Below are 144,179 nucleotides of genomic sequence, written 5' to 3' on the forward strand. Positions count from 1 at the left end.
TGGAGAAAATTCAGTAAGTTTCAGTCTGAAGAAGTGTGTTATTAAGTGTGTTTTTCCATGTTGGAGAGTGCCTAGTGGATAAGGGTTATGGTTAGGGTAAGGGCTAGGGTTACAGACGGAGTTGGATTAGGTCCAGCCCCACCCCTTGGATTTTTGTTGCTGCTAAATATCTGCCTAAAATATTTTCCCCTTCATGAATCCCTCATACTCTCCGTCTCCCAGCTGAAGTAAAAGGAGCACACTCTTCGTTAGTTATCTGGAAAAAAACTACCTTTGACAAACATTACAGCAGCTCTAGATTTCTGGTAACGTAAAATGTTTGTTGATTGCAAAATTTTATCACAGTTCACATGCAAGCTTTGTATATTACCCAAATACCATACATGTAAAGGTGCAGTCGTTTGCATCAAATGCAAAAATTACCCCACACATATTTCAGTTTGGCTTGATTTACTGTTTTCTATTGGTTGATATAATGCATGAGCCTGGGCCCAAGCCAAGCCGTTCAGCGCTACCTCTTTTCCTTCGAAAAGAAGCTGATGAAGAGGTCCTCTACCCAATTATTGTGTACTTTAGCGGAGTCTGTAGGTATAAGGGGAAGGAAGACGTTGTCACTTGTCTTTGTTTTTCATTACCATAACATAGGGTGTTAAAAAGTCACAAACAACTCCTTTAAAAAGCTTCTGAGAGAATCATATAGTCTGCTTTATTCATCAATAGCGGCTGTGAATACCGCACTGTTTACAAGCCACACTAACAATCAGACAGTTATAATTTACAAAATGAAGAAATGGCATGGAACATAAAGATAACATTGAGACGAATGAGGGTTACAGAGAGGACAATCTGACTGTCATCCACCTCTTACATAAGAGACAGACAGACACAAAAACAGAGGGAGAGAGCGAGAGAGAGAGAGGCGCACAATGTCCAGTTCGAAGTGGAGCCGATTCAGGATAGGCCAGTGTGACATAAATAGCGTGGCACGGACAAACGTCTGCTCTTCAGGATGTGAGACTGAGAGAAGCTGCCAAAGACATAGCGTTCATCACCAAATCTTTCTTAAAAATAACCTGGACCCATATTGCATCATTGATCCTCACGTTTCACAGAGATTTAAAGAAACCTGGATAGAAAACGAAAGACAGGGTGTGGTACATCGTGTCATTCAGTCTCTTCATGGGATGTTTTCTAGGGCACTGAGCTGAGAAATGGTGTAATTTTCTAAGTATAGTCCTGGCAGAAGGCACTGATTCTCCAGCCTGCCAGCTTGAAACTTGGCTAGTGTTTCATAATGGTAAGTTATAATAAGGACAATAAAATTCCACACCTCATGTGATCATGTTTATTATGATGCTGTACTGATGTGTCGCACAGAAATATCCTGTTGTCTAACATTTTGCTTATTGCTAGAAAAAAATCAGAAATTCTCAAATGTTGCTTAAACCGTCCCGGGACTGTTCGAGTCAACCCGGAACATGTGATGTTATTTCTCGTGAATGAGGACATACTGAGAAAACTAGCCCTAGTGATACGTATAATTTAAAAGTAACCCAGAACTGAAGAATGTTTTTTAAATATCTAACGCTGCTAGATTCCATTAATGGTTGAGGGTGAATAAAAAATTATCCGGTTATATTAAAACTTCTGTTGCTCTGATCAGAGCTTTCCGTTCAAGATTATTGTTCCCCTGTCAATGTTGTGCAGTGTGCATGTGTTACATCAGTTCATTTGTAACTGCGCTGCGAGCAAAAAAAATGGATGCCTTACTTGTGATTCGCATGAAAGAAGAGCAGCATGCAGGTATTCCTTTTTTCCTGGTCTGAGGATGAACCTGGTGCGGAAACAACTCACAGAAGAGCATAAACAGTGTTTGATTATAAATGAACAAAATTTGGAACAATACTTTAAATTTTTTTTAAAAGAATTATTACTGGTGATGAGACATGGATGCATCACTACAAGCCTGAGAGTAAACAGCGAGGAAAAATTGATGCTTACAGTTTTCTGGAATTCTCAAGGGCCAGTATTGGAACATTATCAGGAAAAAGGTTCAACAATCAACAGTGCTTGTTACAGTGAGACACTTATTGAAGAGCTGAAGCCTAAACTTCAGATTAAACACAGAGGACCGCTATCCGAGTGCATCGTGATCTCGCATGACGATGCACATCTGCACACCTCTGCCCCACACTGTCAACATTCTGCCAACATTAAGACGGTCCTCTGTGTTGAATTGTGGTTGTGGTTTTGAGGTGTTAAGGAATTCTCTGGCAAGTCCTAATCTCGCTCCATCTAACTTACACATGGTTGGTCCCCTGAAAGCAGACGTACAAGGAAGACGATTCACTTCTGATGAAGAAGTGAAGACAGCAGTGCATTTGTGGCTCACAGCTCAGCCCAAAACATTTTTAATGATGGAATACGAAAGACAGATGGACAAAGTCCATCGAGAAGCAAGGTGATTATATTTGAAAATTCTACAGCCACATTGTGGATCATTTTAACTCACCTTTGTAGACGTTAAACTAGCTAACAAGCCAATTTAATAATCTTAAATTATCTAGCTAGCTAATATGCAAACCTGGAGTTGTTGTGGTATGACTGGAGATTTTTGTCTGTTGGTAGATACAGTACAGTATGTTGTGTATAAAAAGCAAATGAAGAGTTTTATGTTTGTGTACACGGTTTGCAGTCACACAAAATATGCGCAACAGCTTCTGCACAACATGGTGATTATTAGAAAACATTAGCTAAGCTACAAAACCTAGCTAGCTAACTTAAATAATGTTTTGTTTTGATTTGTCATAAGTAAACAATAAAATAAGAACATTAAGAAATAAGAATAAGAATATACCTGACCAAATCAGGTTAGATAAATATTTAATAAGCTAATTTAGTAGCAGTTAGCTTGCAAACCAAATATTCAGACATTTTTTAAATACTGAAAGGATAAAAATAATTTAAACAGAGTAGTAAAATTAGATTGAATAAAATTGATTAAACACAATTTGTGTACTGTTCTATATGAGCTGATATGAGTGCTTGCTAAATTTAATTAGGTTTGTGATTAGCATGTTGGTAATTATGTTGTATAGCCTATATGTTGTGAGGGTTGGCTAAGTACGCAATAAAACAATGATAGGTGTGCGACATGTAGCATTACACTAAAGCTTATTATTTTTCTATAGCACAAACCAATGTGTTTTATTCCTTCTACACAAGACCAGTTTGCCAATTGCAATTTGCATTTACTATAGTTTGACATTTTGAGCTTTTTTTTTTTTTTTATCTCCGTTTATGGTTACATTTCATGGAGACTGAAAAACAGATGGTCCTGTTAGCGATAAGCCAGAAAGTGATGGAACAGGGAAGGTAAAAAAAAAAATAGTATGCTGGAATATGTTTTACAATTTACTGAATTCTTCAATAAAAGCTATCTGTTCTTATAGAATTGAATAAATTATGTCTTTTGACTTGTTCCAGCTTTCCGGAAAGCCAGGTTCAAAGGATCAGAAGTATTACAAGCACCCCTGCAGCAGTCAAGGGTTTGAGGGTCCAACAGCGGCGGCTTGGCAGCGACTGGAATTTGAAATTTCAACCCTCAAATCAATAAGCCCAAAACCTCAACTGCTGAGCCATCCCTGCACATGCAGCTAAAATTAAACAAAAGTAATGACTTGTGTCCACTTTGTGTGCTTCTGTCCCAGCCTGACCTCAGCCTTAGCGAGGAAAGCATTCAGCAGAGCCCACGTCACCGACAACCCGGTAGTGGTATGCGCAAAAATGCGCTCACCTTCCAGACACAGGCGCATAGTGATCGCAGGGAAGAATTAGCTGGGGTAATTTAGGCCAGAGAGTGTGTCCCATGCTTTATTAACGGCACTGACCTTTCGTATCTGTGTCCATGAACCTGCGGCTGACTTGGCCACGTACCAAACGAAGCAGCACGCTCAGGGCACGCTACATTTATAGAAATCGCACCATGATAGCTCTGCTAAGTGCTGGAATCTGACTACAGGAGTTTGTTTAAAGCTTTAATGCTTGCTGAGATCTCAGCTGTCAACGAAACCATCAAGCAAATCCCACGAAATAGTATCTTCATTGTATTGTCCTTTATGAATCATTGTCCTTTTAAACGCATCACTTGATCAAAGTTGCTCTCGTGCGTCTCATGTAATCTAGTTCTTAGCAGAGAATGTAGACCAAGGGATTTTCCTTTGGAAATCCCATTTTGAAGAACACTTCGTGCCTGCAAGAAGCACTTGTCTTCATATCTACTAACAATCGTAGTGCAAAGATGCTTGAAAGGTTGGTGATCCGGGAATAGTATGTTTTTTAGTTTCGTAGGCTTAAAGGAGCTTAAAGGATGTTACTTCAAAGAATTGTTTTATAGCTGTCCAAGATGTTACCGCTGAAGTCTTAGATTATTGTTCCTGCCTACCAGGATTTGCAGTTTCCTGATGTTTTATCTCATCCACCTTAAGGATGCACATGGTACGGGATGCTTTTCTGCTCACCGTGTTTGTATAGACTGGTAAAGCCTTCCATCTCTCTTCTAGTCTCCTTTGAGCTCTCATAGCAACAAAGCATTTTTGACTGCAGAACTGGGTGTTTTGTTTCCTCCATTTCTTAGACACGCCATTCCTTATGCATGCAAATCTTAAATATCTCAACCAGCACATCTTGCACCAATAACCACAGTCACTGAGATGGCATTCCTTACGCATTCTGATGATGTTTGACATGGCATTACAACCCTAATGACATCCTCATCTCACTACACACACTCGGATGGCATCCCTTCCTTCCACACATCATCATGAGAGACCAGATGAAAAGCTTCCAGCCAGACATGACTTTTAATAAACCAATAGCATTTCATGCAGATTTCACCAAAGTCTCAGAATTATTTAGTCGGTGAACTAGGAACAAAGCTAGATGTAAGGCATAACGTAAAACGAATGCAGATCTAATTGCAAGACATTACAACATACTCTATATATAAGAGGTAGATAAAAATTTGAGGCCTGCTTGTAATTTTTCAGCTTACTACCTGTGGTCATTTTATTTTATAGCAGAATCTGTGTAGGTATGCTTTTGTAAAAGCTCTAATAACCAGACTATGCACATAATCAGCCAAATTCCTTCTTTTTCATGGAGCTTGCAGAAAGATTTGGCTAGCGATCTGGTTACGATCCGTCCCCTGAAAAGTATTCACAATGTTTCGGACGCACAAAATTATACGTTCATGTTCTGGCTGCATGGTTCGAATTTTCATTTATCATTAGGTTAAAGCTGACTTGCAGAGGGGAAAAACGGCAGCTCTTATACTGCACAGTCATGGATTTGCGTACACTCTCCCTTCCTGTCCCTCACACACTCTTTCCCTTCCGTCTCCTCCTCTGTCACTCCGTCTCTCTCCTGCCTTTTCCCAACCCAACATTCCAGCTCAAATGCTTGCACCTTGACCCCTTTGCGCACTATTTGTGAGGAGTGCTTCTGGCCGACGTGCTGTCTTTGCTTATCGTTACCATGAGGCCCGTGCAGGGTGTGTGTGTGTGTGTGTGTATGTGCATGAGTGAATGAGAGAGAGAGAGAGAGAGAGAGAGAAACATGGCCATTTTGTTAGTGACGTTATGAAACACACAGCATTGATCAGGAGCTGCAGAGTGATGAGACCCCATCCCGTGCCTTCCCTCCCTCCTCACTTTGTTCATGGTTCCCTCCTTCCTTCATTCCTTCGTTCTCTTTGCCCTCATTTTCTCTTTCTTTGTCTGGCTGTTGCGTTTTGTTTTTCTCCATGTCCTGTTCACCCATCTGTCATGACATCATTTTCTTCCTACTTTTTTTTTTTTTTTCATAGTTCTCAGAGTCACTGAAGTAAGATGACATTTTTAAGGTGTGGTCATAAATGTATAACAAAAGAACCAATGCTTTATACAATAATAAACTTCAATCTTAGAAAAATGCCTGACATGAGTATGTCAATAGAGTCATCATTTCACAAAAAAAGGGGAAAAGCCTTGTTTATTTAATGAACTGCTGCAAATTGCACAGCTCACAGTTATAACGTTAAAATCCTCAGACAATAACGTCATGACTCATTATTGTAATTAGTTTGAGGCTGCGAAATATTAACCTTTGGTCTTGGTATACAAATGCGTGGCTATGCCTTATTAATAAAAAGCCACTATGTCACTTTAGAGGCTCCGTAGCTCCCTAATCTAATCATGTGCACTAATTATACACTAATAACGCCTGTTTTGTTTCAGTCTCCAATCACCTTTGAGCTATTCCTTTACGCATTGTTAAGGAAATAACCTGAATATGAAGGCTTCTCCCAGATTCAAAAAATAATATGTTAAAAATAGATGAATTTTTCATTCATTCATCCTCTTTACCGCTTATCCTGATACTGTAAGAAGGAGACTTTGGTCATGAGCCGGGATACACCCTGGATAGGGTACCAGTCCATTGCACAAAATCCAATGCACACAAACTACAGGCAATTTTTTAAATGCCAGTTAGACTAACCAGCATGTCTTTGGATTGTGGGAAGAAATTGGAGTACCCAGAGGAAACCCACCAAGCACAAGAAGAACATGCAAACTCCACGCACAAAACCTGGACCCTGGAGGTGCAAGGCAACTGTGCTAATCACTACGCCACTCTGTAGCTCCAAATAGATAAAGACGACCAAGAAAATATAATGATTATATAATGAAGTTTCCCATGAGATGCGTTTTGGCTTACCATGGTTGTAATGAATGATTATTTCCCACTCTTACTTAGTATCATGGCTGTCCAGTCTTCTTTCCACTGTTCTGGTGTTCGTTCTGTACATCAGTTAAAGCTCTTGTCCTGTATACACAGTATGAAGCCTGACACACAAACAAAGACAATGCTTAGGGCGCATTTACTGCTTTCATTCATTCATAGAAACTGTCTGGTCATGGTTGTGGTGTTTTAAATTATTTTGTTTCAATTTTCAAAACACAGAACCAATTAAATTTGTTAGAAAATATCACTGGTACTTAGTACGATATTAATTGAAGGAGCTTGTGTTTTTTCTTTTTAATGTCACACCGATGTTAAGTTTAATACTGACAGTTGGAGAGTAAAACAGACATTAAAACATGTTTTTTAATCATCGGTTTGTAATCGTGCACACAGCATGGTCAGATCATCTCATCACCTCCCACTCTCCTTTCTTTCCCTCCTCTATCTCGCACTCGCTTCCATCCTCCAATCCATCTTTCAATAATTTATTATTTTAAAATCCCTTTAAAATCTTTTATACAGCTTTTTTTTTGCTGGTAATTGCATAAAAACCATGTTTTTTTTTTAACCTCCCCTTGTGGGTACGTCCTTCAAAAGGCCTGTATCCCACATCCGTGAGAAGTGTGTTGTATTCGCAATATTTTTCTACAAGTGGATTTCCAGATGAACTCTAAAAAAAATACAAACATCCCAGGAATGTACATCTGAGAATAACCCTATTATGAGAGTTTTTTTTTTTTTTTTGGATTTGCCCACACTCAAGTGAATAGCTTATAGAAACTATAGTGTTTTTATACTAAGTTTAAGTTTTTTTTTCTTTCTTTTTTTTATGTCTCGGATTGGATAAATTTTTTATATAAACTTATAAACTATTTATTATTATTTGCAATACATTTATCTATTTATTTTGATGTCTTTAGAAAAAAAAAAAAAATGAAAAATTCATTATTTTCTTGTAATAAAACTTTTATTGTATTAGGTTCTAATGACATTTCTTAATAATGTACTGCATGTTCAGATATTAATATTAATAATGCTGTGGGTGAACTAACTAGGGGTAACGTCTTAAAAATGTAAAAAAAAAAAAAAAGTTAATCCTTGCTGAAGTGTTGCTTATGACAACAATTCATCAACATTTTGGATCCATAATTTACAAGCTAAGTACTGAAAAAAAACTACAAAATCAAAAGCATTTCTGCTTGTTAAAGAGAAATGAAATTTTATTATCATATGTGTTTTACGTTTATGTTGGGAATCTACTCAACACCGTTTCCTGAAACCTTTTTGTCTGTGGGTTATTCGTTACATTTAAGTTCAACATTAACCCTGTTAGTGGAGCACATTAACCCTGAACAAAACATTTGCAATATTCAAGATAAACAAATTTTCTCAAGATCACAAGAAGACAGAAAGTTCTTACTTTTTTCTTTTTATTGCTATTATTAATTTAGCTAATTGCTTCACTTTGAACGTACAACCTTGTTCCACAAATTATAGAAATGACTTTTATGCGAATGATTCAAATGTCCTTAATGTCTGCCTGCCATTATTCTAGATGCTAATTAAACATAATTTCATCTAATTATTAAGTCTATGCTAAACAACTCATTCAAGCTGTTACTCATTTAGGAGCAAAAATGCAGAAACAGTGTTGAGATGGGTTAACAAGGATTAATGAATGTGTTATTACATTTATAGTTTAAAAAAATAAAGTGTATTAGCTTTATATTGTATATTATTGCTTCTTCTTTAAGAAGCTTATAAATTCTTTCATTAGCCTACTTTTCTGCACATTAGATTATATCTGGGTTCTGGCAGTCCCATTTATCAGATTTGTAGCACTCAGCTCTTTCCAATTAAACTGGAGTCTTTTGTTGTACAGGTCGATGTCACCTAAGTGGAACCTCCTTTCTTTTCTATTTTTTAACTTAAAATTAAATTTACTCTCTAAATTCCTTACACGGAAAATGTTACAATCAACTCAACCGACCCTTAAGGCATTGTAATAATCAAAGCATTCAAAAGCATGCAACCCTCTTTCAAAAGCTCTTAACCTTTGTTATATGTTTTTTTTAAATAATTTTCCCCCGCAGTAATACAAAGATACACAACTCATTTTCGTGTGTCATTTGAGTTCAGCCCGTGTTTTTATTACAATATTTTGTTTTCTCCTTTTCTTCAGGAAACCTGTATGTGGTTTGACCTTTCCTCCCTGTATTCTCGCTTCTACACTGATTCCACCTCATCCGTTGTCATAGTGACAGCTTCCTATTTATATGTGGTTGAATTCGTGAAGGCGGTGGCCTCCGCTGCTCTCTTGGGCTGCACTCTGTGCCCTCTGTGTGACTTTTCTTGCGGTATCTTCGGTCAATGTTTATGGCCCAACTACTCAAAGATGTAATTGTTATGATATACGTGTGGTGGCCTGGGAAAACCATTCACGTGGTCATTTTGTATGGTATATCTTCTAAAGATGACAAGCTGGAGTTTTGAGTTCTAACAGCCTGGAAAAAAATGGGAAAAAAGAAAATATTGCATTTTAATATTTAATTCAAATTCTACTCAAAGAAGTCCTACTTTTAGATTTATAATGTAGTGAACTTATAAAAAAAGCAAAAAAAAGTGTAGAATTTTAAAGAATTATACATTATACAAGTGGCAATGTGGCTCAGTGGTTAGGAAAGTTGTCCCATACCTCCAGGGTCAGGGTTCAAATCTCACCTCCTGTCTGTTAGCATGGAGCTTGCATGTTCTCTCCGTGCTTGGTGTGTACTATTCAGGGTGCCTTAAGTTCCGTGTTATAGGAACCAGGACAACACAGGATGAGTGATAGATAGATGAACAGAGAGAGGGGGCGGGGGTGATGTTAATCCTAAAGAGATATTGTTATGTTACAGCAGCCAGTTCACTAATTATGTAACATACAAGCAACAAAACAAAACAAAAAAAAAATCATAAAAAAATGTGCAATATAATTTAACAATATTATCTGAAATATTTTGTAGTATAGTTTGGTTGTTGCATTCGACTTTTGTCTATCCTATGTCTAGTTTGTGTATTTTTTAATTATTTATTTATTTTTCAGTTCATTGTGTGTATTTTTTAATATCTGATCTTATAAATGTTGCAAAAAATAATAATAAACAGTTTTTTTTATGCATGTGTACATGATGATTTTATGTACAGATGGGAATTAAGTAAGGAGCACCAGAAATTTAAAATATTAACAAAAGAGAGAAAGAAAAGGCATGATCAGATCAGTGCACATGGTGTTATTTGCAAATTTATGTTGTGTCAGAAATATTATTTAATTTGACAATATCGGAGTATCCCTTAAAGCCCAGAGCATTTTAGCCATTTTTTGCATTACTATGTTAAAATAAACAAAAATGGGGCTCAGGATTGTGCAGTAGAGAGTGACATGTCCTTTTTGTCATCACAACATAGGCGATAAGGAATTTTTATTTCATTTTAACCAACAATACGAGCATGACTAAGAAAAAAATGCAAAAAAAAGGGTAACTTATGCAAAGAAATAGCACAGATATACAGGATCATGTGATCTGTTTTCAGTTGTTTCTGTAACCAAAAAAGAATAATATGCACGTTTTGCTCTACATTTGTTCTACATTTTTGCGACGGCATTGACATATTTGTGGAGCAGTAAGATTGACATGTTTTAAAAGTAACTACATGGTTCTACATGACAAATCAGAAAAACCTCTTGAGTTTTATTAATGAAATGTAATTGGAATTCAGCAGTCTGTTTCATGTTAACACAATTCTGGAAGACAGAAGTTTCATTTTTTTTTTATCCTTATCCTTTTTTTTGTTTTGTTTTGTAGAATGAACTTTGTTTGAGATTGTTTACACTTATTCTGTAGATTTTACTTTGTAGTTTTAACATTTTATTCTATACGGTAAATAATTGTAACTCCATGGGTGTTTTAGTTTTATCTCCTGAAAAGTATTGAAACATCAACTCCTAGCAAAGAGCTTTACGTAACTCCACTCCAGAGTGTATTCGAAGGTCGCACATTTATACGCTCAAACATAGTTGAAATAAACTCACAAAGAGGCCAGAACTTGCTGTGTATAAAAGAAAAATACTGCAAGGTCTCACTTTATTAGCATCGTCCACATCATTCTCTATCTGATTTTAAACCACTTGATGTAATAGAAACTCCATATTCATAAAGTATATTCACTCTTCCACTGGTGAAAGCAAAAGCAAAAAAAAAAAAAAAAAATCACTGATTAATGTACTTACTTCTTTTCTCATATACATATTCCTTAAATTTTTTTATTGTGTCATTTCAAAGTTTTCTAAGCTTTGTCTAATATCATCTGTATATAGTGTGTAAATGTTGTTCTCTGTATTTATGATGATGTGATGGTGCAGGAGCATCACCGGCATTTTGACAGCTTGGGCATCATTGCAATTAATTAAGATTATGTCCATTTTGTCCAAATCAGATATAGCTCGCAAGGTTTGGATCACTGTTTTGTGTTTTTTTTTTTTTAAATGAAAATCATATATATATATATATATATATATATATATATATATATATATATATATGTTGTTTGAACTTTTCTTTAAAACCAGTACTCTACCGGACTTTTGGACCTAACTGGAGTGTCCACTTGTCTGATTTGTGTGAAGTGGGCATACTCCAACCAGTAGGCAACAGCTCAACGAACTGGATTACCAATAAACAGAAAAGTATACCTGCTTCCCTGAAGTAGTCCTGAGACATCAGTACTACTCACGTCAAATGTTAACGCAAGTTGGCCTTGCTTCCCACAAAGCCCAGCATTGTCAAGCTTCTGTAGCAGCAGAACTCAAAGCATGGATGGTGAAAAGCAAGAAGGTCACACTATTCCTGCCTTCAGTTTTCCATTCAATCTTATTCACCCTGACTCAACCTCATTGATTTTACTTTGATAAAAAGTACCAAATTGGAAGCATGCGCTGCAATGCGATGAATAGCAAAGAATAAGCATGTTACGTCAAAGAAGGAGATGGGTATTTAAAAGGATCTCTATTTGTTAATGAAAATCGGCTGAATTGACACTTCCTGATTGCCAGAACAAAAAGAGCGGTGCAGAAGCTTTACCGAGACAAACCGCACCAATGTAAACCATCTGGGCGTTGTTTTAGCCATGGGAATTGGTTGAGCATGTTGTGGTTGATTTGTCTACACTTTCTGTTCAAGGCAGAACTTCTGATGAATTTTACCAACAGTAGAGCTTGGGTTTACAGATCCTGTTTTGTTACGGATAGTTGATGAAATATACAACCAATGGGTGGGTGGGAGTGATGCCAAGGCATAACCACAGGTCATAGCAGAATCTAGAATTACACAAAATAAAGTCCTATTACATCTGGATTAAACAAATAGGATGCAAACTGGTGCTGCCTTATACACTGGGGTAATCAAATATTTATTCAGCCACCAATTGTGCAAGTTCTCTCACTTAAAAAGATGAAGAGGCCTGTAATTCTCATCATAGGTATACTTCAACTATAAAAGACAAAATAAGAAAAAAAAATCCAGAAAATCATATTGTAGTATTTTTAAAAGAATTTTTTTTTGCAAATTATGGTGGAAAATAAGTATTTGGTCAATAACCAAATTTAATTTCAATACTTTTTTTTGTTATATACCCTTTGTTGGCAATGGCAGAGGTCAAACATTTTTTGTAAGTCATCACAAGGTTTTCACACACTGTTGCTGGTATTTTGGCCCATTCCTGTTGATGTTTTGGGGCTGTCGCTGGGCAACACAGACTTTCAACTCCCTCCAAAGATTTTCTACAGGATTTAGAGATCTGGAGACTGGCTAGGCCACTCCAGGACCTTGAAATTCTTCTTACGAAGCCACTCCTTCGTTCCCTGGGCGGTGTGTTTGGGATCATTGTCATGCTGAAAGACCCAGCCACGTTTCATCTTCAATGCCCTTGCTGATGGAAGGAGGTTTTCACTCAAATTCTCATGATATATGGCCCCATTCATTCTTTCTTTTACATGGATCAATCGTCCTGGTCTCTTTGCAGAAAAACAGCCCCAAAGCATGATGTTTCCACCCCCATGCTTCACAGTAGGTATAGTGTCCTTGGATGCAACTCAGCATTCTTTCTCCTCCAAACACGTGCTATTTTGGTTTCATCTGACCATATGACATTCTCCAAATCCTCTTCTGGATCATCCAGATGCTCTCTAGCAAACTTCAGACGGCCCTGGACATGTACTGGCTTAAGCAGGGGGACACGCCTGGAAATGCGGGATTTGAGTCCCTGGTGGCGCAGTGTGCAACTGATGATAGCCTTTGTTACTATGGTACCAGCTCTCTCCATGGGGTGAGATCTGGCCTGAAGCCTCAGATCGAGGGAGATTATCAGTGGTCTTATCTGTCTTCCATTTTCTCATAATTACTCCCACAGTTGATTTCTTTACACCAAGCTGCTTACCTATTGCAGATTTAGTCTTCCCAGCCTTGTGCAGGTCTACAATTTTGTTTCTGGTGTTCTTTGACAGCTCTTTGGTCTTGGCCATAGTGGAGTTTGGAGTGTGATTGTTTGAGGTTGTGGACAGGTGTCTTTTATACTAATAACAAATACCATTAATACAGGTAATGAGTGGAGGACAGAGGAGCCTCTTAAAGAAAAAGTTACAGGTCTGTGAAAGCCAGAAATCTTGCTTGTTTTTCACCATAATTTGCAAATAATTTTTTTTTAAATCTCACAATGTGATTTTCTGGATTCTTTTTTTTATTTTGTCTCTCAAAGTTGAGGTATACCTATGATAAATTAGGTTGTCGGTTCTAACTTGAGCTCAGGACCCTGTCTGTGGAGTTCTTGATGTTCTTCATTCATTTAACCTCCTAGAGCACACCGTTGAATTGACACTTGAGTTGGCACTTGCAGTGGTGTTCCCAGATTGGTGTCCTAAGCTGTCTTTGTACCCTCAGATCAATGGATTTTCAACATTCCCAAGAAAAAACACAATCCTTATGGAGACAGTGAATATGGCAGCCAATCAGTTCTTTAAGGAGTTGGTGCAAGACCAGAATCTGGAACATTGGTTTGGTGCCCCAAATATTTTGATATTTAAACCAGGATGGGGCGTGTTTTTTTTTTTTTTTTACTTTCTTTTTGTTTCATATAAGTGGTTAATGAACGCTATTACTATGCAACTTTAAACAGTTATGAAAATGTAGAAATTGCAGCAATGTATGCATGATGAGTAAATTCTGGGTCTGACAGTCAACCTCAGCTACATCATTCTCAACTTCTTGCGTAGTTTTTTTTCCCTCACAAATTAAATTTAATGATCTTAGTAGCTTGCATTTTCCAAATCCTGATTGAAACCATAATTTGAAACTTTCTTATTCCTACATGATTCTCTATTGGGTTAGAACGACATGTATTCATTATGCATAACGAATTCCTATTCAGTTACCTTCCTAGCAAACAAGAAGCCATGGAGAGAGGAAATGAGCGATAAAACAATGTCTGAAACAATTACAAGACTTGGGATGATGCCACGTTTATCGACACCACTTAAACTCGAATTGATTTTCAGTGACAGTACAGCACTTTGTGAGAATGCATGTTTAAAACTGAAGAACTTTCACAAACTGCTGACTCAGCATAACTTTTTGGCACAAGAACCATTTAATCCAACAGGAAAGTGTGTTGGAGAAAGACTACCAGGAAATGCAGGGGTAAGTGGAAAGAATTTGTACTAAAGAGCAATGGTGGACAAGCAGAGATATAAATTTTAAACCATTGATTTTTTTTAAAGGATGTTAAGAACCCTAAAGGTTATCGTGTGTGTGTGTGTGTGTGTGTGTGTGTGTGTGTGTGTGTTCTAAATTAATAAAACTAAATAAATTGACCAACGTACCAGTTCTGTTGCATACTTGAAATAGGAGATACAAACCTTAAAGCGTTAACGTATTACAAAATACAAGAACCAATCATATTTTTGAGCATGCAAATGAACACAAATTCACTAGGGAAAGGTAACTAAATTTCTGGATTCATCATAAGGATAGTGTGTTTGATATATTTAGGATGTTTGACAAATGATAAGCGTATCTGGGGTTATGTTCGAACTATGGAAATTGACTCGCTGATGGCCACTTTATTAGGAACACCTGCACACTTGTTCTAATCTTACTCATTCTCAATACTGCTTATTCTGTACAGGGTCATGTGTACAGACCCGAGATAGAACTTAAACCCTTGAGGTTCAAACATTTTTATTATTATCATGGGAAAAATATTAACTTCAATTTTTAAGATTTAAACTATCCAGTTTTACTCATTATAGTCTATAAAATTCCTGTTCTTGGCAAACAGGTGGTGAACCTGATTTGAACTTCTGCTACACACCTATAGCTTTGACCTTATAGGTTTTGCATGGCTGTAAACAGTAGTTGTGTGAGTTACTGTAGCCTTCCTGTTGTTTTTAACACACCGATTTTTTTCTCAGTTCTTTAAAAAAAAGAAAAAAGAAGCAGATCCAGAGATTTATGTTATTTACACAGGCTGTGTGAACATGCTCTTTTGCCAAACTCTTTGTCAGGGATGACTCAGTGAAGCGGAGCTGATATTGAATTCAGTTGAATTTTCATGGCCCTTTGAACAGATTTAAATCCCTAATGATCAGAGGTTTCAGTGACAAGGAGGAATTTCAAGGAGGAAAATAAAGGTGAAGCTAATTCGACAAACATGTGCGGTAGTTTTGCAACTGTTGGTGTTTTATTCCTTCCTAATACGTTTGAATCAGCCACGCCTGGTTTATTTCAAAGGACAATCAGGTGCAGGCGGAGCGAAGCGGTAAGGCAAGTGCACTTCTAACAGTGTTTCAAGAACACTTTCTGTACCTCACGGTTTATTTATTTCTCGTTCTTTATCTGTGCCGGTGATGGAAAATCACGGCATGGTGCCTGTGCTAATTTTTCTCCAGTGCTTTCCACTCAACAAACACATTCAGTGATAAAGATAGACAATGGCATTTACAGTACTCCGGGCCCTTCGTTTCACCCACCGAGCTCTACAACCCACGACCCTTTTCTCCAACACACACACACACGATAATGTTTTTTTCCAGTTGAACGGACGGATGAAGACTCTGAAGATAGAGAGACAGCCAGCGAATGGTGCTTTGTCCGCTGACATGTTAAACACCTAGGAAACACGAACACTCAGCTGCGAACGTGATTAACAGCACCGAGGAAGATGGATAGCTGATAGAGGAGCAGGTGATTTGTTTGAATACAGCACGGGACAGCGGTGTGATAATGGGTCATGTGTGTGCGGGAGTGAGTGTGTACGCGTGCACGCAATGCAAGCGTCAGTGTCTCCTGCTTGAGTAGACGGACAACAACCTATATCCACCTCTTTTCCTCTAGGCTTTTAAAGTGGCCTAGATTTTCATATGAACACACACACACACACACACACACACACACACACACACACATATTTATTTTTATATTACACATTGTTGTTAAATATTGTTGCTACCTAACAACCTGTCTGCATAAGTAAATAATTTAAAACATTAAACCTGTTGTTGCATTACTAGCTATTATTTCATGTATATACAAATCTATTGAAATTATATTATAAAGTCTCATGGCCTATTTTTTTTTTTTCAAATTAATTTTTTACATGTCCATAATAGTGATACAGTACTATTTACTTCTGTAATTCTATTCTGTAGCCTCACCCCTGTGACTTGCTTAAGCGCAAAATGCAGCAAGTCAGCAAAGAAATCACAGGAAAAATGAAAGACTGTTATCTGAGATGTGGGAACATATTCTGAAAATAAAGTCTTATTATGCAAAATTCAATCCGTAGTCATATTTCGAACACAGTCTGGTGCATAAATATTGGAATAAAGACGAGTTCTTTTGGCAGTTGCCTCTTTGTATTACCACATTGAATTTAAAATAAAAAACTCAAAATGTGAAAAAGGCTTTCTTTTCAAGGGATTCGACAAAATAACCAATCAGGAATTGCAGACAGTTTTATAAACACATATTTTTATTTTTAAAAATGTATTTTTATTTTGAGTGTTTTAATATTTATGGACCAGGTTGTACATCTTTGTTGTCCTTAAACAAACAAACAAACAAACAAACAAACAAACAAACAAACAAGAAAAAAAGGAAAAAGAAGGAAAAAGAAATCATGGGAAAAAAGGAAATAAAAAACATTCCCTGCATTTTTTTCCCTTTTTTCAACCAATTAAAAAGAAGATCCTTGTTTACTACAAGATAGAGAAATAGTAAAATTGATTAAAGACGGACCGCCATGATGGAATCACACTGATTGTATTCTTGAATTTCTTAGCATGAGGACATGTTTTTGATCAAGATTATTTACGTAGGTTGCTTTGAATAAAAGCATCGGATAAATGATTTTAATTTTTATGACTGCCAAGGGAAAAAAACACATAAAAAACGCACATGTGCATTATGCCACAAAATAACAAATTATTAAACAAGTGATCGTTGAGTATATTACTCCTTACTCCTACACACATATATGAATATTTTATATGCACAGGATAAGCAACTCACAAGTCTGAGGAGTACTCAGAGGAATCTCCAATAATGGCAGTATTGCCCGGAAACATTAATCAGTCACATGCGTTAATAAAGAAAGGGTTTGCATTTTACGTGTTCACACGTCTGGTCAAAGATCAGCGAGACCCACCCCGTACACAGGATGTAATTCCAGAAAGGGTCACACTGTTCGGTCATGAGACGAAAAAAAAAACAAAAAAACTTCAAACAGAGTCACTTCCCCACCATGTCCACAATTACAGATGTTTTTTTTTCCCTCAGAATTTTTAATTTAATCTCAGAATTCGGAATTTTATATCATAATTCTGACTTTAATTTCAGAATTATGAATTTAATGTCAGAATTCTCACATTTTTTTCTGAAAGTTTGGAGTCTGATTTCCCCCCCCTTGAATTCTGACTTTAATCTTAAAACTTTGGCTTTTTTTCCCCACAAATTCTGACTTTTATCTCAGAATTCTGAATTTAATCTCAGAATTCTCACATTTTTATCTTTCAGAAAGTTTTATCTGAAATTAAATTGTTTACAGTGGCTCTAATCCTCTTTTAAATGCGATAGTGCAGGGCGGAAAAATATGAATGCATTTTACAATTTTACAATATGCAGATATTTTAAAGCAGAAATAGTTTGTGTAAATGTGCAGTAAATGAGTGTGTAAAACCGTACGTAGGTTGCAGCATTATTAGCCAAACATGATGTCATGTTATCATTCACATGCCTACACCTATACAGATTACATAATGGTGTAATTACAATCATTAAAACATTGATAATTAACCATCTTACCAGGATTATATGCAATAAAATGGTGTATAGGTTTATCTGACTTCTTTTTAAATATGTAAAACTTTCACACTCAGCAAGTCATTCATGGGACCAATTACAAAGTTTCACTGTATGACTACAGTGACAATAAAGTCTAAACTTATTCACAGCACCTTCGAAAGAATGTACAAATAAAATCAAGGCAACCTCTAACTTAATTTATTTTAGTTCATTAGTATGTTATACAAACTCATACAAGAACAATAATACACATGCAAAAAAGCTGCAAAACTTTTTTTTTTCTGTTTTAAAACATTTTGTCAATTTATTGTCAGATAACTCCCCCATGCTTTATGGTCTTCTCACTAACTCTTACGAGTCCATATTTTTTTATTACGCACAGACACGCAGAGTTTTTTTTTGTCACTTTCATGCTGTTCTTTGCACAATTACTACTATTTGCACTGTTGTCACTTTGCCACACATAAAATCATTTACTTTTAAACATTAACTTAATTTTACCTATTAGTTTTTCGTTTTTTTTTTTTAACTTGTGATTTATATGCTTTATTTATATGCTTTATATTTCTTGTAGTTTTTTTGGTTTTAGCATTGCACCAGTAACTTTGGTCTGTTCTCACATTACCCTTTGTATAACTATATCTAAGCTATACAGTGCACAATCACATTTACAATGTGTTCCTATCTCTACTGATGCTGAATAGCTGGAATTTCCTCCATGATCAATAAAGTATCTATCTATTCCTTGTCACCGTCACCCTCGGCTTACTCATCAGGGACAAACTGATCATTTTACATACATTTCATACTCATTTCCATAATATTCCAAAAAAGCTTCTTTGCAACAATGACCACTGTTTAAAATACTATCTAAATAAAATATAATTGAATTTAGATGCAACATGGACAGATTAACAAAAAAATATATAGATACAATTTGAGGTGCAGGGACCATGTGCATGAACCTGGTTAAACTTTATAATCTACAAATAATATTAAATATAACAATTATAATATATTATAATATATTATAATATAATATATTATAATATAATATAATATAATATAATATAATATAATATAATATAATATAATATAAATTACATTTTAGGCATCCTTTTCAGTTTACGTTTAAAAAAATAAAAAGTATGTACAAGTATTCTTCTAATGAAGCAAGGTTTATTCATTTAACAATCTATGTATTCACACATTGTTATATTGATATATTTCGATATTTATATCATCACAAAGTTCATAAAGAAGCACTGGATTGTTTACCGCTTCCCTGGCTAGCGGATGACGTCAGGACACACCCCTAAACGTGTATGCTGGTGTAGTCAGTGGAGTTCCGTTTGCCCAATCAGAATCAAGCTGTCATCCTCGAGGACCAATCCGCGGAGAGGGTATTTACCAAACTTGATTGTGATTGGCTGCCGGTGAGAGAGGGTATGTAGACACGCAGAGCTGCTGAGCCGAAGGGCGGGGCTTATCCGAGTCGATGATGTCCACCTCTTTGGTGGTTGACGAGTAGAGAGAGAAAAAAACATTCTATCTATGTACACCCATTTTGTGTGGAATTAACGCTGTGTTGGAAGTGAACACCAGGATTTGGATGGTTCGAAGGTCAAGTCGGATCTCCCCTGGTAATGTATACTTTTATTCTAATGTAGTTTTTTTTTTCCCTCATGGAGAAGCGAGTGAGTTTGGCGTGTGAGGGGCTCCAACGGGCTAGCCATGCTGACACACACATAAACACTGCTAGCGTCCACACTCACACACTCGCGCACTGCGCGCTACAGGAGAACAGTGTGTGTATGAGTGTGTGTGTGCTGCGCAGTACGCTAGTATGCGCGTTAGTTTCTTTACTGCTGCAAAAAAAAAAAATAATAATAATACCGCCAGGAAACTTGTGCTAGTTTTATTATTATTATTAGCTTTGCTAGCTTATAAAACACTATTGAAAGTCCAACTCATTTTCAACAACAACATTATAAAAATAAATAATAAAATAAAATGGTCCAACTGCGCAGGTTCAGGTTTAACTTGGCTAATGTTGTTTTGCTAATTATGTGTACACGGTGATGTATGGAAAGCTAACAAAGTCTTATTTCTTTACAAATGTGTTTGGAAAACTTTCGCAGAGTTGCCTGGAGACATTTTTTGGCAACCCAGGGTGAGTTCAGCAGCTGCAGGTAGGACAGGAGCAGAGAGAGACAGAGAGAGAGAGAGAGAGAGGGGAGCGGTGCAGCGCAGCAAGAGCAGCAGCGAGGCTTTATCCCAATCCGACTCCTAACGGCTTCCCCTAATGCACTCCGCGCGCTGCGCAGTTACCTAATGGAGACCCTAAAACTAGAGCCCTAAGTGTTTTGTATCGAGCTATTTGGGATGTAACCGTGTTGTATGCACATGTGGGCTTTGGGTGTTTCTCAGGAATATGACTGAAATCAGTGGCGTAATTGCATTTCGTTTGATTGAAAAATAGTAGAAATAAATAAATAAATAAAAATGAAACGTCGAAAATCAGTCAGCTGCTTTTACAAAAAAAAATAATAATTAAAGAGATGTTTAAGAATAAACCACATAACTACATGAATATAGATGTCTCTTTTGATTATTTTTTTTTTGTCTAATGAAAATGCACAGGATATACTTTTTACTAAGCTAAAAAAAAACACCCAAACCACACAAAAAATATTACAGAGATGTTTAGGAATAAACCACAACTATATATACCTTATGATTAGATTTGTAAAATTTAGATTTATAACTTTTTATGCCTTTGGTCTAATGAAAAATAACCAACCAAACAAAAAAGCACAGTAAATACTTTTTTACTACACTTTAAAAACCCACATAAGTATTGCAGAGATGTTTAGGAATAAACCACATAACTACATAATTCATAAACACTTTATGATGAATATTTTTAAATATTAATTTATATATTTGTTATGCTTTTTCTAATTAAAAAGCAATGGAAATACTTTTTTTATTTACTAAAAAAGCAATAAATATTTCCCAAGCTGTTTGAGTCAAATTTACTCATTTGATATTGCCATGACAACAAACTTGGCCTTTAAAAAAGTAAAAAATAATAATAATAATAATAATAATAATGCAAAGTTGTAAATGATGAAAGGAGAATCACAATCAAAATTCAGTTTAGTATTTTTTAAATATAAATGCAGAATTAATTTACAGTCCTAGTTAATAAGATTTATTCTCATTTCAATTAACACAGCTTTAAAAAATGAACTAAACATTTCGACACCCTGTTATCATTTCTGTGTTTTCTATGGAGATGTTATAAATGTCTAGTTACACTTGTTAAAATGTATTTTACCTATAATTAACATCAAAGTTTTGAATAATCCTAAGACTTAAAGCTTCCACAAAGTGTGTATGTGTGTGTCAGCTGACATATTTTCATTCGATTCTGTAAAGCTGCTTTGCGACAATGACCATTGTTAAAAGCATTAAAAAATAAAATTGAACTGAAGTGAATACAGTAATGTGCAAAAATATTGAGCAGCCTAGTGCAACAGGCTGCAGAGTGCCGAAAGATACAATTTAAAAATTGGTCGTTTATGTAACAACCTCAGGATCAACCGCGTTTCCCCTCTCGTCTGTTCCAACCACTCAGCATTCAGCATCACCAGTATTCTCATTGGTTCATGCCTTAATTTAGATCATTTGAATGATTCATAGGTCACTGTGTGGCTTAACAAACAAAAACATTCCTCTGAGACTGCTCAGGTACAAGGAGTGGACTGAAAAAGAGAGACGAAAAAGTTCTTCAGGGATCCTGGAGAATTATTCCTCAACATTGCATTAAAAACACAGGGAAGTCTGAGTCTTTAGAAGGAAAATATGAAGACATCACATGAGGGTGGCTCATGACTTTTGCCCGATTTTGTTTCCTTTAAATTCACTGTTGATTTTCATACCTCTTAATTTCTCTTTTTCTCAGAATGCACAGTTTCAGTGTTTATGTAAATGAGCTACTGCTGAGCCACGCCCCTGCATCAAACAGCAGAGCTGAGCGTCAAGCTGGGGGAGGGGCTCTTCGTATATGAGGTCACATTAGGAGGAAAATTAAATCAGCTTGTCAAAACCCCTATGTAACACGTGAAATCCATCTGAACGTGTAGATGCATTTTTATAAATTAATTTTAAGAAGTCTATTTTTGTAGATAACAAAATATAATCAAGGGTTTTTATTTGGTGCTGTCGGCAGTTTGTTAGCGTATCATCACCTACAAACCCTGTATCGTAGAAATGTTCCTAAGAACAATTAATTTTTATATATATATATATATATATATATATATATATATATATTAGCGGGTGATTTATTACTTGTTTATGACAAATTCTGCCTCTTTGTATTTTTTCCATTTTATAAAAGCGCAGTAAAGACAATGAAGCTGGGGAACAGCTTGAATAGCTGCCTGAAGCTTTGACCAGTGAAGGAGGAGTTTTGCTCCATTGGCACACCGAGTGTTTGTTTGTCGAATCAGTGCTCGGTGACCTCCGATCCCTGTGATGTAACTCTGCTTGTTTGCATCGTCGCAAAGTCTTTGGCTGTGCCTCGGGTTTCAATTTGCCTTGTGGACACACACACACACAGGCAAAGGTACAGTTCTTCAGATTCAGTAACGCACAAATTGCAAACTTGCAGTCATTTCCCGAGCTTTCAGAGGCATTAAAAAGGCCGGAGTGTGCAGACGTAATGAGTACAGGATGTAGCGGTGCTCGTTGTTGCCCACGATCCCTAACCTGCGTTTACACACTCATCCTTTCATTTGTAGAAGAAAAAATGTATATATATTTCTTCAAGTATATTGTGATCATTGTCATGCTGAAAGACCCAGCCACGTTTCATCTTCAATGCCCTTGCTGATGGAAGGAGGTTTTCACTCAAAATCTCACGATACCTGGCCCCATTCAATTTTTTCCTTTGCACGGATCAGTCGTCCTGGTCCCTTTGCAGAAAAACAGCCCCAAAGCATGATGTTTCCACCCCCATGCTTCACAGTAGGCATGGTGTTCTTTGGATGCAACTCAGCAACAAGTTGAGTTTTTACCAAAAAGTTCTATTTTGGTTTCATCTGACCATATGACATTGTCACAATCCTCTTCTGGATCATCCAATTGCTTCAGATGGGCCTGGACATGTACTGGGTTAAGCAGGGCGACACGTCTGGCACTGCAGGATTTGAGTCCCTGGAGGCGCAGTGTGTTGCTGATGGTAGCCTTTGTTACTTTGGTCCCAGCTCTCTGCAGGTCATTTACTAGGTCCCCTGTGTGGTTCTGGGATTTTTGCTCACAGTTCTTGTGACCTTTTTGACCCTACGGGGTGAGATCTTGCATGGAGCCCCAGATCGAGGGAGATTATCAGTGGTCTTTTATGTCTTCCATTTTCTAATAATTGCTCCCACAGTTAATTTCTTCACACCAAGCTGCTTACCTATTGCAGATTCAGTCTTCCCAGCCTGGTGCAGGTCTACAGTTTTGTTTCTGGTGTCCTTCGACAGCTCTTTGGTCTGGGCCATAGTGGAGTTTGGAGTGTGACTGTTTGAGGTTGTGGACAGGTGTCTTTTATACTGATAACAGATGCTATTAATACAGGTAACGAATGGAGGACAGAGATCCTCTTAAAGAAGTTGTTACAGGTCTGTGAAAGCCAGAAATTATTGCTTGTTTGTAGGTGACCAAATACTTATTTTCCACCATGATTTGCAAATAAATTCTTTAAAAATCCTACAATGTGATTTTCTGGATTTACTTTTTCTTATTTTGTCTTTCATAGTTGAGGTACTCTTATGATAAAAAGTAGAAGCCAACTTGCACAATTGGTGGCTGACTAAATACTTTTTTGCCCCACTGTATAAATATATTTACACACACGTTTGTATCTGATATTTTGCTTTACACAGGAAACAGTTACGTCTAATCGGTGTGTTCCTCCTCTGACCATTACACTGCAGTTCTGCAGTCCTTTCTGCAAACCTTCACCACATGTTCGATAACGTGGTTCAATCTGTAAACCTCAGCGAGGGTATGTGTACAAAAGGAAAATAGGATTTAATTTGAATGCTTCACCGAGTTGCTTAAACCATTAGGCGCGAAGCTGGAGTTGAATTGGGAGTCATGTTTCCTGCCTTTCTGTAATGAAATAACAGCATGAAGTATAGGAGCAAAAAAATATTTTAAAATAATGATTTTATTCTTAAGAATACACAACAGCAGTAGAACAGTGGTCGCAGGATACCACTTTTGTTCTTCTCTTGTGAAGTTTAGCCTGAACAAGACCACAGGAAAAATACAGCGAGCCCCTTAAGGGACATCAGAGGAAAAAAATATGAAAGCGGCAAAAACAGGAGGGAAAAAAATACATGGGATTTAATTTTTTTTTTGGCCTCAGATGGATGAGCGTATATCCGGGTCAGTGTAAAAAAAAAAAAAAAAAGTAGTCATTGCTGGACAAAAACACTTATAGTAAATTACAAAATAATGGAAAATGAGGAAAACGATTCCTGCTAAGACTGTTCGCGAGCCTCAGAGTAAGGCGAAGAAGTCCTGCTTTTTGCGCTATGATTGATTGCAAGAATTCTGTCTCGACTATGATTGGTTGAAAAACTAGAGCATGAGGGCGGGGCTTCAATCGCTGTGATTTTTTTTGCCCATTTTTCTGTGCGTCAGTTTGTGCAGAAGGCCTTGTTCACACGGGCGTTACATTTTTTGGTGAACAAACGCGCTCTGAACATCCTAGACGTGTATGCTGCATTTTGTATTGGCGCTCGATTGACTTCTACACTGGCGTTCGTTTGGCTCTGTCTAACGCCAGCCTGCAACCCAAGTTGTAGTTTGTGTGTTAACCTGTGGAGGCAGTGTCGGGAACTGGATATGAAAGCCCTTGTCGTTTTATTTGAGGTGCCTCCTTTTAATATGGACCATTTTGCTATATTAGACATTAATCTTCTTGTTTTAAAAATTTTCGTAATACGGCGACGTAGGGAAAGAAAAAATCGCCGCCGCTACTGGGTTCACCCTCTGACTGCACAACGTGGGATTAAAGGAAGTTTTTTTTCCGCGCAGGTTTGCCAATTACTGTTGGATGTCAGTTTCCACTTTTGATTGTCTGCTGCAGCTGGTGCAATGCCACAATGCGCTGACATTTTATTTAGCTTTTTTCCTGTGCATGGACGATCATGGGATATATCCGGTCCTCCGAAGCATAAAATGAACGCGAAGAAAACGCACTAGAACCGCTTTCCTTGCGTTTGTTGGGATTTGAACGCCAAGAAAAGGCCGCCAGAAACACTCTCATTGACTCCTATGTGTAGAAAACCTTCGGCGCTTGATCCACTCTCACCGGACGCTACGAACGCCAGAAAAATGCTTGATTTTACCACCTGTGTGAACAAGGCCTTAAACACATTAGTGTATAAATGATTGATATTATTGATTATAACGATTGAAATAAAAAACGATTACAAATCTGCAAGCCAGCTTGTGTTATCAGGCCTGTTTAAGGTTAAGAGATTTCGTCTTCTGGGTTATAATTGGTTAAAAGAATGCTGCCTTGTCTATTTGTGGGAAACCTAGGATGAAACTGGGACATAATCCTAATTTAAAGCCTCTGGAATAAATTAGTCACTAAAACGATGAAAGAGATCCTTATTTTTATGTCTTTTTTTATTTGTTTGTTTTTGTCTATTTCTTTTCTTTCGTGTCCATTTAAGAGCTCTGTACGATACTAATAAGAAAACAGAATGCGATCAAGTCTCAATTATTTCCAGTTTTGCAATTTCCAGTTGTAATTATAATAACAACAACAACAATAATAATAATAATAATTATTATTATTATAGTAAGAAAACTAAATACTGCAAATAATTTGTAATACGTTTTTGAGTTTAATACTATTATTATTATTTTTGTTTTTGTTTGTGTGTTTGTTTCTGCTGCCTTTACAGAAAGCAGGAGAATGGAATCATGGAAACATCATAATTTTTTTTTTCTTTTGAAATGAACAGCTTTCAGTTGCGGAAGAAACACATCTATGAGTCATGCGTCTTTTATAGCTGCCCCACAAAGTTTCACACTTGCATGAATGACTTTCTTTCGCTATGCTGTTTGACAAATTCCTGTCTGTAATATGTGAGTGTTTATACTTTGAATTCAGGACAAAAGTGTTTTGAAATTAACCGAATTCTTGGTGAAATCGCTTTGTGCTGTATATGGGTACAATGTGTGATTTTAACTCTTGAATTCAAAAGTCTTTCAAAAAGAAAACACCACCACACAAACCAAAGGCATGTACGTAGTATATGTATGTATGTATAGAAAATAACCAATGATCCAGCGGTGTGATGAGCCAGATGTTTTTATATCGTACATGTTATAGTGAAGTGTCCGTGATTGCAATTATTATTATTTTTTATTAAACAATAACACAATCGGACTGTTTATTCAGCTGATAGTTTAACGATTTTTCATTACATCACAAAGCCTTTACGTATTACATCACAGGAGCTTCACTTATTACATCACAGCGGCTTTAAACACTGTCACAGTCAGTCCCTCACAAGGCTCTCTTTTCACTCAATGATGATTAGACCGAAAAAGAAATTCAGCTCGGTAAAAAGAAAACTTGTCCATCCTGAAAACTTTAACATACTTTCAAGTTCTGACACTGGAGACTCCTTACAAAATTTGCTGCAAAAACATATCCTCGTAGAAATTCTTACCCGCACGTTTTAATTATAAAAATACCAAAATGATTAAAGCGAGTGACTTAACATTCATGGAGTGATTGTCAGAGCTGCTGTTATAGAAAATGAACCCAGAGTTTCCGACCAATCGGAATCGAGAACCCATCAGCACGATGATAAAAAAAAATGATAAAAATCATCTGTTAAGTTTCTTGGGTTATTAATGCACTAGATGCAAGTTTGCATTTTGCTAATTCAGTGAATTTGTTTTCTTTTTTCTTATTGTGCGATACAGCAAAAATATCCTTTAAAAAAAATAATAAATCATAGATTTTGTCAATCAAACAAGCTACAGAAATAAATGGGCAAACATACATTCTAGAGTTTTTTTTAACGATTTGCTGCAAACTAAAGCATTAACGTAGTGGTTTATGATTAGAATGCGTTGTTGCTTTAAAAGAAATTTCGACCAAGGCTTTCCTTAAAGAAGGCCACTCTGAGAACTCGTTTCAAATGCCATCCATGGATCGCCAAACGTCCTGCTGCTTACAAGCCTCGGTTTTTTCATGATATCGTTTGACACTTGCATGAACGTGCCCTGCTGTACCTTCCTGGATTGGATTGCTCTTCTGATTGTTGTCGATTGTGTTACATTAGTCCTCAGGATACTGGGGGCAACCCCTAAAATAGTCAAATAAATTCCAGACATATATATAGTTCATAAGCATTATTTTTATAAGTCTGTTATTATTATAAGCACATTAGAGCCAACTCCACAGTGTGACTCAAGTGACCAGGCTAATAAATATAACAACTCAATAATACGTCTTCGAAATAATAGTGGGTTTTGATTTCCACTACTGTTGGAAATAAAATAAAAAAAATTCTTGAAAAGATCCTCTGGCTAAAAAGTTGTAGATCCCCTGGCTATGCTTTACCGATCTCACTTGAAGAACCACAGCGTTAAAGGTCCACAGCCTGCACCGGAGGTGTTTATGTTTGCGGTTTCGTGGAACATGATCCAGAATAAAGATCTTATTACGTATATTCAGCATGCGTTAACAAACTCGTCCTATGTGTTGTGTATGTTTAAGTGTAAACACCTGCGGCTCCTGTTACTAATCCACACTCATGAATTTACAATGTGCTCATTAGACTTTTTTTTTCCAGCACGTTATGTCCAAACGTTTCACCTGGAGGACCTCCCGAGTTTCTCGCGTCTTCGCGGTACTAATTAGCCCCAACACGTGACGGCGTCCTGCAGAGCTTCCACTGCTCACCCCCTTCCCATTGATGGGGTTCTGGTAATAGTTTGGGAGTGTTCTTTTCTAAAATCCCTAAAAGTGTTTTATAATGGTGAGCCTCCAGACGTACCCCGTAGTAGGTGACTTTATGAAAAGGGCTTAATGGCTTCCACATGGAAAGAGCAGCTATTTGTGGGATTGTGTAAGTGGAGGCTTGATGTTGGTACGGCGCTAAAAAGGAAAAGAACGAAGGTTGAGTTTGGGGGATGAGGTCAGAACTTGGGACGCTGCATGGCAACAAAACAAATGCCAAATCTTTACACATGTCCAGAGGTTTGTAATAAAGTTATACTTTATGTTACTATAATTGAGTTTCTTTTTAAAGTATCTGTCGTTTCCTTTTTTGATTTTTTTACCTTCTTTATTTCTAAAGGAAAACTTTCTCTGGTAGATTTTTTGAACATCGCTACAGTTCACTAAACTGTGTTTTAACAAGATTCCAATACTACTCAGGTCTTTGTTTCGTGCTGGAGGAAGCACATCAGGTCAAGAAGAGTAGATTGTGGTCAGGTGCTCAGCAGTAATTCTCTAATAGCATTTAAATAAAGTTGCATTGGTACTGGTAAGGTTCTCAGCGTGTGTCAAGAAAACATTTCCCGCACCTTGAACCCATAAAAGAACAGGTTGGATTCTTGGATTCTTGCTTTTGACACCAAATTCTGCTGATAGATCGGTCCAATCTTTAGCCGACTGGACAACTTGTGGCCACTGTATTTCCAAGTTCTTGGCTCACAGGATGAGAACCCTATAATGCAATCTCGGTTGCTTTTCTGCTCATCACAGTTGTAAAGAATGGCGCTCGCCAAACTTAAGAAGACGTTTTTATTCTGAGATGCTTTTCAGCTTACCGCTCTTTAAACGAGTAGTGTATGCGGAACCGTAGATGCCTTCCCCAAGCCAAGGGCTACATTCGGAGATGTTTTTCGTATCAGCACTTTTGTAAAGTTCGGTGCGCTGGTTGGACCAAAGGATTGGCATTTATATATACCTTACCCAAGTTAAGGCCCGCACTCTAAGAAGCTTTTCAGATAACCACATTTGTAAAGCGTGGTTTGTGCAGAACCACAGGTTTGGCATTGATTCCTCCCCAAGCCAAGGTGTGCATTCTGAGTTGCTTATCAGATCTCCACACTTGTAGAGAGTGGTGCCTGCAGAACTGAATCAGCATCAACACCTCTCCTAAGGTAGGTGCTTTCACTCTTGGGACTCGGGCACTTGAACACTTGTCCCCAAAGTGTGTTACATGTGTGTAAAGTCAACGTTCTGTACCGTCCCAGGGTGTAGATCATCGTACCATACATGGGTCCATTTGATCTCGGGCACTGTTCGAATCACATATGAAAGTTACCTACAGCAAAAACATGGAGATAGACTTCTATGTCCTCGTTTTCTACTTTTGTTTATTAGGATTAGGGGGGGTGAGGTAGCCGTCTGGCACGTTGCACGACGGATACTCCCCACCCAGGAGATATATCTTCCGTTTCTGTGGCAGTTACTCACAGGGTTGGATTTGCCAGCTCGATGCCAGATTGTAAGTGGTGAAGGATCTTGATGAAGCTTCCAACCTGGCGGAGTGGGGCTCGAACCGAGGCCCTCCTGATCAGCACCGTAACACCTGATCTATCCCTGTCCACCCTTTATGTTTATTGGGGGATTACAAACCTGCTGTATTGGAGTGTGTGGATGTGCAATTGTACTCGGGTACAGAACAATATTCCTAACGTGAAATCTGCCCAGTGGGGACCAGGGAGAAAGGAATTCTCTGCGAGGCATGGTACGAAGCAATCATGAGATGCTTTTCAGCTCGCCAGGGTTGTAAAGCATGTTCATGTAAGGAACTGAAGACATTCTGTCAGTTCGCAATCAGTCTGGCCATTCTGGCTCAGTTTATAAAAAAAACAAAAACTTTTAACAGTTCGCATCATCAGCGCATCTTTTTTAGGGCGTAAATATAAAAACGAGCGCATTTTCTTTTTTTTAACGAAAAGGAAAGCTTTTACTGTAAAATGAGTCACAAAGGTTTTTTCTTTTAATGGCTACTTAGTCATCAGTTTTAAATAAGTTGGTAATTTCGTTGGCCATTTCACATGAAAGCGAAACCAGTTAGAGAGTTGTCAGGAACCGCAGCATTTTTGTGCCATGAATCAAACGGAAAAAAAACACCTCGTTTCGCACGCACGCTGGGAAAGGGCTTGAATGAATCCTCCCTCAAAGTGGCCAGCGTTGAACGGTGTTTAAAGGACGAGCAGAGCCACGGTTCAGTAGTCAGTACGAACGCAGTGTGTGGTCTGCTGGAAAGCTGGTACACATGCACACGAACACACACAGACCAGTTTACTGTCTCTGACCCTGCCGTGTGCGTCTTTTCCCCTCTGACGATGTGTATCAGTGTGCTTCTTATCGATTCTGCAGGATACAGACGCGGTGAATGTAGTCTTTTTCCTGTCAGAGCGATTGAGCTGTAGTTGTTTTTGTGATGCTGCGAGACGTAAGACATGGAGCGGTGCTCGCAGAGGAGAGTCTCCCCGCTGTGTGTGTCCTCGCCGCTGCAGGTGTTCTGTAGACGCTTCCCAACTTTAAAGCCAGACAGAGTTCATCCTGCGGACGAGACCATGACTGCACCCCCTCCCCTTTTTTCTCCGTCTCTCTCTCTTTCGTTCTCTCTCTCTCGTTCTCCATCTGTCTGTGGTTTCACTTAAGTCTTCGTTTCTCCCTCACCCTGTTTTTCTGTCCTTTTTTTCTTTCGCACTCTTGTAATTTATTTTTTTAATCGTCCCTCACTACTTCTTGTTATTCCCTTGATCTTTGTTTTCGTTTTTTTTTTTTCACTTCTTCCTTATATCTTATTCTTTCCGCCTGTCTCTACCACTGCACCTTATTGCTCCTTTTCTGTTCGGTTCTTGCTCCTTCCCTTTGTCCAATGTAATTTCTCGGATTGCTCGCATACAAACACAATAGTTTTACTTTTTTATCTCTCTCTCTTTTTTTTTTATAAAAACATAAAAGCTGAGATAAAAGCAATTATTAATACAGATATCATTTATTTCTGATCCATTTTCAACATTTACTTCTGTGCACTTACCATCTATCACATTGACAATCACTTATCTATCTATCTGTCTGTCTTTCCTTGTTGCATAACACTACTTTCACACCATCATTTCTTTCCTTCACCTATTTTTGTTTTTTTAATCTTTATTTTTTACATGATCTGTCTCTTCTTTCTTTCTTTCCTTCTTTTTTTATTTTTTGCGCTTTTAATAACATATTTTTCACATGATCTATCCCTTTTTCTTCTTGTAAAAACGTTTATTTCTCATCAGATTTTAGAATGACTTTTTCCCACGTTTCTTTCCATCTTTCTTAGCGGCCTGCGTTTCTTCGTCTCTGCACATCGTGTCTTGTTTTTCGTCTCTCTCTCTCTCTCTTTGTCTCTGTGCCAGGGTGGTTTTCGTGCGGAGGTATGAGTAGGCTGGAGTGGAGGCGAGCCGAGCCAGACTCGCTCTGATTGGCCAGCAGGAGACGAGCCTCCAGACATAGCTCCTCCCCTTCCTGTGTCCGCGCTGCAGGCGCCTGTCATCTTATTTCATTATTCTCGCTCTCGCTCTCTCTCTCTCTCTCGCCCTTTTCTCTCTCTCTCTCTCTCTTTCACGCCCGCATGCTCATGCTCTCTTTCTTTCCCTCTCTCTCTCACTTTCTCTCTCTCACACACACACACAATTTATTCAGCAGAGGAGCTGCTGAATCTTATGGAGTTTTACAGCAGGGTGGTGCTGTGTACAGGATGGAGCATGTTGACCTTTTTACAAGCTTCTCTCTTTCTCTCTTTTATCCTTCTTTCTCTCTCTCTCTTATCCTTCTTTCACTTCGTCATTCTCTCTCCCTGTTCCTCTGTTTGTCCTTCACTTTTCTCCTGTCTTTCAGTTTATTCGTCACCCCTTCTTTCTTTCTTTCTTTCTTTCTCTATATATCTCTCTTTCATTAGTCCTCCCTTTTCTCCTTTTATTTTCTTTCTATTCTTTGCATGCATTCTCCCCTTTTTTCACCTCTCTCGCTCTCTCTCTCTCTCTCTCTTTTTTCCAAATGCATTCCTATATGTCTCGGTCATTGTGTTCTGCTTGTTGAGGCCCTGTGTCTGTCTTCCTGTGTCTGGTAATGAAATGACGCAGAATTCCCTAGGTCTTATTTTAATCATGGCTTTTTTTCCCCTTCTCTCTCTTTCTCTCTCTCTCTCTCTCTCTCTCTCTCTCTCTTGCTTTTTCTTGCTCCAACTCTCTTCTTGGTAGTAAGACAGCTGATGGATGCAGACAGACAGACAGACAGTAACACACACACACGCACACACACACACACACACACACACACACACACACACACACACACACACACACACACCATCCTCCCCCTCATCCGGCTCCACCAAAGTCTGTCTGGTCCATCTGAGCTGCGCTTTTTTTTTTTTCCTTCTCCTCCTGCTCACTCACCAACGTCTTAAAAACTGGACATCCCATAATATCAAGATCATAACTTCTTAGGCGATAGTGTCCAGCTGTTGTTGTTCTAAAGCATGAAAAAAGTACACATTATTCACCTTGTACCAACTCTCTCCACAAGTAATGTAAAGCCACCATTTATTTATTCCTAAAAAATAAATTCCAGCGCAGTGTACAATCCAATAATAATGATAAATCATGTTGAATTTTAATTGCGACAGATAACTAAAATAATTACATTTTAATATTCTCATATAATTTTTATTTTAGGCTTTATGTCTCTCATGAAGAAAAATTTTATAAATATGAAATAATCAATTTGTATAAGAAATAATTATGAAGTTATTAATAATATTAATGATTATTAGTTGATTGTACAACACTGTTTTGGTATGGGATAGGAATCACCATGGACCACCACGATATTATCACGGTAGAAAACCTTTTTTCTTCTTCGCGATTTAGCGAAGTAACGCTGTTTTATATCATATTAATATCATGATTTTATATATATCTTTATTTTGTTATAATATATTTCAAAAATTATAATCTTTTAGACATTCATTTGATTGACCCAACCGATTAATAAGTTTCCAATTCATAATCAATTTAATTTGACGTTGTTTTTGTTGGTCTTTCATTCATCGGTGTCTCAGTGGTAGGTTTCTTGTCTACCATGCGGAAGGCCTGGGTTTGATTCCCAGCTTCTGGATTGGGTGCCGGTTCCAAGCCTGGATATAATGTGATGGTTGCATCAGGAAGGGAATTTGGCATAAAACCTGTTGCAAGTTGTTGTGCGGATCAGGTGGCCTGCTGTGGTGTCCAACCGTTGCGAAGTTCTTGTTGATTTTTCGGCTGCTCCCGTCATGACGCAACACGTCCTATTTTATCCGGGTTTGGGGATTGGCTGGGAATCGATTTCGGGCCTTCGTCAACATTGGCGGATGGTGCATTACCGACATTTACTGGACTGGAGTGTAGAGCAGAACATGGGGTAGGCATGAAAAAAAAGTTATAAATACTTAATTTGTTAAAAATCAAACGTGCTTTTGAATCGAAACAAATTAAAAATCGCAATGGTAAAAAAGTCGAACGTTGATTCACGGATCTGTAATTTGATAAAACACTTTTATTTTGCCATTATCAGAACGTTTGAAAGTTGCGAAACATTCCATGCAGCTAGCTTGATATTGATTTATGTACGCACTTACACACACAAACACACACCACACAGAATTTAAAACAACACCCAACAATGTTGTGCTATGAAGACAAATGGTGCTGCCACAGGATGGTGAGTGTTGTAGCCGGCTGCCCGGTGTCTCAGATAAAAGCCTGTCAATCACTCGCCATAGGATATTAAGGCTAGACATTAATCTGGCATTTTATTACATGTGTCTGTTTTTTAGTGCTCCTATTACTTTTTTTACTGACATGTTGAGAGGGAAGATTGTGAGCATATTGGTAGAAGGATGCTGAGGTTGGAAGTGCCAGACAGGAGGTCTAGAGGAAGACCAAAGAGGAGATTTATGGATGCAGTGAGAGAGGACATAAAGTTAGTTTAGTAGGGGTGAGAGAAGAGGAAGCAGAGGATAGGGTTAGGTGGAGGCAGATGATTCGTTGTGGCGCCCTGAAAGGGAACAGCCGAAAGACAAAGATGATTACTTTTTTACTGCTTTTTTTTTTCGTTGAATTTAGTCTGTATGGTACAAACTTCTTAAATATTTTACACCATGTTCCAGGCCAAATGAGAATCTTTAAAATAGTCTGGTATTTTATTTAACATAAAGGGAATAAAATACGTGGAGCGGGCAGTATTAATATTGATAGTTGATAACTTATTTATTGGTGCCTTTAATGTTGTGGAACATCCACTGAACAAGGTTGTTCCTGTTCGATCCAGAATCGAGTCGCCCGTTTAAAGTTGTTGAGGTAAACTGGCAAATGTTAGAAGGGTTAAAATGAATGAAATCCTAAACAACTTTACCAAAACTTCTGCGCAAAACGTAAAACCTTTTGCATCTTCCGTAAAATCCCCTTGTTTTGGAAGAATATAGCATCTTCTTCTTTTGAACTTCTGGGTGTCTGGTGCCAAAGGCGCCACCTAATGGACTGGAGTGTGGAGCAGGAAAAGATCACTTTGTACTTTTACTAAATGTTAGAAATCTGTAAGAAATATGGAAAGCCTTATTCACAGCCCAATACCTGTAGCTGATATTTTTCCAAACATTTGGTGTAGCTATTATAGTGCTAAACGTTCCGATTGTGGAAACGTGGCACTCAATACTCTGCCTGTCAGACTCATTAATAGCTACGTGAATAAATTCTGTAACATCTTATTGATTTGTTGTTTCACTTGACCTAATTTCGAACACTGGGTACACTCCAGCCAACGTGTAAAGCCTTTCCCAGGAAAGATCACACACTGCAGGGCAGTTAAACAATAAGGCACAGAGGGGGCTCGCTTAATGAAGCAATTTGCAACACCAAGCGCCCGCAAGAAAACAACAACAATTGCAGTAAGTAGCAGGCTGTTAATGTCCCTACGAGGGCTGGAGCCAAAGCCACAGCGAAAGTGCCAGAGTTATCACCTTTAGATGAGACTGCAGGAGGAGGAAGAGAGCGCTATAGAGTTTCTGGTGCTGGCCGTGAATCAGTTTTGTGGCTGATGTAAAAAAGTGTTAACACACCTCCTGTAAATAGCCATTAATGTGATTTTAAGGTACAGACAGCATTTGCATATCAGCTTATCGCTTTAACCTCCGTGGCCTGACCTTTAAGCCTAGTTTGGCACGTTGGAGATGCGGGAGAAAACAAGATGACCTTTAGACGCCGAGCGGAAAGTGTCCACAGCCACAAGATGGTGTCTCTCAGGGTCCTGCCTTCAAGTTTTGTTTTTTTTTCTTCCAAAAAAATGATGAATAATTCTATTAAACTCAGCTTCTAGGTTTTGATTTAGAAATTGTTTTTGTGCCTCTATTCCTGGAGATGTTTTGAAAAGGCAGAATACAATATAGTTGCTTTAAGCGTTTTTCCCGGGAACCCTTTCAGAATATTTCAACAAATAATTATAGTCTTTAAAAGAAGTTCCATCGTTGCCTGGTTTAACATCAGCACGCACACACACACACACACACACACACGCACTTTGGAAGCGGTAAGTGGCAGACTGTGGGCTGTTTGGGTCACGGATATGCAGGTATAATTTGTCCTGTTATGAATCAGACAGTGAACAAAAATATGTTTAATCCTGTGTCTCGAAAAATATGACCAAAACAGATGAACATTTTAAATTCAGTACAAAATTTTAACAGCATCTCGCCTCCTGCCATTTAGCTTGTAATGGTTCAATGTTTTCAAAAAAAAATTACATTATCCAGACCCTAAATCTGTAAGCATAGAACTAAAGCTAAATTATTAATACAGATCCTAAATACTGAATCAAAATTCAGCACGGAATCGAAATCAGTACAGTATGTAATGCACAGCCCAAACCAAAACAGGACTCAGTGTAAAAACTAAATCAATACAATACTCGGAACAAACCCTAAATCAACACTGTATTTAGTGCAACGCCTAATCAGCACTATATACTGTACATGGATGGATTGGTAGATAGATAGATAGATAGATAGATGGATAGATGGAAAGATGGATGGATGGATAGATGTACTTTATTGATCCTGTGAGGGAACTTATTGTATATTCAGTACACAGTCTAATTAGTGCATACTCTAGTGCACTGCCTGTCCTTTTTTCAGAAATCGCTCTTTTAATAATATCTTTACGTTTCATACATTAAAAGGCCTAAAACCAGTTTTAGAAAAAAATTGTATGTCTGTCCAGCCGATTTTGTCATGCCAAACTGGCTGGACATAATTTAAAACTTGGCTGGACATCATTTGAAACTTTGCCAGTCCTTCTGTATTTTGCCTTCAAAATAGGCGTGGGTATATGCGACACTCAACAGAGCCAATCAACGCAATAGTTTACTAGAGAAAGCGGAAGATACTGAAGCAACTGTAATGCCCCTGCCAAATGCCCCAAATCCTCACCAAACGCCAACAAACGACCACATCACAATGTGATGGCTTACTCCATTTTTCTTGAGTCAAAGCTAATTTTACCATTTACCTAATTTTACTTTACACTTTACCTGTCAACAACAGGTACTAGCAGTAAAGAAAGCAGTATTCAGTACAGTATTCAGTATAGAAACGAAATCGGTATGGTATTAAGTATAGAAATTAAATTTGTATTGTATTAAATATAGAAATGAAATCAGTACAGTATTCAGTGTGGAAACGATATCAGTACTGTGTTGAGTATAGAAATGAAATCAAATACGGTATTCAGTATAGAAACGAAATTAGTACTTTATTCAGTATAGAAACGAAATCAGTACTTTATTCAGTATAGAAACGAAATCAGTGTGGTATTCAGTATACAGTAGAAACTAAATCAGTAAGGTATTCAGTATAGAAATGAAATCAGTAAGGTATTCAGTATAGAAATGAAATCAGTACTGTATTCAGTATATAAACAAAATTAGTACGGCATCCAGTATAGAAACGAAATTAGTACCGTATTCAGTATAAAAACAAAATCATAGCGATATTTAGTATACAGTAGAAATAAAATCAGTACTGTATTCAGTATAGAATCGAAATAAGTGCGGTATTCAGTATACAGTAGAAACTAAATCAGTACTGTATTTAGTATAGAAACTAAATCAGTACGGTATTCAGTATAGAAACGAAATCAAATACAGTATTCAGTATAGAAACGAAATCAGTGCTGTATTCAGTATAAAAATTAAATCAGTACGGTATTCAGTATAGAAACAAAATCAGCACAGTACTCAGTATAGAAATGAAATCAGTACTGTAAATCAATACGGTACTCAGTATAGAAACGAAATCAAATACGGTATTCGGTATAGAAACAAAATCAGTTCGGTATTTAGTATATAAACGAAATCAGTGGGGTATTCAGTATACAGTAAAAGCGAAATCAGTACGTGTTCAGTATAGAAACTAAATCAGTGTGGTATATAGTAGAAATGAAATCAGTAAGGTATTTAGTATAGAATCTAACTCAGTACGGTATTCGGTATAGAAACGAAATCAGTGCAGAATTCAGTGTATAACTAAAATCAGTACAGTATTTAGTAGCTACTGTATAGAAAGAATATTTCACTTAGGTACTGATAAAATTGGATCTTAACCTAAAATCAACATAGTATACAGTACAGAAGTTAAATCAGTACAATAATACGTTTTGACCACAGATCAGTATAGCATTAAGTATAGAAATGATATCAGTATTTAGGAGAGAATCAACATTTTCCCTTTAATAAAGTAGAATGTTTTAGGACGTCAGTACAGTATACAGTATAGAACCTCCACCGGTATGTTCTTAAGAAGAGATCATAAATAAAAACCCACCCAACAATTAAGTACACATCTGATAGCCGTTCAGTGTTAATGGAGAACATAAACGTTAAGTACAGAATGTAAATCAGTACAGTATTTATTAGAGAGCTTTCATGCAGCGTCTTGTATTTATTTCTGTGTGCATCAGACTGGTACAGATATCTTGTGTATGTTTTACAGTAGAGTTATTACAGTTATTCCTTACATTCCCTTATCATGCTACACCAAGATGCACCATCTGTTCACACTCCCAGTATCGCTGTCCTTTCTAGAATAGTTCAGTTTCTACACCCTGATTAGCAGTGTTATCAGATTGAGGCCTGGTTGCTGTTGATCTCGCTCTGATTGGTCTCATATGTCACATGTTTAAGTAAAGGTAACGCATCTGTGCTGCATTATTCAGTGTTTAGCCGCACGCTGTCCTTCAGCTCGTCCTCCTCGTTCTGCTTTCATTCACACACAGGAGGAGTCTGCTGTAATTAAACGTCTTATGTAGTGCGAGTGTGTGTGTGTGTGTGTGGAGGTAGTGGGTATAAATGCCATCTGCAATCTCTCTGTCTCCCTCTCTTCCTCAGTGTTTTTTCCTTTCTGTCTCTCATCGTCTGTCTTGGCAGCGCGATGTCCTGGCGTGTGCGTGTGTGAAGACTCTTCATTAGCGCAACTTGCTTGCCTTCTGTTTCCTGAGATGGCACACACTGTCTCCAGAGAGAGAAGGCCGGCTTGAAAACAAGAGTGTGTGTGTGTGTATGAGACAGAGAAAGAGGAGAGAGAGAAATAAAACAAACACCAGTGAAGTAATGGCATTCGGAACCGACAGCTGTCCAGGCCAAACCACAAACAAACACTTTCTCTCACACACATACACACTCGCCTCCCAAACAATCGGACATCTGCTTTCTCGCGTTAGCTGGGCCAAGCGAAACTGAGCAAAGCCTCAAGATTTATCCAAACACCCCACTTCCTGTTTAAGGCCCGAAACGCCACGTTTGTGCCACTGATGCTGCTGTGCTACATACCTCCGTATATCTTAATTGCCCCTTTTCTTTTTTTTTTTTCTTCCTCGGAGGAGAACAGTTCATGGATCATGAAAGTTTATGAGGTGATCTTCTATGCCCTTCAGGTTTGTAACTATAAAATGCAAGTGTTATAACCTCAAGCCAATTCTGGCACAAGTATACTGGATTTGCAGCCTTCATACTGTAGATGGGAGCGGATAAAAACTCTCTCCCTGTGCAGGTTCGGTTGTTGGGAAATGATCAAATTCGGTACCAGAAAATCGACTTCATCACACAAATTTGTCGGGGATTATTTTGACACAGCGGCAAGTCCTGAAGCGGTCCGCTCCTTGCTAAATTTAGTCGTTCAGTCATTTCTTTTGGAACCAAGAAGAAAAAGAAAGACAACTGCAAATTTAAAGCGGTCGCTACAGGACAAGCTCTTTTGTTTTCATGTTTGAGGTCATAGTTTCCTTTTGGTCAGCTATGAATAAAAACAAATCGAATAGCCCGGGCATGAAATTTGCTCATCCGGACTAGTAATTTTATCCACCCATGAGCTTGGAACATAATGCATAAGTTGCATAACTGAGCCTCGGTGCGTGGGCAGGAACGAGAAGCTGCGCCATACACCACATGTCCTCACACCCCTGTCGGAAATCCGTAATCGGTGCGCTTTGTAATGCGAACGGTACATAAAATAGAAATCGCACTCGTGCCGCGTGTAATGAACAGATCTCGCGATCGACATGCCCGAGCCAAAGTCTTCGCGCAGGCGCTGACCTCTTTACTTACTCGCAGTTACATAATCATAGCGTTATAGCGAGATTACGCGCGTGTTTATTTAATATTCTCTGCACACATAATAATCCTTCCAGACTAAGCGCTTCAAGTCGTGTTGTAGTAACTGATTGAATAAATCCTTGTCAAATTAGCGTTAGTGTTACATCTGGACGTTAACATTCTCAGGACTCGCTGTTCTTCTGCAGGCAGAAACCCAAGCAGCTCTTCTCGTTTTCTGCTCGTACAGCGTTGTGACATCTCTGTTCCCACAAACAATGCTGCTGGGTTGTAATTACGGTTCTTGGCGGAAATCTGATAAATGTAAAGGTGTGTCAGTAAGTCGGTTTGTGTAAACGTGTGATCTGTCAGACTTTGGTTAGAGTCTGTGGGCGCGTCGTCCATCTTTTGCTAGCAATTTAGTAATAATTAGACATCTGTTTGCGATCAAGCTGTTGTGCAGGCCCTTATGTGTGTTTCCACAGGCAAAGCTGAGATTTGGAAGGGGACTGCGCCGCTCGATGTTGCGTTCATGCTAGCAAGCTAGTCCCGTGTCGTTTATCTCTCAAGTCACTAGCTTGGTTTTTAGTTAAGTTAATAAACAGAACTGTACAACCCACAGCACATTTTATTTATTTATTAATTTTTTTTTTTTTTTTGAAAAACTAAATTGAAACATAATTGAAGTGGCCCGTTTTCTCCATCACTGACAGCTTTGCTAAGCAAGCTACGTCCTGAGGTTGTGTACAAGAGGATGAATGGAAACCAGAATTCTTTCAGGTGCATAGGGATTTGTCAAAAATGTCAGACCACACACACACACACACACACACACACAAACACACCATAGGTTTCATATATCATTTTTAGACCACTGCAGCTAATTCGTACTGAGTTAAGAACAGCTCATTAGACTGGTCGTCACTAAACTGAACTTAAGGTACGACTTCAGGCTTTTGCATGGAACGTGTTTGAAATGATAATCTCGCTAAACAATTAAAACGGTTAAACATCACGAACTCATTTTGTTATCGTGTAAGTGGGAGTTATTACCGTGAGCTCATGTTTAGCACAGAGCTATTGATTTGCCCTTTATCAATGGAGTCAAAAGGATGCCGATGTTGGCAGCTCTCACTCTTACACCCGAGGTATTAAAGCCAAAGATTAAAACAGTGTAAATCAATACAGGGTGAAAGTTTATGTGCCCTAGTTTTTTTTTTTAGTTTGTTTTACTTTTTTATCTACAAAAATATCATAAATGAACTGGGCATTTACAGTACCCCCCCCCCCCCACACACACACACACACTTCGTCATATCAAGTTAAATGATGTGGATTAAATGAAAGAAATGTGAACCGATTGTTTTACTGTGTCAGGCTGCAAAGTGCCTAAAAATCACTTGTTTACGTAACAGCCTCAGCAGCGACCTCATTCCCCCTCTCGTCTGTTCCAACCACTCGGCATTCAGCATCACCAGTATACTAATCACGGCCCTGATCATCTGTCATCATTTGCACCAGTTTCTTACTAGTTCATGCTTTCAGTTAGATTTTCTTTTCTGCTTGGATGAATTATAGGTTACTGTAGGGCTTAACAAACAAACAAACAAACAAACAAACAAAAACATTCTTTTGAATCTGCTCAGGTACAGAGACTCGAAAAAGTCCTTCAGGAAGCCTGGAGATCTATTCTACAAATCTATATTAAAACTACAAGAAACTCAGTCTCTTTAGAAGCTAATTATGAGGAAATAAGTGGTGCTCATGACTCCTGCGTATATGGGTGTGTATGTGTGTGTGTGAACAGGTTGCAAACTGAGATAACTCCATTTTGCCGCTTTGTGATAAACAAGTCTTTTTCACATGAAGCAAGAAATTCTGCAAACTGATAATGAGTATTTTGTGCATGTTTTTTTTTTTGAGTCTCATTAAATAGCAAAAAACTGTCAAAAAAGTTTGAGATAAAAATAAAACTCTGATTTTTCAAAATGCTATACTTCCAACTCCTGCAGTTTTAAGGTTATATAGAGGTTTTTTTTTTTTTTTTAAGGTTTGTCCCAGACAAACTTGTGACAAACTTCATTCTTGACTTTCGTTTAGTACTAAGCAGCATAGACACTGTTCGGAATCTACAAAATAAACCACCTCGTTGTCTAATAGTAATATTTCCATGATGTATACAAAAGCAAGCCGTGGACCCCAAAAAAAAAAAAAATCCCCGGTGAAGTCACAGCTTCAGCTTGTTATTTCCCAGAAGCGATTCCCGCCATGAGCCAAAGCTGTGAGAATGTCAGCGAGCGTGTCAAACACACCCTCTTGGAAGAATGCGCATTGTAGTTGGCCCTCTCATCTTACCGATCTCACCTTTGCCCTCAATCTCTCCCGTGCCAGGGAAACTTTTCTACTCGCTATCTTCAGCGCACGCTCCGTTTCTCTCTCTCTCTCTCTCTCTCTCTCTCTCTCTCTCTCTCTCTCACACACACACACACACACACACACACACACACACACACACACACACACACACGCACACACAATGGTCTCCAAGTTCTGCAGCACAGTGGAAAATGATCAATTAGTGTGGGCCAAATTGGTGATGTTGCCATAGCAACAAGGAAAACAGTCAGCATCTGATGTGTTTGGAAGGCAACAGCGGTGAGGCAAAATTGCACAATCTGTTGTGTAAACACTTTTCAGATCCTGATGTTCGGCATTAGCCAAAGAACCCACAACAGTCGATACTTTACAAGTAAACTCCGGCTAATAAGAGGATCTCCGCTGAAAGCTGTCGTGCAAACGTCTTTCCCCAGTTAAAACGGGGTGAAGTGTCAAACTCTCAAACTAGTCTAGTGGCCTTGGCTTGAACTCGCACTCTGTCCTATTTTACCGCTCTTTGTTTGCGTACAGCTCATTTTCGCTGAAGTGGAGGTTTTACTAGCTCCCCGAATACCCCCCGAAGATGAAGCTGTGCTCACTTAAGCAGGCTAAATTGTTGATTTTGGACTTTGGCTCATGTTTCTCTCTTATTCGTGTGATTGTACTTGCTTAAAAGAGCATTTCATTTTTAGGCCAGTCTCTTGATTTTTATCTTTATGCCAGCATGGGATTGAACTTTAAGCTCCAAATTCATGATATAACATGTCAGGGTAGTAGATTTCACAGTTTTGGGGATTTTTGGCTGTTGGTGGTGGTGATGATCTGTAAGGTGGAAGGTGTGTCAAAAAATTTGGCAGCATTTTGAAGCATTAGTTTGTACGTTGCGGTTTCTCAATAATGAGACGATCTGCATTTTTTTGTTATGAACTTTTAAAAAAATTAGCTTTGCTGTAGTGGGTTTTTTTTTCCCTAGAGAAAGTACTTGAATTTCAAATGAATTAATTATTTCTTGATCAGCTATGTTAACTGAACTTGGAAAAATTTTCAAACACTTGCTGGGGTTTGAACCTGGGCCGCTCTGATTAGCAGTCCGGTACCTTAACCACTAAGCCACCCAACCATGTAAGTAACAAGTAAGGTAAAAAAAAAAAATTAGCAGGAAAAAAGATCACCTTGTGCAAGAATTCATAATTTGAAACAATTTTTTTATTGCACCTAACCCCCATCGCAAATAAATGAAAAAGCCATTTAAAATTTACGTGTTTCGTGTTACGTGAGTTGAGGCAACTAAATGGAATCTAATCACAATCCCACAAAGTCAAATCACATCGACGCGACAATTTGCCTTCAATTCACAGCTGTAATTGGGAATGAGTTTATGTTGAAACTTTGTTGGGAAATATCATTGGAATTTTCTGAATCTTGACTACACTGAACTTGTCAACTCTATAGAAGATCTAACCATTTTCATACAGTTTAAAACTGTAAAGAGTGTTTAAATCAAACCATTTATTTATTTATTGTTGCAGAAGCTGTGGGTCTAATCAAAGGGCCCAAATTCTTATTTAAAAAAAAAAAAAAGGTTCAATTTCAGAATTTAGCTATTTATAGAGTAGGCTTTACCCCAGGACGGGGAAGCCTTGTTGCAGTGTTCAGCCATGTTTAGAGCTCCTTGACGGTCTGATTCACCTCCAGCGAGCGTAGCTTTCACAGGAAGTGAGCACAAGATGACTGAGGCTTTTCTTGCTTACTCTGCTTGTCATTAAATCTTCAAGTCCCCACGAAGGCAAGATTTACCTTTCGCCGAGTCTTAGCGTGTGTGAACCTTTTTTGGGAGCCGGGAGGTGGAGGTGCAGATTTGTAACAGGAACGCGTTACCTTACGTTAGTCGTTAGATTTATACATGCTGTGTGCAAAAGCAGTCATTTAAAATTCCGGTCCCTAAACGTCTCTCTCTCTCTGTCTGGCTGTCTCTCTCTCTCGGCCGTGGAATCCGCTCGGTTTGTACAAGCAATTCGTATTTAATGCTTCAAGAAATTTCCAGGTTATAAGTCTTAATTAATGAACAGGCCTCCTCTGTGTCGGACGCTTTCAAGCCTTAGGTGAAGCTTGAGCCTGTGTGCCACTCAGCTAGCATGTAAAGCAGCCAGCAGCCACGGCGCTATAGGATCTGAATAATTAAGCATTCAGGCTTGGATTGACATGAAGCCGTGCTAGCTCAGATGAAGGAGGCTACGCGTTCTGTCGGCCGCTCGGCATTCCGTCCCTTTGCGTGGGGTTGTTTAAGGGACTGCCCGATTTTGAAGAAAGAAAATGTTAAATAGGAGTACATTAGGCACAATGAAGGAAAATGATGCTCAATTAGGTTGGATTTTAGAGGAATTGCTGACAGGGTGGTTGGCGAGATTCTCAGGAAATCTACTTTGAGGCACTGGCACTGGTGACTCATTAGGATTACAGAATAACAAACAATCTGTTTGTCAGTTCCCAGGATCTAAAGCTTAAAAAAAAAAAAAAAAGCACTTTTTTGGGGGTTATTTCAAGGAGATGATGCGTGAACTTTGGTCCATTTTCCTTCAGGGCCTGGGGGAAAACGGTGAACGGCGAATGTAACGTCAGATGTCGGTTTGCTTTTGGGTAATGAAAGTAAGTTGCGGATTAACCTCTGTGATTATGATTTATGCCTATGAAATCCCTGGGGAAAAATAATTTTAAATCTTCCAGGAGTTACAGCATGTGCATGCAGTAAGATTCTATTTGTTATTTTGTTTCATTAAAATATCAAATCTCGGGTCCGTTTCTTTAAATATCTTTTCATTTGTAATTGGTGTGGAATATGAAAGCGGTACAGGAGGCGATGAAGTTGAGGGCTGGATCCTTAATCAGACCTCAGGCCTACAGTGAGACAGATCTGTTAACACTTGGTCTTGCTGGGATCGCACTCGACATTCGATTCGCTCATTAAAGACCAAAGAAAGTTTGATTTAAATGCAGCTGGGACTTGAGCGACCAAGTAAATATGCATTTATTGTTAACGCATCACACACACAAAACTACAGTTACATAACTTATATATTTTTCTTCGTCTCTCTCTCTTCCACACACACACACACACACACACACACAAGTTGTGGCTCGTGTTCCTGGATGCCTTTTAGAAAGGCATTTATACAGATTCGATTTGCAATCCCAAAATTAAAAACTCATTCATTATATATTTGAAATGAAATCTAATTGTATCTGAAGCTCAACATATCTGATTGCATAAGAGTGAAACAGTTTCATTATAGTTTGATTATCAGATTAAAAAATTATTGGAATTAATAAAAAAAAGGCATACAAACACAAGCAGGTGGTGAAAAATTTATGATTTTTTGGTCCAAAAGTCTGCTTGGATATCCTTATGTACGTAACACAATAAGCAAACTGCGAGCAAATTGTTTTTTTTCTTTCTCCGCTGTCGGTATTTATTACGAGTTTGATAGCTGTTGTGTATGATTAAGTTAGAAAACTGTGGCAGAGAACATTTTTAATGGATTCGTAGCAGGTTTGTGGGGACTTTTTGGCCCAGAGCAAAACAAATGGGAAGCTTCTAGAGTAAGAAAGTTGATCAGTTATAAAAACCAGTTAAGAGGTAATCATCTGATTATATTTGAACAGTTTAACTTATCAACTGACTGTAATACCGACGCAACTCAAATCATTTAGGACGAGTCAGAAGGAATTTCACCGTTAATTTAATAAATATTAACGGTATTTGTGAAACTAAAATTAGTCGCAAACAGGTTATTTTTATAAAAAATTATAAGTATTTCTAAGTATTCTATTTCAAAATATTTAAATACCATAAAAAGTTGTTTTTCACGTCCAGCGTAATCATTTCTAGCCTTATTGTTTGTTTGTTTTTTTCATTTCGTTATTTACAGCTTGCAGCTCATGACATTCCAAAATATTAGAATATTTCCCAAGATCTATCAAAAAAGGATTAACAATATACAGCTTTGTCCAACTCTCTAAAAAGGAATGTTATGCACTCGATACCTTTAGTAGTTGATTGGCTACTGCGTAATTTGAGGCACGGCATGGAAGCGATATTGAACACCAGGTTGCTTCGATAGCAGCCCTCAGCTCGTCTGTATTGCTGGGTCAGCTGTTTCTCATTTTCTTCTTGATAATAGCCCAGAGATTAATCTATGGGGTTCATGTCGGACAAGTTGGCTGGCCGAACAACATAGTATTATCGAGAATGAACCAGTAAAACCAAAATGCTCATCGAAAGATGTAAGCATATGAAGTGCTCCAACATTTCCAGGTATGTTGCTTTGTTGATTTTCAACAGTGGACCAACACCAGCAGATGACATGGCAAATCATCACTGATTGTGAAAACGTCACACTGGAAATTCAAAGCAAATTGAATTCTTACTTGGATTCAGCTTTTTCTGCAGACTCTGGGACCTTTATTTACAAACGAAATGAAAAAAATAATCTATTCATTTAACAAAAGGACTTTGGTCCACTGGGAAACAGTCCAGTTTTTTTCTCCTTTGCCCAGGTAAGATGCTTCTGATGTTGTCTCCGGATCATGAGTGGCTTGATTGTTGGAATGTAACAGTTGTTGTCTGTATCCTGAAGGCATCTGTGTGTGAATCTCCAATTTATTCATATGTGCATGATGAACATCCCCCTACAGATATTTGTATGCATGGAGTTGCATGTTCTCCTCGTGCTTGATGAGTTTCCTTCGGATACGCCGGTTTCCTTTCACATTCCAAAGATATGCAGGTTAGGCAAATTGGCGTTCTCAAATTGCCCGTAGTGTGTAAATGAGTGTGTGAGTGTGTGTATGTGTGTGTGCCCTGCGATAGATTGCCACCCTTTAATGCCCTAAGCCTCCTGGAGTAGGCTTCAGGTCCCTGCAACCCTGAATACAGGATAAAGCGGTATAGAAGATGAGTGAGTGAGTGATACGCATGGCTATAAAGAAAGAAATATAGCACAAGACATACCAGCTTTCAGATAGAAACAAGAAAACCTAATGGACGCTCCTGGAATTTGCATAAAAATAGAAAGGAGCGAGTGTAACAAAGTTACCAGAAGAGCTCATATTCTCCAGCAAGCTCAGTAAAACCTAACAGCTGTTTTACTTATAGTACTGTGCAAAAGTCCTGGTCACATACAAAAATATGACATAAGCAAAAGATGCTTTTGAAAACAAGAGTAATAAAATAAACAGTCAATAATTGGAGTGAAAAGTCATTGCTCAAAACCAGGAGTTTTAGACACAAATTTGTGCAGTTTTATAAGAAAACAGCTGTTAGATTAGGCTATTTTTATGCAAATCCCAGGAGCATACATTAGGTTTTTTGTTTCCGTCTAAAAACTGGTCTGTACTATATTTCTTCCTTTACGGCCATGCATATATTCTCCTGTTATTTATTTATCAATTTTAAAGTTATATATAGAAACACTGAATGATTTTGTACATAATTATGCAGACATGATGAACATATATAACAAAGTTGGTACAGCGTATAATAATACGGTGCCTAAGACTTTTGCACAGCACTGTAAGTAATTTTTATTATGTTGGTAGCTAGCTTGAAGACGTTTAGATATCTGCTATAATAAATCGCTTTTTATTACTGTCCCATTTCTGGACAGTGATGTTTTATTTAACCGTAAGCCGAAATAATGTTTCCCCCAGATGCTTTGATGCATTAATAGGTCCTGACATTTATTTTTGCAGATCACAGCCAGTCAAGTGATCTGAGCCTCACTAAATTGCATGCTTCTTCCTTCTGCTTTGTTTTGCTTGGTGCGGTTGAGGAACAGGCTCTGTGCAGGACACTAAGATTTTTCCACTTTTTTCCCATTTTTAACACACACATGTGTTTCTGGACTTTGCTTTGTGCATGAGGGGCATTGTCACGCTGGAACAGGATTGCACCTCCTAGTTCTAGTGAAGGAAAACTGTAGTTCTACTATGTGTACAGGGACATTCTGTACAATTGTGTGGTTAAGTACCACATATGGGTGTGTTGGTCAGGTGTTTAAAACCGTTGTCTATATACACATGTTGGCTTAGTCACCAAACAGTCAACAGCTACTAACTGAGGGAAGTATGATGGCATAATCAGTGCTTACTCTAAAACACATAAAGCATCATCTTTTCATACTTATAAAAGCCTCTTTTCCAATATTATACACCCGTTTTTCACATGAGCACACAACTGGTGATTGTTCCTGTGACTGACAGAAGAGAAAGCATAACGGCGTCTCTCCCACCCAGAAAGCCTGACAGTCTCCATATAAAAGGCTTGTGATCATGTCACAGATGGTTTTGTCTTTACTTCGTAATTGTAGGTTTCGGAGATTCCGTTCCTCTTTTATATCTGTCAGGAATGCACGATCAAGCAGCCAGCATTGGACAATAGACTTGTGTCTTCTTTCCTTGTTTTTATGACGACCTTGATTTCATTATGCAAGAAAAGAAGGTTTGTAGCATTTCACCCCCTTGCTTAGGCATCTTATTCCAGCGTGAAGAAAACGGTCATCATCGTTACTACACAGTTTCAAATCCTTGGAGACATCAGAAGCAATGTCAAAAACCCATTATCGAACGCTATCTCCAGATCCCCATCATCAACACCATCTGGGTGAACGCAGCTAATCAGATTAGATGATCACATCGGACCTTGACATGACCCGTTCCAGCTATGTTGAAACCAAGCTGTACGTTATCACATCTGTCTTCTTTGGTCCCGGAATAGAGTTTCAGAGGCCATCACAAGCACCACTTCCTTTGACCATATTTCTTTGGATTAAACGCTGGCGTCGCAAGTAATCAATTTGATGGTTTGTTTGGATTGAAATGGGAAAGCATTTCAATTAACAAATGGATTGTTGGATTATTTTTTTGTGCATCAATGTTTGGTGATTTATTGCATTTGTTTCTTCGTCTGTCTCTATTCAGGACCTTGTAATGTTTGTCTGATAATTACCCAACTCGTAGGGCAAGCTGGCCCTGTTTGCTCCAGTCTTAAAGTCTTTAATTACTAAACATTGGGCTGATTTGCCTATTAGGTTTTTCCGGAAGTCCATATGTAAATTTTCAACTGTCAAAATAAACATGAGCTTGCCAGCTCTCTTTTACTCCATTAATCAATAAAAACAATGAACTTGTAGGATTTAGGATTTTTTTTTAAACACCGTATTTACTTACTGCTTTAAGATATACACTTACTTTAATAATTGGCACGAGCATAAAACACATGGTTGGTGGGCTGGTATAGAAAAATAATCAATGACTGGATGACATGATGAAGCTCATGTTGAGGAACTATGGATGTACCTTTTTTTTTTCTTTATTCTCCCGAACTCCTCCTGGACACATCTGGAACTTTGATGCCTGGTCAATTATTCTAACATGAAAGGTTCCAAAGTAAGTGTGTGTTTATGATGCAAGTTCTGAGTTGATTTTTAAACTCTGGGAGTCTAAAGGTTCAAGTTGTTATCCAGGGTCATTAAAGAACTTCCGGCTGATCTGTTCGATGTGTGTTTGCGCTCAAGTTGGATGGTATGCTGGACGGTGTCGATAGATTGCCTGGGAGGAGTGTTAAAAAATTATCAGAATTCTTTGGTTGGTCCTGTGTAGAACCCTGATTACATACACTAACAATGCCAAGGTAACAAAGGTGGTGTAGTGGTTAACACTGTCGCCTTGCACCTCCAGGTTCCGGGTTCGATTCCCGCCTCAGGTCTATGTACACAGAGTTTGCATGTTCTCCTCGTGCTTGGTGGGTTTCCTCTGAATACTCCAGTTTCCTCCCAAAGTTTCCGCCCTATAACCATTCACTTCATCAACTTCCGTATGACTTAAGTGATCCTATAGAAATAATAACATTTGTTGTAGGATGTTATATAACATCTTCTAAAGCAATCAGAATTAAGAGTTCTGTAATATTATTATATAGTTTATAAAACTGCACACTGCATATGTAACGTTTATTATTTTGGTAGCTAGCTTGAAGATGTTTGGGGACCCGCTGTTATAAATCGCTTTTCATTACTGTACCGTTTCTGGGCCTTTATGTTTTATTTAATAAGCCGAAAGAATATTTCCTCCAGATGCCTCGATGCATTAATAGGTCCTGACATATTTATGTTAGCAGATCACAGCCAGCCGAGTGATCTGAGCCTCATTAAATCACATGCTTCCTTCTGCTGACTCGTGTATGTCTCTGATTTGCATGTTTTGAACCATTTTTTTCCTGCCCTGTCCCAAAGACCACACATCGCCCTTAATCATCCGGTGATCTGCGGACTAATTTGTGTACAGCGTCCAAAAGTCCGGAAAGCACCAAACGCAGTAGCAGCACAGCATCATGGCTCCAAAGCAAAGCGTGCAGGACGACTCATTTTTCTCTCCCTGCTCTGGATGGAGGGCCCCCTCATACCGCTTCCAACCGCAAAGCAGTTTTTTTTTTCTTTCTTTTTTTTTCGCTCGGATTTTTTTCCCCCTCTACTTTTTTGTCCGGCTGCCAGCTACGCGGCAGCCCTTTTTATTTCCCGCCAGCGCCGAAGAACAAGGTCCAAAGTTCAGAATCGTTGTGTGCAGATCTAGGGCATTTGGAAACGCTCCCCCTCTTTGCTTCTCACAGGTAGTCTGGATGTACAACCCCCCCTCCAAGGCTTTTCTGGCCTTACTGTTATTTGGGTTGTACAGCAGCTACGAGGTGGTATACTACCACAAGCGCTACAGACGAGATTAGATTTATGAGGAAAACACAATTTTCGAGTAGTATAAGTGAATTTGTGCCCAGAGGGTTTGTATTTAAAGCTGCCTTCTTTCCTATAATACATATTTCATTTCATTGTAAAATCATACAGTTGAGGTTTTAAGGGTCTGGCTTGGGAACCCAGCTTGGTCCTCCTGGGAATTTCCTTTCCGGATAAAGGTGAAGTTAATTTATGAAACGTTTTCTAAAAGTGTATTTTTCAATTTTAAGTGGGGGAATCTACAAGGAACGGGAATCACCAGTCAGCTCGGTGCCGATTCGATTATTCCATAAGTATCGCAATAACTTTAGAGAAGTTTAAAGATTAATTAAGAGTAGCCGTTTTTCATAACATTGGTCTTCTCACTCAAAAACCAAAGCGCAGCATTTAAACAATACAAACTAACTTCAAGTAGTTCAGGATTTTAAAAGCATGTGATTTTCGGCTAATTAGCGCTCAGGGTGTTTCGAGACCGGTGTAAGTGTGTGTATTGAGTGGGTTCGAGACTAATTCACCCACAGAGTTTGGAGAAAAAGGCTGATCTGAGAGATGCACGATTTTTAATAACGTAACGCCATAAAAACGTGTTTCTGTTGCGCCTCTTGGAAGCTTCTACGCTCGGTATGTTTATATGTGAGGTCAATCAAACTAAAACCAGCCAATACTGGTCACTGGCAGCTCAGCTGGATTATAAATGAAATAGGTTTTAAGAAATGTATTTTGTAGTCATTGTGGTGATACATGAATTCATAATTGAATCACTTTCTTTTTCTCTCGTCTCCTGTTTCTACTCTAGGAAATATTTCTCTAATTACACTCTACGTTATGTTTGTTGGTGTTAGTATAGAAATTTCCTAAAGTTCTATTATCTTTCAATATTTACCGACCAAAGGTCCATAATGCTGGGAGTCCTAAACAGTTTGCAACCATAAATTATACCAGTAAGTTTTTGTTTCTTGAGTTTTCCAGATGTTAAAAAAGGGTGCTAATAGAGCATAACAGCACTGGGACGTTTGTATGTATTACTCTGCGTCACTAACTGAAAGAAGATCGGTATGGTCTTCAGTACTGAGGAGAGAGCAGCTCCCTGCCAAAACCCACATTCAACCCAGTTATATGGAAGCACTTTAAGCAAGACAACACAACGTAACATAAACATAACATTATAGCCATTTAAGCAACACTTTGTCTCCTTAATAATTGCTTTTAAGTCATTCCGAATTGCCTCTGAGCTGTGTCATTCTGTTACAAAGACAAGACTGAATTCCAAATCCTTCTCCAACCCCTAATCAAGGGCACTACTGTGTGTATGGAACAAGGGTTTGTAAATCCTACAAAGCACACTCGCATTCCATTTAATACTATTTTTTTTTTACTATTATTTTATTTGGGATTCAATCCTGGAACCTCGGGGCTACATAGTCATGAGAAGAATTTAAAACTACTTTCACTTCTGTTACTTATCCTAGCTGTGATGTGGACAGCCATGCTGATAATCAGTACAACAGCACTCCCTCTCGATTATGGGATTATGCAATGCGACATTTACAGGCCAAATTATCATAACCAAAAAATAATAATTCTCCAAATTATTACAGTCGCGTTATCACATCATGAAGAACGTTAGTAATTTTTATTTTTTATCTTTTTTTTTTTAAGATTTATTCACATGACATCCGCTTCCATTTAGAAACCAGTCTAACCGCTGACTCTCTGGCTCGCTGTATTGCAATTATATAATTATCAAATTAATAGCTGCATGGTTCCAAAAAATGCAGGCGCACTGCATATTAAAAGCACCTCATTAAAACGGCGGGTTCCATCCCATGGTCATCCTTTTACCACAAAATAAGCGTGGGTGCATTCCGAGCACAACCATTAAAATGTAACTAGACACTGCGATGGATTAGCCTAGCTATTCATTTCGGTAATCTCGGTCTGAGCACGAAGCCGTCTTGACCTCGGAACGCGGGAATGATCATTTTAACAGAAGGATGTTCTGCACCGCGTGACGTGGACGGAGAGGACAACGCGGCACGTGTTCGCAGACTCTCGTGCACTTCATTTGTTCGCTCTGGCTTTGTTCTCCTCCGTGATCAAGTTACAGCAGCTGCTGACTGACACGCTGGTGTGGTCTTGACACTATACTGCACTTTAATAAAGACCTTGTTGTGGTGAGCGGATCATTTTTACTACACAAGCAGCTGGTTTGTTACCTGCTTTGCATTCCAAAGGTTCTACTGTAAATGTAATCTGGCTTCTTATCTCTGTGGGATTATGGGTAAACAAAACATGACCTGTGCCCGGGGACACAATCAAATGGGTCAAGTTTCTCCTCTTTTTGTTTTAATATCATGTCCCATGTGATCTGCGGGCTGGACGCAAGGGAAAATTTATGAGATTTAACGCTACGTAGGGCACCCATTGAAATCCCTAGAATTTCTAAATTTTCAAAGGCTTTTCAAGAATTATTGTTTAGACTTTTATTTGTTTATTTATAAAATATGTTGCGAGTCAAGGTGAATTAAGTTGCCATCCATCTAGTTCCTCATCCATCATAATTTTTCCAAAAAGTGTGTGTGTATATATATATATATATATATATATATATATCATTTTAAAAGTTCCCTTATGTGGTTCTTCATCCCATTACTGTTCGTACCATAAACATTAATTTTAAAAACACGAAAAAGTTTTCTGTAAAGCGATGTTGACGTAATATGGAAGGAGTTTCCGTTGCCAGTTATTTGTAACGGTGTTCTAGCGTAAACAATAAAAAAAATAAAAAATAGTTTCTTTATCACTTCAAGAGAGAAAGCAAAGGACTATCGTACACATGTGGTTGAGAAACACTTCCTTTATAAAGTGCTTTCGCAAACTACAAAGGAAGTGTTATGGTTAATAACGCGTTATCATTTTCACAAGTGTGTGTTGCCACTGCGTGTTATTGACTTTGTGCCTGTGCCAGGAAAATTATTTACCCTATGCTTTAATAAGTGGACGGATACGTCGGAGGTTTGGTTTTGGGTTATCGTTAAACCTATTTCACCACAATATTGTCATGACTCAAAGGCACAGTGATGTCCAAACCACATATGCCTGTGAATCTGTGTGTACTGATGCATGCCAGGTATACAAATCACTATATGTATAGAGTGTCTGAGCAGTGCTCACAGGAACAGCACTTTATCATTTTCAATAAAATCTCTCGAATCTACTTTTAAAGATTTGACTAATTTAACTTTACACATTTAATAAGGACTGCACATTTATTATGCTTCAGGTATAAAAGTATTCTTTTAACAATTAGATAAGTTAAATTCGAATAAGTGTACTCTTCTAAATTGCTGAAATAAATTAAGTAACATAAGCGACACAAACCTCGGATTCCTCCTATTTAAATATTTGAGTTCAGTGTTTACAAACTGTATGACAGTCTTAAATAAACTTTTATCATATCAAACACAATTCAGATACATTTGTTATGTATTACATTTAATAAACAAATTGAATTGATATACAAGTTAAAAGACCTTCAAATGCATTTTCACAAGCTGAATAAACACCTCATTAGTGGTTACAAAATAGGTAAACTATTCTAATAGAGTTAAACAACCTTAATTTATTTTTAAAAGTTAAATCAACCACTCAGATTTATATTTACAAAATATATAAACTAAACCATGTACTGTTTACAATGTAGATAAACAACTCAAATATATCATTTACAATTTGTTTAAATAAAAATGTAGTTAGGTAGATAAATCAGATAAACAACTCGAATAAATATTTGCAAGTTAGGTAAACTACTTGATTTTAAGCTGTTTGTCTAATTTGTAAGTATACATTTAAATGGTTTATCTAACTTGTTAAATTAATCTAATCCAAATTTTACATTTAAGCGGTTTGAATTAATTGTTAATATTATATTTGAGTTGTTCTTTACCGTGTAAATAGAGCACTGTTCTGTTTATCTACCTTTGTATCTATCATTTATATTTAGGTCATTTATCTAACTTGTAAATATAAATTTAAATGGTTCATCTGACTTGTAAAAATGAATTTATGTTTCCGAGGTAGATAAACAGAACAACGCTCCATTTACCTGCTAGATTACAACTCAAATATAATAGCTGCAATTCATTTCAATCAATCCAATTTAAATATGTTTATATTTACAAGCTAAACAATAAGCAATGCTCTTATTTACAAGGTAAATAAATAACTCAATTATAATTTAAATAATAATAATAATATTTACAAGTTAACGGTTTTACTCATGTTTAAAAAGGCTGTATAAACTACTTACATTTATTTTTAAATGTTAGATTTAATATTTGTTTTTTTGTATTTAATACTTAAAATACAAAATTTATTAGAAGTGATTTTTTTTTTTTTTTTTTACAAATTATTAGCTTTTTAGGATTTTTGCTTGAGTCACTGTGTGCCTGTTGTTTCTACGATTCCCGCTTCATAAGAAGATCTTAGAAATGCCTGAGTGTGGTTTAGGGCTAAAGTAATAATATGTTTATGAGGGTTTTTTCTTTCCCCCAGTCTGTCATGTGATCAGCGGTTACATGTTCAGCATGACTCCACTTAGCTCTATACGTTTAGAGACGCAAGGGTGCGGAACAGCGGGCCAACTCCGACTGCGCTGACAGAAAATTAGTCGGCCTGCAGTGATGTTGGAAGCGGTGGTGTATGTTGGCCCGTAGCCGCGGGCCCGCTCCGGCATTCCAGCTCATTCCAGAGCTGCATACCACCGGTTATGTAACAGTCATGTGATTTCAGAACGACTTTGAAAAGAGGGAAGTCTCTGGGCCTCGTGAGATTCCTGCCAAAACCACTGTTTTGCTTCTCAAATTTCTGCCAGTCTATCTGATTACTGAGCTATGTAAACAAAATTCACAAATCATCCTTGCATACAAATGTGTGTAGCAAATAAACCAGATTTAACTTTTGGACCAGGTAGTTGTTATCTGTCGTACATGTTTGTTTAATTCTTTCAGGTGCTGGGGCGAGCGTAGGGGAGAGCGGTTAAAATGCCAGAGCTTGTTTTAAGAAAAAATTATAACAATAATTAATGGAATTTAATGAATTCGTATATTTGAAAATATTTTTCATGTATTTTTTGGGGGGCAGATCTGTTTTTTAGGATTCGTTTATTTCTAAGCTTTTGAGAAGAATTTCGCTTTTTTTGAAAAAAAAAAAAAAAAAAAACGAACTATTTTTCAAACCTAGATTTCGCAGCTCGTCGATCAGTAAACAAAGCCTGGTCTTCACCAGCCGAATGTGAATGCATGTGTGTGTAAATGTGCAAATGCATGAGTGTGTTCCAGTTTCGCTGTGTGCGCCGTCCTAACCTCGCAGTGTGGAAAACAGCCTGATGGCTTCCAGGAAGCTGTGGCCGCTTCGGCACGGCCCCCTTCCATTACTGCAGCTGGTGCCGTCGCTCTCGGCGTCACTCTTCATGGAATTCATGCCTTTAAAGACTGAGGCTTACGGTGGTGTTCCAGATCTCCCTATTTACTCTATTACACTCGCTCTGCGTCTCTCCTGGGAGATGAGCGCTCGCATTAATTATTCCTTGTTGTTGTACTTGTTTTTCTGACCACGCATTCATACACAACCTGGTCACCGTGAGCGCTGATGATGGATGATGGATGATGGATGATTCATGCACACAAGGTGCACACGCAGGGTGTCCGTGATCCTGCATATTAAAGGTGCACATTACTGCTTCATGCATGTGCTAACGCCGCTGGTGAAAGAGAAGAGGGGGTTTTAGGTAATCAGGTAGAGTCGACAGTTGGGTCCGCTAACTGAAAGGTCAAAGAGCAGAGGGTGCGTTAGAATAGAGTAGAACGTGGAGAGTAGTGTGGCATTGGGTAGAGCATTGTTGCATTGGCCTCTTCCTTTTGTTTCGAAGTTTAAGTGTGTACATTGTGGACTGAGAGCGTAACGTTTTACGCTGTGGTGACTGATAGCATTGTTGGCATTTTCATTTTAATGGCTTGCACACCTTTAATTCACGAAATGCAACCCACTAGATGTCTTAGATTAAATAAATGTGATGGAGTACTAGACTAGACTAGACTAGACTAGAATAGCAACCATAATAAGTAGAACAGAATAAAAGACGCAACTAAAATAAAAGGGAGCGATAGATGGGAAATAACAGAAATGAAAGACATGAGTAGAAGAAAAGCAATGTATGTGTAATGGATCAAGGATTGAATGTTAAAATAATATAAAGGAGTAGACAAAATTAGAATAGAGGATAATAGATCATGTATCAAGTTTATATAGTTACATAAAACAGAATACTATAGATTAGAAGGCAATTAGAGTATAAGAGCCGCCCAGAATTCAATAGAATGAACTGGAAGATATACACCGAGTCAAATCAAATAGAATTGAATAGAATACAAGAGACGAAACTGGAATATAAAAAATATAGAAGAATACGCCGGAGCCATGATGAGACTAGCTGATGAAACGCTGGCCTCCCAGGAACTCCTTTAATGCCCCAAACATGTGGAAATGGCTTGGAGCCAGGTCAGGCCTGTACAGAGGAACTGTCATGGTGTTGGTGAACGATTGCGAGAACAGTTTCTTAGAGACAGATGCGTTATCATCTCAGTGTATCAGGCCTCCCACTCCGAGGCACCTCAGCCAGGATCGTCATTCACGGATGTACAGCCTTCTTTAAAAAGCTTGCACAGTTCAAATGATAAAATAAAATTTAAATGAAATTAAAATGAAAAAGTCTCATCACCAGACAGTGCTTATAGTCTCCTGTAAATCTCAACTGTTTTTTGGTCTTCATTCAGCAGAGATTTCCGGTTTGACTGGAAGTCCCGGTTTGACTTGAACACCCCTGGTGGAATAAAATAGAATAGAAGCATAGAACTGATTGGAATAGGACACTTAAAAGACACCGATCGAATCTAAAGACCTATTTAGATGATATCATATAAACTGACTTGAATAAGTGTACTGTATTTGTACATCAAATAGATCGGATCAAAGACATCCACAGACTATAATAGAAAAGAACTGAGACCAATAGAATAAATGGTGGAATATGTGGAATAGAAAAGAGGTCATGAGTGGAGCCGAGTGAGTAAACAGCAATCACATTACACCGAACATAAGATGTTAGTAGAACACAGTGCAGCAAGTGTATCAAGGCCGCTGTCACGGAACAGTAGTAGAGCGCGAGCGAACCGGAGAAACTCCGATGTCCTGTATGAAAAAGATAAGCTGAGAAATGGGTAAGAGCGTGGAAGTTAGAAGAGAATAGAGTAAAGGGGGTGGGTTATATGTTATATAACGCTGTGTCTTTAATTAGAAAGTGAACTTCAGATGACTGCGTGTACAGTAGTACAGTTACCAAAATTCTGCCTCTCGTTTGTTCCCCCCCCCCCTCTCCCCCCAGCGTTCCGTTTCCTTTTCCTCTCGGGATTTCCGAGTGTAATCGACCTTTTCCTCCCTGGACATTTGTTTGAACTCCGAACCTGATTATGTACTGTATATTATTTTTCCCATAAAAGCAGCATAAAAAGAAAAGCTGAATTAAGATGAAAGATTTCTAAATACATCCTGATTGATGATTTTATACAGAAGTGTGTTTTCTTATCTGTAGCTTTTGAGTCTCGCTTCTTCGGTTCTGTTTCGATTGATTTCTTGTTTTTTTTTTTTTCTTCTTCATGCAGCATTTGATTTTTATCAGACGTTTGCAGAGGAGCAAGCACGCTCTTGTGCAAGCTTTGTAATTAGTTTCTTATTCCTGCATGTGCCGCAGATAAAGAGAGTAATCTAATAAGCGGTGTGTAACCTGCAATGACTTGTCAGTGCAAAAGAGGAAGCAAAACAGTTCTGTTTTTAGGATAAATAGAAGCGGCAGGCTGGTTGCAAATTTGTGACGGACATGTCGGAACAATTTAGTTTTCATTCATTTAATTTACTCAGTGAGGAGGTTTTTAATAAAGTGATTATGAGCAATAATAAGATAATACGTGATATGTACATAAGCAATTGAATAGATGATTTTCCTGTAACGCTACACCCTAAAGTGCTAACGAATGGATTTTTATTAGAGAATCGATTGAGAATCGATTGGGTTTTCAGAATCAATATTTTTAAATCCTTTTTTTTTTTTTTTTTTTTTGCATTTGAGATGGAAAAATGTTCCTTAATAAACCTATAGGAGGTGTGGTCTAAACTATTTACAGGCATCACTGCATCCCATGTAAAAGTTTGTTTAGAATTTTATAATAAATGAATAAGGTAAAAAAATAGATATTTTCAAAATTGCAATACAAATTGAATCAGCACCTAATATCACGATAATATCATATCGACTAATCCCCGATAATTCCCATCCCTTATTTTGATTGCCTAAAATAAATATTTTGTATTTATTAAGTTTATTCTGGTTATCATTTATGTTATAGCACCTAATCTTTTTTATATAATTCTTTTAAATTAGTACAACAACAAATAAAAAAATAAATAAAAATAATAAAAATTTTGAAAAATTAACCAGAAAGCAGAAACTCCACAAATGGTCAGTTACAAAGCTCTGGCACTGGAGACTCCCTCCTTGAATGTTCAAATGTGTCAACAATCAGCAAAAACATTCCCAATTTACTTTCCAATTCGGCCGAAGACTTGACTACTTTTGCATTTGATTGACATAGAAGAGAGAGAGAGAGCATGCTGTTGGTTATGTAGAATGCACCACACATGTTCCTCATGAGGAGTAAAACAGAAGGAATTTATGCATGCCATATTGATCCTAATTGTATTTCAGCTTTAATATTTTAAGACAGAGTTCTAAGACTTCTGATAACTTGTTTAAAAAAAGAGTTATCATATGGAACCTTTAACAACACCTAAGTGTTTTGGGATTAACTCACTAAAAGTTTCTCCTTTTTATTTTTCTCGTCACACAGTAATGGAGGCCATGGCCGTCAGCATATCTGCACAGAGTACGGATGAGTTTGACCGCAATGCCCCGCGGATCTGCGGCGTCTGCGGAGACAAGGCCACCGGATTCCACTTCAACGCCATGACCTGCGAAGGCTGCAAGGGCTTTTTCAGGTAAAGCCGAGCTGCATGTTAAACAAAAAAATTTAAAAAATGCATTTGCAAATCCAACCTACAGCATGTGACACATTGTGTAAAGCACAAATTAAAGTTTTAATGACATGCGTGAGAAGCGTGTAGTGCAGTTTATCGACAGTGGTGGGCAAAGTACACTGAACCTGAATTCGAGTAAAAATAGACATACACTCAGTCAAATATTACTCCGTTTACATGTCTGTGTGAGTAAAAGTACAAAAAGTATTTACCTTTAAATAGTGTTAAGTATCAAAGTATCCAAAGTAGTGAGTCATTTTTTATAGTAGACTTTTTCATAATAAAAATCTCACTTTGATTTCTGAATGTTACCATGGTTTTTTTTGTTTCTGTCTGCAATTACACGGCCAGGAGAAGGCAAAATTCCAGCTTTAAATGCTACACATCACTGTGATTATGTTACACAATAAGGCATAGAAATGTAAAAGTACAGATAACTCCTGTACTATGTAGTGAAGTAAAAGTACAGATGTCTCCTGTACTATGTAGTGAAGTAAAAGTACAGATATCTCCTGTACTATGTAGTGAAGTAAAAGTACAGATATCTCCTGTACTATGTAGTGAAGTAAAAGTACAGATATCTCCTGTACTATGTAGTGAAGTAAAAGTACAGATATCTCCTGTACTATGTAGTAAAGTAAAAGTACAGATATCTCCTGTACTATGTAGTGAAGTAAAAGACAAAAATCTTTTAATAAAACTATAAAAAAAAGTAAAGCACAGTGAAACCTCAGTTTGCGAGTAACACGGTTTGCAAGTGTTCCGCAAGACGAGCAAATATTTTTTTTTTTACATTTTATCTTAAAAAACGTGCAAGCCTTTATGTGTACTGTTTCTTATAATATGTGTGTGTGCACGTGTAAAGCAAAAGAAAGTCTCATTAGAAGGTTAAAAATTCATTTTCTCCCTCAGCCTTTTGTTATGTTTGTGCACGCACATAATTTGACACCATGCCGGTTCACACACTCTGTCTGGATTTATTTTTACTTTTTTTAAAGGTAAAGTGCAGGTTTATTTATTTAATTTTTACTTTATATTTTGTATTAATTATTTTATGTATTTTTTCTTGAGCTGTGAAACGAATAATTTGTGTTTGCATTATTTCTTATGAGAAAATTAAATTTGGTTACGAGTGTTTTGGAATACGAGCCACTTCCCGGAACGAATTATGCTCGTAATCCAAGGTTCCACTGTACAGATACATTAAATATTTTCTTAATTACAATATAGAAAGTAAAATGACTTAGTTACCTTCCATCTCTGTTCATTGGTTTATGGTTTATTACAACATATTTAACTTCCTTTGAACTTCATAGCCGTAAAGGGGACAATGTTAACTGGATTTTTTAAACAACTGTTGCAGGTTGATCATTCACCTAAAACAACTGCTAGAGTATTTTATTTGCGGATGTTCAAGTAGATCATAAATATACAAGAGAAATTTCCAGCATGCTGACAGTCATAAAATTTCATCTAAAATGGGATTTTTAATACAGAATGATTCACTCGAAAGAGGCCCCAAGTATTCTGTAACAACTCTCGCTAGGTCGAAGCAATCTGAATGAAACGACATACAATGTGCTCCTCAGTATATACAGTATAGAGCTTCAGGATGCCCCTGAGTCAGACCATTAAGGCAGGCAGCCATTGTGCCGTTTCACACCGCAGCCCTTCACTCAGTTACTCAACTTCTCATCAGTTATGGTGGTGTACAGTAATGAGCAGCGTGTCTTCATAGTGTGAACCTACTGGATCACAATGTTGTTTAAGCAATGTCAGAGTGCATTTAGGAAGAAATATGGTGTTCCTGACTGTGAAGATTTGAAGGAAAAAATTCCAACATGAAATGGCTGCTATTTCCCCCAGTATCCTTGCCCATATGTTCAGACACATTGCGAGCGTCGCGTCGAAATGCGTCTGTCAAAAATCTATTGCAAATATGTCAAGGTATGTAGCAAAATGGTTCAGATTGTTTTAACAAAACAAGAGTTATTACAGAATATTTGGGTCCTCTTTCGAGCGAATCACCATGTTTTTTTTTTTTTTTGTTAGCTTTATTATACTAGTGCTGTCTACAGGGATCGGTATTAACACTCGCCTGCTTGCGAAGGGCAACGAACATCTGGGTTCGGACAAGTGAATTCCCTTACTCAGCTTTTAAAAAATAGGCACATGTTCCCTCCATGGCTCATCAACAGCGAAATAATCTGTACTGTGCAAATGTCTTGAGTTCCTCCCGTTTCTTCATATTAAATAAAATTATATGACTAACTACATTAAGGAAAGGGACAATCAGTACATAAAGGTAGTATTTAAAAAACAGGATTATGGGGGGGGGTCAAAACTTTTGTTGCATGCAACGAGTGACTGGTGTAAAATTCGGTTGTAGCATCAACATGAGACACAGCAGCAGAAACAGCGTGAAGATGGTTGGGAAATATGGATCAAATTGGACATTTTAGCTCAACACTATGGCAGTGCGGACAAAGTCTGTAAACGCTACCAGTTAAACGTCACCATTTAAAGTCTACCATCCAGCTGAATACACATGAAGTGTAAGGTTAAAGCAGTAGCCAGCGTTCAAGCAGTGGAACGTCTTCTAAACCACAGCCGAGTGAGACTTCAGCATCTTTTACCCCGTATGCGGGTGTATGAAAAGTTTCTATACTATATAGTATATTGTGATGATAATCAATCATCAGTCAACATTAAAAAAATTAATAAATCCATCACAATGTGTGCTGTAACGGAGCAATGCACTAATCCTAACCATTAGAGAAATTGTGTGAAGTGGAAACTCCTTTTTCTTGAAGGCCTTTTGCGGTGGAGAAAGTTCCAGATCACTGATACTGGAGACTCCTTCCATATAAAGTTACATAAACATTTCCTTAGAGAAAGGAAACCCGTATGTCTTTGTTGTTACTATGGAAACATAAAAGTGTTGCTGAAAATACAAACGGAAACATACTTCCATGGAACGAGTATGCTCCATGTGTTTAAGACTGGCAGTGTAAACTTTCTCATTATTGTGTTTATTATGCGTAACTCTTGAGATTTCCTTGTTATGACATAGAGCTAAATCCCCACACCCTGAGAATTATAATACATACCGTGTATTTACAGTATAAGTATGTATATTATGTTAATTGTGTGTATTTCTGTCCTGAGGAGCCTCACGTGTGGCGTGTGTGGGGAAAACCAGCTCTCACCATCTAGCAGTTCCTCTGTGCATGTTGTCTACAGCGTGTATAAACAAGACGCAGGGTTTCTGCACTCAATGTTTTGTCTGATTTAAATGCTGAGAAGATAAGGGCATCTCTGATTTCATAGTTGATGCAGCGCCAGCGCTTACATATGCATACCAGATGACAAACCGAGCTGTTTTGTAGAACAGTCTGAGATCACCTATCAAAGCAAAATAGGGAAATAGAGAACAATTTTTGGGTTTGTTATCGTTTGATTTGTATCAATCTGCCAGGCATGTGCATATACGAGATTCAATTATGAAGATAAACTACAGTATGAGGCACATGAAGCAACCTAGTTTATTTTTTAGTATGATGAGAAATCAACGTCAGATTCCGGAATCCTGTCTAGACCAGTGGTTCCTGAAGTAGGGTCCAGATGTTTCATGAAGCACGACTAGGTGGTTCCAGGTGAAATCTATTCGATTCATTACTAAGCTCTTACTGTATATACATCCTGTATATAATCATATACATATCTAAATCATCTGGAATTTAAATGATATAGTCAGAAGTATGTGGACACCTGACTGTAACATCCATATGCAGTACATCCACAAAGTTTGAAGATACAATTGTCCAGAATGTCTTTGTATGATAAAGGCATGATGGTGTAGTGGTTAGCACTGTCGCCTTGCACCTCCAGATTCCGGGTTCTATTTCTGCCTCAGGGTCTGTGTGCATGAAATTTGCATCTTCTCCCCATGCTTGGTGGGTTTCCTCTAGGTACTCCAAAGGTTAGGTTGATTGGCGTTTCCAGATTGCCGGTTTTGTGTGTGTATGTGTTTCTCTCTCAGTGGTTAAGGCATTTGACTATGGTGGGGAAGGTCTCAGGTTTAAGCTCCACCACCGGCAAGTTGCCACCGTTAGGCTCTTGTGCAAGGCTCTTAATTCACGATTGTTTAGATGTATAATGAGGGAAAAATGTAAGTTGCCCTGGATGAGGGCGTCTTCCTAATGCTGTAATGTAAATGTTTGTGTGTCCAGGGTGTACCCCTCCTAGTGCCCCAAATCTCCTGGGATAGGCTCCAGGCCCCTCGCGACATTGTACACATGATAAAGCAGTATAGACAAGGAGAGACTGGCTGGAACCTGTTCCAGCACGACAGTGTGCCTGGAACTGTGTCTCTGCACATCCAGATCCAGGGTCTACCACATGATCCACCAACCAAGGATGAAGTAGAAGAACTTGAGTGTCCAGCACATCGCCCTGACTGAACTCAACTCCACTGAACACTTTTGGGATGAACTGCAATTGGAACCTCCAAGACACCCTAGCATCAGTTCCTGACCTCAAGAGTAATGCTCTTGTAGCTGACCTGAACAAACACAAACCTGATCTTCGATGCTCAAATTATACTGGAACGCCCTCCCAGAAGAAAACAGTGAAGCTGAGATGGGAATCTAATGTTCAACAAGGATCTATGTCTGTGATGATCAAGAGTCCGCATACTTTTGGTCACATAGTGTATTTCGCATCTAAAGACGTCCCTGGCTGAAAAAACAAAAACATTTGGTCTGGGACGCATCGTCCGAAGTCACATGACCACTGGCTTCGAGATGGTTGTTTATTCTGGGCCAGGGTTCATCGTCTGTTTGTCTGTTTTGATCAGTTTCATTTGGATGCCAAGTCAAACATCAAACACCGTCGGTCTGGTCAGTATGGGGTGAAAGACATGAAGAATAACCCCACCACCTGCCGCTGAGATCTGCTGGGATCGAGCAAAGTTTTAAGTACACACAGTTGTTTAACATGCGATGCTGAATGTAAATACAGTTTAGCCATAGAGAGTAACGTAATTCTTACGCAACACCGTTAATATCTTACACAACTGGCGTGGGGAGATAAACACTGATCACTGGTTCGTTTTTGTTTCTGGCATTTTGATTCTTTTTCCTTTAGGAGATCACAAACCCAGCGTTTGGCTTCCGGACTGTTTGGCCACCTGACGTTTACATCCATTTAGTCCTTTAAGTCTTGAAGTGTTGAGATGAGTGTAAAGTACTCAAGTTAAACGCTGATTAAATCTGTCTTTCCCTCTGAATTTGCAACCTCGGTGTGTGTGCGTGTGTTTTGCCCAGCGTAGTCAGCCAGTGCGTATGAATAGGAACAGTGTGCCAGTAGACGCAGCGTGTTTTCATAAGCTCTTTGAGAGTGTGTTCAGCATGACCACGCATGAAATAGATGTTTCTGTTCATTACTATTAAAAGGACAGGAGGGAGGGCTCAAAGTGGTTGTGGATCTGTGTGTGTATCTGTGTGTGTTGTGGGGTGGCCAGCTGTATGTGTGTGTTTTAGGATGGGTGTAGCTGAGTGGCTAAGCCATGCGAGCAATATTTTAGCCCTTTTTCAAATAATCCTCGTGTGCAGGACGTCACTGCGGCTCTTGGCCCGGAGCGGTGCCGAGCCCAGACAGTTTACAGAGTGAAGAGTGTGTTTGATCTGTGCCGTTTTCAGACACTTCTCCATTATGACTTTTTATAAGAGTTACAGCGCTAATAAATCACTTTTACTTAAACGCAGAAGGTGAGAACATGTTAATGTCTTACACAGGACTTGTTTGACTTACTGGTTTGAAATAACATGTGGATTGAATTTATTCATTTATTTGGTTGTTTGTTTATTTGTTTTAGTCTGTTGGGTTTGTACTTACTTGATTTACTCACTCATTTAACCTGTAAGGCACTTCTGTCACAATTACCATTCGCTGTGTCCCGATGAGACTAAGACAAATTAAGACTGACATAATTTAAATCCTATTGATTTGTCCTGATGGTTTTGATTACTTTATATTCAAACATAAATATTAAATGATACATGCTTTTCTGATTATTTAAAGCCTAAGTTGAAAATTGAAATTTGTTTAAATTTAATTATTGTAAATGGATTCCCGCAGTCTGTCTGCAATACCTTCGCTCCCCACTAGGGGCACTCACTTTGCGAAACACTGTGCTAGTAGAGTAGTTTAGTGCACAGGGTTGGTTGTACCAGATTGTCTCAAGTCAAAGCTCTCCATGTCAAAACTAAGCAAGGGATTTGGTAAAAATTCCACATCTATTATACAACACTTACGAAGTCCACAAACTACCTGCTGGACTCCATTTTAAAAGTTTTGAACGTTTTTTAAACCTTTTTTTTTTTTTTAAATAACGAGCAACGAGCCGTACCAAACTTCCTGATTAACTTCCTGATGAACTTGATATGTTTTCCTTTGATCTCAAGACCAGATCAGTTTGGGATCAGATAAAGGAAATAAAGAAAAGGGCTTTAACTTGCTTATTTAATCATTTCTTTAATACTTTTGCTTATTTGTCTGTTTATTATCTGATGGATTGATTTGATACTCTATTACTCCCTATGTAAGTTTGTTTCACAGAGTGGGCAAGAAAAGCTTCTGCAATTGATCCAAGTGAGTCCAAGTGTTCTCGAAAAAAAAAAATACTTATGAGTATAAAATAATATATTGAATATAATAAAAATACATAAAAAATATAAAAATAAATAAATAAAATTTGCAAATGGAAAAAAATAAATAAATAAACTACCCAAAGAATGATTATTGGACATTTTTGAAAAATCTTTTTTTTCCCCCATGCATATTAGGTTTGCTTACTTTAGATTGTATAACTTATTAATGTTCCTTTACTTTTTCTGTGTGTGTGTGTTCAGGCGCAGTATGAAGCGGAAGGCCAGTTTCACTTGTCCCTTTAACGGCAGCTGTACCATCACCAAAGATAACCGCAGACATTGCCAAGCCTGTCGCCTCAAGCGCTGCGTCGACATTGGCATGATGAAGGAGTGTGAGTCTTATTGTCTTGTTTTAATGCACTTACAGTAGTGTTTAATAGGTCGGTCCGAAACTAGCTTCAAACATTAGGGATAACACTTAGCTTTTACTGTAAAAAAAGAAAAAAAAATCTTTTTTTCCAAAAGATCACAGTCATATTAATGAGAAATCCAGCAAGGAAACAGTGAAGCTATTGGTGAGGATTGCTGTGCACAAGCCCTTCATTAGGAAGACACACAAAACCCATAAGCACCGGTCTACAGAGCTGAAATGAGTCATCCTTCATCATCTTTCACTTATTCTCAACAAGTAGGCGAGTCTGTGTGCATTACCTCGTCCCTGTGGAGCGAAATGTCACCCCAGATCAGTCCAGAGTTCTCCCGAATTTTCAACTTTATCCACAGCCCTTCGGTATTTGTGGGCGTGGTCTCTTCCAGGAAGATCCCACCCACAATCACAGTGCACAAAGGCTCACTGCGTGGTGTGATGAGGATGAAAATGATGCGAGTTTGGATGCAGGACCTTGACACTTAACAGATCTCAAACTGCTGAACACCCATGGCAAGATTTCAGACCTTGTTGTGAGTCCTTGTTCTTCATCATCATCGTCATCATCATCATCAAAATACTAGCTGAAAGAATAGCCTTTGAAAGAATGGCATTCATGGCTTTTAGTACAATTCCTGGAATGTCTAAAAACAAGAAAATATTGTTTCTCTTTAATCTTCCACATCAGTGTATGTTGATGATGATGATGATGATGTCATGAAATCCAAATATATCTTATTATTTGCTCAGGAGTTAACGATTAATCAGTGGGTTCATTCATGGGCGTTTGGCATAAGGTCAGATACACGTCAGAGTACCTTGTCTTTCCACACACACACACACACACACACACGACTCCACTTCACGTCTGATGGATCTTCTGTTTAAACATAGTGTCTAAAAAGGACAGCACTGGTACGAACCTCAAACAAAACAGTGTCGTAAAAATAGAAAGCTAGAGAGACAGAAAGAGAGAGTGGGTGCAAAAAAATGTCCAACAACGCCCTTTTTTCCTCCGGCGTAGTTACACAATACGGCGCCCCATATTTTCCCTGGCTGGCAGAAGGAGAGCAGCATGGCCGCGTAGCTCACACACACACACACACAGTCCCGTGGGCCCGAATCCCGAATCGAGCCTAAACCCCGCCTCTCACTGATCCAGCACTGATCCACTCAGAGCACAAAAGGGCCTCTTTGTTTCACAATGGCAGCCGTTCCAGGACAGAGGGTCAAAGTTCAAAGCTGTGGAAGTGCAGAAGTGCAGAAGATCATGCAGCTGGAGGTGTAGAAGAGGAAATGTCGCTGTGAATCCTCCAGCTGTAGTCAAATTTTTGGAAAAAGGATGAGACAGATATTGTGATTTAATTCGTCGTAATGGTTTGATTCCCAGACAACTAAGAACCTGAATCATTTATATAAGAAGTCAACCCATGGGGACACGCCTAAATTAAAATGAACTGCCCGAAGCTAGTCTGAATTAAACTAATAACAGGAACTTTTAATGTTTTTTTTATTTCAGTAGGTAAAAATAAATGGATTAAATAACTGTAAATGATAAAGAATATTTATGTAAAACTTTTCGAAAGGAGTATTGGTATAAATTCTGCACATGTTCATGGGATTTTAAACAGTGTACTGAGGTTTGGTTACATATAAACAGTTGAGCTGGACTCTGCAATTGGAACAAATTCATTTGACTTGGTGAAAATGGTTGCGTGTAAACTCCCTGGTTTAAAAAGTACTGTGGCAACCAAAAATATCCAGCTAAGAGCAGTGCTGTGGTCAGCAACCGAAACTGATGAAGGGCTTCAGGATGTGCATGGAACAAGATGAACTACAGTTTTTAACTGTACACCTAAAACATGGAGCAACAACAAAGGAAGGAGAAATAAAGCAGCAGAAAGGCTACACAGTGTTTAAAAACCCAAGCAGTGAAGTCTTTGAAGAACCTGAAATTACAAGGATCTGTGTGATGTTTTTTCCACCATTGAATATGTCAAATTTTTCATCTGAGCTCAAACAGTGCATCTGTCCATCCAACCAACCCACCAACCAACCCTGTGTTCACCTATTCATTCATCCAACAAGCCATCCAAGAAACCACTTGTCTATCTATCCATTCAGGTAACTCGACATACATCCATAAATTCATACATCCAACAAACCAGCCATCCATCATTCCATCCAATCATCCAACCAATCAACCTTTAACCAAGCAACCATCTATTTATCCATCCCCTTATCCATCAGTCCAGCCAACCAACAATCCATCCATCTAATATAATTAATAACTTTACACTAAAGCATTGCTGAAATCTGCTGAGGACTAATTCAGGAAGGCACAAGATCCTAAAGAAATAAAAACAGTACAGTTAAAACATGGAGCTACAAGGTAGAAGTGTGTAATAAAGCAGCAGTAAGAATACACAGTGTTTAAAAACCATTGAAAGGAAATTTATGGTGAGCTTTAAATTATAAGTTTCTGTGTTTTTTTGGCGAAAAAATAATATTTAGAATTTCTCCCCTAACCTTAAACGGTGCATGTATTTATTGATTCATTCTTATATTCAGCCAACCAATCAACTATCCATCTATCTATTCATCTATCTATTTAACCAACCAAGTATCCATTCATTCATCCATTTAAGCAGCCAACCATCAATCCAGCAAGAAAATCTGTGAAGAACTTGTAATTAAAAGGTTCTGTGTGAGGGTTTTGGCCAAATACCACTGAATATTTCAGATTTATCCATCCATCCATCCAAACACCCTTTTAGTCCTCATCCATCCATCCATCCAAACACCCTTTTAGTCCTCATCCATCCATCCATCCAAACACCCTTTTAGTCCTTATCCATCCATCCATCCATCCATCCAAACACCCTTTTAGTCCTCATCCATCCATCCATCCAAACACCCTTTTAGTCCTCATCCATCCATCCATCCAAACACCCTTTTAGTCCTCATCCATCCATCCATCCAAACACCCTTTTAGTCCTCATCCATCCATCCATCCATCCATCCAAACACCCTTTTAGTCCTCATCCATCCATCCGTCCATCCATCCAAACACCCTTTTAGTCCTCATCCATCCATCCATCCAAACACCCTTTTAGTCCTCATCCATCCATCCATCCATTTAAGCAGCCAACCATCAATCCAGCAAGAACATCTGTGAAGAACTTGTAATTAAAAGGTTCTGTGTGAGGGTTTTGGCCAAATACCACTAAATATTTCAGATTTATCCATCCATCCATCCATCCATCCATCCAAACACCCTTTTAGTCTTAATCCATCCATCCATCCTTCCATACACCCTTTTAGTCCTCATCCATCTATCCATCCAAACACCCTTTAGTCCTCATCCATCCATCCATCCAAACACCCTTTAGTCCTCATCTATCCATCCAAAAAAACACCTTTTTAGTCCTCATCCATCCATCCAAACAAACACCCTTTTAGTCCTCATCCATCCATCCAAACAAACACCCTTTAAGTCCTCATCCATCCATCCATCCAAACAAACACACTTTTAGTCCTCATCCATCCATCCATCCAAACAAACACCCTTTTAGTCCTCATCCATCCATCCATCCAAACAAACACCCTTTTAGTCCTCATCCATCCATCCATCCAAACAAACACCCTTTTAGTCCTCATCCATCCATCCATCCAAACAAACACCCTTTTAGTCCTCATCCATCCATCCAAACAAACACCCTTTTAGTCCTCATCCATCCATCCATCCATCCAAACAAACACCCTTTTTGTCTTCATCCATCCATCCATCCAAACAAACACCCTTTTAGTCCTCATCCATCCATTCATCCAAACAAACACCCTTTTAGTCCTCATCCATCCATCCAAACAAACACCCTTTTAGTCCTCATCCATCCACCCTTATATCTCGTCATCCACCCATCTTATATTTTAAAAGACATTTTACACCCAAGTAGTTATTAAACCGTTAGTATGAAAAGTGAAAAGTCAGTCGTCTTTGACTTTATTGAGGGGTTCTATGTCTTAATGAAACAGGCTCTAAGAATCGGAACCATCAAAGTTCTTGATGTATAGTGTACTCGTACCAGAGCACTGTTGAATTATTGATTCTGTTTGGTTAGAAAGAGTTCATTCATTTCCAGCAGCTCTGACAGTTTCTTCAAGGAGACATTTGATGAAAGGAGTCCACCGGGTTTCCATCTCAGAGTTGATTGTTTTCCTCCACTAGCATGCTCCCAAGGACTGTTTTATTTTTTTACCTCCATCATATCCTACATAATGAATATTTAAATATGTATTTAATCAGTCTCTATTTGGTCTCCAGTGCTTGTTAAACTGTAGTCTCTAAAATTCTTCATGATCATTCCAAAGATTTATAGCTTCAGCTGTCCGGATAGCGACAGCAGAGCTCTTAGCACATTATTCTCACATCAACACATAAACAATGAGTAAGGAACAGTCTGCTCCGGCATTAGCTTTTCACAAGCAATGCATGTTTGTTTACCTGTGGTTTTAGATAGGTTTTTTATTGACCACACACTGTTAGCACCTGTGTGCCAGATTGGTCCAGACTGTCAAGTTCTGCTCAGCCAAAACAAACTCACCCGAGATAACCCGAAGCAACATGCGCTCCTTCTATCCTAATAACAGCACACTGTCCAGCATCAGCGAGCGGATACGGGAAGTCTGTGCGTTGACCGATCGAACCATTAATACACAACACAGCGAGTGGGTTAGAATGAATCACAGAACGAGTTTGTAACTGACATGTTTATGACCAATGCAATGTCGGGTTTGTGTTTAGAAAACAGTCTGGTTTTGAAAACACTGGAATCATATTTATTTGTTTTATCCGTTTTTTTGGGGGGGGAGGGGGGGTTGTAGTTGCCTGATCGTTGGCATTTGAATGTAAACCACAGTTAAATGGAAAATAATGGCTTCCATGTGTTTAGACTTGACATCAGACCCACGTCATACATATATGTGAGAGAAAAAGTCCCTTTTTTATGGCCTCGTTTAGCTTTAAAAGGACTTCCTTATGTATTTAAAGGCATATATTAACACTACAAAAATATCAGTTATCATGCTGCCTTATTTTATATATATATACTTTTTTTTTAACAAAATTTTAATGTAATAAAAAAAAATTACATAAAAATTTAAACCTTGCTGCTCCACTCATACTGTATGCAATGTGCAAAAAAAAAAAAAAAAAAAAATACTGTCATAAACCAAAGAAATAACACACAACAAAAACTTTAGAGCATACTTTTATATAGTTTATCTTCTTCTTTTTCTCCTTTCACCACAGCAAATTTGTTTCCTCCCCAGCCTCTCTTGTTGTTGCTATAGTAACCATAAGGGTATGGAACGAGCAAATTTGATTTGCGAACGTGTGATTTTGCTTTTCAGTCAGCGATTATAAATCTGACCAATCAGAATCAAGGATTCAACTGCGGTCTAACAGTCACAATGGTATTTCCATACTTTACGAATATGCTAAATAATTTACATCTTATTTTAACAAAAGTTTGCACCTCGCCCAAAAGAAAAAAAACAGGTCTTATTAATAAAAAAAAAATTCTTGAAACCTTTAATTTGCTCATGTATAAATTGTGCCTTTGTTGTAATGTCATGTACTTTCCATTATGACGATTTCCATTCCCTAAAAAAAACAGGACATGTGAAACGAGACTGTTCAGTAAGGGTCATTATTTTTGTTACAGAACAGATAGAGAGCTGTAAAAGGCTGTTGTTAGTTCTGGCTCATTCAGCACCAGGACACTACTTAGGACATAAACACAAACACACACACACACGCACAGATACACTAGACTCTGGCTGTCCATATGGCGCGAGGTCATTACACTGTCACTATGACCCAGTTGGCAGGCTGCTGTAGTCTTCACATGCTGAGAAACGTCTCCCAGCTTCATGTATTTCATAAAGCACTGTTCTGAGATCAGCCATTTTCACAATGCGGCAGCTTTAGTGAATTATCTGGTCTAGGATCAGACTTTGTTGGCAAAGTAGACTGTTTTATGTGTGAACTGTACTTTTTTATGTATAAATTGGCATTTAAAAAGTAACTATTAAAAGTGCATTAGTCAAGATTGGGGCTCTAGTGGAATAGATCAATTTTTCTCATCTCTGTTTAATTCTATTCGGGAAAAAAGCCACGTCTCCAAAATGTATAGGCAGACAAGCGCTGTTTAATCAGCTGTGCAATTGTTTTAAGCACCTGTGGTTTTTACAGGTCACCCTAAACCATTCAGCTGCTTGACAGACGAGTTACGAGGGGCGTTCAAGTCAATCTGGGAAATTTCTCATGAATCAACGCCAATAGCGATGATGAGACTCTTAGCCGCAATGAAACATCTAAAAGCTGCAAACTTTTTTAAAAAGGCAGTACGTCAGTGTATGACAGAGCCCACAGCAGTCAAGCCACTGAAGATTCCGATAACATTTCACAAGACGCATCTGTCTGTGGGAACACAATCATTCACCGACACCACTTACATTTACATTTAGGCATTTGGCAGACGCTCTTATCCAGAGCGACTTACATTTTTATCTCATTACACATCTGAGCAGTTGAGGGTTAAGGGCCTTGCTCAAGGGCCCAACAGTGGAAACTTGGTGGTTGTGGGGTTTGAACCTGGGATCTTCCGAACCGTAGTCCAATGCCTTAACCACTGAGCTAACCCTGGCCCCCACTTACACATCGACTGGGAGTTATTGCCGCATCCCCTGTACAGAATTGTAATTGGTCCAAGCCATTTCCACTCGTTTGCGGAGTTCCTGGGAGGCCAGTGTTTCAGAAGTGAAGCAGGCGTACTGAGAAAACTTTCTACCTGCTGGATATCCAAGAACTAGCGAAACACTGGGATACGTACATTGTTTAGCAGGGTATTATATAGAGAAATAAAGGTAGTTCTGCAGAAAGAAAAAGTCCCGGTTTGACTTGAACACCCCTTGTATATAAAACTAGACTTGTATTTGTGCTGATCTGTTCTTGCAAGAGTACCTTCCATTCCACTTCCTTTTTAACTACTGACGCTACAGCTAGTCGGCGTCGTTAGCTGCAGCTACTCTAGCGTTGGAACACACAAGCCTATGAAAGTGGTTTCGTCAAAGGATTGCACATCCCCGGTGATTAAAAATGAATGGAACGACTCTGTTCGTTATGTAAAACCAGGCATCCAAACACTTCCAGTGGGACGTTGCTAATCGCTTTTTCAGTCATATATATCTCATTTATTTCACTGCGAATGTTTGTTTGTTCTGCCGTGTTTTTTGTCATTAAGGTTTTGGGAAGGGTTTTTTAGACTGGCGTTATACTGACGCACAAGCAATCCTGTCCTGGGCCACAGATTTACAACTGATCTCTCTTTCTGCCACATAATGCACTAATGATCTAAGTATTAGTTATATTTGTTTGTTTGTTTGTTTGTTTGTTTTTTCTTTTCTAATCATGTTCTAACACAGGGAAAAAATTGCATTGCAAATAAATAAAAAAAGCAATAAATTTCACCAAATGTCATAATTTACATTTATGCTGCATTAAGTCTACATATTGCAAACTCTGCCTTAAACTGTAATCCCTCACGCTTTAAGACAGAAGTGCTCCAGAGTCGAGTGTTTACGTGACTCGACTTTATTACGTGTCGTAACGCGTTTCCGAGCTGGATGATTTTTCTCTTTTTATCTCAGGACTGACGATATCGTTATCGCGTGCTAAAGAGGAAACCCTTAGTCAGTTCGTTCTGCGTAAAGTATACAGTAAGACCTTGAGGGGGTTTCGAGGGAACCCACGGTGAGAAGCAATTAAGATAAAGAAGCCGGGATTCAGATGTCAGGAGCAGCACGAGGCCGAAGATACTGATGGACCGCAAGCTGCTCAGTAATGAATCACGGTTAATCCTGTTATTAATGTTCTTATTCTTGTTTTTTGATTTTTTTTTTCCCTGTGCAGTCATTCTGACTGATGAGGAGGTGCAGAGGAAGAAGGAGCTGATCCTGAAGAGAAAGGAGGAGGAGGCGATGCGGGAGGCGCAGAAGCCGCGGCTGACCGAGGAGCAGACTCAGATCATCAACATGCTGGTGGAGGCGCATCACAAGACCTACGACGACTCCTATTCCGACTTTGTGAAATTCCGGGTCGGTGTCGTATTCACTAATGGTTATATAAAAGAAAGGATCCATTGCATGAACACGCAGCCTGGTGTGAGTTGTTGGTAGTGCAAGATTTGTATCAGGACATGCTGCTTTTTTTGTGCGTGTGCATTGCAGGGTTTGAATGTTTGTCGCTGAGATAACCATACACCGACTAGCCATGACATTACAACACGAAACATTATGCCCAGTATTGTGTAAGTTCCCCTCGTGCCACATGTACAGCTCTGGTCTCTCGGGGCATGACTCCTGGCACCGGGACGTTAGCAGTGAATCCTTAGGCTTGTTGGGTAGAGCCTCCGTGGATCGGACTTGTTTGTCTGGCGGATCCCGTGGGTTCTTGATCTGATCGGGACATCAGGAGTTTGCGGTCGTGAGATCTTTGAGTGCTGGGACCGTGCATGGCCGTCTGTGATGCACTGGGTGTTCTGGTGCCTTTCTATCCTGGCCGGCTTTGACTTTTTTCAGCAATTTGCGCTCCATCAAGTCAAACCGGACAGGTGCTCATAATCCTGTCGCCAGTTTACTGGGATAGAATCGATAACCAGTGTTAATGTCAATGGCTGATCGGTGTAAATCATAACAGGATCTGACTTTTTTGAACAGACTTTATGCAACCTTAAACGTTTAAAAAAACCACAGGTGGGCGAATTCCTGCAAATTCAGCAAGTGTTTTATTCCGTACTTATAAAATAAATCAAAAGGAGGTTGTTTTGTGTGAAATGGTATAAAAGCAAGTGTTTGCCTGCGTACTCGTAATTATAATGAAGCTCTAATGTGTGTGTGTGTGTATAGCCTCCAGTGAGAGAGGGTCCAGTGACACGCAGTGCCAGTCGTGCTGCCTCGCTCCACTCGCTCTCTTCAGATGCCTCTTCAGATTCATTGAACAACTCACCAGGTAACACACACACACACACTCTCTCTCTCTCTCTCTCTCTTGCTCTTACTTCTTACACACACATTCACAAATTCACTGTGAAATAGAGTAAAGAATGTGAGCTTAACCTTCAGGAGGTTTGTCCGCAGCTGGCAGGACGCGAATTGTTTTGGCCAACAGCATTGAAACTCACATTGAATTACGTATGTTTAGGAAACTGAATGCTGACTAAAAGCACACACACACAAACACACACACACACACACAGTGCAAGAGGGAAAAAAAATAGCGTTTCTCGAAACAGCTTGTTTTTCTGCCTAGTCTCTGTTCTTCATCTGCGCTTGTTATGCTTCTCTGATACCAGTTAATCCCTGATGGTCAGCCATTTTGCACAAATCTTCAGCCCTCGCTCTTCACAAGAGCCGCTTCACTGTTCTCGAAAATACATGTTTTTTTTTTTTCGACCCAATTTTCTCATAATTACAAATCGCCGAGATGTGGAAAATTAATTTAGAAAATTTCCGCTCGAGCGGCACCGCGGTGAAGCTCTACACGCTCAGAGATGAGACTTATCCTGTTTACGCGAGCAAGTTGGATGCCCGTAAAGGCTTCGTTTCCGCTCAGACATCAGGCCAGTCGTGTTGCTGTGGAACATCTCAACCCCCCCCCCCCAACCCCATGTCCCCTCACCCCCCCTTCTTCATCACCTTCTAGATTTCAGCGTTTACCGTCATTTTCATTGCCGCATCTTGGCGACATGTCTCTAAGAGGAAAAACAAAAACTTATTTTGTAAGTTTTTCGGGCTATGACTTTTCGGAGGAGAAAAACACACACGCCACAATCACCTTCTCTTTTTACACGCAGATCTGCAAAAGGTTACATTTTGTACTATGATGAATATGAAGGAAAAATAACGAAAACTGGCCTCTCGGTGCTGCGTATGTGAAAATGATCCTCATCGAAACGCGCACCTGCGCATGAGTTTGTACATTTTACGAGAACGGTTTGTTTGGAATTTGTTTTGAAAGCAGTTGATTTTTTTTTTTCTTTTTTTTTTTTCCAGTAAGTGAGGTCTGTAAAATATTACATATTTATGATAACATTTATTTACTTGGGCCAGAATCTCATGGCCCCAGTGTTCCCAGTCTGATCGTGAGCTCAGGTTTCAATCTCACTGGATTTCCCCCGTGTTCTCCGTATCTGTTATCCCCGTAATCTCCATCTTCCACAGACCTGTCAGGCTCTCTGTTGCCCTTAGGTTGGAATTTGCATGAATATATTTATGGGTAATTTGCTGTTATTAAATAAGTTATCAAAACACCGCCGCCTTTGTAATCTTTCCCCTTCCTGCGCCTGGCCCGAGGTTAGCCTGAAATGAGACACTGGCGTGGGTGGATTAGAACAGAAAACAATTTATTTACGTTGCAGTTACATTGACTTTCATTTGGCTGACACTGTTTTTTAAAGCGACTAACAACTGAGAGAGAAAACAACGGAGCAGTCGAGGTTTCATGGGCCTCAAGTTGGTGACTCAACATGGCAGCTTGGTGATGCTCAGATTAAAAACATGAGAAGCTTCCAATAAGTGGAATAAGTGCCACAAATTAACCGTAAACTCTGAACCACGAGCCACCGCGATGAGGTCCTCATACAGAACTATATACTATATACTACACGTGTTACCAGAGTACACCAGTAGGGGGCACAGTGAATATAGAATTAGCTAACTAGTACCTGACCTATTGAATGCACTAGTTAGTACCTGACCCAATTAACTAACTAACTAGTACCTGTTGAACCAACTAACTAGTATCCCAGCAAACACTGGTCCGACGGCGACATCGTGTCCCTGGGCAAAACCAATCGTTGTAGGACGGCATGAATTGGCGATGATTTGACCAATTAAGGCATTAGAACATTTCCTAAGAATGCGCTCAGATACATTTGTACGTGTCTACAGTCGCCTGGGGTTGCATGTATAGCTGTTACTCTTACTTTTAAGCTAAGTGTTGTTCCGTATATACCCTCCAAGCAAATTTGGACAATTGATGACTTTTTTGACAGCTGTTGTGAACAATTTTTCAATCCTGCACGGGACGTTTTTTGGGGGACGTCATTTCAACGGTCACCCAACGTCCAAATGTTGGCTGGGATCTGACTCCTTGAACCAGCTAACTAGTGCCTGAGCTGTTGAATTAGCTACTTAATCTCTAACCGATTTATAAATTTAAGGTAGCTCATTAGTCACCGGCCAGTTAAACTAGCTAACTAGTCCCGGACCTTAGTGAATTAAGGTACGTTTTGGTAGACGGTGCAGTGCAGTGCTGTGAGTCACCTGTAGGTGATCATTTTGTCTAATCAATGTTCAACCCATTTTTATTTTGTCTGTTTTTGTCTGTCTGCTTGTCTGCAGAGTCCATGGACAGAAAGCTCAGCAGTCTCTTCTCCATGTGTCAGGATGGAGTGATGAGCCCGGACTCCAGGGATGAAAACTCCCGCCTCTCCATGCTGCCCCACCTGGCCGACCTCGTCAGCTACAGCATCCAGAAAGTCATCGGATTCGCCAAGATGATCCCCGGCTTCAGGTGGGCCGAGCCGTCTGGCTCCCTGTTCGCCAACCGTCTGCGTCGGCTTACTCACACTCTCATGCGTTTCATACAACTGTTTACAGCAGCTGGGATGTAAATACCAGCAGGACAACATAATAATAAAAAAATGGAGTTTTGTAACAAATAAGAGAAATTGCTTGTGTATAAGAGGAAGAGCGATTCCGGTCATGCTTTTATTGGGAAGTAAACAACTGCAGCGAGAAAACAATGGCTAATTGAGCTGTGTGTGTGTGTGTGTGTGTGTGTGCGTGTGCGTATGTAAGAGTGACTAGTTTTCAGGGCAGGTATTTTTCAACCGTTACTATGAGAGACGTGCACCATGTGTGTGTTTGTGCGTGTGTGTGTGTTTGTGCGTGTGTGTGTGTGTGTGTGTGTGTGTGTTGCTGATGTAGAGCCCAGTTGTCTAAGTAACCATAAAAGACTCTGAACATCCTGTCCCTGTGGAGAGAAAATAACAATATTGACGTAAAGCATCCCTTATTCTCATGCGCGCACGCGCACACACACACACACACACACACACACACACACGGCAGTTTCTTTTCACAACGTCCTCAATATCTGTCTCCTACCAATTTCTTCAACATTTATTAATGTTTAGAGGACACCTGCTGACCGATACACACTCGCGCACTCGGACTTGCACATGCGCACGAACGCGCACACAAGTAAACAATATTTGGTGTTGATCGATGAGTCCATTAGGATGATGATGTACGTTGGACGTGAGGTGAATGCTGCTCTTAACCCCGCGCGGCGCTGAGCTCATCCACGCATTCATTCCACTTGAATTAAACGTCTGAATGATGCACAGCGTCATGCGCGGACTGGCCAAGCGCTCCTTTATGGTCATTATACGCGAATGACGTCATGCTGGCAAGGTGTGTGTGTGTGTGTGTGTGGGTGCGGTGCATGTTAGGTCAGTGTGACTCAGAGCTCTGCAGGTTAATGGAGAATCTGCGCTGTTCGCTCCGACCTCATTCGTTCACATGAGAGTCGTGAGAGACGAGCGACGTCTGTCTGTAGATCTGATTAAACGACTCGCTCCTGATGCTCCACTCGTCTTTCCCTGGTGCCCGCGCTCGTGTTCTGTTGGGATAAATCCTGCGGCCGAGGTGAAGACGGGATGGACGTGAACGTACTCTCAGTCCGGCTTCTCTCCATTCACGTGCATGACGATTCAGTGTATTAACTCGTTTACTTATACCCCCCCTCTCTCTCTCTCTCTATCTTTATCTGTTTCTCTGTCTTTCATTCTGCTCCTCTTCTTATCTATCTTTTACTGTCTCTCTCTCTCTCTCTCATATGTATCACTGTCACTCTTTCTGCCTCTCTCCCTTCCTCTCACCTTCTCTCATTTATTTTTTGTTTCTTTGTCTCTCTCTTCCTCTCTGCCATTTTGTCTCTGATTTCTCTTTTCCTTTTCTCCCCTTTATCACCTTCTCTCTCTCTCTCTCTCTCTCTCTCTGTCTGTCACTCTTTCTGTCCCCCTCTCTCACCTTTTTTTTGTTCATTTTCTGTTTCTCTGTCCCTCTGTCTTTGCCTTTCTCTCTGTCCCTCTGCCAATTTGTCTCTGAGTACCCTCTCTGTCTCGCTCTGACTCTTTCTCTCTTTCTGCCACTTTAACTTTCTCTCTGTCTTTTACTTTCTGTCCCCTGTGTCACTTTTTTTTTTTTTTTTTTTTTTTTGCTCCCCACTCTCTCTCTCTCTCTCTCCATCGGTCTTAACTCATCTTTTGCTTATTCATTTTCTGTTTCTTTGTGTGACGTTTCTGTGTCTCTCTTTGTCTCTCTCTCTCTCTCTCTCTCTCTCTCTCTCTCTCAGGGATCTGACTGCAGAAGATCAGATCGCCCTGCTGAAGTCCAGCGCTATCGAGATCATCATGTTGCGCTCCAACCAGTCCTTCAGTCTGGACGACATGAGCTGGAGCTGCGGAGGACCGGACTTTAAATACTGCGTCAACGACGTGACTAAGGGTGAGAGGAACGCGTCGTACGCCGCACTGTTCCGGGATAGGCAGGGGGCGTGACCACCTGAGCACAGGACACGCCCGGTCCATGGGAGCAACACACGATCTTTATTTCCAAACATTTTGCAAGATCTCAGATAGAAACCATAAACCCTGACACGCGTTACTGCGGGCTTCGTGCCATTCGCTGCTGATGACGTCATTAACAGCTTCCCTGTGTTATATAACCATTTTTAATAATGGAGAATGACATAATGTTAAAAAAATGCTGTTGTCACTGAGTCATATGTGTGTGTGTGTGTGTGTGTGTGTGTGTGTGTGTGTGTGTGTGTGTGTGTGCGCACTGCAGCTGGTCACACTCTGGAGCTGCTGGAGCCGCTAGTGAAGTTTCAGGTTGGGATGAAAAAACTCAACATGCAGGAAGAGGAACACGTGCTGCTAATGGCCATCTGTCTCCTCTCTCCAGGTGTGTGTGTGTGTGTGTGTGTGAGAGAAAGAGAGAGACTGTAGGGGGGCGTGGTGGTTACCACACAACCTCATCATCAAACCTGATGCTTTTGATGTGGAGCTTGTGAAAGGTTTCCGTCTCTCACTTTCTCTTTCTCTCTCGTCACTTCTCACTCTCCTTCTTCTATCGCTTTGTCATTTGCTGTTCTTTCATTCTTCATTTATTAATCAGATCAAACTTTTTTCCCTTTTTTTGCTGTTTCTCACACTCCTATCTATCTATCTGCATGTCTGTCATTCCAACACTTATCTATCTAATCCTCAATCACTGTTCATCTCTCCCTCTCTCCCTCCGCTCAGATCGTCCCGGCGTGCAGGATCACGTTCGGATCGAGGCGATGCAGGAGCGTCTGTGCGATACACTGCAGGCGTACATCCGCGTGCACCACCCGGGCGGCCGGCTGCTCTACGCCAAGATGATCCAGAAGCTGGCCGACCTGCGCAGCCTGAACGAGGAACACTCCAAGCAGTACCGCTCACTGTCCTTCCAGCCGGAGCACAGCATGCAGCTCACACCGCTAGTGCTCGAGGTGTTCGGCAGCGAGGTGTCCTAGCGGCCAGGACGCTGTCTCTCAGAGTGCCAGTCCTGCGGCGTGGGGAGGGGTGATGGGAGGGAAGGGTTAGGGTTAGGGTTAGGGCGAGCGGCGTGCAGCGCGGGGCAGAGGACATCCAGAGGAGTCCTAGTGTGTGTGTATGTGTGTGTATGTGTGTCTCCAGGGCAGGAGAGTGCCGGGGGATGATTGGTATCCCGTTTTGGGGAATTTGTAGGGACATCCGTGTGTGTGTGTGTGTGTGTGTATGTTTGAGGGGAGGGAAGGAGGGAGGGAGGTTGGGTATACGTGTGTATGAGTCCAGAGAATGGCTGTGGTTTTGGGAAGAGAAATGGAATATTAAGAATGTACTTATGCATATATGAACAGAAATATAAATATAAGCTAATATCTATATTTAAGAGAGATGCTTTCTACTAAATTTAAGCGTATGACTGACTGAGCGTTGTAAAATAGGATTAGCGGGCCTTTTTTGGTTTGCTTTGCGCACGCGTGCGCGCGCGTGTGTGTGCGTGCTTGTGCGGAGAGACGTGTTTTGTTGTGTATATGAAAGGAAAGGACACTAAACAAGCAGGCACATACACCGAGTGAAGTGCAGGGGGCGCTCTATTTTTTTTTTTTATGTTTGTATAGATAGGCTATTTTATGACCACCAGAGCGCCGCAGTCCAGGCTAACACTAATCCGCTAACGAGAGGCTAATTACGATTACTGACAAACTGTGATTTGCTAGACATTTCCGTTTGTTGGGAACGACACACTTTCTAAACCTCGACCATTTTAATCAACACACAGGTGCCAAAGGATCGTAGAGCAGACGCTTTTTAAATGGCGCAGCCTTGCACTGACGCGCTTCGGTTTGTTTCCTTAAGCCCTCCCCCCAATCCAAGCTGCTCGAATGTAACCTGGGATGTGGCCTAAGAGCCGTGAAAAGATTTGACAAATTGTATTTTGAAACAGAAGGACAGGGTGAACGAAGTGCTCGAATGATTTACACCCCGGCCAACAGCGTTCAAAATCCGCGCCTGCTTTTATCAATTCATTTAAGATTCCAGGTGGACTTCTCATCTCGTACGAGGTTGTCAGCCATCACAAGACTGATCACTTCTGGTTCTGATTCCTCCATCTTCTTCATTAAAAAAAAAAAAAAAAGAAGAAGCATTATTTAAATTGTACTTCACCTCACAGCCAGCAGGGGGCTCTAAAAACCTGACAATCTACCGCTTTAACTCAGCATATTGTGTTGTTTTGAGGTTTCATTAAATGCCACAAGCAGCAGTGCAAGGCCTCGCCAATTCCCAGTTAGTTCCAGTAACCGATATGTTTCAGATCACCACAGACTGCTCCGATTAGAAATGTAGTCCTTTGTTTTTTAGCTAGTTTACATTTTAGAAAGACGTATTTGTATACACGTCAGTTTACGGACGTCTGCCGCCCTCTTGTGGTCATACATTGTAAATACCACTTTTTATTATTCTTGTATATATTAAGGCTAATGAGAAACAAGCATAGGCAAGTACTAAGATGATTCATTAGTTCAAAAAGACGCTTGGGAGAAATATGCAAATATAATATTTTCTTATTATTTGCTCTCTCTCTCTCTTTTTCTCACTTTTTCTCTCTCTCTCTCCTCTCTCTGAAGTGACAATAAGCTTTGAAGACTTCATCTTTATCTATACATGATGTTCTTACTCTAATCAGTATGATCGTTCTTATTATGGTTTTGTTTTCTACACATTTGGATATCCAGATATCCCGATTTTTATTTTTATTTGTTTTTTTGTTTTTTTTCAACGAGACATCTCAAACCATATTCTTGCTGCTGCACAAAGCCTTGCTAGAACTCTCAGATTTTGGACAAGAGACAGAACCATGACTTCTGTCCTCACCACGAATGCTGCCTGAAACCAACCAATCAATCAATCACCAGGGGACGTGGACTGACCGTAGAGCCCCATGTGTATAGTAATATACCGTTACACCCACACACCTCCTCTTACGCCTGGACCTTTGCCGTGATCCCCCCCTGCCTCATGTCTCAGACTCTTTGAAGCTTTAACTGCTCTGTGGAATAAACAGAAATGGGAGGAATGATAGTGTTTGGCTGCTACAGGATGAAGCTGTGATTTTTTTTTTCTCAGCTCCTCTGTCTGGAAATCTTTTTTTTTTTTTTTTTTTTTTAAAGGAAAAACTGCTTCATGAGAATGAAAGAGCTGAAAAGGAGCTACAGTGTGTGTGTGTGTGTGTGTGTGCGAAAGAGAGGTACAAACCAGAGCTTTGGTGTGGATTTCGGAGATGGACACGCACCTGACTCTCTTTGCGGGACGTCTGCCCGCGCCATCTAGTGGACCGAATGAATCCACACGTACTGTGTACATTCTATAATACCTACAGTAAATTAAGCTTCAATCCGGACTCTTTGTAACGACTAAGAAGCATGTGCTTTGTCATCCAGCGCTGTGAACGGACACACACACATATTTACACACACACACACACACACACACAAACACAAACACACAGACACACAACGGCTGCTGTTTCTCCGTATAAAACTGTCTCACCTTTTCAGATTCAATGTTGTTGCCTTTATAGCCTTACGGAACTCAAACAGTCAGGATAACTCATAGGAAATTAACAAGGGAAACAAAGCAGTTACACACAAAAACACACACATATATACACACATTTTTAGGATTTTTAAGTCTGCTATGGTTTCAGCAAGGAAGAGTTCAGCTGTTGTCTCAGTTAAACTCAATAAGGATGCTTTCACACTTTTTTTTTTCCACCACAAAAAAGTGTCGCAACAGTTTTTGTAGGATTTCAAATTTAAGGGGTACTAAACTGATTATATAAAATTGTGGAAAATTGAGTCTGAGGAAGTGATTAGGCTTTCTGGCAACTCCGTGATTTCTGGTTTCTTGCTAACATGATGACAAGCTGCTCAGTTTTTAACTTATTTTAGTCTGGAAAAAAAGGCCAACTGGATATAGCTGGTATGAATTAAGGAATTAATTTGACCGGTGGACTTCCCAAAAATTCAATGTTAAAAATTGTATATTATAAATATATATATTTTTTTAAAAAACAGTGAAATCTTTGCTTTTTAAAAAAAAAAAATTGCATTTAATAAAAAAATGATTAAAAATGTTTTGGGATGCATTGTTACGGGAAAGTAATCGGATTTTATTCTTCACCTAACTTCGGAATAATGGTTATTTTCAGTTGAGTATGACTTTTGGATTTTGGATAATACATGTCCTTTACCTCTCATTATGTCCGCTGACTTGCAAGATTTATTTTTCACCAGCACTTTCTTGCAACCTAGTTGGTCAGTAGATTTACCGGAAATAAAAAAAAAATAAATAAATAAATAAAGGAATAAATAAATAAAGGAATAAATAAAATTCCTCCACAATGACAATTTTTTGCATAATATTGTATGTCTATGGGATTATCTAAAATGTGGCGTTAAAAAAAAAAAAAAAAAAAGTGTGAAGGCATTCTAAAGAAAGGATTTCAAATGTATCTGGCACACAAGGGTTTTCTTCCTCTTTCTTATTTCTCAAGTGTTATCGTCAGTGATTTTTGTTGAAGTTAGCTGAAGCGAGGTAGGAAACGCCTGAACGTTGGGAAAACGTTCCTGAACGAAAAAGACAGACATTACAGGCTTCTTATCCTGTTTTTTTTAATGGCCTGTGTGGTATTTTTTCTCTCCCTTTTAGGGAGAACAGTGTTAACAGCTTGGCTTGCAGGAGGTTATGATGAAGCACCTGAATTGAAAGCCCAGTATGTGTGCGTGTGTGTGTGTGTGTGTGTGTGTGTAAGAGAGCGTTTAGAATCAAGGGTGATCTTTTGAACTTCTTTTTTGTATAGTCATGAGCTAGAGGAATTACTGAATCCACTGGCTACATTCATATGCTAACAAGAATGGGTGTTTCTGAGCGTAAGGTGGGGCTAGGATGAGGGGGTAATGGGACAGTTCGGCTGAGGGGGTTAGGGAAACCTTTTGCTGGATTGTACTGGAGGAGAATCGAATCTAGCTCCACCTTGCACTTCTTGGGAGTGCTCTGGATCTAAGGAGAAATCTAGAAGGAAATCTGGTTGAGTTGCGTCTGGCGTTTTGACGTAGAGAGACGAGGACTCTGAAAGCTGATTGTTTAAGGAAGACACACCGACAGGTGCCGTGTTTTTAACCAAAATGATCTACCTCTCCCATCCGCACGTGTATTCAGTACATGATTGTGTTTCATTAGTTTTTCTTTTATTTTTTTTTATTTAAAATAAATCGAATGCACACACACACACACACACACACATACACACACACTAATCTCTTTCTTATTTATTCCTCTCCAACTTAAATGCTGGACTGTTTACCTCAAGCCTATTATTAAGGAGGTGATCCACCTCTTGCCAGTTGACTAATCCTTGTTTCCTTACCTTCTGTGTGTGTAGCGTGGTTTCAGCGTGAATTCAGAGACCCATCTTGCTACATCGAACGCTACTCGCTGTCAGTATTAGCTTTCTCTAGTGCCAACTGGCGAAGCATTTACAACCAAACCGACTATGCTAATCTTGCTAGCTAGGCTGTTCGCATGTTTCTGCGATTGACCTGCGCCCTTTAATCGGGTCTTGTGTTTTGCTCGGCGCCTGTGGGGTTCCTGCTTTGCGGACTGCTTATTTTCTAAGTGTTGAAGGATCCGGGCGCTCGCTTGAGTCGTTTCGCCTCGCTGCTCCGTCTGTCTGTTTTTCTCTCTTATCACACATTCTGTTATATTAACCCTACGTTCATGCTAGCAAACATCAGACGACCATTTATTTCCTTGCCTTGATCTTAGGGACAGGGTTAAAGCACGATGGTTCAATTGAGTTTTTTTTTTTTTTCCTCAATTCTATGCAAATTAGGTATAATGTGGTGAAGTGGCAAATCCAAATGATGGGCTTGACGTTTGTTATGCAGTTAACCGGCCATACGTGAACTTAAGGTGTTATCATACACTCATTAAAAGTGTATTAAAGACATTTCAAAGACAAGGAAGGAAATACTGGTGAGTACATAGCTAGTCCATTTAGCATGCGCTGCTAATCCGGCAACGGAACTAGTACACAATCTAGCACATAACATTTAAATTAAACAAGACAATTTTTTTTTTTAAGCCAGAAAAGTGCGTTATGTTATTTGTGTTCAATTTCGCAGGACATGCACTTGTCACCTGCTAGTATGGACGTAGGGTAAGACAGATATCGCCTTGCGTTTGGTTATGCAGTTGAGCAGAAAAACAAGGAAACATTTTTAAGCCTCATTTCTACCAAACTCTCTCTGATTGTATTTATGGTTCATTCACATCTTGACGGATTCATTCAGTCATCATGGCATTGCTGCACTCCTTCCTGGAGGCTTCCTCACTGGTTTAATCCGTTTCTGCTACCTCCGTAAAATGTTGGTTTTCACACACACACATACACACACACATACACATACATACATAAACACATACAGCACACAACACATGCCACACATGTATGCACCATGTATCAGCAGTCTTGCCGGTAACATGCTCGTGTTTGCGGCGCTCTCTCCTTTTAGCCATCTCTGGAATTGTGTTTTTATGATTATGTGTTTTTTTTTTTTTTCCTTTTCCGAATCGAATCTGCATCTGATCGGACTTTTTGACATTGACATGCTAGCTCAGTTACAGTACCTCTGTGTGCCTAAAACCCAAAGCCTTATTTGGGAGAGTGTCAGGGTTAAAGTGGCAAGTTCGAATGCAGGAGGAAGTGCAGGCCAGGTTCGAAAGGCTCTGCCGAACACGTTGAAAACATGTAAACCTGCGCTCCACAGCAAGACTGAACCACTGAATTTAGAGTTACGGAGTTCCCAGCTCATCGTTCTAGAGCGCTTCTGTTAAAGGGTTCTAGAACGAGGGACTATAAAAGGCTGAGAATTCTTTAGTTGTGTAAGCCTAGTTGAGTCTAGATTATGGTGTTGTAACGCCTAGGGATGCATTGATACCAATGATTGTATTGCGCATCAGTCTAATACGTTTACTCATACTCATTCTCGTTCTCATTAAATTTGCTGCAATACCAGTATCTGATACCAGGTACGCTGTCATGTTAGTAAACAGATAATGGACATTTCATAGCACTAGGAATTCCTTGCTAGCACTACATCCAAGCTAACTGAGAAAGAACTAAGAAACGTCTTCAGACAACTCCAGAATTGCTCTAAGCGAGGGATTCCGAGCACTGCAGCCATACTCGATCCAAGTGCATGAACGCATATGGGTCCTTTCCACAGCCACTAGCTAACCAGGGAAACCGAAACATTAATTGCTCCACGACGCCCCCTGATGGACTCGTACCAACACTGATTTTGCAATCAGTATTGACGAGTAACAGGAAGATGAAACAAACAGGGGTATCGATGCATCCGTAATATAGTCTGAAAGAAATTGCAACGGTCCAAAGCCAAACTCGGGAGGGAAAGCTCACGAAGGAAAGCTGCAGATCCACGCACTGGTCTCAGACAAACATTTGGAAAGATTAAGTCCTGGAGTCAGCTGCCTTACTTTTGGTCTTTACATTTTCTGCTTATATTTCCTCAAAGCTATGTGCATTAGATCTATCTGATACATACATACATACATACATACATACATATATATATATGTACATACTTACATACTTACATACATACAAACATACACACATAGATACATACACTGTATATTGTACAGCTGCATGTGCATTCTCTCAGGTACAAAGCTGAGCATGGTGTTTTATGATCATTTTTAAGCAGAATAGTCAAAGTGTGTAGAAAAAATGTTAGATTTTTTTTTTCCTACTTCTTCTTACCGGAATATTCTTACCATATTCATGCTGCCAATAAGAACTACCATGCGTTCATCCAGTGAAGGTCAGATATGCAATACGAAAGACTTACCGCGCTTAGAATTCACATGAATCTATGACTCAGGCTTAAAAAGGAAACATACAAAGACAAAACAAACCATTTATATATAAATATACGGTATATATGTATTTGTATCACTGTTGTAGCATTTGCAGAATGTGGTCTTATGGAGAATGTGGACATTGATTTCTCAAACCAGTACAAGTCTTGTGCTGAGACTGACCCGGTTCTGTCTGAGACTGATTCACTGGATTAACAGGTGTGCTCTGAGTGGTCAGGTTTCCCCCCCCTGAACATTTTGCATCAGCATATGTACTGAATACATACTGTACATACAAACAGTAAAAATGAGTGCCTACTTCTACACAGAAACCGTCCAGCTTCGTATAAATATCTCAGAGTACGGAATTCAAGAAATCACGATTTAGAACTGTGCATGTATTTAGTCGGGTTCTAAATCCCAAATTATACACTTTTGAAAGAAAAGTTATCAAACTGTACCTTTCCTTGTCAGTGACGCGGTGTAGTATTACTATGTATCTTTTCTGTATGGTCCTTAACGTCCAATTATATTAAACTATATCAACCTTACCATATACTGCATACACCAAAAAGATACTTCAGAAGCAACAAGCAAAGATACACTTTAGTACCCTTTTTTTTGGAGTGTATATAACCAGCATGTCAAAGTGAAGAGTTTCCTGGATTTCCTGATTACTCTGAGTGGGGGAAAGCCTGGCCATTGAGCTCCACCTGGACCAGTTGTGGGTGGTGTGGATTTTAGTGGACCATTCTTAGCTTTCCAAAATACAACTTTATAAACACGTTGGAATTATCTGGTTTCTCCAGGAACGGTTTTTAAAATGTGTGGTTAACTATTTTTTTTTTTTTTTAAAGTAAGGTCATTGATGGAATATGTGAATGAAGATTACAAATGCGTAACTGGACGAAGGTTCTCCAGCCAAGCCAGGCTGAGGCAGAACTCTAAATTAACTACGATTTCGAGTCAAGTGTTTCTGGATCTCAGAAGAATTCCGAAAGAATATTCAAGCTTCAATCTGCTGACATTAGGTGATTTTTTTAATAGTGAGATGATCTTTAGCAAAGCGTTCCCACAAATGCTTGGGAATGGTTAAACTTTTGGGAAAAAATCGGTTGCCCAAACTAATCAAAATTGTGTTGTCGAAATGAACGTTCCACAACAAAACTTCAAAAGATCTGTCTAAGAGTTACAACCTTAAACAATCCTATTATAATGAATATGAATATATTAAATACTGGAAGGCATTTGTGTCCAAAGATACCCCACCAAGCCAGGGTAGGATTGATAAAAGGATTTAATTTAGAAGGTTCCTCAAATTTTTTTAAACTATAAGGGTTCACATACATCACCATCAATGACCTATTTTTATTTTAACAACTTTATATTCTAGATAAGGTATGTTTTTTTTAAATTTGTTAAAAAAATTATATATGCAATTTATTTTTCTTTCTTATGAATAGAGGAAGATTCTGTACCACATTTTAGGATCCATTTTTGCAGAAATGCAGATCATTGCCAAGTGTTGATGCCTTTTTTTTTCTGATGCTTGTATAGCTAACTCGCACACATGTAATCTCATCTCGTGTCTTTATACAATCCCAAGCTACTCAATATTAAGCTGAAACACTCACGTAGAGCTCATGTCAAATACCATGCAGACTCAAAACTGCTAGGCCTAGGCTTAACGTTGTAAAGATATTCATGCTCGAATCAACTAGTGTTGCCATACTTCCTAAGATTTTGTCCTTGTCCATTTTGTGTTGATGACTCTCCTATTTCCCGAAAGTCGCTCCATTACACCTTTATTTTGTGCTTTATATGTAGAAAAAGAAATGTTTTAAGAAAATAAACAGCTGTATATAGTGATGCTAAACGTGTGGAGTTCATTGTGTGTTTTGATTTGTGTCCAGTGGAGGTGGAAGTTTCACAAATTTATTTGTAAAAATCCTGAATATAAGCTTGTATATTATAATGTATATTGCCTGGCCAAAACAGTCACTCTTTTGTAAGGTTCAAACAAGTGGCCTGCATTAGAACAAGAAAAAACTAAAAAGATTCACTGGATTCGTATTAGGAATTGTGCAACACATTATTAAAACCTGGAAGAATAGAGACCACTTAAAAGTTGCATCATTACAAAATCAACAGTAAAGCTCATAGCTATATTTAATAGTGAAACTAAGAGCAGTTTCATTTAAGTTCACATGTATGATGCATTGAGAATTCATTGAGGCTAAACATTTGTGGTTTATAAGACAAATTCACAGTATGTCTAAAGTTTTTGGTCAGACAGGCTTTTTTTTTTACAGTGTAACATTATAGCTTTCATTCATTTAATGCACATTTTCTTACTTTTGTCTCTGTCCTCATACATTGTTTATTTATTCACTGATTCATCTTTAGTAACTGCTTTGTCCTGATCAGGGACACAGCGCATCTGGAGAACACTAGGTATGACAAATACACCCTGAATACAATGCAACTCCAGCACACACACTTTCTCACACTCCCTCATATGTAATTTACTGTCACAAATCCAACTACCAGGATGTTTTTGAAAGGTGCAAGGAAACTCCAGAACCTGATGGAAACCCGCATGGATAACAGGCACAGTAACCCGAGCTCAAGATTAAACGGGACCCTGGTACTGTGAGGCACCAATACTACCTGCTCAACCACTGTGGCACTTTTTGATCATGTACAGTGAAAATGTAATTAATATAAAGCATTTCATCTAAGTATTATAATTAGCTCATGAAAATTTGTAAATATAAGACAGTTTTGGTATGTTACGGTCTAGCTTAATATTAGGTTTGTAAATTAATGTTATGTCAAACAGTGTGTTTAATTAATTTAAGATGCATTCACACATACTTTAGCATTTCTCACATTTGTTTTTAGTTTGGTTTAATGACTGGCTTCCTGTAGCTGCCTGCATCAAATTCAAAACACTGATGTTTGCCTATAAAGCTAAAAAAGGCTCAGCACCACTTACCTCTCAGTTCTAATAAAACTCCTATGGCAATCTTTAAGACCTATCTCTTTCTTTAATATTTGTGTTAATCACCCTAAATAAATCCTTCTCAATAGTGTTTGTTTGACAATACTTAGTTAGTTACCTAGAAAACAGTCTAAGGATCTGTCCAACGCCAGAAACTTCAAAGCACTTTTGTTGCTCTGGATAAGGGTGTCTGAATGTAAATTTAAATGAACACTCCACCAATCAGTCCATCTTTACTTTTATTAGGCTGCTACTGTAGAGCAGGACAAACCCTGCATGGCCAAAAGATGGTACACACATGACCATATGCACTTTTATAGCATCCTTTAGCAGCTATTGACCTCCTTCTTCTTGTATAAAAACTTTAATTCTTTTGTAAAAGCTTTCCACTTGATTTTCGGATTATGGCTGTAGGTATTTGTCTCATTTAGCCACAAGAGCACTAGAAAGGTGCTGGCCATGTAATGACTACAGTACTATGCAAAAGTATTAGCCATCTGTCATTCCTTTATATTAAATAAAATTAAATGATGCAGATTAATAAAATTAAAGAAATAGGCACAAATATTTTACAGTGACAGGCTAAAGATACAATTTAAAAATTGGTTGTTTACTGTATGTAAAAAACTCAGCAACAACAATGTCCTTCAGAAAGCCTGAAGAACCATTCTTCAAGACTTAACTACAAGACATTCTGTCTCTTTGAAAGCAAAATATGAAGGAATGACAGAGGGTCAAGACTTTTGTACATTACTGTATGTTCTAAAAAAAAATAATTATTACAAGCGTAGAACAGGATGATGTATCAAATATTGCAATCGTTACAAATATATGACTATATTATAATATAATAGTTTTGCTTGATATACTGGCACAAAAAGCAACTGGGTGGTATAGGGTGTGGCAATCTACCCACGGCAGGGCTCGAACCTAGATCGTCAGATCTCCAAACCAACAAACAGCATACTGTGTGAATGTTGACTGTAGGTCTCGCCACAATCGTGAAAATGGGGATAAATATAATGGTACTCCCACCGGCCTCCACAGTCCCAAGTTGGACTACAGATGGATGGACAGACTTATAAGGATGGATGGATGGATTGTCATATTGGTGTTCATAGCACTAAGGGACTGGTACCAAAAGCTGTTATGATGTTAATGATTAGTTACCTTTATCAAATTTAAATCAATTTTATTTGTCACGTACACAACCATACACAGTATAATATGCAATGAACTATTCATGACCTAAAAAACAAAAGAAGGTAAAAAGAGGCAAATTACAAAGAATGTAAAATATAAAATATACAAATTATATACAGTGAAAATATCTCTGTAAAGTGTCTTATTAAACAATTTATTTCACATAAAAAACGGATATTCTCATGAGTTTTAGCTCATTTATGCTTTATGAATAGACAAATCACTGTGAGAACTGTTAAGAGTGAATAAGGGCTTGTTGAGGAACGGTTTTTTTATGTGTAGCCACGCCCATACCGGAAATTGCGAAATGCTTGAGGGGCGCCTCACGCGAATGGAGGGGGTACTATGGCTTACTTTTATTTCCCCCCGCACATTATACAGATAGTAAACGCACAAGGCATCGTCGTTAATGAGCGTCGGTTATGTTTACAGGAAGTCGTTGCAGTTATTTTGTTTCTACATGGTGTTTCCTGTCAGGGAGCCGCGCGCGCGTTTGAAGAAGTCACCCGCGGGAAACTTTGTTAGCTCATTAATAAGTGCCTGAGAGCTAGCAAGATAAAAGTCTCCCAGTTTCTAAAGCACGCCTGAAACCTGCAACATTGTTTTTTTTCCTTCTTCTTTTGTTTGCAATATTCCTATCAGAGGAAGAGACAAACACTGGTGTGCAAACGGTTTTTATTCTTCTCTTCGGTTGTTTGCAGGAGGTGAGCACGGCATTCTTCATTGTTTTGCTCGTTGCTGTTCAAACACGAAATCATTCTTGAAGTTGGCATAATTGTCAGTTTTATTCAGCAACTATAAATATCTCAGTAAAGTTTGCATTTGTATCTGTTATCTTACACACAGTGCCTCGTTTTTGTTTTAGCACGTGCACTAGTCGTGTAAAAAAAACATATAAAAATAAAAACTGCCTTAATTTATAAAAAAAAATTAATAATAATTAGATATCAATCACGCCATCCAATATGCATTTGGTGATTTCTCTATCCTTCTTTTATATTGCTCCTTTCATTAAACGTGCCAAATATTTTGTTGTGAGAGTTACATAAACAGATGGTCTGCGCCCGGAAGTGCTGCTCTGGGATTTTCCGGTCTCGTGCTTGTTTATTTTCTCCCATGTCCTTACTCTTTACATCACTGATAGTTGGGTGTAAGCTGATAGAATTCTTATAAGCAATGGTTAACGGATTCCCAAAGGTTAAAGTAAAGCACTGTTTGATCAGCATTTGTAATAAAGGGATATTTAGCAAAAAAGAAAACTTTTTAAATAAAAACATTTCTTACAGAAATAACAAAAATACTACACTAAGCAACAAATTAGCAACAAAACAAAAACACTAAATACTAGTGATGGGAATCCTCAGTCACCACTCAATACAATATTATCATGATACCTCTATAAGTGAATTTCTATAAGTATCACAATTTTATAAATATCATGATTTAATATTAAAGCTTTTAAGATTGTTTGAGTAATTAAATGTAGCCCATTCCGTTTAATGTAAGTTTTTTCACTTAAATACCAAGCGCAGCATTTAAACAATACAAACTATAGGTTTTTTTTTTTTTTACTTTAAAATAATTTAAACAAAAAAACTTTTTTTTTTTAAACTGAGTAGCTTGTATCTGTCATCCACCAAAATAAATATTTCTAAACCAACTTGGCAAATATTTCACTCCTACCACACAGGAGGAAAACATGTCAGAGTGAACTACCTGTAGGATTATAAACAAACTTTGTTTTACTGCCTCACATACCAAGAAAGAGTCAAAACACTGCCTCACAACATTTTCAACTAATTAGTGCTCGCAGTCTTTTGAGAATGGTGTAAGTGTGTGTAGTGAGTGGGTTTGAGAGTAATTTGCTCAGACAGATTGGAGAAAAAACAGATTGTGAAGGCTTTTAATGTGTATTTTAAAATCCAAAATATGCAATAATCTCCTGTGACTGGTTGGCATTGAGATGTGTCTGTTGCTCTGTAAAGCCTTCATAATGGCTCTAATCTGAGGTGCTATAAATAGGTGTTTTTTCATGTTGGTAAACTGATTCCTGTAAAGGTCTTCAAGAAAGACAGTTTCATTAAGATGCTTGATGGGTTACTCTTCCTGCAAAAACTATTCCAGAACAGCTGACCTTCATGTCTTATAATAACAACTGACTGTTGTTGTTAATTAATTACCCAATTCCATATAGGTTATTTAATAGTTTTGAAAACCTTGTGTCCAAACTTTTACTCAGTAATATATTGCTCATTACTCTTTTTTCTTTTCTAGCTGCCATGTCTGTAAAGTCAGAGGCTGAACCGATTGATATTACTAACACAGATCCAAATGATACTGAAGACACAGAGCTCAACAGGCCTCTGAAATCCCTGGTGGAGCCTATGCTCTTGGCACCACAGATGCTTGCTGGGCTGGAGCACTATGTATGCAGTGTTTGCGGTGATGCGTTTGTGTCACTGGCACAGTTGGCTCGACACTTGCAGTTCCATGATCGTGACCGACCGTTCCCGTGCGCTATTTGTGGCAAGCGTTTCCTGAGCCGTAGTCACCACGACGAGCACCAGCGAGTGCACACGGGAGAGCGGCCCTTCCCCTGTGACCGCTGCGACCGCTCCTTCACCACCCACCACAACCGCAAGCGCCACCAGCTGATCCACGACAAGGAGGAGGCATACCGCTGCACCGTGTGCGGTGTGCTCTTCTGCCAGGACCACCAGCTCGGCAATCTCAGCGGCATTATACGGGTGCTCAAGCAGCACGAGAACACGAAACCAGGGCATGTAACGGAAATAAACTCTCAGATCAAGGTCGAAGCAGATTCTGCAGACGAACAGGAGGAAGACATCCAGAAGAGGAAAAAGCATAAGCCTCAGCATTCCTATTTTGAAGAAGACTGTTCCCATTTGGCTGAAGAAGAAGACAGCAAAATGTCATTTCATGCTGATGTCTCACAGGTTCTTCATAATAAAGAGCCACATGTTGGAACAAGTCAAAGGATAAAGAAGATTGCCTATGATATGGAGGTTATCCTCTAATCAATGGCGTATGGTCTTGTTTTTTGCAGGTTTTGGTGTTTTTCCCTGCTTTGAACACACCTGAACAGCTAATTACACCTGAAGTGAGTGTGTCAGAGTAGCGAAACAGTAGTATGTGGAGGACAAGGGGGTTTCCAGGAGTAGGGTTGGAAACCGCTAGTGTAAAGCATCACCTAACGATTTAATAGTCTGATATAAGGAATCTGTTCTCCAAAATAAAATAACCGGGAAAAACGGTGATTAATGCAAAAGCAGAATAAACCTTCAGTTATATCATTGTATTTTTGATTGTACTGAAACAAACTAACCTCTATACAATACTACAATACTGTGATGCAAATATGAATAAATTGACTGGTTGGACAATTCATTATGCTTTATTTCCCCCAGTATTTTTACCACAACACTGATCATTTCACTTTCAAACTAATTAACTTTGTATTTGCTTTTCTTTTTTAGTTATACTCATTAATTTTATCTAACAGAATTGCTTGTTCAGCAATTACATTTAATATGCCAAGGCTGCTAAATATTGTCATCTTTTTTTTTCTTCCATCCTGTAGACCTCTGAATTATGGGGTAAGAGAAAAAAATAAAAAATAAATGTAGCTTATTTTAAATGTTGACATGTTTGTCATTTTATCAAGGTTTTCTTGAAAATCTGGTAGGCCCTGAAAACATTCTGTAATATATTGTAGGGATGGAAACATAAGTGACCATCTGATATGATATCATAATATCAAGGTACAGATTAGATCTGTATTGCGATTTTGTTATGATTTTATAAACATGATTTTTTTCCTTTTTTTTTATTTTGTTACAATTTAAAAAAAAACTTAGCAACTTAGCAAATGATCTGCTCCTACCACACAGGATGCAGTGCTGCTTCCTAATGTCCTAATGTGAAAGTAGTTTAGTGTAACACCTAAACACTGGTTATTTGCTACTTCCACACTGGTTATTCTGTAGGATTTATCTCATACAAACTAATGTTTAAATAAAAAATAAATATTTTTAAAATCTATAATGTATTTATATTCAATTCAATTTTATTTGTATAGCGCTTTTAACAATTGTCATTGTAGTGTAATTTTCAGTAGTTATTGGAGACAATTGCAATCTTGACCTATCGAGCAACCGCAGCCAAGTCAAGTCCTCAGAGAAACAGCCGTCAACACCAGTTGAGGCCAAAACCTTCTTTATGTTAAAGTGAAACCTTCCCCAGACCCCAGATGCATTTCAAAGAGACACACGGGGCATCCATGCGACGAGATCTCCAACCAGAAGCGAGGCACCAAAATGGGTCAGACAGGTCCGGAGGGCAGAGGGAGTCTGGATCACTGGCAGCTCAGGAACGACATGTGTAGCTCGACAGAGAGGGGGAGAGAACAGAAGAGGGGAGAGCAGTTAGGTATGGTCGCAGTCACATAATGTATAGTGTAAATGTATATTTAGTGTAGAGTGCAAGCAGAGACTCCGGCAGGACTAACTATAACAGCATAACTAAAAGGCGAGAGCCAGAAGAAAACACAGACATGAGGGCTTCCTGAGATGTAAAGCAAACAATCACCTCACCGTCAACAAACCTGAGTAATCAATGAGAGTGAGGAAGACACTTTATATAATAGTAACAATAATATTAGGCCTTTCTTAGAGGCAGAAACATGGGACAGATGTGGACATTTCAATGTTTTAAATTAAATGGGGAAAAAACAACTATTGTTTGTCCTCAATCTCCAAGAGTTGTGCTTTAACCATGTCTTGTTGCCGATACCAGTAACACATGTAAAAACACAGTCAGGGGTAGCTCAGTGATTAAGGTGTTGAACTATGTATCGGAAGGTCCCATGTTCAAATCCCACAACCACAAAGTTGTCACATACTCATATATACATAAAGAGATAAAATGTCTGTTGCTCTGGATAAGGGTATCTGCTAAATGTAAAATTATAATTAACTTGAAAAACATAAATATTAAAAAAAAAAAAATTCCAAAGGTAGCCCTGAAAAAAACCTGTTGTCTGAACTAAAAAAAAAAAAAACTGAGATTTTGATAACAAATGTATTATTCCATGATTGTAATTATAATTACATTATAATAGTAATTATATTAGGGGCTTATATATTGGAAATAAGTTTGTGCATGGAGAAATGAACCAAGGACGTTCTACATAACTAATTAGACATTACAGGTGTCTTGGACCTGCAATAAAAAAAATTATGAATATCCTTAAAATGCCATTATTGTTTATCTTTTTACTGGACATAATCAGAAACTTGGCGACATGGTGGTTTAGTGGTGATCATTGTCGCCTTACACTTCCAGGTTCGGGGTTCGATTCCCGCCTTGGGTCTGCATGCATGGCCTCCTTGTGCTTGGTGGGTTTCCTCTGGGTGTTTCATCCAGGGTGTGTCCTTTCCTTGTGCCCAAAGTCTCCTGGAATAGGTTCCAGGCCCTCGCCTGGTAATTAATTTTTTATTACTTCAGTTCATGGTGTGTGGTGTGCAGTACATTTAAGTAACATGGATTCAGCAAGAATATTATAATCTGGATGTTTTTTTTTTTTTTATGCACTCATATATAAATTACATAGAGTGCAGTGTTGGCATAAATTAATTTCCCTTCTGATAAAACGTTTGGATTGTGCACATCCAGCACGATCCACAATCCATCCAGCTTCACACAGGTTCATTCAACAAGGAAAATCACTCACACTTTTGAAATGCCACTGATAAACCACAGAGCATTCATAACACAGTTCAAGTTGTACAGAAAAACTTAAATAAAGTGAAGGCTGTGAAATCAGGCAAATCATTCTGCAATAACTAATGGATATACTTTATTTTTCCTACAAAACATAATCCAAACCAAATGAGATACAATTACTCTTAATAACATTTTATTTATAATAAAAATATATGCTTATCATCTTATAAAGATGTACTATAATAAGAAAATAATATACTTGGGGTGTTTAAGTGAAACTGGTTGTGGTAAAAATTCTTGTGAATAAAGGCATAAAACTGTAGCTCCTTAAAAAAACAAAAGTTAACTCACATTTTTACTAGGTATTCTTAACGTTGATTTATTTACAACAAAAAAAGAAAAAGAAAAACTTGCAAATAGAAACAGTGCTGGGCATCGACCAACCTCAAACTGTTTTTTCAAAGTTGTAAAAAAAAAAACATACATAAATATCTTTGTATGCTGTAGGATTAGGATTTTTTTACATGACTTTCTGTGCCCAGCCTCTTGTGGACTTGTGCCTAAATAAGCAAATCCCTACAACAGTAATCATGCTTAAAAGGTGAAGGTTGTTATAGAAGCAAGTAGGAAATAGGCAAATATTAATGCAATTGTTTTTGAAATGTCGAGTCCACTATATAAGTACTGTTTGTTGGCTGTAATATGGCGTCATGCAATCTCCTGCTTTGTTCCCAGTATGCATCCCTACCATGAGGGATTAAATCTATTACTGAAAAATATTGATTGTCATCACTGTGGTATTAATATGAAGCATGTAGAGTGTGTAAAATAATTATTGGATATGTCTAAATGCACAGTATCCAAAGATAAAAATCATGTTTTAGCAACTAAGCTCTTAGATTTGAGAAATTCTGTGGCCTGTATCTGATAAACAGTATTCAGAGAAGCTTCATAACTGTTTCCTATAAAAGCCCACATACTGTATATTAATTATGGACAGTAAAGAAAAGAGACAGCCTTTATATAAAAAATATAATTTTAGGAGAAGCAGTTACAAAATTTTACAATCATATGATTTCTCCAATATACAATACTATACATACTGTACTTACAAGAGCTCTAAGAGTCCACGCTATACCGCAGCCAGCCAGCAGAGGGCGGCAGCGGCACACAGTTGGCATGTCCCTTTAAAAAAAAAAAAAAAAACTAGTTCAAATTACTGTATGTTGTAACATAATTTTTAATCTTATAAAGTTAGCTTGCCATAACCTCACTCACCATCCATACCGCTTTATCCAGTATTCAGGGTCGCGGGGGGCTGGAGCCTATCCTAGGAGGCTTAGGGCACGAGGCGGGGTACACCAGGACAGGGTGCCAATCCAGCGCATGCACCCGTTGCTGAGTCAACTTCGCACTTAGTGTTTTTTGGACTGTATCTGGTCTAAATACTCGAGCTGCAAAACTGGTTTTAATCATACAAAGTGTGTGACTCATCACTGATTTGGAGCATGTTCAACATTGGTATTAAAAGAAACAAGGCCCTTTAAGAAATATAGAAAATAATCTATAGAGAGTTTTTTTCTTGGTAGGAGGCAGGGAAAACCAAACCAATTTATTGAATAGTGTAAGTAAGTTATTATCAAGTAATTATGCTAGAATTAGAATTAATTTTAAATTATTAAAATGAAAAATCTTAATTAAATAAAAGTAGACGAAGGAAATTCATGTCTTTATAATTAAATCGGAGTTAAAATTGTGTGTGTGTGTGTGTGTGTGTATATATATATATATATAATCTATATATAATAATATATATAATAATAATATAAATATATATATATGAAATTTGATATATCGATACTATAATTCGAGTGTAATTTTGACGAGTAAATATTGTACAGTATATACAAGTTAAAAAACAAGTAACAAAAAAAATCTCAAATGAATTAACTGCTGCTTTCAAGATCTGAAATTAAGACATCATGTCACCAAATGTGCACAAATGATGGGGAAATTATTGCAGCAGGACACATAAAAACAATCTTATGAAGTGTCTTATCAATAAATTATAAAACCCTGATTGAAAAAATAAGCATTTGCTTCTGAAAAATAAATAAAGTATTATTGTTTATATATTAAACTCGTAACCCTGAGATATCATAACTCAATCTTTTTGTTAAATTAGTAATTTAAAATGCCTAGCAATGACCTGGAGACTGACAAGAAATGAAAAATGCCACTAAACAATTGTTCCATGTTCCAAAACATGTAGTTCCAAATTAACAAACATGACATTAAAATCTTTAATATAAATTAATATCTTTAATATAAATGTGTTTTTTATTATAAATGTGTAATGAATCAGAATAGTCAGTTTGTCCCTGGTAAGCAAGCCGAGGGCAACAGTGGCAAGTAAAAACTCCCTGAGATGGTAATAGGAAGAAACCTTGAGAGGAATCAGACTCAGCAGGGAACCCATCCTCATTTGGGTGAAACAGAAAGCAATAAATGATTTGCATTTGTACATTGTGTTAGGTGGCAGGCAGTTCAGCTATAATAGCTGATGTTAATTAATGTTAATATGGAGTCCAGGTAGTTATTGAAGACCCAGGTAGACTTGTAGGAAGTTCCAGTCCTGAATTATCGAACTGTCAAGTCCCCTGAGAAACAGTTGCCAACACCAGTCAAGGCCAGAACCATTTTCTAGGTAGAGAGAATCATCCCCAGACACCAGACGCATCCCAAAGAGACACACAGGGCATCCATGTGACGAGATCTCCAACCAGAAGTGGGCCACCAGGATGGGTCAGACAGGTCCGAAGGGCAGAAAGAGTCTGGATCACTGGCAGCTCAGGAACGACATGTGTAGCTCGACAGTGGGAGAGAGAAGGAGTGAAAGGGGGAGACAGGAGGAGAGAGGAAAGAGAAAGAGTGGGAGAAAGAGAAGAAGAGGAGAGATGGCAGTTAGGTATGGTCACAGTCACACAATGTATAATGTGAATGAGTGAATTATTAGAGCATAACTAAAAGGGAGAGCCAGAAGGAAACACAAACATGAGGGCTTCCTAAGATGTAAAGCAAACAATCACCTCACCGTCAACAAAACATTGAGTGATCAATGAAAGTGAGGAAGACAGCATCTAAACATACCAGTTCACCATAATACTCTATGTCCATGAGTCCCCCAGATCCGCTCCTTTAACTAAGGCAAATCTATTTATAAAAATGCTTGGCTAAATAAATAGGTTTTTAGCCTGGACTTAAACACTGAGACTGTGTTTAAGTCCCGAACACTATTCGGAAGACTATTCCATAATTTTGGGGCTTTGTAAGAAAAAGCTCTGCCCCCAGCTGTATTTTTCATAATACGTGGTATTGACAAGCAGCCTGCATCCTTTGATCAGAGTAGGCGTGGCGGTTCGTAAGACACTAGCAGTTCGCTCAGGTACTGCGGCGCGAGACCATTTAATGCTTTATATGTCAAGAGTAGTATTTTAAAATAAATGCAAAATTTTACAGGGAGCCAATGCAGTGAAGATAAGATAGGGGTGATGTGCTCTTATCTTCTGGTTCTAGTGAGGTCTCTCGCTGCTGCATTCTGGACTAGCTGAAGCTTATTTATGCACCTAGCTGAACAACCAGACAATATATTTCTTATCTTGGCAATATTTCTGAGGTGAAAAAATGCTATCCTGGTAATTTTTACATGGTAATTATCTACATGAGCTTCAAATGGAAGGCTGGAATCTATAATCACACCAAGGTCTTTTACTGTTACACTTGATGGAACAGAAAGGCCATCTAACGTTACAGTGTGATCTAAAATTTTACTCTTAGCTGTATGCAGTCCTGTGACTAGAACTTCTGTCTTACCCGGATTAAGCAGAAGGAAGTTAATTAGCATCCAATGCTTATGTCCTGCACACCTTGCTCACATTTGGTAAGCAGTTTTTTCTCTTCAGGTTTTGCTGAGACATATAACTGTGTGTCCTCAGCATAACAATGAAAACTAATACCATGCTTACGGATTATGTTGCCCAGAGGAAGCATGTAAAGAGAAAAAAGCAGTCGACCTAAAACTGAACCCTGCGGAACGCCAAACTCCACTAGAGAACATGCAGAATAATCACCATTTATTGATGTACCACAAATATCATATCATATATCATATCATATACCACATATATCATACTGATAACGATCGGTCAGATCTGAGCCAGGAGAGGGCTGTACCCTTAATTCCTACTACATCTGTGAAGAAGAATAGCGTAATCAATGGTGTCAAAAGCTGCACTGAGGTCGAGTAATACAAGCATAGTTACACAACCCTGATCAGAGGCCAATAGGAGGTCATTTACTACTTTAACAAGTGCTGTCTCTGTGCTGTGATGAGGCCTAAATCCTGACTGATACAGTTCATGTATGCCATTTCTATGTAGATATGAGCATAGCTGCCACGCTACTATCTTTTCCAGAATATTACACCCTAAAAAATGCTGGGTTAAAAAAAACCCAATCTGGGTTGTTTTTAACCCACCTGCTGGGTAACTATTGGACTAACTAAATGCTGGGTTAATTTAACCCAGCAAAATGGGTTAAATATTCAACCCAAATGCTGGGTCATATTTAACTATAATGCTGGGTTAATTCTACCACATAAATTGATTAAATGTTCTACCCAGATGTTGGTTCATTTTAACTGGAATGTTGAGTTAATTCTACCTCACAAATAGTTATTATTATTTTCATGTTTTACAGTGAATCTGTAGAAGAAAAAAAAACTACCCACGTCTATTAAACAGTTAAATTACTTTGATATACTGGTTTATTACAACAACAAAAAAAAATTAAAAGTTTTGCAAACCATACATATATGCAATAAACAACATTCTATTAAATGTTCATAGAAAAAACGTTTATTTTTCAAAAGCACAAGAACAGATAATCAACAGCGACATCATTATTATACTATTACTCATAAGGGCAGAATGGAGTAATAACGCAAATAGGCTGAGGCAGCTTCTACAGAGCAGGATCTCTTTGTGACATTAGATATCTTTTCTGCAGAACAAAAATATCCAGCCCTGGTTCCATTTTAACATACAAACACTGTCTATGACTTTTCAAGTAGGCCTTGCTATTTCATAGCAACATTACAAAAAGTCCTATACAGGTGCACACTACTTTAAATAGTTAATGTAAAAAATATAAAATGCCTTGAAGCACACATGAACCGCCCCAAGTAGTGTGCATTGCTCCAGAGCCTGTCCCACCAGAATGACGAATGCCTGAGAGCAGCGCTGGTCATTATCTCCCAACGTCAGGATGTAGGGGTACGGCCTTGACCCTTCAGCCTGCTGGAGGTATTCCACCATGTTGGTGCCAACCTTAGAAAGAAAAAAAAAGAAAGTTAAAAATTAGTTGAATAACAAAGATTAAACCGAATAAGACTATCAATTTAATGTGTAATACGATTTATACTAAATTAAAAAAATGACAAAGCTAGGGTATAGGTAACCTGAAACAAAAACATGGAGACAGCTACTACCAAAAATAAAATAAGCAAAATAAGCTTGGCTTTTGGGATAAAGCTCATATATATATATGAGCTTTATTAGACTAGTTGGTCTTGTGGTCTGCGTTGATTTTAAGCTAATTACCGAGGAGATGCATTGTCATATCTGGGGTCATACTGGCACATTATAAATCACCCAAATATTAATACTTCCATCTAGTAGTTATCTGTAAAGCTGACTGATAGTTAATTAAGTCACAAGCAACTTTGGTTAAAGAGGGCTACCTGGTTAGCTTACATGCAGCAGTCATATTTGCATACTACTTGCCAAAGGGGGAAAGGTGTAAAATATTGTTATAACTCGGGAGAGACGCGGGCGACTTTTGACCGCGGAGTAAATTACTAGTGAAAAACGGGAGGTTAGCAGGTGTGTATATTTGTGAGAGGGTCAGTGTTTTGTAACACCCCAGCATTTTATTGTCTCAAACAGTGAGATTAATAAAGTTCTAATGTTAACTAAATGCTAGCGTCATGCTAATACTACAGTTACAGTTTCGTCACCCTGCAAACATTCTACAGAGAAAGATAAAAAGCTCAGACATCTTATCCGTTTCTTTCATACACAGGTGGGGTTCTTTGGCTAACTATAGCAGCTATTGTCAGCTAAATTATCTTACCTCAGACCAGCCTGAAAGTTTAAGTGTAACCTTAACACGGTAACAGTAATAAATCTCACATATAGTAATAATTTTTCAGTCATATGTGACTTAGGTGAGTGAACATGTGTATACAGACCTTGTATTTAACTCATTTTCCCTTAAATGAACCGTCATCAGCGGTGTGGGAGCTCAAGAGAGACACGAAGCTCTGACTGACAGCCGCTGAATCCACCGGTGAACTTTGGGGGAGGGGCCAAGCAAACTTCAACCCAGCAGCTGGGCTACACAAAAACTACCCAACTCTCCGTAAATAACCCAGAAAAATGACCCAACAGAGGCAACCCAGCGCTTTGGTAGAAAAAAACAACCCAGCGTTTTTTAGAGTGTAGAGATAAAGGGGAGGTTTGATATTGGCCTGAAATTGGACAGCTGACAGGGGTCGAGGTCAGGTTTCTTAATTATTGGTTTGATAACTGCTAATTTAAAAGATTTTGGAACATAACCAATGCTGAGTGAAGAATTAATTATTCTCAACAGGGGTTCTGTTATTGCTGGTACTATCTGTTTAAGAAAATGTGTCGGTACAGGATCTAATATACAGGTTGATGAATTTGCAGAAGAGATGAGTAAAATTAGTTCATTCTCTTCAAGGGAAGTAAAGTATTCTAGGTTCTGGTCTGACATGGCTAGATTAACATCTGCATCAATTACATTGTTCGGTTTTAAAGCCTCAATTTTATGCCTAATATTTACAATTTTATTATTAAAAAAGGTCCTCACTATTGCATGATGTTGTTGTGGAGATTTCTGCAGTGGTCTTATTTCTGGTTAATTTGGCAGTATTAAATAAAAATCTAGGATTATTTTAGTTTTTTTCTATAAGAGTGGAGAGATATGTTGATCTAGCTACACTAAGAGCTTTTCTATAGTTCAGAATGCTTTAAAATACTAACAATTTAGTTTGACGCCATTTACGTTCTAATTTCCGAGCGGTCTGTTTTAAAGTGCACGTGTGATCGTTATACCAGCGAGCAAGTTTCTTATCTCTAATATTTTTTCTTTTAACTGGAGCTACATTATCTAAGGTATAGCGAAATGTCGACTCTAAATATTCAGTCGCCTGATCGAGTTCTGTGGGGTCAGACGGTGATCTAATCGAAGTTGGGAACTCTGGGAGATTACTGATAAAACTCTGTTTGGTAGTTGATGTGAATGTACGTTTCATACGGTAGCGCGGCGCTGTGCGTACATTATTACTGTGACACACTTGAATTGAGACAAGATAGTGATCTGAGATAACTTCAGATAGTGGAATTGTGAATAAATTTCTTATACTTAATCCGAATAATATTATTAAATCTAAAGTGTGACCTGCTTTATGAGTGGGTCCTACTACACACTGATTTACTCCTACCGAGTCCAGTACGGACATAAATGCTGTTCTCAGAGGGTCTTCTGGGTTTTCAAAATGAATATTAAAATCTCCAGCAATTAACACTTTGTCTACAGAAACGACTAGGTTTGAGAGGAAATCTGCAAATTCACTAAGAAATTCAGAGTACGGCCCTGGAGGTCTGTAAATGACAATTAGTGGAATCGACTGAGCTGACTTAATATAGTTAAATACACTTGTTACTATAAAGAATTTAAAATGAATTAAATTTGTGTCCGTGCTTTTGTACGATATTATCAAATTATCATTGTGAAAAACTGCCACGCCTCCTCCTCTACCAGTTAACCGAGGCTGGTGTATGTAGCTGTATCCAGGAGGACTAGCTTCATTTAGAGCCACATACTCGTCCTGTTTAATCCAGGTTTCTGTTAAACAGAGTATATCAAATTCCTGATCTGTGATAATTTCATTAACAATAACTGCTTTTGATGCGAGAGATCTAATGTTTAACAGTCCTAACTTCAGATCAGCGGTGCCGGTGTTATGCCCTAATTGCTACGCTCTGTAATGCCCCCCTGCCACGGATTGCCCCCCCCCCCCCCTTCATAATCTCTTTCAAATAATATATTAGAACATTAATTCATAGGTTTGTGGTTTACAAATTACAAATTATAACAACGAATTTAATTATAAAATAAGCAATATAAAAAAGTTGTATAAGGGGGAAAAATATATAAATTATATTTTTTCATATACAACATGTAGGCTATATTTTTATATTGCTTATTTTATAACGAAAATCGTTTCCTGTAATTTTCCACCACAAACAAATATTTATTTATTGTTATTTGTGATAAATAATTTGTTATTTGTACATTGACAAACCCCTGCAAAATAAATGTGCCATAAAATAACCTTTTTTGGGGATTTGTATTAATCGTCTCGACGGCTGTCACGTGCCTAGAGTTAATTATAATAGTAATAATATATTTGATGATAATAAAAAACCGCACGTATCATATTTGATACACGAGTTTCTAAGACATATTGACTCAATGAGAGCAATACTTTCTTTGAAAACCTATTGTATCTAATTTGATACGTGTATTCTGCCACCTTGTGGTCCTTCACTGTACTGCAGGTAGTAGAGGGGTGATTTTCTAGCTTTTCAAAATGGTGGTTGCGATTTCATCGGATCAGACGCATTCCAATTTTTAAATGTGTCAGGCTTTATAGGGTTAAATTAAATGTATGTCCTAATATAATAATTGATAGAGATTATGTAGGGGGCCAATCCGTAGCAGGGGGCATTTTAGCGCATAACACCTGTTGCGCATTCAGTGTGATCTGAGTTTGTGGTCTTTATGTTAATTAAATTACTAAAACAGGCTTTCTGAGTCTTTCTAAATTTGTTTTTAGCTCGGGGAACAGACACAGTCTCAATATGATGAACCCTGAGTGACGACTCTATGCAGCTATCAGACGGTTGATTTAGCCTGTCTGTCTGCTCCCTGGCCTGGGCTCTGGATTGTCACCGATATGAAATGTTGTCCAAATGTCTAAACATGTAGTTCCAAATTACCAAACATGACATTAAAATGATTTTCACTTAGTTATGAAGAATTAAGTAATTCCATTGGATTATGAGGGAAAAAAACTTTAAGTAAACACGACTGTTATTTAAAACTAATTTATTTAAAACTAATAAATCAACTAAACGTAATAAATGTGCGTGTCAAGTCTTTGATGTCAAGTGTGGTGGTTGAAGTTGTGCAACCACACACTGTAAAAAATAAACCTTAAATTTTACGGTAAAAAACCGGCAGCTGTGGTTGCCAGAACTTTATCGTCAAAAATACGGTAGCAACCACTAGTTTAGTGGTTAGTTAAAACCGCTAGTTTTACGGGATTGCAACCACTGTACTGCATATTTTACGGATTTTATTTTTTTAATGGTTTATAACTGTCCAATTAACATATTTATGTTGCTAAAAAAACAGTTTATACCCATTAAATTCCAGGGTTTACACTGTAAAAAATGAATCATGAGGCTTGTAATTTTCATTAAAAAATTTATGTAATCATTAAAAATGATGTTCATATTTCATTTTAAAAAAAGGTTTTCTGTGTTTCTTATAATATATTGAGAACATTTCACTAATAAAATTAAGAAATAAATTTTACTTATTATATAAGGAAATTTGAGCAATTTTTAGGCTTAATTTGAGGAGCAGTTTAGGCAAAAATTTTGAGAAAAAAAAGGCGTCATATTTATTTTAATAGAATTGGCCCAATTATTCGGGTTTTATTGAGTCACCTTCATTTGAATCTCAACAACAGCAGTGATCAGACGCCATTTTGAAGGAGCAGACAAACAGTGTAAAATGTTAAGTAGTAAGTTAAGCCCCTTACCAATTTTTATATTTTATTTTGATTTCTTAAATAAGCTCCTTTCTTACACTAGTGTCAGTAATATAAATGAAATAAATTAAATATTGTGAATATTTCTGGAAACATCCTGTCTGCCATTGCTTGAGTTTGTTGTAGTGTCTCCACAGTTAACTGTTTTGGGGAGTTGGTATTTTACAATGATATAAAGATATGAACCTAGAAATGGTTTACTGTACAAGTTCTCTCAAAGTACAAAAAAGATGTTAGCATACAATGCTAAATTGATTTCAATGACATAGAAATTGTAGTTACAAACTGTTTTACAAATTGTTTTACAGATTTTAAAACTGCTGTAAATGTTATATACACTACATATGAAATAAAAAACCATGTTTAAAACCAAAATGCATTATGTATTCATTTCATTATTGTTTTTATATTAAGTAATGTTTCTTGATACATATGAGTACCTTTTGTTTTATCTGCTTAAACTAAAAAAGATGTTAAAATCATGTGTCTGGCTAAATAATTTAGGATGTTTTACATGATTTATTCAAGTATATTCTGCTAGGGGAAAAAAATCTAGCCTTTAATACTTAAAAATAAAATGCGTCTGGCTAAATAATTTAGGCTTTTTTACATGATTTATTCAATTAAATTTTACTTTAAAAAATCAAGCCTTAAAAACTGCTTAAAAATAATATGTGCAATAGTGTTACCATATTTTTTTAAGTAGATAGCACATAAGATTTTTTTTACAGTGTACACTGTAATATTTACGGTTCATTAACATCTTTAATCTTTAAGTTCAGAACTGTCTAATTTAATTACGGTTATTTCAAAGCAGACAGAAAACTATTTGAACTAAGGAAAAAACTTTTTATTTTTAATAGGCTATAAATAAACTGAACATAAGTGAATTCATTCAGCAATTCTGTGAAAGCACCATTTTATCACATCAGCTGGGAGCAAGAAGAGATACAAGTTACATTGCTAAACATTCAGATTTTAATTTTAAGAAACTATTAAGAATACAAACCTAAATCAATTCATCAATTTTGTCTTACATGTCTGCTGCAGAGGGGGTTTATGATAAAAGAAACACTTGCTAGATACTCGCTTAATATTATTGTGAAATCAGAGTTAAGCAGGTGTCTTTCTAGTATATTGTAAAGGCAATCATCTCTTTTATCTTAAACCTTATCGACATGTCTGCAGTGGGCATGTATTTTGACATGACAAGCCATGCAAATATGTTCACAACGTGCGATCAAGAAATTGAGAATATTATGGTCCAACAATACAAAAAATCCGACCAAGCGTTTGCATACTAGCGTGATATTGTAGCCGATTTTTTTTTTTTTTAAGAAAAAAAGTCAAGGCTCCGACTCAGTGTTGTGTTGCATGAAATGATTGATTAGAAGTCAGACTGCAGTTTCAAAAAAAGATTTATTCTGGAAATGTTTTTAAAGTGTTACAAGTATTTCATAAGTAAATAATAAAACAGACATTGTCAAAATAAGGTTGTTAAAAAAGACAATTATATACCGATGAAACTCTGAGACATCATAGTTTGCTCTGACCAATGCATGATGGATTTCTTGAGATCTTTAGATGTCAGTTGCTGTATGAAGCTCTGGATCATCTTTCGGGTCCCTGGATATTCTTGCATCAGGAACTCCAAACGCCGCTGTTGCTGTTGTTGCCGAATATCTTCTCACTCCCTAAAATCTCCCTTTCTCGGTCCATAATATCTTCTTACTCCCGAAAATCTCCCTCTCTCGGTCCCGAATATCTTTTCACTCCCGAAAATCTCCTTTTTTCGGTCCCGAATGTCTCCTAACCCCCCCTTGCCTTTTCTCGCACATATTCTCTCAAGATAAGATGCACGCTTTTTTCCCTCTCGAAAAGTTTGGTTAATGTTGGTGATTGTTTCAGACAAGTTTTAATCGGGAAATCTTTTAAAGTGTTACAAGTATCTCATAAGCAGGGGAGGTCAGTCAATGAGGGGCCCCGTTGCTGGTTTATTCGCGCTGTGGCAGCCTCGTTCTGTGCACAGCTATTGATGCTTGTAACTCCGAGATTTCTCGGTCCCAAAAATCTCCTCACCCACCCGCCCTGACCTTACCCGGTCCCGAATATCTTCTCACTCCCGAAAATCTCCCTTTCTCGGTCCCGAAAATCTCCTCACCGCCCCCTTGCCTTTACTCGGTGCCGAATATCTTCTCACTCCCGAAAATCTCCTATTTTCGGTCCCGTTTACAAGTTTTATTCGGGTAATCTTTTTAAAGTGTTACAAGTATCTCATAAGCAGGGGAGGTCGGTCAATGAGGGGCCCCGGGGTGCCGCACCCTTGAAGTTAAGAAGAGAAGAATGCTAATTTAACATGTAATTATTTAACATAATTATTTATTTTAATAATGAAATAAAGTCATTTAGTCAAAATATTCCGCTGTATTTCTTAAAATAATTTATTTACAATAAAATACACCGTATTACGTTCATTTGTGTTCGGAGACGCGGAAAAAGAGTGTCTATTTAGAAGCACGTAAGCCTACATTTTTTAAAAGGATGTGATTTGAGGCTGAGCTCAAATTGGATTTTTTTCTGTGTGCGCCCCGAACCCTCCCACTTTTGTTCTTAGCGAATCAGTATTGTTTGAAATTATTTGGGCTTACGTGATTGGACCATTCTCAACGTGTCCTATTAACCATTCTCAACGAGTCTTATGATCAGCTAAATATGAGAAAAATATCTGTAATTTCTTTGCTAAAATACCCCTTCGCAAGGCGATCGGACGAAGAAAGAAAAAAGCTTGGACCAGATCGCCCTGCTTGCACTCGGTGCTTTTCCAGCACTTCTTATGGTTATTTACAGGCGATCAATAAAAGTTTAATTTTTATTTTGTTTACCCCACAGAAAAAAATAACAAATAAAAAAAGCACCAGCCGCCACTGCTCATAAGTAAGTAATAAAACAAACATTGTCAAAAACTAATTGCTGAGTATTGACATAGGTTGACAGGAACTTGCTTAAAACGTTTTAAAACTAATAAACGGATTAAATAAACCTGTAAGCATTTGTTATAATAACAGTGTACACGTCTCATCAATAACCAATACCCTAAGTATTAGCCGACTTAGCAACATGTTTAATGCAGACGGATGATGTCAGGAACCCTTTATTAGGACTAAGGTTCAAGGGATGGCTATGTGTAGTTTTGATGTTTGGTTATCGCTCTTAGTTAAAGACCATATTTAAGGAAGGAGCGGAAGCAAATGTGGTTATTGTAGAGGAAATGAGCTTTTCTAGCAGGATATTGTAGCCGATTTCTTTTTTCTTTTTTCTTTTTTTAAGTCAAGACTCCGACTCAGTGTTGTGTTGCATGAAATGATTGATTAGGAGTCAGACTGCAATTTCAAACAAATTTTATTCTGGAAATGTTTTTAAAGTGTTACAAGTCTCTTATGAGTGAATAATAAAATAAAAAAAAACATCGCCAAAACAAGGATTGGTTGTTAAAAAAGACAATTATTTAAAGTTGAAACCCTGAGACATCATAACTCAATCTCTGTTTTGAATTGGTAATTTAGAATGCATAGCAATAGTATAGCAAAAAATAACGACATCATATAAGTACAAATATCCAAACGTAGTTTCACTACACTAAAGAAAACGAGTAAAAAAACGCCCACTGCTAATGAAAAACACAGCCAAATACAAATACTTAGTATCGATTAGGGTTAACAAGAAATTGTTTAAATCATTTTAAAACTAATAAATAAATAAAATGAATGAGCATGTCAAGTCATTGATGTCAATTGTGCCAGCTGAAGTTGGTGAACCACACCCGTACAGATGGAAAACTGGAACTGGTATACAAACATTTATAATGATTGCAACCAATGGGAATTAATGATAATAGCAGTGCACACGTCTCATCCATCCTCTAAGCATTAGCCGACTTAGGCAGATGTTTAATGGAGACGGAAGATGCCAAGTGCGTTTCAGCTAGATGTATGGCTTCATTCAGTGTTGCTGGCTGGTGGTGTCGGACCCATTCGGCAGTCTCTTCTGGAAGTCGTGTGACAAACTGATCCATCACAACACGCGACACAATCCGATCGTAGTCACGATCCTCAGCCAGCAACCAGTTTTGACAGCTTTCTTGGAGCTGTTGACCAAGTGCGAATAAATTGCCAACTTCACTCAGGGTGAAGGATCGGAACTTCCGGCGATGTTGCTCTGACCACTGCATGATGGCTTTTTTGAGATCTTTAGATTCCATTTGCTGTATGACGCTCTGCAGCATCTTTTGGGTCTCTGGATATTCCTGCATCAGGCACTCCAAACGCTGCTGTTGCCGTAGTTCAACCGCATGGATGATTAATAACTGGGTGTGAAAAGTCCTGGGTGACGTTTCACTGTGGAAGCTGAAGGTATCGAGACAAGATGTCAGGTGCGCTTCAGCTAAATGTATGGCTTCATTCAGTGTTGCCGGTTGGTGGTATCTGACCCATTCAGCAGTCCCTGCTGATAGGCCTGTGACAAACTGATCCATTACGACACGCTCCACAATCCGATCGTGGTCACGATCCTCAGGCAGCAACCAGTTTTGACAGCTTTCTTGGAGCTGCTGACCAAATGCGAATAGATTGCCAACTTCACTCAGGGTCAAGGATTGGAACTTCTGCCGATGTTGCTCTGACCAACGCATGATGGATTTCTTGAGATCTCTAGATTTCAGTTGCTGTATGAAGCCCTGGAGCATCCTTTGGGTCTCTGGATATTCTTGCATCAGGGACTCCAAACGCCGCAGTTGCTGTTGTTCAACAGCATAGATGATTGATAATTGGGTATGAAAGGTCCTTGGTGGCGTTTCACTGTGGAAGCTGAAGGTATCGAGACAAGATGTCAGGTGCGCTTCAGCTAAATGTATGGCTTCATTCAGTGTTGCCGGTTGGTGGTATCTGACCCATTCAGCAGTCCCTGCTGATAGGCCTGTGACAAACTGATCCATTACGACACGCTCCACAATCCGATCGTGGTCACGATCCTCAGGCAGCAACCAGTTTTGACAGCTTTCTTGGAGCTGCTGACCAAATGCGAATAGATTGCCAACTTCACTCAGGGTCAAGGATTGGAACTTCTGCCGATGTTGCTCTGACCAACGCATGATGGATTTCTTGAGATCTCTAGATTTCAGTTGCTGTATGAAGCCCTGGAGCATCCTTTGGGTCTCTGGATATTCTTGCATCAGGGACTCCAAACGCCGCAGTTGCTGTTGTTCAACAGCATAGATGATTGATAATTGGGTATGAAAGGTCCTTGGTGGCGTTTCACTGTGGAAGGTGGGGATATCCATATCCATTTTCTTGGAACGTTGCTGGTTTATTCGCGCTGTGGCAGCCTCGTTCTGTGCACGGCTATTTATGCTTGTAACTCCGAGATTTCTCGGTCCCGAAAATCTCCTCACCGCCCCCCCCCCTGACCTTACCCGGTCCCGAATATCTTCTCGGTCCCGAAAATCTCCTCACCGCCCCCTTGCCTTTACTTGGTCCCGAATATCTTCTCACTCCCGAAAATCTCCTATTTGTCGCCTCATTCCCCTTGCCTTTGCTCACACATATTCTTTTGAGATAAGATGCACGCTTTTTCCTCTCGAAATGTTTGGTTAATGTTGGTGATTGTTGTGCTGTTTTCGCCGCCTTCTCTTACGTATTTAAAGCTGCTTTTTGTACTTAATGGAGTTGGGAATCGAACCGGGGCTGCTTGCGCGCAGGACGAAACTGCTACCGTCATACCGAACGGCCAGCCCCGCCCGTTCTGCTTGATCTTATTAAAGCTGCAGCTCATTCAACGCACGCGTCAAAGACTCGGATGTTTTTGCGCAACAAAGTTTTTCACTCATACACATGAGTACCTTTTGTTTTATCTGCTTAAACTAAAAAAGATGTTAAAATCATGTGTCTGGCTAAATCATTTAGGATGTTTTACATGATTTATTCAAGTATATTCTGCTAGGGAAAATATCTTGCCTTAAATACTTAAAAATAATATGCGTCTGGCTAAATAATTTTGGCCTTTTTACATGATTTATACAATTAAATTTTACTTTAAAAAATCAAGCCTTAAAAACTGCTTAAAAATAATATGTGCAATAGTGTTACCATATTTTAAGTAGATAGCACATAAGGTTTTTTTTACAGTGTACACTGTAATATTTACGGTTCATTAACATCTTTAATCTTTAAGTTCAGAACTGTCTAATTTAATTACGGTTATTTCAAAGCAGACAGAAAACTATTTGAACTAAGGAAAAAACTTTTTATTTTTAATAGGCTGTAAATAAACTGAACATAAGTGAATTCATTCAGCAATTCTGTGAAAGCACCATTTTATCACATCAGCTGGGAGCAAGAAGAGATACAAGTTACATTGCTAAACATTCAGATTTTAATTTTAAGAAACTATTAAGAATACAAACCTAAATTTAATCATCAATTTTGTCTTACATGTCTGCTGCAGAGGGGGTTTATGATAAAAGAAACACTTGTGTTTGCTAGATACTCGCTTAATATTATTGTGAAATCAGAGTTAAGCAGGTGTCTTTCTAGTATATTGTAAAGGCAATCATCTCTTTTATCTTAAACCTTATCGACATGTCTGCAGTGGGTATGTATTTTGACATGACATGCCATGCAAATATGTTCACAACGTGCGATCAAGAAATTGAGAATATTATTTTCCAACAATACAAAAAATCCGACCAAGCGTTTGCATACTAGCGTGATATTGTAGCCGATTTTTTTTTTTTTTTTTTTAGAAAAAAAGTCAAGGCTCCGACTTAGTGTTGTGTTGCATGAAATGATAGATTAGAAGTCAGACTGCAGTTTCAAAAAAAGATTTATTCTGGAAATGTTTTTAAAGTGTTACAAGTATTTCATAATTAAATAATAAAACAAACATTGTCAAAGTAAGGTTGTTAAAAAAGACAATTATATACCGATGAAACTGTGAGACATCATAGTTTGCTCTAACCAATGCATGATGGATTTCTTGAGATCTTTAGATGTCAGTTGCTGTATGAAGCTCTGGAGCATCTTTCGGGTCCCTGGATATTCTTGCATCAGGAACTCCGAACGCCGCTGTTGCTGTTGTTGCCGAATATCTTCTCACTCCCGAAAATCTCCCTTTTCTCGGTCCCGAATATCTTCTCACTCCCGAAAATCTCCCTCTCTCGGTCCCGAATATCTTTTCACTCCCGAAAATCTCCTATTTTCGGTCCCGAATGTCTCCTCACCCCCCTTTGCCTTTTCTCGCACATATTCTCTCAAGATAAGATGCACGCTTTTTTCCCACTCGAAATGTTTGGTTAATGTTGGTGATTGTTTCAAACAAGTTTTATTCGGGAAATGTTTTTAAAGTGTTACAAGTATCTCATAAGCAGGGGAGGTCGGTCAATGAGGGGCCCCGTTGATGGTTTATTCGCGCTGTGGCAGCCTCGTTCTGTGCACAGCTATTTATGCTTGTAACTCCGAGATTTCTCGGTCCCAAAGATCCCCCCCCCCCCCCCCCCCCCCCCCCCCCCCCAACCTTACCCGGTCCCGAATATCTTCTCACTCCCGAAAATCTCACTTTCTCGGTCCCGAAAATCTCCTCACCGCCCCCTTGCCTTTACTCGGTCCCGAATATCTTCTCGGTCCCGAATATCTTCTCACTATCGAAAATCTCCCTTTTTCGGTCCCGAAAATCTCCTCACCGCCCCATTGCCTTTACTCGGTGCCGAATATCTTCTCACTCCCGAAAATCTCCTATTTTCGGTCCCGAATGTCGCCTTATTCCCCTTGCCTTTTCTCACACATATTCTCTCGAGATAAGATGCACGCTTTTTTCTCTCGAAATGTTTGGTTAATGTTGGTGATTGTTGTGCTGTTTTCGCCGCCTTCTCTTACGTATTTAAAGCTGCTTTTTGTACTTAATGGAATTGGCAATCGAACCCGGGCTGCTTGCGCGCATGACGAAACTGCTACCGTCGTACCGAACGGCCAGCCCCGCCCGTTCTGCTTGATCTTATTAAAGCTGCAGCTCATTCAACGCACGCGTCAAAGACTCGGATGTTTTTGCCCAACAAAGTTTTTCAGTGGAAAAGCAACTTTTTTAGGATACGTTTCTAGAAAGGAGCAGAAAATGTGGATAAGTTACTTAGGAAGGAACAGAAAATGTTGTTGTTGTAGAGGAAATTAGCTTTCCTAGCCTGATGTTGTAGCCGATTATTTAGAACAAGGTCAAGACTCTGCCTCAGTGTTGCGTTGCATGAAATTATTGGTTAGCAGTCAGACTGCAATTTCAAACAAGTTTTATTCGGGAAATTTTTTTAAAGTGTTACAAGTATCTCATAAGCAGGGGAGGTCGGTCAATGAGGGGCCCCGGGGTGCCGCACCCTTAAAGTTAAGAAGAGAAGAATGCTAATTTAACATGTAATTATTTAACATAATTATTTATTTTAATAATGAAATAAAGTCATTTAGTCAAAATATTCCGCTGTATTTCTTAAAATAATTTATTTACAATAAAATACACCGTATTACGTTCATTTGTGTTCGGAGACGCGGAAAAAGAGTGTCTATTTAGAAGCACGTAAGCCTACATTTTTTAAAAGGATGTGATTTGAGGCTGAGCTCAAATTGGATTTTTTTCTGTGTGCGCCCCGAACCCTCCCACTTTTGTTCTTAGCGAATCAGTATTGTTTGAAATTATTTGGGCTTACGTGATTGGACCATTCTCAACGTGTCCTATTAACCATTCTCAACGAGTCTTATGATCAGCTAAATATGAGAAAAATATCTGTAATGTCTTTGCTAAAATACCCCTTCGCAAGGCGATCGGACGAAGAAAGAAAAAAGCTTGGACCAGATCGCCCTGCTTGCACTCGGTGCTTTTCCAGCACTTCTTATGGTTATTTACAGGCGATCAATAAAAGTCTAATTTTTATTTTGTTTACCCCACAGAAAAAAATAACAAATAAAAAAAGCACCAGCCGCCACTGCTCATAAGTAAGTAATAAAACAAACATTGTCAAAAACTAATTGCTGAGTATTGACATAGGTTGACAGGAACTTGCTTAAAACGTTTTAAAACTAATAAACGGATTAAATAAACCTGTAAGCATTTGTTATAATAACAGTGTACACGTCTCATCAATAACCAATACCCTAAGTATTAGCCGACTTAGCAACATGTTTAATGCAGACGGATGATGTCAGGTGCATGTTTGTTAACCCTTTATTAGGACTAAGGTTCAAGGGATGGCTATGTGTAGTTTTGATGTTTGGTTATCGCTCTTAGTTAAAGACCATATTTAAGGAAGGAGCGGAAGCAAATGTGGTTATTGTAGAGGAAATGAGCTTTTCTAGCAGGATATTGTAGCCGATTTCTTTTTTCTTTTTTTAAGTCAAGACTCCGACTCAGTGTTGTGTTGCATGAAATGATTGATTAGGAGTCAGACTGCAATTTCAAACAAATTTTATTCTGGAAATGTTTTTAAAGTGTTACAAGTATCTTATGAGTGAATAATAAAATAAAAAAAAAACATCGCCAAAACAAGGATTGGTTGTTAAAAAAGACAATTATATACCGATGAAACCCTGAGACATCATAACTCAATCTCTGTTTTGAATTGGTAATTTAGAGTGCATAGCAATAGTATAGCAAGAAATAATAACGACATCATATAAGTACAAATATCCAAACGTAGTTTCACTACACTAAAGAAAACGAGTAAAAAAAAACGCCCACTGCTAATGAAAAACACAGCCAAATACAAATACTTAGTATCGATAAAGGTTAACAAGAAATTGTTTAAATCATTTTATAACTAATAAATAAATAAAATGAATGAGCATGTCAAGTCATTGATGTCAATTGTGCCAGTTGAAGTTGGTGAAACACACCCGTACAGATGGAAAACTGGAACTGGTACACAAACATTTATCATGATTGCGACCAAAGGGAATTAATGATAATAGCGGTGCACACGTCTTATCCATGCTCTAAGCATTAGCCGACTTAGGCAGATGTTCAATGGAGACGGAAGACGCCAAGTGCGTTTCAGCTAGATGTATGGCTTCATTCAGTGTTGCTGGCTGATGGTGTCGGACCCATTCGGCAGTCTCCTCTGGAAGTCGTGAGAGAAACTGATCCATTACGACACGCGCCACAATCCGATCGGGGTCACGATCCTCAGTCAGCAACCAGTTTTGACAGCTTTCTTGGAGCAGTTGACCAAGTGCGAATAAATTGCCAACTTCACTCAGGGTGAAGGATCGGAACTTCCGGCGATGTTGCTCTGACCACTGCATGATGGCTTTTTTGAGATCTTTAGATTCCATTTGCTGTATGACGCTCTGCAGCATCTTTTGGGTCTCTGGATATTCCTGCATCAGGCACTCCAAACGCTGCTGTTGCCGTAGTTCAACCGCATGGATGATTAATAACTGGGTGTGAAAAGTCCTGGGTGACGTTTCACTGTGGAAGCTGAAGGTATCGAGACAAGATGTCAGGTGCGCTTCAGCTAAATGTATGGCTTCATTCAGTGTTGCCGGTTGGTGGTATCTGACCCATTCAGCAGTCCCTGCTGATAGGCCTGTGACAAACTGATCCATTACGACACGCTCCACAATCCGATCGTGGTCACGATCCTCAGGCAGCAACCAGTTTTGACAGCTTTCTTGGAGCTGCTGACCAAATGCGAATAGATTGCCAACTTCACTCAGGGTCAAGGATTGGAACTTCTGCCGATGTTGCTCTGACCAACGCATGATGGATTTCTTGAGATCTCTAGATTTCAGTTGCTGTATGAAGCCCTGGAGCATCCTTTGGGTCTCTGGATATTCTTGCATCAGGGACTCCAAACGCCGCAGTTGCTGTTGTTCAACAGCATAGATGATTGATAATTGGGTATGAAAGGTCCTTGGTGGCGTTTTACTGTGGAAGCTGAAGGTATCGAGACAAGATGTCAGGTGCGCTTCAGCTAAATGTATGGCTTCATTCAGTGTTGCCGGTTGGTGGTATCTGACCCATTCAGCAGTCCCTGCTGATAGGCCTGTGACAAACTGATCCATTACGACACGCTCCACAATCCGATCGTGGTCACGATCCTCAGGCAGCAACCAGTTTTGACAGCTTTCTTGGAGCTGCTGACCAAATGCGAATAGATTGCCAACTTCACTCAGGGTCAAGGATTGGAACTTCTGCCGATGTTGCTCTGACCAACGCATGATGGATTTCTTGAGATCTCTAGATTTCAGTTGCTGTATGAAGCCCTGGAGCATCCTTTGGGTCTCTGGATATTCTTGCATCAGGGACTCCAAACGCCGCAGTTGCTGTTGTTCAACAGCATAGATGATTGATAATTGGGTATGAAAGGTCCTTGGTGGCGTTTCACTGTGGAAGGTGGGGATATCCATATCCATTTTCTTGGAACGTTGCTGGTTTATTCGCGCTGTGGCAGCCTCGTTCTGTGCACGGCTATTTATGCTTGTAACTCCGAGATTTCTCGGTCCCGATAATCTCCTCACCGCCCCCCCCCCTGACCTTACCCGGTCCCGAATATCTTCTCGGTCCCGAAAATCTCCTCACCGCCCCCTTGCCTTTACTTGGTCCCGAATATCTTCTCACTCCCGAAAATCTCCTATTTGTCGCCTCATTCCCCTTGCCTTTGCTCACACATATTCTTTTGAGATAAGATGCACGCTTTTTCCTCTCGAAATGTTTGGTTAATGTTGGTGATTGTTGTGCTGTTTTCGCCGCCTTCTTTTACGTATTTAAAGCTGCTTTTTGTACTTAATGGAGTTGGGAATCGAACCGGGGCTGCTTGCGCGCAGGACGAAACTGCTACCGTCATACCGAACGGCCAGCCCCGCCCGTTCTGCTTGATCTTATTAAAGCTGCAGCTCATTCAACGCACGCGTCAAAGACTCGGATGTTTTTGCGCAACAAAGTTTTTCACTCATACACATGAGTACCTTTTGTTTTATCTGCTTAAACTAAAAAAGATGTTAAAATCATGTGTCTGGCTAAATCATTTAGGATGTTTTACATGATTTATTCAAGTATATTCTGCTAGGGAAAATATCTTGCCTTAAATACTTAAAAATAATATGCGTCTGGCTAAATAATTTTGGCCTTTTTACATGATTTATACAATTAAATTTTACTTTAAAAAATCAAGCCTTAAAAACTGCTTAAAAATAATATGTGCAATAGTGTTACCATATTTTAAGTAGATAGCACATAAGGTTTTTTTTACAGTGTACACTGTAATATTTACGGTTCATTAACATCTTTAATCTTTAAGTTCAGAACTGTCTAATTTAATTACGGTTATTTCAAAGCAGACAGAAAACTATTTGAACTAAGGAAAAAACTTTTTATTTTTAATAGGCTGTAAATAAACTGAACATAAGTGAATTCATTCAGCAATTCTGTGAAAGCACCATTTTATCACATCAGCTGGGAGCAAGAAGAGATACAAGTTACATTGCTAAACATTCAGATTTTAATTTTAAGAAACTATTAAGAATACAAACCTAAATTTAATCATCAATTTTGTCTTACATGTCTGCTGCAGAGGGGGTTTATGATAAAAGAAACACTTGTGTTTGCTAGATACTCGCTTAATATTATTGTGAAATCAGAGTTAAGCAGGTGTCTTTCTAGTATATTGTAAAGGCAATCATCTCTTTTATCTTAAACCTTATCGACATGTCTGCAGTGGGTATGTATTTTGACATGACATGCCATGCAAATATGTTCACAACGTGCGATCAAGAAATTGAGAATATTATTTTCCAACAATACAAAAAATCCGACCAAGCGTTTGCATACTAGCGTGATATTGTAGCCGATTTTTTTTTTTTTTTTTAGAAAAAAAGTCAAGGCTCCGACTTAGTGTTGTGTTGCATGAAATGATAGATTAGAAGTCAGACTGCAGTTTCAAAAAAAGATTTATTCTGGAAATGTTTTTAAAGTGTTACAAGTATTTCATAATTAAATAATAAAACAAACATTGTCAAAGTAAGGTTGTTAAAAAAGACAATTATATACCGATGAAACTGTGAGACATCATAGTTTGCTCTAACCAATGCATGATGGATTTCTTGAGATCTTTAGATGTCAGTTGCTGTATGAAGCTCTGGAGCATCTTTCGGGTCCCTGGATATTCTTGCATCAGGAACTCCGAACGCCGCTGTTGCTGTTGTTGCCGAATATCTTCTCACTCCCGAAAATCTCCCTTTTCTCGGTCCCGAATATCTTCTCACTCCCGAAAATCTCCCTCTCTCGGTCCCGAATATCTTTTCACTCCCGAAAATCTCCTATTTTCGGTCCCGAATGTCTCCTCACCCCCCTTTGCCTTTTCTCGCACATATTCTCTCAAGATAAGATGCACGCTTTTTTCCCACTCGAAATGTTTGGTTAATGTTGGTGATTGTTTCAAACAAGTTTTATTCGGGAAATGTTTTTAAAGTGTTACAAGTATCTCATAAGCAGGGGAGGTCGGTCAATGAGGGGCCCCGTTGCTGGTTTATTCGCGCTGTGGCAGCCTCGTTCTGTGCACAGCTATTTATGCTTGTAACTCCGAGATTTCTCGGTCCCGAAAATCTCCTCACCGCCCCATTGCCTTTACTCGGTGCCGAATATCTTCTCACTCCCGAAAATCTCCTATTTTCGGTCCCGAATGTCGCCTTATTCCCCTTGCCTTTTCTCACACATATTCTCTCGAGATAAGATGCACGCTTTTTTCTCTCGAAATGTTTGGTTAATGTTGGTGATTGTTGTGCTGTTTTCGCCGCCTTCTCTTACGTATTTAAAGCTGCTTTTTGTACTTAATGGAATTGGCAATCGAACCCGGGCTGCTTGCGCGCATGACGAAACTGCTACCGTCGTACCGAACGGCCAGCCCCGCCCGTTCTGCTTGATCTTATTAAAGCTGCAGCTCATTCAACGCACGCGTCAAAGACTCGGATGTTTTTGCCCAACAAAGTTTTTCAGTGGAAAAGCAACTTTTTTAGGATACGTTTCTAGAAAGGAGCAGAAAATGTGGATAAGTTACTTAGGAAGGAACAGAAAATGTTGTTGTTGTAGAGGAAATTAGCTTTCCTAGCCTGATGTTGTAGCCGATTATTTAGAACAAGGTCAAGACTCTGCCTCAGTGTTGCGTTGCATGAAATTATTGGTTAGCAATCAGACTGCAATTTCAAACAAGTTTTATTCGGGAAATTTTTTTAAAGTGTTACAAGTATCTCATAAGCAGGGGAGGTCGGTCAATGAGGGGCCCCGGGGTGCCGCACCCTTAAAGTTAAGAAGAGAAGAATGCTAATTTAACATGTAATTATTTAACATAATTATTTATTTTAATAATGAAATAAAGTCATTTAGTCAAAATATTCCGCTGTATTTCTTAAAATAATTTATTTACAATAAAATACACCGTATTACGTTCATTTGTGTTCGGGGACGCGGAAAACGAGTGTCTTTTTAGAAGCACGTAAGCCTACATTTTTTAAAAGGATGTGATTTGAGGCTGAGCTCAAATTGGATTTTTTTCTGTGTGCGCCCCGAACCCTCCCACTTTTGTTCTTAGCGAATCAGTATTGTTTGAAATTATTTGGGCTTACGTGATTGGACCATTCTCAACGTGTCCTATTAACCATTCTCAACGAGTCTTATGATCAGCTAAATATGAGAAAAATATCTGTAATTTCTTTGCTAAAATACCCCTTCGCAAGGCGATCGGACGAAGAAAGAAAAAAGCTTGGACCAGATCGCCCTGCTTGCACTCGGTGCTTTTCCAGCACTTCTTATGGTTATTTACAGGCGATCAATAAAAGTTTAATTTTTATTTTGTTTACCCCACAGAAAAAAATAACAAATAAAAAAAGCACCAGCCGCCACTGCTCATAAGTAAGTAATAAAACAAACATTGTCAAAAACTAATTGCTGAGTATTGACATAGGTTGACAGGAACTTGCTTAAAACGTTTTAAAACTAATAAACGGATTAAATAAACCTGTAAGCATTTGTTATAATAACAGTGTACACGTCTCATCAATAACCAATACCCTAAGTATTAGCCGACTTAGCAACATGTTTAATCAGACGGATGATGTCAGGTGCATGTTTGTTAACCCTTTATTAGGACTAAGGTTCAAGGGATGGCTATGTGCAGTTTTGATGTTTGGTTATCGCTCTTAGTTAAAGACCATATTTAAGGAAGGAGCGGAAGCAAATGTGGTTATTGTAGAGGAAATGAGCTTTTCTAGCAGGATATTGTAGCCGATTTCTTTTTTCTTTTTTCTTTTTTTAAGTCAAGACTCCGACTCAGTGTTGTGTTGCATGAAATGATTGATTAGGAGTCAGACTGCAATTTCAAACAAATTTTATTCTGGAAATGTTTTTAAAGTGTTACAAGTATCTTATGAGTGAATAATAAAATAAAAAAAAACATCGCCAAAACAAGGATTGGTTGTTAAAAAAGACAATTATATACCGATGAAACCCTGAGACATCATAACTCAATCTCTGTTTTGAATTGGTAATTTAGAGTGCATAGCAATAGTATAGCAAGAAATAATAACGACATCATATAAGTACAAATATCCAAACGTAGTTTCACTACACTAAAGAAAACGAGTAAAAAAAAACGCCCACTGCTAATGAAAAACACAGCCAAATACAAATACTTAGTATCGATAAAGGTTAACAAGAAATTGTTTAAATCATTTTAAAACTAATAAATAAATAAAATGAATGAGCATGTCAAGTCATTGATGTCAATTGTGCCAGTTGAAGTTGGTGAAACACACCCGTACAGATGGAAAACTGGAACTGGTACACAAACATTTATCATGATTGCGACCAATGGGAATTAATGATAATAGCGGTGCACACGTCTCATCCATGCTCTAAGCATTAGCCGACTTAGGCAGATGTTCAATGGAGACGGAAGACGCCAAGTGCGTTTCAGCTAGATGTATGGCTTCATTCAGTGTTGCTGGCTGGTGGTGTCGGACCCATTCGGCAGTCTCCTCTGGAAGTCGTGAGAGAAACTGATCCATTACGACACGCGCCACAATCCGATCGGGGTCACGATCCTCAGTCAGCAACCAGTTTTGACAGCTTTCTTGGAGCTGTTGACCAAATGCGAATAGATGGCAATCTTCAATCAGGGTAAAGGATCGAAACTTCTTTCGATGTTGCTCTGAGCACTGCATGATGGCTTTCTTGAGATCTTTAGATTCCTTTTTTTGCATAAAGCTCTGCAGCATCTTTCCGGTCTCTGGATGTTCTTGCATCAGAGACTCCAAACGCTGCTGTTGCCGTAGTTCAACAGCGTAGATGATTAATAATTGGGTTTGAAAACTCCTCATTGTTGTTTCACTTTGGAAGGTGAAGGTATGGAGATAAGATGTCAGGTGCGCTTCAGCTAAATGTATGGCTTCATTCATTGTTGCTGGTTGGTGGTGTCGGACGCAATCGGCAGTCTCTTCTGGAAGTCGTGTGACAAACAGATCCATTACAACACGCTCCACAATCCGATCGGGGTCACGATCCTCAGCCAGCAACCAGTTTTGACCGCTTTCTTGAAGCTGTTGTCCAAACACGAATAGATTGGCAGCTTCACTCACGGTCAAGGATCGGAACTTCTTTCGATGTTGCTCTGAGCACTGCATGATGGCTTTCTTGAGACCTTTAGTTCTCATTTGCTGTTTGAAGCTCTGGAGCATCCTTTGGGTCTCTGGATATCCTTGCATCAGAGACTCCAATCGCCGCTGTTGCTGTTGTTCAACAGCATAGATGATTGATAATTGGGTGTGCAAAGTCCTCGTTGGCGTTTCACTGTGGACGGTGGGGACATCGATGTCCATTTGCATTTTCTTGGAACGTTGCTGGTTTATTCGAACTGTGGCAGCCTCGTTCTGTGCAGAGCTATTTATGCTTGTAACTCCGCTTTATTTTTTGCGGCTTTATTTCGCAATGTCATTCGTTCCGATTTTTTCCACACATTTTTTTTTTTTTCGGTCCCGCTTTATTTTTTGCGGCTCTATTTCGCAATGTCATACGTTCCGATTTTCCCACTTGTAGCAGCTCTCATCTTTTTTCTGCCCCGCTTTATTCGTGCGGCTTGTTCTCTCTCTTGCCGCTGTTAGGCCACCGTCTAACGACGACGGCCTGTTAATTCGTACATTGCACATATTGCTCGGACTTGACTTTAATCCTTTCGAAATGTTTAGGTAATGCTGTTGATTGAAAGGGCGGTATGCTGTTTAGCCGCCTTCTCTTACAGCTGTGTTCGTCCTGCTGATGTTGGTGCACTTGCAGAGATTCGTCGCTTCCAGCTTGCTTTATTGCTGTCGCTCCAGTTCTTCGGATTCGCTTCTCGACCTGCTTTGGATTTTCACGTTGACATAATAATTTAAAGCTGCTTTTTGCACTCAACGGAGTTGGGATTCGAACCCGGGCCGCTTGCGCGAAAGACGAATCTGCTACCGTTGCACCACAATGCCTATCCCGCCCACTCTGCTTGATATGACTATTATTAAAGCTCAAAGACTCAACAGAGCCCGACAAAGTTTTTACGTTGAATTGAATAGTAACTTGATTTGTTTTCAGAGGTTTCTAATTGTTGTTGTTGTTGTTGTTGTTTTTCAACAGGTGTCAGGGTTTGCGCCCAATGGAGATAGCCACATCATATCCCATATGAGAAGTGTGATATTATTTGCCATAAAACAAAACTATTTCTTAACTCTTTGTTAAAAGTTCATGAGATGGTGGAATGTTGAGATTTATGTCAGATATGTTTTAGCATGCTGGTATAACCATTTTCTTGCCTTGTGTGCTATCATCCATGAGCTCACAAAGAGTTGGACACAACTTTGGATTAAACAATCCAATTATTAATTTCTTTTTGCTTGTGAGAAAAACATCAACTGAACTGTTTTTATATTTCACATTATTATATTTGCTTTGTATGTTCTGCCGGCCTTATTTATCTGAGGTCATAGCACTCATTGTTTTAAGGAAAAAACATTTTAAAGATGTTATTTCGACTAATAAACAATTAAGTAACAAAGTCTAAGACAAAACCTTGTATTATTTATCACAGAGTACTTCACTGAAATGTTTACCAAAGTCCCTTTTTGGAACATGTATTATTTTTTTTTTTTTTATTATGGTACAACTTAACAACTTTTGTATTCCCAGCCAAAACTGACCGGTATGATTCATTTACTGTAAATAAAAGACCAAATGTACACAATTTTTAATAATGAAATGATAATTAAATGAACATGAACATAGCCTACTTTTGTCTGTCATATTTAAACAACATTGAATAGCAACGTTGAATTGAATAGCAAAGTATTTAGAAAAAAAGTCAAGACTCCGACTCAGTGTTGTGTTGCATGAAATGATTGATTAGGAGTCAGACTGCAATTTCAAACAAATTTTATTCTGGAAATGTTTTTAAAGTGTTACAAGTATCTTATGAGTGAATAATAAAAAAAAAAAACATTGCCAAAACAAGGATTGGTTGTTAAAAAAGACAATTAAATACCGATGAAACCCTGAGACATCATAACTAAATCTCTGTTTTGAATTGGTAATTTAGAGTGCATAGCAATAGTATAGCAAGAAATAATAACAACATCATATAAGTACAAATATCCAAACGTAGTTTCACTACACTAAAGAAAACGAGTAAAAAAAACGCCCACTGCTAATGAAAAACACAGCCAAATACAAATACTTAGTATCGATAAAGGTTAACAAGAAATTGTTTAAATCATTTTAAAACTAATAAATAAATAAAATGAATGAGCATGTCAAGTCATTGATGTCAGTTGTGCCAGTTGAAGTTGGTGAAACACACCCGTACAGATGGAAAACTGGAACTGGTACACAAACATTTATCATGATTGCGACCAATGGGAATTAATGATAATAGCGGTGCACACGTCTCATCCATGCTCTAAGCATTAGCCGACTTAGGCAGATGTTCAATGGAGACGGAAGACGCCAAGTGCGTTTCAGCTAGATGTATGGCTTCATTCAGTGTTGCTGGCTGGTGGTGTCGGACCCATTCGGCAGTCTCCTCTGGAAGTCGTGAGAGAAACTGATCCATTACGACACGCGCCACAATCCGATCGGGGTCACGATCCTCAGTCAGCAACCAGTTTTGACAGCTTTCTTGGAGCTGTTGACCAAATGCGAATAGATGGCAATCTTCAATCAGGGTAAAGGATCGAAACTTCTTTCGATGTTGCTCTGAGCACTGCATGATGGCTTTCTTGAGATCTTTAGATTCCTTTTGTTGCATAAAGCTCTGCAGCATCTTTCCGGTCTCTGGATGTTCTTGCATCAGAGACTCCAAACGCTGCTGTTGCCGTAGTTCAACAGCGTAGATGATTAATAATTGGGTTTGAAAACTCCTCATTGATGTTTCACTTTGGAAGGTGAAGGTATGGAGATAAGATGTCAGGTGCGCTTCAGCTAAATGTATGGCTTCATTCATTGTTGCTGGTTGGTGGTGTCGGACGCAATCGGCAGTCTCTTCTGGAAGTCGTGTGACAAACAGATCCATTACAACACGCTCCACAATCCGATCGGGGTCACGATCCTCAGCCAGCAACCAGTTTTGACCGCTTTCTTGAAGCTGTTGTCCAAACACGAATAGATTGGCAGCTTCACTCACGGTCAAGGATCGGAACTTCTTTCGATGTTGCTCTGAGCACTGCATGATGGCTTTCTTGAGACCTTTAGTTCTCATTTGCTGTTTGAAGCTCTGGAGCATCCTTTGGGTCTCTGGATATCCTTGCATCAGAGACTCCAATCGCCGCTGTTGCTGTTGTTCAACAGCATAGATGATTGATAATTGGGTGTGCAAAGTCCTCGTTGGCGTTTCACTGTGGACGGTGGGGACATCGATGTCCATTTGCATTTTCTTGGAACGTTGCTGGTTTATTCGAACTGTGGCAGCCTCGTTCTGTGCAGAGCTATTTATGCTTGTAACTCCGCTTTATTTTTTGCGGCTTTATTTCGCAATGTCATTCGTTCCGATTTTTTCCACACATTTTTTTTTTTTTCGGTCCCGCTTTATTTTTTGCGGCTCTATTTCGCAATGTCATACGTTCCGATTTTCCCACTTGTAGCAGCTCTCATCTTTTTTCTGCCCCGCTTTATTCGTGCGGCTTGTTCTCTCTCTTGCCGCTGTTAGGCCACCGTCTAACGACGACGGCCTGTTAATTCGTACATTGCACATATTGCTCGGACTTGACTTTAATCCTTTCGAAATGTTTAGGTAATGCTGTTGATTGAAAGGGCGGTATGCTGTTTAGCCGCCTTCTCTTACAGCTGTGTTCGTCCTGCTGATGTTGGTGCACTTGCAGAGATTCGTCGCTTCCAGCTTGCTTTATTGCTGTCGCTCCAGTTCTTCGGATTCGCTTCTCGACCTGCTTTGGATTTTCACGTTGACATAATAATTTAAAGCTGCTTTTTGCACTCAACGGAGTTGGGATTCGAACCCGGGCCGCTTGCGCGAAAGACGAATCTGCTACCGTTGCACCACAATGCCTATCCCGCCCACTCTGCTTGATATGACTATTATTAAAGCTCAAAGACTCAACAGAGCCCGACAAAGTTTTTACGTTGAATTGAATAGTAACTTGATTTGTTTTCAGAGGTTTCTAATTGTTGTTGTTGTTGTTGTTGTTTTTCAACAGGTGTCAGGGTTTGCGCCCAATGGAGATAGCCACATCATATCCCATATGAGAAGTGTGATATTATTTGCCATAAAACAAAACTATTTCTTAACTCTTTGTTAAAAGTTCATGAGATGGTGGAATGTTGAGATTTATGTCAGATATGTTTTAGCATGCTGGTATAACCATTTTCTTGCCTTGTGTGCTATCATCCATGAGCTCACAAAGAGTTGGACACAACTTTGGATTAAACAATCCAATTATTAATTTCTTTTTGCTTGTGAGAAAAACATCAACTGAACTGTTTTTATATTTCACATTATTATATTTGCTTTGTATGTTCTGCCGGCCTTATTTATCTGAGGTCATAGCACTCATTGTTTTAAGGAAAAAACATTTTAAAGATGTTATTTCGACTAATAAACAATTAAGTAACAAAGTCTAAGACAAAACCTTGTATTATTTATCACAGAGTACTTCACTGAAATGTTTACCAAAGTCCCTTTTTGGAACATGTATTATTATTTTTTTTTTTATTATGGTACAACTTAACAACTTTTGTATTCCCAGCCAAAACTGACCGGTATGATTCATTTACTGTAAATAAAAGACCAAATGTACACAATTTTTAATAATGAAATGATAATTAAATGAACATGAACATAGCCTACTTTTGTCTGTCATATTTAAACAACATTGAATAGCAACGTTGAATTGAATAGCAAAGTATTTAGAAAAAAAGTCAAGACTCCGACTCAGTGTTGTGTTGCATGAAATGATTGATTAGGAGTCAGACTGCAATTTCAAACAAATTTTATTCTGGAAATGTTTTTAAAGTGTTACAAGTATCTTATGAGTGAATAATAAAAAAAAAAAACATTGCCAAAACAAGGATTGGTTGTTAAAAAAGACAATTAAATACCGATGAAACCCTGAGACATCATAACTAAATCTCTGTTTTGAATTGGTAATTTAGAGTGCATAGCAATAGTATAGCAAGAAATAATAACAACATCATATAAGTACAAATATCCAAACGTAGTTTCACTACACTAAAGAAAACGAGTAAAAAAAACGCCCACTGCTAATGAAAAACACAGCCAAATACAAATACTTAGTATCGATAAAGGTTAACAAGAAATTGTTTAAATCATTTTAAAACTAATAAATAAATAAAATGAATGAGCATGTCAAGTCATTGATGTCAGTTGTGCCAGTTGAAGTTGGTGAAACACACCCGTACAGATGGAAAACTGGAACTGGTACACAAACATTTATCATGATTGCGACCAATGGGAATTAATGATAATAGCGGTGCACACGTCTCATCCATGCTCTAAGCATTAGCCGACTTAGGCAGATGTTCAATGGAGACGGAAGACGCCAAGTGCGTTTCAGCTAGATGTATGGCTTCATTCAGTGTTGCTGGCTGGTGGTGTCGGACCCATTCGGCAGTCTCCTCTGGAAGTCGTGAGAGAAACTGATCCATTACGACACGCGCCACAATCCGATCGGGGTCACGATCCTCAGTCAGCAACCAGTTTTGACAGCTTTCTTGGAGCTGTTGACCAAATGCGAATAGATGGCAATCTTCAATCAGGGTAAAGGATCGAAACTTCTTTCGATGTTGCTCTGAGCACTGCATGATGGCTTTCTTGAGATCTTTAGATTCCTTTTGTTGCATAAAGCTCTGCAGCATCTTTCCGGTCTCTGGATGTTCTTGCATCAGAGACTCCAAACGCTGCTGTTGCCGTAGTTCAACAGCGTAGATGATTAATAATTGGGTTTGAAAACTCCTCATTGATGTTTCACTTTGGAAGGTGAAGGTATGGAGATAAGATGTCAGGTGCGCTTCAGCTAAATGTATGGCTTCATTCATTGTTGCTGGTTGGTGGTGTCGGACGCAATCGGCAGTCTCTTCTGGAAGTCGTGTGACAAACAGATCCATTACAACACGCTCCACAATCCGATCGGGGTCACGATCCTCAGCCAGCAACCAGTTTTGACCGCTTTCTTGAAGCTGTTGTCCAAACACGAATAGATTGGCAGCTTCACTCACGGTCAAGGATCGGAACTTCTTTCGATGTTGCTCTGAGCACTGCATGATGGCTTTCTTGAGACCTTTAGTTCTCATTTGCTGTTTGAAGCTCTGGAGCATCCTTTGGGTCTCTGGATATCCTTGCATCAGAGACTCCAATCGCCGCTGTTGCTGTTGTTCAACAGCATAGATGATTGATAATTGGGTGTGCAAAGTCCTCGTTGGCGTTTCACTGTGGACGGTGGGGACATCGATGTCCATTTGCATTTTCTTGGAACGTTGCTGGTTTATTCGAACTGTGGCAGCCTCGTTCTGTGCAGAGCTATTTATGCTTGTAACTCCGCTTTATTTTTTGCGGCTTTATTTCGCAATGTCATTCGTTCCGATTTTTTCCACACATTTTTTTTTTTTTCGGTCCCGCTTTATTTTTTGCGGCTCTATTTCGCAATGTCATACGTTCCGATTTTCCCACTTGTAGCAGCTCTCATCTTTTTTCTGCCCCGCTTTATTCGTGCGGCTTGTTCTCTCTCTTGCCGCTGTTAGGCCACCGTCTAACGACGACGGCCTGTTAATTCGTACATTGCACATATTGCTCGGACTTGACTTTAATCCTTTCGAAATGTTTAGGTAATGCTGTTGATTGAAAGGGCGGTATGCTGTTTAGCCGCCTTCTCTTACAGCTGTGTTCGTCCTGCTGATGTTGGTGCACTTGCAGAGATTCGTCGCTTCCAGCTTGCTTTATTGCTGTCGCTCCAGTTCTTCGGATTCGCTTCTCGACCTGCTTTGGATTTTCACGTTGACATAATAATTTAAAGCTGCTTTTTGCACTCAACGGAGTTGGGATTCGAACCCGGGCCGCTTGCGCGAAAGACGAATCTGCTACCGTTGCACCACAATGCCTATCCCGCCCACTCTGCTTGATATGACTATTATTAAAGCTCAAAGACTCAACAGAGCCCGACAAAGTTTTTACGTTGAATTGAATAGTAACTTGATTTGTTTTCAGAGGTTTCTAATTGTTGTTGTTGTTGTTGTTGTTTTTCAACAGGTGTCAGGGTTTGCGCCCAATGGAGATAGCCACATCATATCCCATATGAGAAGTGTGATATTATTTGCCATAAAACAAAACTATTTCTTAACTCTTTGTTAAAAGTTCATGAGATGGTGGAATGTTGAGATTTATGTCAGATATGTTTTAGCATGCTGGTATAACCATTTTCTTGCCTTGTGTGCTATCATCCATGAGCTCACAAAGAGTTGGACACAACTTTGGATTAAACAATCCAATTATTAATTTCTTTTTGCTTGTGAGAAAAACATCAACTGAACTGTTTTTATATTTCACATTATTATATTTGCTTTGTATGTTCTGCCGGCCTTATTTATCTGAGGTCATAGCACTCATTGTTTTAAGGAAAAAACATTTTAAAGATGTTATTTCGACTAATAAACAATTAAGTAACAAAGTCTAAGACAAAACCTTGTATTATTTATCACAGAGTACTTCACTGAAATGTTTACCAAAGTCCCTTTTTGGAACATGTATTATTATTTTTTTTTTTATTATGGTACAACTTAACAACTTTTGTATTCCCAGCCAAAACTGACCGGTATGATTCATTTACTGTAAATAAAAGACCAAATGTACACAATTTTTAATAATGAAATGATAATTAAATGAACATGAACATAGCCTACTTTTGTCTGTCATATTTAAACAACATTGAATAGCAACGTTGAATTGAATAGCAAAGTATTTAGAAAAAAAGTCAAGACTCCGACTCAGTGTTGTGTTGCATGAAATGATTGATTAGGAGTCAGACTGCAATTTCAAACAAATTTTATTCTGGAAATGTTTTTAAAGTGTTACAAGTATCTTATGAGTGAATAATAAAAAAAAAAAACATTGCCAAAACAAGGATTGGTTGTTAAAAAAGACAATTAAATACCGATGAAACCCTGAGACATCATAACTAAATCTCTGTTTTGAATTGGTAATTTAGAGTGCATAGCAATAGTATAGCAAGAAATAATAACAACATCATATAAGTACAAATATCCAAACGTAGTTTCACTACACTAAAGAAAACGAGTAAAAAAAACGCCCACTGCTAATGAAAAACACAGCCAAATACAAATACTTAGTATCGATAAAGGTTAACAAGAAATTGTTTAAATCATTTTAAAACTAATAAATAAATAAAATGAATGAGCATGTCAAGTCATTGATGTCAGTTGTGCCAGTTGAAGTTGGTGAAACACACCCGTACAGATGGAAAACTGGAACTGGTACACAAACATTTATCATGATTGCGACCAATGGGAATTAATGATAATAGCGGTGCACACGTCTCATCCATGCTCTAAGCATTAGCCGACTTAGGCAGATGTTCAATGGAGACGGAAGACGCCAAGTGCGTTTCAGCTAGATGTATGGCTTCATTCAGTGTTGCTGGCTGGTGGTGTCGGACCCATTCGGCAGTCTCCTCTGGAAGTCGTGAGAGAAACTGATCCATTACGACACGCGCCACAATCCGATCGGGGTCACGATCCTCAGTCAGCAACCAGTTTTGACAGCTTTCTTGGAGCTGTTGACCAAATGCGAATAGATGGCAATCTTCAATCAGGGTAAAGGATCGAAACTTCTTTCGATGTTGCTCTGAGCACTGCATGATGGCTTTCTTGAGATCTTTAGATTCCTTTTGTTGCATAAAGCTCTGCAGCATCTTTCCGGTCTCTGGATGTTCTTGCATCAGAGACTCCAAACGCTGCTGTTGCCGTAGTTCAACAGCGTAGATGATTAATAATTGGGTTTGAAAACTCCTCATTGATGTTTCACTTTGGAAGGTGAAGGTATGGAGATAAGATGTCAGGTGCGCTTCAGCTAAATGTATGGCTTCATTCATTGTTGCTGGTTGGTGGTGTCGGACGCAATCGGCAGTCTCTTCTGGAAGTCGTGTGACAAACAGATCCATTACAACACGCTCCACAATCCGATCGGGGTCACGATCCTCAGCCAGCAACCAGTTTTGACCGCTTTCTTGAAGCTGTTGTCCAAACACGAATAGATTGGCAGCTTCACTCACGGTCAAGGATCGGAACTTCTTTCGATGTTGCTCTGAGCACTGCATGATGGCTTTCTTGAGACCTTTAGTTCTCATTTGCTGTTTGAAGCTCTGGAGCATCCTTTGGGTCTCTGGATATCCTTGCATCAGAGACTCCAATCGCCGCTGTTGCTGTTGTTCAACAGCATAGATGATTGATAATTGGGTGTGCAAAGTCCTCGTTGGCGTTTCACTGTGGACGGTGGGGACATCGATGTCCATTTGCATTTTCTTGGAACGTTGCTGGTTTATTCGAACTGTGGCAGCCTCGTTCTGTGCAGAGCTATTTATGCTTGTAACTCCGCTTTATTTTTTGCGGCTTTATTTCGCAATGTCATTCGTTCCGATTTTTTCCACACATTTTTTTTTTTTCGGTCCCGCTTTATTTTTTGCGGCTCTATTTCGCAATGTCATACGTTCCGATTTTCCCACTTGTAGCAGCTCTCATCTTTTTTCTGCCCCGCTTTATTCGTGCGGCTTGTTCTCTCTCTTGCCGCTGTTAGGCCACCGTCTAACGACGACGGCCTGTTAATTCGTACATTGCACATATTGCTCGGACTTGACTTTAATCCTTTCGAAATGTTTAGGTAATGCTGTTGATTGAAAGGGCGGTATGCTGTTTAGCCGCCTTCTCTTACAGCTGTGTTCGTCCTGCTGATGTTGGTGCACTTGCAGAGATTCGTCGCTTCCAGCTTGCTTTATTGCTGTCGCTCCAGTTCTTCGGATTCGCTTCTCGACCTGCTTTGGATTTTCACGTTGACATAATAATTTAAAGCTGCTTTTTGCACTCAACGGAGTTGGGATTCGAACCCGGGCCGCTTGCGCGAAAGACGAATCTGCTACCGTTGCACCACAATGCCTATCCCGCCCACTCTGCTTGATATGACTATTATTAAAGCTCAAAGACTCAACAGAGCCCGACAAAGTTTTTACGTTGAATTGAATAGTAACTTGATTTGTTTTCAGAGGTTTCTAATTGTTGTTGTTGTTGTTGTTGTTTTTCAACAGGTGTCAGGGTTTGCGCCCAATGGAGATAGCCACATCATATCCCATATGAGAAGTGTGATATTATTTGCCATAAAACAAAACTATTTCTTAACTCTTTGTTAAAAGTTCATGAGATGGTGGAATGTTGAGATTTATGTCAGATATGTTTTAGCATGCTGGTATAACCATTTTCTTGCCTTGTGTGCTATCATCCATGAGCTCACAAAGAGTTGGACACAACTTTAGATTAAACAATCCAATTATTAATTTCTTTTTGCTTGTGAGAAAAACATCAACTGAACTGTTTTTATATTTCACATTATTATATTTGCTTTGTATGTTCTGCCGGCCTTATTTATCTGAGGTCATAGCACTCATTGTTTTAAGGAAAAAACATTTTAAAGATGTTATTTCGACTAATAAACAATTAAGTAACAAAGTCTAAGACAAAACCTTGTATTATTTATCACAGAGTACTTCACTGAAATGTTTACCAAAGTCCCTTTTTGGAACATGTATTATTATTTTTTTTTTTATTATGGTACAACTTAACAACTTTTGTATTCCCAGCCAAAACTGACCGGTATGATTCATTTACTGTAAATAAAAGACCAAATGTACACAATTTTTAATAATAAAATGATAATTAAATGAACATGAACATAGCCTACTTTTGTCTGTCATATTTAAACAACATTGAATAGCAACGTTGAATTGAATAGCAAAGTATTTAGAAAAAAAGTCAAGACTCCGACTCAGTGTTGTGTTGCATGAAATGATTGATTAGGAGTCAGACTGCAATTTCAAACAAATTTTATTCTGGAAATGTTTTTAAAGTGTTACAAGTATCTTATGAGTGAATAATAAAAAAAAAAAACATTGCCAAAACAAGGATTGGTTGTTAAAAAAGACAATTAAATACCGATGAAACCCTGAGACATCATAACTAAATCTCTGTTTTGAATTGGTAATTTAGAGTGCATAGCAATAGTATAGCAAGAAATAATAACAACATCATATAAGTACAAATATCCAAACGTAGTTTCACTACACTAAAGAAAACGAGTAAAAAAAACGCCCACTGCTAATGAAAAACACAGCCAAATACAAATACTTAGTATCGATAAAGGTTAACAAGAAATTGTTTAAATCATTTTAAAACTAATAAATAAATAAAATGAATGAGCATGTCAAGTCATTGATGTCAGTTGTGCCAGTTGAAGTTGGTGAAACACACCCGTACAGATGGAAAACTGGAACTGGTACACAAACATTTATCATGATTGCGACCAATGGGAATTAATGATAATAGCGGTGCACACGTCTCATCCATGCTCTAAGCATTAGCCGACTTAGGCAGATGTTCAATGGAGACGGAAGACGCCAAGTGCGTTTCAGCTAGATGTATGGCTTCATTCAGTGTTGCTGGCTGGTGGTGTCGGACCCATTCGGCAGTCTCCTCTGGAAGTCGTGAGAGAAACTGATCCATTACGACACGCGCCACAATCCGATCGGGGTCACGATCCTCAGTCAGCAACCAGTTTTGACAGCTTTCTTGGAGCTGTTGACCAAATGCGAATAGATGGCAATCTTCAATCAGGGTAAAGGATCGAAACTTCTTTCGATGTTGCTCTGAGCACTGCATGATGGCTTTCTTGAGATCTTTAGATTCCTTTTGTTGCATAAAGCTCTGCAGCATCTTTCCGGTCTCTGGATGTTCTTGCATCAGAGACTCCAAACGCTGCTGTTGCCGTAGTTCAACAGCGTAGATGATTAATAATTGGGTTTGAAAACTCCTCATTGATGTTTCACTTTGGAAGGTGAAGGTATGGAGATAAGATGTCAGGTGCGCTTCAGCTAAATGTATGGCTTCATTCATTGTTGCTGGTTGGTGGTGTCGGACGCAATCGGCAGTCTCTTCTGGAAGTCGTGTGACAAACAGATCCATTACAACACGCTCCACAATCCGATCGGGGTCACGATCCTCAGCCAGCAACCAGTTTTGACCGCTTTCTTGAAGCTGTTGTCCAAACACGAATAGATTGGCAGCTTCACTCACGGTCAAGGATCGGAACTTCTTTCGATGTTGCTCTGAGCACTGCATGATGGCTTTCTTGAGACCTTTAGTTCTCATTTGCTGTTTGAAGCTCTGGAGCATCCTTTGGGTCTCTGGATATCCTTGCATCAGAGACTCCAATCGCCGCTGTTGCTGTTGTTCAACAGCATAGATGATTGATAATTGGGTGTGCAAAGTCCTCGTTGGCGTTTCACTGTGGACGGTGGGGACATCGATGTCCATTTGCATTTTCTTGGAACGTTGCTGGTTTATTCGAACTGTGGCAGCCTCGTTCTGTGCAGAGCTATTTATGCTTGTAACTCCGCTTTATTTTTTGCGGCTTTATTTCGCAATGTCATTCGTTCCGATTTTTTCCACACATTTTTTTTTTTTTCGGTCCCGCTTTATTTTTTGCGGCTCTATTTCGCAATGTCATACGTTCCGATTTTCCCACTTGTAGCAGCTCTCATCTTTTTTCTGCCCCGCTTTATTCGTGCGGCTTGTTCTCTCTCTTGCCGCTGTTAGGCCACCGTCTAACGACGACGGCCTGTTAATTCGTACATTGCACATATTGCTCGGACTTGACTTTAATCCTTTCGAAATGTTTAGGTAATGCTGTTGATTGAAAGGGCGGTATGCTGTTTAGCCGCCTTCTCTTACAGCTGTGTTCGTCCTGCTGATGTTGGTGCACTTGCAGAGATTCGTCGCTTCCAGCTTGCTTTATTGCTGTCGCTCCAGTTCTTCGGATTCGCTTCTCGACCTGCTTTGGATTTTCACGTTGACATAATAATTTAAAGCTGCTTTTTGCACTCAACGGAGTTGGGATTCGAACCCGGGCCGCTTGCGCGAAAGACGAATCTGCTACCGTTGCACCACAATGCCTATCCCGCCCACTCTGCTTGATATGACTATTATTAAAGCTCAAAGACTCAACAGAGCCCGACAAAGTTTTTACGTTGAATTGAATAGTAACTTGATTTGTTTTCAGAGGTTTCTAATTGTTGTTGTTGTTGTTGTTGTTTTTCAACAGGTGTCAGGGTTTGCGCCCAATGGAGATAGCCACATCATATCCCATATGAGAAGTGTGATATTATTTGCCATAAAACAAAACTATTTCTTAACTCTTTGTTAAAAGTTCATGAGATGGTGGAATGTTGAGATTTATGTCAGATATGTTTTAGCATGCTGGTATAACCATTTTCTTGCCTTGTGTGCTATCATCCATGAGCTCACAAAGAGTTGGACACAACTTTAGATTAAACAATCCAATTATTAATTTCTTTTTGCTTGTGAGAAAAACATCAACTGAACTGTTTTTATATTTCACATTATTATATTTGCTTTGTATGTTCTGCCGGCCTTATTTATCTGAGGTCATAGCACTCATTGTTTTAAGGAAAAAACATTTTAAAGATGTTATTTCGACTAATAAACAATTAAGTAACAAAGTCTAAGACAAAACCTTGTATTATTTATCACAGAGTACTTCACTGAAATGTTTACCAAAGTCCCTTTTTGGAACATGTATTATTTTTTTTTTTTTTATTATGGTACAACTTAACAACTTTTGTATTCCCAGCCAAAACTGACCGGTATGATTCATTTACTGTAAATAAAAGACCAAATGTACACAATTTTTAATAATAAAATGATAATAAAATGAACATGAACATAGCCTACTTTTGTCTGTCATATTTAAACAACATTGAATAGCAACGTTGAATTGAATAGCAAAGTATTTAGAAAAAAAGTCAAGACTCCGACTCAGTGTTGTGTTGCATGAAATGATTGATTAGGAGTCAGACTGCAATTTCAAACAAATTTTATTCTGGAAATGTTTTTAAAGTGTTACAAGTATCTTATGAGTGAATAATAAAAAAAAAAAACATTGCCAAAACAGGGATTGGTTGTTAAAAAAGACAATTAAATACCGATGAAACCCTGAGACATCATAACTAAATCTCTGTTTTGAATTGGTAATTTAGAGTGCATAGCAATAGTATAGCAAGAAATAATAACAACATCATATAAGTACAAATATCCAAACGTAGTTTCACTACACTAAAGAAAACGAGTAAAAAAAACGCCCACTGCTAATGAAAAACACAGCCAAATACAAATACTTAGTATCGATAAAGGTTAACAAGAAATTGTTTAAATCATTTTAAAACTAATAAATAAATAAAATGAATGAGCATGTCAAGTCATTGATGTCAGTTGTGCCAGTTGAAGTTGGTGAAACACACCCGTACAGATGGAAAACTGGAACTGGTACACAAACATTTATCATGATTGCGACCAATGGGAATTAATGATAATAGCGGTGCACACGTCTCATCCATGCTCTAAGCATTAGCCGACTTAGGCAGATGTTCAATGGAGACGGAAGACGCCAAGTGCGTTTCAGCTAGATGTATGGCTTCATTCAGTGTTGCTGGCTGGTGGTGTCGGACCCATTCGGCAGTCTCCTCTGGAAGTCGTGAGAGAAACTGATCCATTACGACACGCGCCACAATCCGATCGGGGTCACGATCCTCAGTCAGCAACCAGTTTTGACAGCTTTCTTGGAGCTGTTGACCAAATGCGAATAGATGGCAATCTTCAATCAGGGTAAAGGATCGAAACTTCTTTCGATGTTGCTCTGAGCACTGCATGATGGCTTTCTTGAGATCTTTAGATTCCTTTTTTTGCATAAAGCTCTGCAGCATCTTTCCGGTCTCTGGATGTTCTTGCATCAGAGACTCCAAACGCTGCTGTTGCCGTAGTTCAACAGCGTAGATGATTAATAATTGGGTTTGAAAACTCCTCATTGTTGTTTCACTTTGGAAGGTGAAGGTATGGAGATAAGATGTCAGGTGCGCTTCAGCTAAATGTATGGCTTCATTCATTGTTGCTGGTTGGTGGTGTCGGACGCAATCGGCAGTCTCTTCTGGAAGTCGTGTGACAAACAGATCCATTACAACACGCTCCACAATCCGATCGGGGTCACGATCCTCAGCCAGCAACCAGTTTTGACCGCTTTCTTGAAGCTGTTGTCCAAACACGAATAGATTGGCAGCTTCACTCACGGTCAAGGATCGGAACTTCTTTCGATGTTGCTCTGAGCACTGCATGATGGCTTTCTTGAGACCTTTAGTTCTCATTTGCTGTTTGAAGCTCTGGAGCATCCTTTGGGTCTCTGGATATCCTTGCATCAGAGACTCCAATCGCCGCTGTTGCTGTTGTTCAACAGCATAGATGATTGATAATTGGGTGTGCAAAGTCCTCGTTGGCGTTTCACTGTGGACGGTGGGGACATCGATGTCCATTTGCATTTTCTTGGAACGTTGCTGGTTTATTCGAACTGTGGCAGCCTCGTTCTGTGCAGAGCTATTTATGCTTGTAACTCCGCTTTATTTTTTGCGGCTTTATTTCGCAATGTCATTCGTTCCGATTTTTTCCACACATTTTTTTTTTTTTCGGTCCCGCTTTATTTTTTGCGGCTCTATTTCGCAATGTCATACGTTCCGATTTTCCCACTTGTAGCAGCTCTCATCTTTTTTCTGCCCCGCTTTATTCGTGCGGCTTGTTCTCTCTCTTGCCGCTGTTAGGCCACCGTCTAACGACGACGGCCTGTTAATTCGTACATTGCACATATTGCTCGGACTTGACTTTAATCCTTTCGAAATGTTTAGGTAATGCTGTTGATTGAAAGGGCGGTATGCTGTTTAGCCGCCTTCTCTTACAGCTGTGTTCGTCCTGCTGATGTTGGTGCACTTGCAGAGATTCGTCGCTTCCAGCTTGCTTTATTGCTGTCGCTCCAGTTCTTCGGATTCGCTTCTCGACCTGCTTTGGATTTTCACGTTGACATAATAATTTAAAGCTGCTTTTTGCACTCAACGGAGTTGGGATTCGAACCCGGGCCGCTTGCGCGAAAGACGAATCTGCTACCGTTGCACCACAATGCCTATCCCGCCCACTCTGCTTGATATGACTATTATTAAAGCTCAAAGACTCAACAGAGCCCGACAAAGTTTTTACGTTGAATTGAATAGTAACTTGATTTGTTTTCAGAGGTTTCTAATTGTTGTTGTTGTTGTTGTTGTTTTTCAACAGGTGTCAGGGTTTGCGCCCAATGGAGATAGCCACATCATATCCCATATGAGAAGTGTGATATTATTTGCCATAAAACAAAACTATTTCTTAACTCTTTGTTAAAAGTTCATGAGATGGTGGAATGTTGAGATTTATGTCAGATATGTTTTAGCATGCTGGTATAACCATTTTCTTGCCTTGTGTGCTATCATCCATGAGCTCACAAAGAGTTGGACACAACTTTAGATTAAACAATCCAATTATTAATTTCTTTTTGCTTGTGAGAAAAACATCAACTGAACTGTTTTTATATTTCACATTATTATATTTGCTTTGTATGTTCTGCCGGCCTTATTTATCTGAGGTCATAGCACTCATTGTTTTAAGGAAAAAACATTTTAAAGATGTTATTTCGACTAATAAACAATTAAGTAACAAAGTCTAAGACAAAACCTTGTATTATTTATCACAGAGTACTTCACTGAAATGTTTACCAAAGTCCCTTTTTGGAACATGTATTATTTTTTTTTTTTTTATTATGGTACAACTTAACAACTTTTGTATTCCCAGCCAAAACTGACCGGTATGATTCATTTACTGTAAATAAAAGACCAAATGTACACAATTTTTAATAATAAAATGATAATAAAATGAACATGAACATAGCCTACTTTTGTCTGTCATATTTAAACAACATTGAATAGCAACGTTGAATTGAATAGCAAAGTATTTAGAAAAAAAGTCAAGACTCCGACTCAGTGTTGTGTTGCATGAAATGATTGATTAGGAGTCAGACTGCAATTTCAAACAAATTTTATTCTGGAAATGTTTTTAAAGTGTTACAAGTATCTTATGAGTGAATAATAAAAAAAAAAAACATTGCCAAAACAGGGATTGGTTGTTAAAAAAGACAATTAAATACCGATGAAACCCTGAGACATCATAACTAAATCTCTGTTTTGAATTGGTAATTTAGAGTGCATAGCAATAGTATAGCAAGAAATAATAACAACATCATATAAGTACAAATATCCAAACGTAGTTTCACTACACTAAAGAAAACGAGTAAAAAAAACGCCCACTGCTAATGAAAAACACAGCCAAATACAAATACTTAGTATCGATAAAGGTTAACAAGAAATTGTTTAAATCATTTTAAAACTAATAAATAAATAAAATGAATGAGCATGTCAAGTCATTGATGTCAGTTGTGCCAGTTGAAGTTGGTGAAACACACCCGTACAGATGGAAAACTGGAACTGGTACACAAACATTTATCATGATTGCGACCAATGGGAATTAATGATAATAGCGGTGCACACGTCTCATCCATGCTCTAAGCATTAGCCGACTTAGGCAGATGTTCAATGGAGACGGAAGACGCCAAGTGCGTTTCAGCTAGATGTATGGCTTCATTCAGTGTTGCTGGCTGGTGGTGTCGGACCCATTCGGCAGTCTCCTCTGGAAGTCGTGAGAGAAACTGATCCATTACGACACGCGCCACAATCCGATCGGGGTCACGATCCTCAGTCAGCAACCAGTTTTGACAGCTTTCTTGGAGCTGTTGACCAAATGCGAATAGATGGCAATCTTCAATCAGGGTAAAGGATCGAAACTTCTTTCGATGTTGCTCTGAGCACTGCATGATGGCTTTCTTGAGATCTTTAGATTCCTTTTTTTGCATAAAGCTCTGCAGCATCTTTCCGGTCTCTGGATGTTCTTGCATCAGAGACTCCAAACGCTGCTGTTGCCGTAGTTCAACAGCGTAGATGATTAATAATTGGGTTTGAAAACTCCTCATTGTTGTTTCACTTTGGAAGGTGAAGGTATGGAGATAAGATGTCAGGTGCGCTTCAGCTAAATGTATGGCTTCATTCATTGTTGCTGGTTGGTGGTGTCGGACGCAATCGGCAGTCTCTTCTGGAAGTCGTGTGACAAACAGATCCATTACAACACGCTCCACAATCCGATCGGGGTCACGATCCTCAGCCAGCAACCAGTTTTGACCGCTTTCTTGAAGCTGTTGTCCAAACACGAATAGATTGGCAGCTTCACTCACGGTCAAGGATCGGAACTTCTTTCGATGTTGCTCTGAGCACTGCATGATGGCTTTCTTGAGACCTTTAGTTCTCATTTGCTGTTTGAAGCTCTGGAGCATCCTTTGGGTCTCTGGATATCCTTGCATCAGAGACTCCAATCGCCGCTGTTGCTGTTGTTCAACAGCATAGATGATTGATAATTGGGTGTGCAAAGTCCTCGTTGGCGTTTCACTGTGGACGGTGGGGACATCGATGTCCATTTGCATTTTCTTGGAACGT

At 38.7% G+C, this 144,179-nt stretch overlaps 2 protein-coding genes and 1 long non-coding RNA gene across 4 annotated transcripts; all 3 read left to right on the forward strand.

Moving 5' to 3' along the window:
- Nucleotides 1–1,035: 1,035 nt before the first annotated feature.
- On the forward strand, nucleotides 1,036–5,838 carry LOC128510678 (uncharacterized). Its single transcript, XR_008356125.1, has 3 exons — nucleotides 1,036–1,297; nucleotides 3,320–3,375; nucleotides 3,487–5,838. It is a non-coding gene; the product is annotated as an uncharacterized LOC128510678 (long non-coding RNA).
- Nucleotides 5,839–19,680: 13,842 nt separating this feature from the next.
- vdra (vitamin D receptor a) lies at nucleotides 19,681–82,012 on the forward strand. 2 transcript variants are annotated; one of them, XM_053482365.1, is made up of 9 exons: nucleotides 19,681–19,819; nucleotides 60,020–60,167; nucleotides 67,121–67,251; nucleotides 75,262–75,446; nucleotides 76,257–76,359; nucleotides 78,753–78,924; nucleotides 80,773–80,924; nucleotides 81,267–81,383; nucleotides 81,725–82,012. In XM_053482365.1, exons 1-9 carry the CDS (start codon nucleotides 19,789–19,791, stop codon nucleotides 81,976–81,978), a joined length of 1,293 nt encoding a protein of 430 aa, XP_053338340.1. In that variant the 5' UTR covers nucleotides 19,681–19,788; the 3' UTR covers nucleotides 81,979–82,012. The 2 variants fall into 2 exon arrangements, with proteins under 2 accessions (XP_053338340.1, XP_053338341.1); XM_053482366.1 differs by lacking the exons at nucleotides 19,681–19,819; nucleotides 60,020–60,167 and adding an exon at nucleotides 66,816–66,860.
- Nucleotides 82,013–93,456: 11,444 nt separating this feature from the next.
- Nucleotides 93,457–96,802, forward strand: LOC128510573 (gastrula zinc finger protein XlCGF44.2-like). The gene is made up of 2 exons (XM_053482962.1): nucleotides 93,457–93,844; nucleotides 95,415–96,802. The coding sequence occupies exon 2, from the start codon at nucleotides 95,420–95,422 to the stop codon at nucleotides 96,176–96,178; it is 759 nt and encodes a 252-aa protein (XP_053338937.1). The 5' UTR covers nucleotides 93,457–93,844; nucleotides 95,415–95,419; the 3' UTR covers nucleotides 96,179–96,802.
- The last annotated feature ends 47,377 nt before the right edge of the window (nucleotides 96,803–144,179 follow it).

The sequence above is a fragment of the Clarias gariepinus genome, chromosome 22 (genome assembly GCF_024256425.1).
Source record: "Clarias gariepinus isolate MV-2021 ecotype Netherlands chromosome 22, CGAR_prim_01v2, whole genome shotgun sequence".
NCBI lineage: Eukaryota > Metazoa > Chordata > Actinopteri > Siluriformes > Clariidae > Clarias > Clarias gariepinus.

Coding starts and splice junctions, on each gene's coding strand:
- LOC128510573 (XM_053482962.1), top strand. CDS start 95,420: ATGTCTGTAAAGTCAGAGGCTGAACCGATTGATATTACTAACACAGAT.
- vdra (XM_053482365.1), top strand. CDS start 19,789: ATGGTTCGAAGGTCAAGTCGGATCTCCCCTG. Junction 60,168..67,120: donor GGCTGCAAGGGCTTTTTCAG/GTAAAGCCGAGC, acceptor GTGTGTGTTCAG/GCGCAGTATGAAGCGGAAGG. Junction 80,925..81,266: donor CGTCAACGACGTGACTAAGG/GTGAGAGGAACG, acceptor TGCGCACTGCAG/CTGGTCACACTCTGGAGCTG.